The sequence below is a fragment of the Rhyacophila brunnea genome, unplaced genomic scaffold, assembly GCF_057557595.1.
Source record: "Rhyacophila brunnea isolate RB1 unplaced genomic scaffold, BYU_Rbru_1.0 scaffold_4, whole genome shotgun sequence".
NCBI lineage: Eukaryota > Metazoa > Arthropoda > Insecta > Trichoptera > Rhyacophilidae > Rhyacophila > Rhyacophila brunnea.
Window position 1 is genome coordinate 27006184 of NW_028233068.1, and position 142094 is coordinate 27148277.

The 142094-nt window shown below is 33.5% G+C and overlaps 5 protein-coding genes across 7 annotated transcripts; 2 read left to right on the forward strand and 3 right to left on the reverse strand.

Annotated features, from left to right (window-relative positions):
• Positions 1-1089: 1089 nt before the first annotated feature.
• Positions 1090-6795, reverse strand: LOC147067175 (cysteine-rich PDZ-binding protein). Its single transcript, XM_085954916.1, has 2 exons — positions 6469-6795; positions 1090-2304 (listed from the first exon to the last, which is right to left on the reverse strand). The coding sequence occupies exons 1-2, from the start codon at positions 6639-6641 to the stop codon at positions 2175-2177; spliced, it is 303 nt and encodes a 100-aa protein (XP_085811042.1). The 5' UTR covers positions 6642-6795; the 3' UTR covers positions 1090-2174.
• Positions 6796-9110: 2315 nt separating this feature from the next.
• On the forward strand, positions 9111-73045 carry Dhc64C (dynein heavy chain, cytoplasmic). 3 transcript variants are annotated; one of them, XM_085954873.1, is made up of 99 exons: positions 9111-9465; positions 12802-13075; positions 13170-13307; positions 13757-13874; positions 14016-14129; positions 14410-14582; positions 14721-14841; positions 15109-15230; positions 15336-15477; positions 15612-15722; positions 16068-16173; positions 16272-16471; positions 16815-16950; positions 17037-17143; positions 17620-17783; positions 17948-18053; positions 19054-19077; positions 22299-22454; positions 22864-23043; positions 23393-23536; positions 24145-24290; positions 24610-24759; positions 24852-24944; positions 25808-26022; positions 27421-27547; positions 28183-28285; positions 28406-28628; positions 28866-29013; positions 29094-29199; positions 30620-30829; positions 31005-31151; positions 31616-31788; positions 32304-32471; positions 32636-32801; positions 33185-33370; positions 33661-33861; positions 34361-34483; positions 34579-34738; positions 34845-34978; positions 35060-35189; positions 35315-35552; positions 35645-35759; positions 39999-40194; positions 40920-41008; positions 42100-42132; positions 43032-43141; positions 43268-43393; positions 44154-44331; positions 44552-44661; positions 44775-44904; positions 45389-45546; positions 45643-45769; positions 45878-45967; positions 46080-46239; positions 46916-47103; positions 50266-50392; positions 50669-50817; positions 51173-51366; positions 51453-51598; positions 51689-51804; positions 52219-52315; positions 52418-52512; positions 53042-53203; positions 53327-53436; positions 53560-53713; positions 55012-55220; positions 55576-55735; positions 55899-56000; positions 56212-56311; positions 59291-59489; positions 60543-60660; positions 61391-61606; positions 61740-61895; positions 62403-62576; positions 62746-62910; positions 63075-63211; positions 63318-63478; positions 63570-63712; positions 63824-63892; positions 64049-64225; positions 64332-64445; positions 64687-64793; positions 64944-65100; positions 65192-65366; positions 65455-65572; positions 66241-66384; positions 66509-66578; positions 66721-66793; positions 66908-67029; positions 67121-67306; positions 67419-67547; positions 67667-67772; positions 68528-68634; positions 68749-68877; positions 70777-70890; positions 71021-71104; positions 71190-71300; positions 71865-72043; positions 72577-73045. In XM_085954873.1, exons 1-99 carry the CDS (start codon positions 9225-9227, stop codon positions 72743-72745), a joined length of 14064 nt encoding a protein of 4687 aa, XP_085810999.1. In that variant the 5' UTR covers positions 9111-9224; the 3' UTR covers positions 72746-73045. The 3 variants fall into 3 exon arrangements, with proteins under 3 accessions (XP_085810999.1, XP_085811000.1, XP_085811001.1); XM_085954874.1 differs by lacking the exon at positions 19054-19077; XM_085954875.1 differs by lacking the exons at positions 19054-19077; positions 42100-42132.
• Positions 73046-84277: 11232 nt separating this feature from the next.
• Positions 84278-86487, forward strand: LOC147067177 (odorant receptor 94a-like). Its single transcript, XM_085954851.1, has 3 exons — positions 84278-84352; positions 85257-85412; positions 86410-86487. The coding sequence occupies exons 1-3, from the start codon at positions 84278-84280 to the stop codon at positions 86485-86487; spliced, it is 309 nt and encodes a 102-aa protein (XP_085810977.1).
• Positions 86488-88872: 2385 nt separating this feature from the next.
• LOC147067178 (uncharacterized) lies at positions 88873-94232 on the reverse strand. Its single transcript, XM_085954008.1, has 4 exons — positions 93383-94232; positions 92395-92569; positions 91058-91312; positions 88873-89938 (listed from the first exon to the last, which is right to left on the reverse strand). The coding sequence occupies exons 1-4, from the start codon at positions 94114-94116 to the stop codon at positions 89780-89782; spliced, it is 1323 nt and encodes a 440-aa protein (XP_085810134.1). The 5' UTR covers positions 94117-94232; the 3' UTR covers positions 88873-89779.
• Positions 94233-98339: 4107 nt separating this feature from the next.
• On the reverse strand, positions 98340-112850 carry LOC147067179 (uncharacterized). Its single transcript, XM_085954435.1, has 8 exons — positions 112504-112850; positions 111348-111569; positions 109296-110180; positions 104418-104617; positions 104153-104266; positions 100388-100591; positions 99612-99828; positions 98340-98828 (listed from the first exon to the last, which is right to left on the reverse strand). The coding sequence occupies exons 1-8, from the start codon at positions 112618-112620 to the stop codon at positions 98517-98519; spliced, it is 2271 nt and encodes a 756-aa protein (XP_085810561.1). The 5' UTR covers positions 112621-112850; the 3' UTR covers positions 98340-98516.
• Between the last annotated feature and the right edge of the window lie 29244 nt (positions 112851-142094).

Below are 142094 nucleotides of genomic sequence, written 5' to 3' on the forward strand. Positions count from 1 at the left end.
ATGTGTTTATCAAAAACGATAATTAAACTCCAGTAATAGCACAAGGGAGACTTAATAAAGCTGTACTTAAAATAGTGTTATAACATTTTTATGAAATGCAATATTTTTTAATACGAACAGAGTAAGTAATATTGATTTAGGGAATTGGTTTAAAAGCATCAATACTATGGGGTATTATAAATAGTGATTTTAAGACAATAACATTAGTATTATGTATTTATGTTTTTTTGCTCAAACAATTGTTTTTTTTTAATCTTGTTTGCGAGAAGAGAAGTCATTCCATTTATTATTAATTGAATAGATACAGTATTTATTATTACTAAATAAGCATATTTTTAATAATACCTACAGGCTTATGTCTGATATTATTGACAATTTAAAAAAAATAGTACTAAGAAAAACTTAAGATCTGACAGATATTAAATTTCATTTAAAACTAATTCTAATCCCATTTTACTAGCTAGATTGTTGTATTACATTTGTCAATATTAAAGTTTATGTTAAGGTTGGTTATTCATAAAAAATACTTTTGAAGTTTGAAGTCAAGTAAGAGCATTAACAATATGCAGTAATTATCAGACATAAAGACCCATTGATTAGCCTAGTGAAAGTAATATAATTAATTAAATATTATGTACTGTTTACTGTGCAGCTTGTTTTGAAATCATTCCGACTACACGAAGGACAAAGTTGTCAAATATGTTTTTATCCAATGACACCATTCGAGTATGTCTGTCTGCGTATGTATGGCGTGAAGAAACCTGTGCCCGTTTCGTACCTCAAGAGTGTGGAAAGCAAAATTAATGTTTACTGAGTATTAATTAATAACTTACCATGTATATTCTTAACCTTGTTTATGAGTTTGTGTATATAGTGACCGCTAACAGTAATATTCAGTCTGCAGCATTTGTTTTGCAAAAGTTATCAATACACCTGTTAAAATATAAGTGTTAGTCATGTATTTCCCCTATGAATTATATTAATAATGATATTTTTATTATGTATCTATTTTTTCTAAAGAAAATTAAATTTGGATTAAAAAACTGTTTCATGTTTTATTTAGTTTATTTGTAGGTTTTTTTTGTCAGTCCACAATTTCACACATGTTTGGGTGGAATTTTAAGAATAAATTTAATCACAATATCATTTTTAGCCTATCAGTTAACTAGTGATAATCTTTCATTATTTCATTTACATAGAAAGACTAATGTAATGTTATGGAGTGTAATGAAGAACCATATTATTTAACACTGTGAGTAGAAAAGATAACCATTTTGTAACAAGGTGTTCTAATAAGAATATTTTCTGTTTTTCTCACTCCCGTCGACAATTTCGACCTCATAAGTTAAACGTTTGTTTGGTTCCGCATTACGCTCGAAGATATATTTATAAATCTAGACTTTTGTATTCTTGAATTCACAAAAAAAAAAACAATTTAAGTATACACAGTATGCGTTTACTTCGTAATAACTTCATAACATTATATTATAGAAAAGAAAAAAATAACTTCATAAAACCACTGAATAACATATTCTATTTACAATGATTAACTAGAAATACTTAATTTATTATTTTCTCTGATTACATTGTTCGAACAAATAAGTTAAAAGAAGTATTATTATATATTAGATTAATACAATCAAATGGCAGTATTGATAAAATTGTTATACAAATCAGTCAACCTGATATACACATGAAATTTAAAGAGATTATCTATTGGTAGGTAGAAATACACATAATTACCATTATCGCTCCAAAGCGGATCATATTATTATGAGCCTTTGTAGAGAGGAAGTAACAAGTTTTTTTAAGAACAATGATAATAATTAACAATCTGCTCAACCTACTTCATAAAAAAAAGAACATGTCAATGTGACCAACCTGCGGATTTGAACACGTGACCTATAGCTGTGATGATGGGCCCAAGTATGAAATGATGCCTTGCCCCTTAAAACTAGTGATATCTGTACAAATTTAAAACAAAAATATTGATAGTTTTATGGGGAAGGTGTATTGACATAACAATATGGATGAAAATGACAATTTAATCAAATGGCACCAATATTCGCCTGACTGAACAATTGTGAAGGCCAGCATAATAAATAAGAGTGGTAACAATATTTAAATTATTTCAAGCAAAAATATCTTGCATGATCGTTATTGCCTGTTGAATCTCAAGTGGAACTTTGTCTATAGTTTTTAGTGTCTATGAGTTTCTTCCCACACATTGCACATATTCCTTTCTTGTAGGCACAAGCTTGGCAGTAATGGGATCCTACTTGGTGTACCTTTGTTCTGCATATTCTGGAAATATCAAATATAACATGGGTCTATCAGCAATTATGTAACCAACACACGTCCATAAAAAGTAAACATCAGTGACGAACGTATTGGTAGATGCTATCATCCATGTCAGGCGCCGACATGTTTACGACAATGTTTTAAGCTGTCAAACGAACATCGAAGAAATAGGTTCCAAACTGAATGACAACACTGTTTTACTTGTAATTACTATAACTTAACTAGACAGCACAAATAAATATTATACAAACAGCAGCTTCTCTCAAGAGCTGCACTTCGTGGGCATACAGGCAGAAGTCACTAACTCCAAATACACAGTTCTGAGATAATCAATGTTAAGTGTTTTTGGTGTTCTCAAAATAGTTGTAAAATGTTTATTTTTTGAGTTATTCATTACTTTTATTATTTTATATGTTCATTAATCTTAAATCTTGATACTTATAAAGTTTGTTTTGAAAAACGATTTTATGTATAAGTTAAAAAAATAAAATAAAAATTGAGTTGGTGATTTTTGGCAGTCAAGAAATAAATATTTTTTGGTTAGTTAATTAAATGTGTATTTTCAATATGGATATGAAATAAAACGAATTATTTTATTAAAATAGATTATTTGAATGAAAACAAGCAATGCAAGTAGGAAACAATAAATCAATCTTCATGCTCGCCATCTCACTAAGTACACTTGGTTCTGGATTTCTGTGATGCATTATTGCACTAGTGTTCGGTAAGGACCCGTACCACTCATGGAATTCTGGTATAGCATAACTCTTACATAATTTCATGAGATCGTCATATTTGCTTTTTGATATTTTTAATGATTCTTTATACACTTTACACAAAGTAGGCAATGACTGAGGTCTTGCCCTCCCACAAATATTAATAATATAATAGGTTTCAGCCCCATCATTGTACTATGTTAGGATTTTCTTTTTCGAATTTAAAAACTTTTACTTTCATCCAGTTCACCTTACCACCTTCTTCATTGATTTGCTTATTTCTGATTAGTTTTTGAGCCAACTTTTGAAGATCCAAGAAATCTGCAAACTTCAATTCCTGAACTACAAACGGTTCAATCTCCCCCCCCCCCGTTTGGAACGAGTCAACTGGAAAATGTTAATCCAGTCATGCATAGTGAAAACAGACATGATTTTTTTTTGTGTTTCGATACCACTGCATGCTATCACATTCCATCATAGTGTGCCCGGATTCCAGAAATTTTTGCTAGATGGAATGGATATTAGTTTTTTGCGTGGAATGAACAAAATAGTATAATAGAGCTGCGATATTCTGATTGCGATTTTGTCCACCGCAGCAATCAGAGAATAATGATACCTCCTTTACAGTGTGTGGCAAATTTGGAAGGTATTTATAAAGTCAAGTGCCAATTTCGTTACTACCTCCCTTGCCATTTACCTCAGTCCATGTGTAACAGAAGGCATTATTAAATTTGGAGGCGCATCTTCATAAACCGTCAAGTTATAGCAGCACAATATTCTGCTATAATACAATAGGGAAATGTCTTTACAAGGTATTCGTAACACACTTTGTAAATCAAAGGTAGCTGCTATAAATGACGGATCTGTAAATGCCCTTTGTTTATCATTGGCTTTGGCATTATTTGCCTCCATTTCATGGTGCTTGTGCTCTTGAAGAAGTATTTCCAAATTACTTTTATCATTAGCCATGATGTATCTGGCACAAGTTGCACATCGATCTTTTTTAGGCTGGAAAAATGAATAGTTGAATTCTTTTGAAAATATCCTCTTGTATGTGATTATGCTAGGACATCTTTTATTTGTTTTTTGACAGATCTGTTGAAATAGTAACGAAAACATTTTTGCAATGAAAAGTTTAGAATCCAAGTACAGCCTGTTCAATGACTTTCTTGTGTAATGTGACTCAGTCACTGGAAACGAAATGCCTTATTTAGTGGTCCATTACATATATTTAGAGTCTTCATGAAAAAACTCATACAAACACGGACGGGCAATTCATTTTTGATGAACAAAAATACCTTGCTATTACTTCGCATTTTGCCGTGGTCACTTTGGGCTCTTCTACGTTCAGGTTTGTCACATAGAACAATAGAGATTTCCATGTGATTTTCTTCAGAGAAATGTTCACTACATTTAAATTTGCAGCGACTGCAATCAATGTTTTTAAGTTTATGATATTCCTAGATTTATCTTCTTCTTAATGGTATTTTTAGCCCAAGACTCAGGATTGGCAATACTCCATCTAGTACTTCGTTTCTTTGGTGGAGCAGCTTCAGCATTTTCTTGTCATTGCTGCACATCATGTAAATGAACATCTTGCTCATTGCTCATTATAATTAGTAATTATTCATTTGATGTGATGTTTAATTTAATAATAATACCATCCTATACATACCTGGCCAACAGAATTTACATCCGAGTCATTGGCGGCATTTCAGCTGATGGCTAACTCAACCAGTTTTCTGGCTCTGGCAGACATTTTGCACTCACAAATATGATAATAAGTTCCAAATAATATTATAAACTTCCACTCAAATTACTACTGTTCAAATCTAAAGGTTGTAAGTATTCGAAAAATGTTTTCAAACACAGAACGCGACTAATGTTTGTAATTGTGAGATTTCAAACATAGGTAAAAACATACTCAAACTAACCTGAACATAGCTATGATTGCCAGATTTTAAACAAGCAAAAATCATTTACTCCTTAAGTGACTTTTGCTTGTTTATAATATGACCGTATGCGAGTTAATGATAATATTTGAATACGAATATTTAAATAACGGTAAGTAGTTGGAATAAGTGACTCCTGCAGGTCAAGCAGCATTACTTTTTCTATATAATGACATTAAAATCTCAATTTCGTCAAAACTGGAGTTAGTGACTTCTGCCTGTACGCCCACGATTTAATATGCATAAAAATCATGGATACTTATACTTCACAAGCTTGAAAGTTTTTAATAAAAACTATATATTACGCATATAGGTACATTCTTTTCAACATTACAACATGCCAATAGGCGCAATGGGAGTAGTGTAGTAGTAGAAGTGAAACAATCGTGTAACCACTTAATGAAAAATGTTAAAATAGGTACACTATAAAATTTATGAATACTTAACCCCTATTTTTACAAAGCGAGCGCTAGAGGTTTTCATACAAATTTTCATTAGGCTTAAGATATTAATTATTATAGATGTCGCTAGTTTCTCACACTGTAATTTCAATACCCAGGGATAAAGGAATACATCAAACTAAAGATATATTACTCCATATTGTCAGAAAAAACCAAGAAAATCAACCCGTAATTGACATTTTTAAATGTAGAAATCATAATGAACATATACCACATGAGTTTATGCAATATATAATAATAAAAAAACATTATTTCCAATAATAAACACGATTCAATTCGATCTATCGATGACAGAACCAAATGAGACAATGGCGGTCGCAAGAATTTATCGATTGCCATCTTCTAATTGAGATCTAAAACATGCAATTGACTCTAACCCAGAAACAAACGAAAACCTGTGGACACAAAGCCCACTGCTAGTAGCGGGCGATAAGTGCATGCGCAGGTTTTCAATCGTTTTTGAGTTTCTCCAGTAGGTTGAGTTAAGACACTAGAGCATGATTGATTACCTATGAAAAAGCCCACCTACTGACACCAGCCATTGTTATGATTGTTTCTGGCATTGTGTTTAGTTTTCATGAAAAACCAATTGTATAATATTATTTTGTTTGTCTTACACAGTATAAATCAGTGTAGCATTAATGTTTATTTTGATTTTAAATTGAATAATATGAATCACACTGTTTTTCAAGTATTTTTGGCGATATGGAGTGATTTATTTTTACCTAAATCAATTGGAACTATTTGTCGTAATAGAATTGTAATTATGTTCAACAAAATCTAGTAGGTAGGTAATAAATTATTGCTTGAGTAAAAGTTAAATTAATTAAGTAGTAATTAATTAATTGAGTCTTCGCCACTACTAAGTAGGAGTTTAGTATGAATGACAGTGGTGCAGGAGTAGATTGGAATAGGAGAGTTTTGAATGTATGATCAAAGACATTTATTTAGTAAGAAAATAGGAAAAAGATAAGTAAAGATAACACAGACTTGACTTTTTGAGATGTGAAATTGTATTTTGGGGCATACTAAACTGACCTGCATCCTTCAAATTTAGCAGTATAAGGGTTAAATCTGGCCTTTGTATTTGTAATGGCTTTATTTTCACCCACTTTCCTGCCACCCGATTCAACAGTGTTCCTAGCTCCCGTCTTCCAAGGGTCAGGAGTGATTACACGGCCTAGTTTCTTTTCACATTTTTCGCAAACCATATTTGTGTGGAGTCTGGTTTTTAATAAAAGAAAGTATTTTTATATTATCGTGTGATAATTCCAAGAAATAGCTGTCTTTGTTTATAACAGTTTTAAAAATATTATCCTAAAACCGGGCTAACGTCAATGTCATTTTAGTATTTATCCATAGACTAATAGATTTATCTATGGTTATAAAAATGAATATAATTTAAAAATTTATAAAAAAAATCCGATAAAACATGAATGTATGCCGTATATTAATTATTATTTTGTTAACCATATAGTTATTTTTAATTAAAGTACGAAAATGCTATATGGCCTATGTGCTGAGGTTGGCAATATTTCAGTGTTCAGATGGCAAAACCTGATATGTGCACTTTTAATTGTGCTAATAAAAGAGCTGTTTTAAATTTAGAGATTGTTTGAATCTTTCTGGTGAATATGTCTTTTGAAAATCATATAATTTAACGATGTATTCGAAATGAGTTTTAGATATAGAATAAATATTTCAAAGATTTGATTCTCCATGTTTGGTAGAAAAAAAGATTTTCCAGATTATCATGTTTTGCCATCTTATGTTCCAATATGTTGTAATTATATGGTAAGATAAACTAACATAATATTATGTGAGGTAATTGGATAATAAAACTTCAAAAAATAGCTTAAAAATATATATGTTTAATGCTTGACACTAATTAAAAATATTACATAGGTACATATTGATACAGACATTGGCATCAAATATTTTCATAGGGTTGCAAAAATAATTCCTAATGAGAATTTTCCGTTCCATGAAATAATATAAATTCAATATTATGTATGTTCTAACAGGTAGATATACTAATATAAAGAAACGATTAAATCATTATATATACTTTTTAAATTTTAATCCTTAACAACATCTTCTGTCTACATTGCTCTCAAGTTCATTGCCATCAAAGCCATCTAATTTTTAACAACTTCAACTACAGTCAAATCCTCCAACATTGCCAATGGGCGATAACTTTGCCCAAAGAACAAAATTATCTGTAATCGCTTATTAACAAAAAATGGCACAAGTATGAAAAATATAAAAAATTTGGGAAAAAGATTATGATTTTTCTGTCAATACTTAGAGTTTGGCCTGTATAGTTGCAAGTTGTATCCCATCGGAGTTGGCGGGTATTTGAGTGGTGCCAAAAATAATAAAGTATTACATATAATAACTGAGTTACTTCTTATAAGTATAACAAATAAATACCTTTCGTATTCAAGTTCAAGTGGTGATGCTCTGGCTCAGTGTGGTAACAGATTATTTGACTCACTTATTTACATGTATTACTCAAGTAAAATATAAAATAAATGAATAAAACATGTTTGCAGTCAAATTATGAGAATACCGCGGCACTCATATTTTTTAAAACCAATGTACCTATATATTTTATTTTATATTATTTTTGTGAGAACGATAAAATATGCTATACATACAGTGTTTTTATGTAAATTGCATTGTATTTTTAATGGAATTATTTTTACTGAAAAATGAAAAATTATAACATTTTTAATAATTTTTAATGATTCCTAATTTATAATTACCTATGTCTTTATATTAAAGTTTTCCTTAAATTTGTGTTTATGTAATATAGGAACAAAATGACAATGTTTTTTTTCATTTTAAACTGCTATTTTAGAATATGTACCTACTTATAATACTAATTTTAAATGAATAAAACGTTTATGAAATAAAAATATATAACTCTTTTTCATTCTACCACGCGCCACCAATGGAAGATTCCGACTTTAAGTTGTCAAAAGTTTCCTTAACAAAATACGCTTAACCTTCAATGGGTATTTCAAAAACCGCTATAACACTATGTTACTTACAAAATCCGCTATAACCAAAAATTTAAGTCTTTTATTTAATCAGTGGACTAGAATACAATATAAATAGATATGCAAAATATTTTCAAAAATGATCTATCATTGGGCAAAAAAAGAAAAACATCGATAATCCCTTTATCCATAAACTGAGAAGTTTTTATTGATTTTCTCAACAAAATGAAAAGGTGTAATAGGGGGTTTTGAAACTCAGCGACACATATTGAGTTTTGCCATCTTATAGATCTCAACGAGAAGTCTGAATATAGTGATAACTCAATTTCGTCAAAAAGTCGAGTTATCAGGTTTTGTCATCTGATCACTGATTTAGGGTATGTATTCGTAAATAAAACACTCTTTAGTTACTTCACATCTGTATGATCCATCTGAAAGTATTGACACCTTATCGTATCGGGAGAAAAGAATTGATATTGAAATATTGGTCAAAAATTATAAAATATAATACCTTTTTTGACGTCCTAGGCCCTAGGGCCACATTGCGTCAAATCTAACCGGTACCGACTGAACCGACCCGACTGGACCCAACCAAATCGAGCCGTCTGAAACCATTTAAAATGATTATTATGACTCATTTTCATTTTTTGGCAAAATGGCAATACTAGTTCCATCATTCATCGAAAAATTGAGTGTTCGTCGACACTTGTCAGATTTCGTTTGTGCAATTTGCAACACAATAACGTTTTGTAACGAAGTCCAAATACTTCGTTTGTCTCCCTGGCCACCATGGGAGACTCCCTAGATGGAACTGAGAATGCTCCAGAAGTCCAAACAGTGGCAATTGTCGATTATCATGACTTTGCCAACTATCTTCGTCGGGCTGCAACGGTGCTTTTACCTGAAGATGACATCGTCCCGCCGGCTTTAAATGCAGCTCTCGAGGATAAGAACAACCAAGAATGCATCAAAAAATTTCTTTCCGATCCGCAAGTGCCGTCTCTATACATTCAGAGATGTTCTTCGAAGGGTAGGTTGCAAATGTCAGATTACTTATGCGATTTCAATAAATCGATGTCACGTCAAAAATTATTACACGTCAATATATAGGCGTGTTTTTCCATTCAAATACTTTTCTCGATGCGACATGTCGATTTTTGTGAATATTTATTTACTTTATATGTGTTGGAATTAAATTTTACCATTTTAGGCAATGAGTCACCATAATATGCAAATTTTTCTAGACATGACAGTATGACTACCTACCACTTTTTATATTGCTATGATTCTAAATGAAAGTGTATCTATAACTGAAAGATGTTAATTTTACTTTTAAATTAGCAGATTCTCAACAGATAACTCAACAGATTTATAATATTTACACTCACGACCCACTTTTAGTACTTAATACAGATTTCTTATCTTGATATGATTATTTATCATTGGAAATCTTTATTTTTTCACTTAAAAATTGTTTATGACAAGAAAGTTTTATATTATTGAATATAGATAAACATTTAAGTACGTACCTATTTCGATTGAAACTTCTGTACTTACACATCTCTCAGTATGACAGGAATATAACTAAAAACTTGGGTAATTGCTTTAATCTCCACCTTATGCAATTTAATGAAATGACAAACTAGAATTACGTTAATATAGTATAACATAGTTTAGTATATTATGTATAATATCTAGGTATGATTTTGTCAAACAAATCAATAAATGATTTACTTCCATGCCATGCTAATTTTAAAGACATCAATGATTTTCGACAGCCTTTTTTTAGCCAAAGATTAATAATATACCTACCTATCCATGAATGATGCGAATATATAACCGGTGCCGCAGATGACCGCATGACCATTATTTTTTTGCGGTAAAAGTAAAGTTTATCCCTTTTAGACAATTATATTAAATACCCTTTTCTGTTGACGGAGATGGTTTTCGATCTTTTTAGACAAACCCAACCTAACCTAACCTAACCTAATATACCCCAACCTTAGTGTATGATAATGATGCATCGAAATGTATGAAAATATCAAACTTTAAATTAACAATTATTTGATCGAAAAGCATCTCCGTCAACAGAAAAAGGTATTTAATATAATTGTCTAAAAGGGATAAACTTTACTGTTACGGCAAAAAAATAATAGTCGTGCGGTCATCTGCGGCACCGGTTATATATTCGAATCATTCATGGATAGGTAGGTATATTATTAATCTTTAATTAAAGCACCTATGTAGTTCATCGTCAAATTTAGGCTGCTGTACTAGGTCACTATTCATTTTTTAAATTCTTATTTTTAACACATAAGTTAGCTTCTAAAAGATTATTCATGATAGGATTTTAATTCAGACAGATAGATTTTTTACTCATTGATTATATTTTTTATATTGAAGTATTCATATAAATATGTTATTTGCTTCATGTTAAATAATATTTAAATTCTAATAGATTTAAGTTTTGTACTATTCCATTCCAATGGTACAAAACCAGTACTCAAATGGAATAGTAGAAAACTTTAATCCATTAGAATTTAAATTCAAATTCAATCAAGTATCTTCGGTCGATAGTATTAATATAATAAAATAATTTTTCGTCAAGTTAATTAACCCATTGAAATGATCGCCATCAATTTGGCGCCTTTTGTAATAAATAATTATTTTTTAATATTATGTTTCCTAAAACTGTACAAATTTACCTACATTATAAATCGAAATGATTCAAAAACTACTAAATTTAATTACATAAAAGATGTAGCAATTTTAGAGTCAAGTCCTAACTCTTGTAAAATTTACAACAAAATCATTGCTCGGGTGATTGGTCTTTTAACCTTTTAGAAGCCCAGCTGAAAGCACTATCCGAATCATCACTTCCATCGTCTTCAGATTCGACTGTTTCGATAAGGTTATCGATTTCACCAAAATCGTCAATTTCATCCATTTTGAATCATAAAATTTGTAAAACTAAACTCGTAAATAAAACGCTCCGTATATGTAAATTGAATCCGAAATACAAATAAAAAATAGTTACAACACTTGGTCTTTCATCAATTTCTATCTAAAAACATCGAAAATCTTTCTTTTCATTCAACTTCAGTTGGTACAATTTAAAACAAAACTCTTAAATATAACACTTTTTTATACGCAAATTGTATGTGAAATATAAATAAAAACACTCGGTCACTCAACAGAAATAAAATTTCAATATAAAAACATTGAAAACAGTTAAATTATAACGCAAATCTGAATAAGAAAATTAGCATTCCGACTTTACTAATTGATAACTCTGCGCCAACTACACGCCAATCGCGTCAGTATTGAATCATACCTAGTAGTAGAAATCCCAGTGTACAGGGGAACTTTGAGCTAACCCTGATGTGGCCTCTCGGGAAATTCCCTTATTCTCGCGATGTATGCGCCATACAAATGTTTTTTGCTTGCAAGCTGATCAAAAATGTAGTTACACGTTTTAAAATTGAATAAATAAATATTTGACTCATACAAGCGCGCAGAACGGCACGACGTATATCGTACGTTACGGGCGCCTGAATCGCGGCCGGGCATGACGTATTTGTTACGTTACGGGCAGCTATCAGGTTAAGACATTTCTTTTTATTTCTTCGTGGGTTCATTTACAATCCGTCTATACTGGCAAGTATTAATTTTCATGTTCCCGCCAATATCACTCGTAACTCTGCAGTCTTCATGATACCACATTGCAGGACGGATGTGATGTTTCATGATGCTGTGTATTGTGCGATTAATCTATTTAATATACCACCATAAATGTTTTGTTGGTGGACGTGTTGAATTTATTAAAATTATTAAAGTACTTTAATATTTACATAATAAGTTATTTTCCTTTTTCTTGTTTTATATTTTATTTCATTATGTATTATAGCGCATTGGCCAATAGCTGCAATGCCTTAATACTTTTTTCTAAATAAATAAATATCTGTCTTTATTCATACTTACTAATATATTATCGTCAGTGTAACTGTGATACAGAAAAACAGTTGAATTTTTAAAAACATTGTGCTTTGCTGCTTTCTATTAAACATGAGAAGATGCGGCGGCGATTGAAATATAGGAAATATATTTTGGAATTATTTAAAAAAAATCTTATGTTTGAGAATGCAGTCATTTAAATTCACGATATTTTGTGCCTCTCCTGTATAAGTTTTGTACACAGTCGGTTTTGAAGGCACAATGGCAATATGAAATAACTACAACCCAAGGTTTTGACCTTATCCACCTACAAGAACTATTCCTCTATTTGTGCTGTAATCTCCATTCTTTTAGGAACGAGGAACTATTATGACCACTGAATAATATATTTATCTGATTATTTTTCGAATAGAAGACGAAAGCGACCAACCAGCGGAAGGAGAGGAAGAAAAAGATGCCGTGTCGTACTACATCTCCAACGAGGTTCATTTTGGCAATGCCCGCATGGCGGCGCTGGCTTGCGTGAAGCGCGGAGCTGTGGTGGAGGCTGACAAGTCAGTTCATTCTCAGCTGCGCTTGCTGAATTTCTCTGAAGGAAGTCCTTATGAGACCCTCCATGCTTACATTAGCAAGGCTATGGCACCCTTTTTCAAGAGTTATGTGAAGGAGAGCGGAAGGGCGGATAGGTATAAACCATAATTCTAGTATAATCACAAAGAATTTTATATTGACAACCTTTCCGCAATTTGTAATGCTGTTCCTTTTTTGTATGATCTTCAGAGACGGCGATAAAATGGCTCCTTCAGTTGAAAAGAAGATGGCTGAATTGGAAATGGGTTTACTACATCTGCAGCAAAACATCGACATCCCTGAAATAACCCTTCCGGTACATCAGACTGTAGCTAGTATCATCAAGAGGTTGGTTTTGTTTTTTGTAGTTGTCATTACGTGCAATCAACATCTTCAATCACTATTCTAAAACCAACATGTCATGATTGTAATTTCATAGTGTTGTATGTGGTGTAAGAGATAGGAAGCGGTAAGGATGGATATATATATATACATGAAAGAACTGGGGTATTTGTAGTCCTGCAGATTACCGCTAAGATGTCCGCGCACCTATAATGAAAAACTATACCTTTGAATTACCATTAAATTTGCTTATTTGATATGCTATTTGAATGATCTATAATTTTTTTTTGATGCAATGATCCATGAAAAAGAATAGCTTTACACTTAATTGAACATATATTTTAGGCAGTTGAGAAGTTAGAATATTATTTAAGACACCTTTATTTGGTTAGAATTAAATTATTAATCTTTATATGTATATTTTGTAAATGAGTATTGAACCACTTATTTTTAAGGTGCGCCGATGAGAACCGCAAACCAAGAGTAGCTGATTTTGGTGACAAAGCTGAGGACTCGAGTTTTCTAAATCAGTTGCAGAACGGCGTCAACCGTTGGATTAAGGAGATACAGAAGGTATAGTTACTAAACCGTACACAAAATACGGAATGAGTTGGAGGAAAATAATAGTCATGTGTAATAATTTATGTAGTACTCGATTTATTTGCAAATTTTAATGTTAAATATTGCTAGAACATTGTATGATTTTTTGTACAGGTGACCAAATTGGATCGAGACCCCTCAAATGGAACCGCACTTCAAGAAATTTCATTCTGGTTGAATTTGGAAAGAGCCCTTCATCGCATACAGGAAAAAAGAGAAAGTGTTGAAGTAAGTTGTTTCTTAAGTGCTGTATTGGGAATTTCCTTTTATATTCAAAAATAATTCTGCATATTTTAAATGTCATCTTCCATGTAGTTAGTTCTATTATTGTGTGTAATATTTAAATATTATGTAGTACAATAATTAATTGTATACATTTATAGCCTTCCTATTGAATGCTGTCCATAGTGATTTATAGAAATCTGTGGAGTAAAAAACATCGAAATCATTCAAATGTATTTATGTATGTCAGTAAATGACAGCTTAATATGATGAATTTTTTTTCTAGGTGGCTCTAACATTGGAGATCCTGAAGTACGGCAAGCGGTTCCACGCCACGGTGTCTTTTGACACAGACACAGGGCTTAAGCAAGCGCTAGCTCTCGTTTCCGATTACAACCCACTCATGAAGGACTTCCCCATCAACGATTTGCTCAGCGCCACTGAATTAGACCGTATAAGGTAAGATCAATCAATGCCTATATTGATTGCACATTATATTTGTGTGGTCTTTGGAGAGAAATATTTAATCAAAATAAGTTGTTTTATTGGTAGGTATTTCTAATACTTATAATAAACTGTAAAACTCGATTGTTACAGGGCTGCGGTTCAACAGATATTTTCTCATCTGCGGAAGATAAGGTCAACTAAATATCCAATTCAGAGAGGGCTGAGGCTTGTCGAAGCCATTTCTAGAGATCTAGGACAACAGCTGTTGAAGGTAGGCTGCAATATTAGTGTTTCATCATTTTATAAAGACGTGTGTGTGGTTTGATGGATGATTTCTTTAAATAAAGTCTTGCCCGAAGGAGTTTCGGGAACCACACAATACCTCCAAGAATCATGGTCGCCCACTGACCTTTTCTGTTCATCCAAGATTATATCAGTAACCTGTAGTTCTGTGGAACAGACATTTGGAAGTCTATAAAGATAGTTGGGATTATATGGTGTGAAATACCTTCCAAGACGATTTTCATTTGTATTTCAGGTGCTTGGTACTCGCCGATTGATGCATATTCCTTTTGAGGACTTCGAGCGAGTGATGGGACAATGCTTTGAAGTTTTCTCTTGCTGGGATGATGAATTTGAGAAGCTGCAAGGTCTTTTGAGGTAAGGATATGTCTTTAGATTTTGAAAAATGGTATAGGTATTTTTCAAGATGAATTGTTGACACTTCTCTTATTTATAACTAAAATATTAATTGTAATATTTCAGGGACATAGTGAAAAAGAAACGCGATGAGCATTTGAAAATGGTGTGGCGTGTTTCTCCTTCCCACAAAAAACTTCAAGGCCGCATGGAACATATGCGAAGATTCAGACGGCAGCATGAACAACTCAGAACTGTCATGTTGAGGGTATGCTGTAGTTTAAACTTTGTTTAGACAAGGTTCATTTGCACACATAATTTCAAGAATCGTAAACTTTTTATAATGCTCGAAAATATAAATGTGAAATGACTAATACAGAATATGATTTTCGATATACGCAGGTGTTGCGTCCTCGCGTGTCTGCCCCACCAGCTGTCGCCGGTCAAAGCGTGGAAACCGTGGTCGCAGGAGCTCTGCCGATGGATGCAGCCGATGCCAATGCTATCTCCGAGGTATCCTCATGTTTTCACATTATTCCATTCAAGCTGTGTACCAACCCTGCAATATTATTTATTTCATGCATAAAAGTGGTTTAAAATAACAAATAATTTATAATATTAACTCATTACGTGTGTCCAACGCAACACTATTGCGTTGGCCATTAGATATAATTAGCATGTTATGTTAAATGTGGTAATTAATTAGTAATTAGCAGGTCTGCAGTGAATGCGTTAATACTATCGACCGAAGGTACTTAATGGAATTTGAATTAAATCCATTAGAAACAAATAATTTAGTTTTACAAATTAGTTAGATTTACATTGTTATATTGTTCCCTTTGTATTATTTTCTTACAGGTGAACTTGGCCTACGAGAATGTGAAAGAAGTGGAATGCTTAGACATATCTCGTGAAGGATGTGACGCTTGGGAGGCAGCCGTTCGCCGATATGAAGACAGAATTGGTGAGCGATTTTTCTCAATAGTGTCCTGTTGTAATGCACTAAATATGTTTTTTCAAATGAATTTGATGTTGTGACTCTGATATGTATCCATTTTCAAGATCGCGTCGAGACACGCATCACAGCCCATCTCCGCGACCAGTTGGGAACTGCAAAGAACGCCAACGAAATGTTCAGAATCTTCTCGCGCTTTAATGCTCTTTTCGTTCGGCCGCACATCCGAGGCGCCATCAGAGAGTATCAGACACAGCTCATACAGAGAGTCAAGGATGATATCGAGGCTTTGCATGAGAAATTCAAGGTAATTAATTTACCCATTGCATTATGTGAATCAAAATGTTTGAATAACTTATGGTTTCTTGAGAGCAAACCTCTTTTTTCTGGTCAGCTGTTTCAAAAGCTTGAGATCGCTTTAATTATTGCTAACCTTCATAGCGGAAAGGGCACTTGAAGTGGAAAAATTAAAATACAATAAATTAGAACAAATATCTTGAGATGAAGCCAGCATAAAAACTCAATCTATTTAATCATCTATTTCTGTTTATCAGCGCATATCTAATCATTGAATAATTATTTGCCTTTATTCATGTTTGAAAAGATACACACCAAACTGTTACGTGATACTTGTTCTTTTTTTATAACAGGTACAATACCCTCAAAGTAAATGCTGCCGGTTGTCTCTGGTGCGCGACTTGCCGCCAGTTTCTGGCTCCATCATCTGGGCCAAGCAGATCGATCATCAGCTCACCACTTACTTGAAGCGGGTTGAAGATGTCCTGGGTAAGACCGTCCATTTTTTCATTATACTAAATCTTATGAAATAGCCAGGTGTTGAATTTGTTTAACTTGGTTATTTATTTGTGCAGGTAAAGGTTGGGAGAATCATATCGAAGGGCAGAAGTTGAAAGCAGATGGAGACAGTTTCCGTTTGAAGCTGAATACTCAGGAAGTGTTTGATGATTGGGCCAGGAAGGTAATTTATATCATGATTTTTTTTATTATGGATTACTAAGGCTAATGATTAAATTAGATTTTGGATTGCAGTTTCGTTTGTAGCAAGTTCAAAGTTGTTGGGATTTTTCTATAAATTTACCAATTCAACCATTGTAAAATATTCTAGAATTGCCACCAACTGTCATAATACAAAAAATACATATGAATAACTCCAGCTCCAGCTATAGTCCAAACTTGCTAATTTTATCATCATCAAATTCACTATGAAGGTTCTAAACTCTTGTCACTCTATGTAATACCGTCCTTTCACAAAATGAATGATTTTTAAGTGAATTATAGATTATATAATGCATTCATTATGACAATACACAGAAAATATTCGTCATAATGTATTCATCCACCCCCCACCCCTTAGATATGTCATCAGTAGCAAGTATAAAATAAGTTTTCAAATCTCACCAATTTAAAATTCAAATGTTGACTCTATTTTCTCAGGTGCAGCAAAGGAATTTAGGAGTGTCTGGCCGTATATTTGCGATTGAATCGGTCCGGGCCCGTTCTGGCCGCGGTGGCAATGTTCTCAAACTGAAAGTCAACTTTCTACCTGAAATAATTACTCTCTACAAGGAGGTTCGCAACCTCAAGAATCTGGGATTTAGGTAAAAACTATGTTTTCAGTCAGAAATTACATAAAACACATACATCCCATTTGAATAAAAGCTTTTATAATGAAGTCTTTGTGCAGAGGTGTTGTAATTTTTGTTTTCGATGAATAGCATTGAAATTATGTATGTTATAAATGAAATGATATGAAATGTTGTAGGGTTCCATTGGCGATCGTCAATAAGGCTCATCAAGCCAATCAACTTTATCCGTTTGCTATTTCCCTGATTGAGAGCGTTCGCACGTACGAGAGGACTCTGGAAAAGGTAATTACGCATGTCACATGTTTTATTAGTTTTTATTTTACACAACAGCACCGAGGAATACTTCTTTTTGTATTCTTTATCACACTGACATAATGTTATTAATATATCGAACAAGTTTAACAGATGATTACTGATTTAATGAATAAACATATACATAATATTTTTATGCTTTACAGCAAACTAAAGTGGTACTGTGTGCTATTGAGATATCTGGTGACGGAATTAAAAAATATCTAATTTAATATCTTTTAATAAGAATTCGAAAAAATTTTCATAAAATGAGTGTTTCTGTATTATATAATATTCCCTTTTTATATTTTCATCATTGAAATGTAGTTTGATGAGTTCTCTCGAAGGTGTATGAGGATTTTTAAAATATTTCATCGTTATGTGAAATCCTTTTTATTTATATTGAATCGAGCTTCTGTATGGTCACAATACTTTCTTTATAAATAATGTTTTGGATACAAAATGTTGATTAATTTTTCAATAAATTGTATTAAATCGCAATTGTCATGATTCCGTCACTAGATGTCACTAGTAGCACTGCACTCCTCCTTAATTCAGACAATTTAAAAATAACACTGATGTTTTTTTCATTTACTGTATTTTTAGTAAACATATTTAATGTACTGTAAGCTCTTAATTTAAAAAAATTTGTAGAGTACAAGCTCAACTATAAATCGATTTGGTGGTTTATTTTTATAATATATCAGTACTATAGGTATATCAATTAAAAACATTGAATTAATATCAACAACACAAACCGCACTGTTTATTTATACAATCAAACTTTTTCAGCACCTAGTTTCAAAATTCCTTTTTATATTATTACACATGTGTTACCTTACTGATTTATTTATTTATTTATTTGATTCTTATCCTTTTACTAACAATTTATTTATTATTACTGTAGTAGTGTGTTATATTTTAATTATTGTGAGAATTAGTGTGAAATAATATTCTTTTGATGCAAAAACAAATCATTTCTTTTTGCCAGCTCACGAATAGGAACGTTAATAAGGTAGACTTACATGAAACAATTTGACTGGTGACACGACACTCGTTAGCTTTGCATGACAGCTGTCGCTTCACTTCAATGTGCATGCTTTGCTTATTAGGATAGAGAATTGTTCAGTTTGTACCGCCAACATTAACTGACACTACCACCGCTTATTTCATACGAATAGTGTTGCCATTCTTCTGCTAGATTTCTTTGACTTTAAATCCACATTATTTATTTGCATTACGGTTTTGTCATTGGTAATTCTATAAATCATTTTTTTTAAACATTTAAAAATATATTATATGTACATATATTCTTTTTAACACTACAACAGGCCATGGGGCTTCAATGACAGTAGTGTATTTAGTAATAGAAGAAAAACAATCACAAACACCCAGGTTTTGAGAAAATCACATAAATATATTGTGACCTCACTGAGAATCAAACTCACGGCCTCCAGATGAAAGGTCAATGCCTTATGCACTGGATTACGAGGGCATTACACTAAGTGTCTTGTACGTCACTATATAGCTATTTATAATTATGGCACAATTTCGATTTATGGCCAATTTTCACAGGCATAAAAATACTTTTCGATATATTTATGTATGTTCAAAATTTGGAAAATTTTACAAATGATGAACTATTTAGCCACTACAAAGGATATTTCAAAAGTATTTTCTCATTTCGAACAAGGAATGCACTTAAATTTATCCTGATGAAGAATGCGTTTATTGCTGTAATGGAAATGTGATTTTGAAATAAATAAAATGCAATTTTAACACTGGGATGATTTCTTTAAAAATTTGAACCGAAACTACGGAAATTGCATGGATTTGTATGTAAATGGATGATTCGTCATGAGGCATTTTGTATCTCGACCGCAAAGTGTACTATCATAGAAAATTCCAAGTACCTACTGAAATACCAAAGATTACATATGTAATGAAAATAAATGATGTTGAAATTATAGTGGTATCCGTTAATAAGTAAGGAAATAAGCAGGCCTAATGTATCTATTGTCTACTGTTACCATTGCCGACAGTGTTTAAATTGTGCCTATTATATCGGCTTGTCTTGCTTGGCACTCCTCCCACTCTTTCTTGTTTCTCGCCTAAACTGTCAAACCTTACTTTTAGTATGGTAGGTCTTTTAACTGCCAGAGAAGTGTATTGTCATTGTGCTTTAAAAGTCAGCAAAGTATGTGTGTTTTTTTACTTTGTATATTTTACCGAAAACGCAGGCGGCTTTAAAGGCAGAATGACAATATACAAGTTAGCAGAAGACTGACAACTTTCGATAATCATAATCTTATGGCCAAATACAGGATGTCTACGTTATGTTTGCCGTATCTAAAATGTTTCAGTAAAAATAATTATATATAATATCACTTGTTTTTCTCACTTCCACTATGTTACACCACTACTTTACGGTAATATAATATTGTGAATAGGTTAATTCAAGTCATAGCTTGCGATAAATCTTTCATACATATTACCTATTTTTAATTTGAACAGTTTATTTGTTCTTGTAAGTGATTCAAATCATCCTTATTTTCCATCAGACTTAAAAAGTTGTGATGATATTCGCCGAGAGTCGGTTTAAATGAATGTTCCGTCAACGCAATGGAATATTTTGAATAACTGGATATTTCTTTCAATAAATTTCATATTTATAATACTGTTGGCAAAGTCGATTTAATAATGTACATACATATTGCGTAAATGCTTCAGTATCCAATGGGAATGCATGTTGCATGAAATATTTTAGCAGGCAATCAATATGTTGCATCTAAACATTGCATAAATAATTTAATTTAATGGTTTATAAATGGTCAATAAATCATAGCAAGCATAGAACACAATATTATTTAAATGTTGAAAAATTATTAAAAATAAGTTAATTTATGTAAATGTAAACATTTAATTATTTATGACATTATAATTGTTAGGCTGAGCTTTTGTTACTAACATAACAATATGAAGAAGTTTCTTCGCAGTATTGCTTTTAAAATATTTTGTGCATACATACTTATTTTTTTGTACCTGTAATGTAATCTAAAATATATATTATGATATTGATAAAATAAAACTGATATGTAGTACTACTTAGCGAATAAAACACATTTTATTTATAACTCTTTTCAAGCTAAGAACCAAAATCTATATCACTTGCTTTTCTAATCATAAGATGGCTCTAGCAATTTCGTTTACTATCTTTTCTCTATTCTTAAATTAAGATCTTTTTTATTTAGAATTCTTGTTTACATCTCTCTTTCTTTATGCTTCTTTCTGAGGTAGCTAATAATTATTGACAGCTGTTGGCAACGTCACTCGGAAAAAATGTCAATAAAATAATAGCTATACGATATAATCTTTGAATACAGTTAATGAATAGGTTCACTTGCATTTTGTAAGTTTAATGCAGATGATGATCTGCAGTGGCAGCTCGTGATCATACAAGATAAAAAAATAAATATTCAATTATAATTATAAAATTTATTGTTTTATTATAAAAATATTCTCTTATAACTTTGTGTGTTACTATTGTCTGTAGTCGTAGTCGATAAGTAAAATTAAACAAAAACTAAATAAGTCATAACTGTAAATTTGAATAGAACACCATTATTTGTTAATTGGCCATTGTTAAAATGTTTTTCATCGCTCCAAGCCCAAAGTGACTGGCCCTAAGTGTATGTATGCTTTGAGAGGTTCAAAAAAAACAATTGTGCGTTGTGATGGATCGTATAGACAATTTGGGCCCGAGAGGGCTGGCTGCAAACAGTTTGTTAACATACTATTCGTAACATATTTTCAATGTTGCCATATGGTGGTGCTACATAAATGAATCCATTTAATAAATATTCTGAATTTTTTTTTCATATTTCCTGCAAGTGAAATTACACAATTGACTTAATTTCGGCTTGTAACGAATACTGGTGGGGCCCGCCCCCTGTAGACCCTAAAGAAGAGCTAACCCTGATAAATTATTCTATGAACCTTTCAATTTATGTATCACACAATGTATTGAATCGATACATTCAAAATCTGATGACAATCACGAGTATTATTTAATTTGCGATTAAATTTACCTCTATGAAAATATCTTCCGTCCTATAGCCTGCTTGTCTAATCGTAATCTGTAATTTTATTCACGTTTCTGTTGTGTCGCAAGGTGGATTCTGATCCATCTGAGTAGTTGATTTTTATTTTCCTCTGTCTTACATTGTGCATTTCCAGATCGATGACAAGGCGTCAATTGTGCCGCTGGTGGCAGGCCTGCGTCGGGACGTGTTGGCTTTGATCTCCGAAGGAATGGGTCTCGTGTGGGAATCTTACAAACTCGACCCGTACGTGCAGAAGCTCAGTGAAGTCGTTGTCTCATTCCAAGAAAAGGTATTTCATCAACATTTTCATGTTAACAAAGTAAGAATGAAACGTAACCCGTTCACTACCACTGCAAGGTACTGTCGTAAAATACCAACCTGTTTTATACAGTTTTTTTGGAATTTTGTTAAAAAAATAATATCTTTCTTAAAAATACAATAATGTTACAATTATTATTCTCGTATTTTATTCATAAAATGAATATTATGGAATATACTATGGAGAAAAAATATTTAAAAATCCTTAATAATTATGTACACATAATATAAATTAGTTTTCGCATTTCTTCCAACTTTGGAAGAATATTTTCAAATTATAGACAAAAATAAAGAACGCGTATTATACTAAATATGAGAAAATATACATTATATAAATCCTGATAATTGGTGTTAATCTGAAATTTTCCTGTTTCTGATAGGTGGAAGATTTAGTGGTGGTAGAGGAGCAGCTTGAAGTGGACGTCAGGTCGATTGAGACATGTCCGTACAGTGCAGCGACGTTGGCCGACATCCTCGGAAAAATCCAACATGCCGTGGATGATCTCTCCCTGCGACAGTACTCCAACTTGCATCTCTGGGTGCAGCGATTGGATGAAGAGGTATGAGCCATCAGCCCATCACATTTAGCCAATGAACACTGCTTTAATTCAACAAACATTATTCTGATTTTTGAATCCCATCTCAATAATTATTGACGGAACACATCTGGGGTTGTTAAATTGAGTTCACCAAATGGGTTGGATTAATATTACATTATAATATTTGATTTTTGAAAAGATATACACTTCAACAGCCAGTGTAAATTGTAGTTTTAATGGTAAATGTGTTTTGTTAAAATTATTCAGTTTTCTTGGGCAACTGCTCTGAGCAAACAAATCTATATTTAGAAAATTAAATATGTACCACAGTTATTTTTGTGATGAAAATAATGTGTTTTTTTGTTTAAAGGTTGAAAAAAGCTTGGGTGTCCGACTTCAGGCAGGTGTCAAAGCATGGACGGAAGCTCTTCGTGGAGAAGCAAAAGAAATCGATTTGTCTATGGATACTGATGCTCCTGCGCAACCGACTCATAAACTCGGAGGAGATCCAGCTGTTAGTCTTCCAATAATATCTAATAACAATTGGTGTCTATGGGACAATCAAAATTCTCTTTATCTTTTCAATACATGTCCGCTCACAAATTATTATAACTCTTCATGATTTGTCTTAAATTCAATTCAGACATGAGGTAAACTTGAAGATGATAAAGAAATCCCCTTTTCTATGTAGATGGGGTTTTCATATGTCATGATAGTGAAGCTGAAAAAAGATTACTAAAGTAAAGGTTAGATTAGCTGCAAGTGTTGCAAAATTCATACTTGTGTTTTAATATTTTCTTTAAATAACTGTGCTATAATGAAAACGCCTTGAATTATTGTTATAAGCTTAAAAGGAGTTTTTTTTACATTGAACTATCACTTAAAGTCACAAATAGCAGTATTTGTGTAAGTAACTAAAAGCAAGATGTCAACATGTTGCCATTTTCAAACAATCAATAATTCAATGCTGCCACTGCAGAAAATATAAATTTCACTATACTAAAAATGATCCAAAATCACTATCAAGTGCTGTAATACGGAAAAGTTCTATTACTCACTATCATACTGGTTGAATTTATATGGGTAAACTTTAATTGATGACATAACTATTTTATATTATAGATCGCTCGTGTTGTGCATGAAGTGCGCATCACAAATCAGCAGATGTACCTTTTCCCTTCGCTGGAGGAGGCTCGTTTCCAGATCATGCAGCAACTCTTTGCCTGGCAGGCCGTCGTCACATCCCAGCATAGGCTGCAGAGCTCCAGGTAATTTGCAATGCCTACTGTAACTCCATTATTATTGTACTGTTAATTAAATATATATGGACTGAAGTGACGTCTTCAATAGTGACCTTCCATTGTGCCTAAAATGAAAATATTATTTACTCAAAAGGTAGACCTCGTAGAAGCCCTTGGATGATATAGATAGGTTCTGTGGAAATACTTAACAAAATAAAGCACAGAACCGCGAGTAATGGAATTATGGAGAGGCGTAATCTCGTAGTGAACTGATCCAGGCTGGTGATGAAATTATTATCAAATTGTTTTTATATCGGCAATATTGATTTTTGTTGTCCTGTTGCAGGTATCAAGTGGGGCTTGCTCGGCCGACGGCGCAGACGTACAGGAATCTCCTGACCAAGTTGCCGGGTGGAACTGCTCCTCTCGAAGAAGCTTATGACGCCATCGACAATAAAGTTTCCGAAGTGAGGGCTTATGTTGACGAATGGCTCAGGTAAATTATATTATTTCAATATGTACTAATAGTTCTAGACAATGATACAATATTTTTTTATGATATTAATACAGTTGATTTTTTTGATTTAGGTACCAAGCATTGTGGGATTTGCAAGCTGACAATTTGTATGGAAAACTCGGTGAAGATGTGTCATTGTGGATCAAGTGTTTGAACGATATCAAGTATGTTTTATTATGTATTGATTATTTGACCGATCTCTATATAATTAAGGCTTATGATAAGGCTCTGGCCGAACACAGTGAAATTGTGGAAAATTATGAATATTTGTTTTTCCGCCGCATCCCGCAATGCTCAATAGTCAATGTCACATTACTATGCAACTGAGCCAATAAAACGCAAAGCGGTGACGTATCCGTTTATCTCTGGTGTATGCTGCAGGATGGCAGCAACTCTTGTCTAGCGCCAAATCGCTCCTCGAGTTACTGATTGGTTTTCTCCACTTCTGTCATTTTTGACGTCTGCTATCTACCTAGTTATATTCGATACTGAAAACTATATAATGAAAGTTTATAAATGTAGAGAATTTCTATTGGATCCATATTCAACACGCATATACACTTTGAAATTGTAAATAGCATTAAATGTCCGGTCGATGGTAATTCCATAAATCCGCTGTTAGTGCAGTCAATAATGTGCTGTGGCTAAATTTTGTTTCACTCTGCTCAGTCTAGCCAGACCCTTATATTAAAAATGAACCAAAACTAATAGAATTAACTGAACACTGAATATTTATTTGCACAGTGAAATGTATATTTCGTGTGTGCACTATATTAAACTGTATTCTGTATTTTGTCATCTACTGAATGTGTCATTGAAACCAAGTCAATAAATCTAATCAGTGTTTGCAGAATGGTTTCTTACAGCACCCGCTTGTATTTTTTAATAATTACCTGTTGGATTTTTATTCTGAATGAACATTGTTCATCCTTTGCTGAAATATCATGAATTGGTTATTCTGTAACTCAGTGCCTTGTAAATGAGGACTTTGTTCTTTCATGTTTTAAATAATTAATTGATTTTTCAGAAAATCTCGCACCACATTCGATACATCTGACACTCGCAGAGAATATGGTCCGATCGTGATTGACTTTGCCAAGGTGCAATCGAAGGTGACCCTCAAATATGACGCTTGGCACAAGGAGGCTCTTGGCAAGTTTGGTTCTCTCCTGGGAGCTGAAATGACAGGTTTCCACTCTCAACTGGCCAAGTCCAGGGCACAATTGGAGAACCAATCATTAGGTAAGACATCCCAGGAAATCTTGTAATAAAGGGTGTTTTTTTTAGAGGTATAGAACTTTGAAATGGAATAAAACAAAGATGACTTTTTATATTGACATGAAATTTACTTTATTCGAAAGATGGCACTGGCATTATAATTTAAATATGACTTCTGGCATATGACCGCCACGGCTGGCTCGGACGTAGTCTAATCTGGAGGTCCAATTTTCGATGACTTTTTCCAACATTTGTGGCCGTATATCGGCAATAACGCGGCGAATGTTGTCCTCCAAGTGGTCAATCGTTTCGGGCTTATCGGCGTAGACTAGCGACTTCACATATCCCCACAGAAAATAGTTAAGCGGCGTTAAATCGCACGATCTTGGAGGCCAATTCACGGATCCGAAACGTGAAACTATGCGGTTACCAAACGTTTCCTTCAATAAATCAATTGTGGCACAAGCTGTGTGACATGTTGCGCCGTCTCGTTGAAACCACAGCTCCTGCACATCATGGTTGTTCAATTGATGAACGAAAAAGTCAGTAATCATGGCTCTATAGCGGTCACCATTGACTGTAACGTTCTGGCCAGCATCGTTTTTAAAGAAGTACGGACCAATTATTCCACCAGCCCATAAAGCACACCAAACAGTCGATTTTTCTGGATGTAACGGTGTCTCAACATACACTTGAGGATTATCATCACTCCAAATACGGCAGTTTTGTTTATTGATGTATCCATTCAACCAAAAGTGAGCTTCATCGCTAAACAAAATTCGCTTATGAAAATCGGGATCAACGGCAATCTTGTTTTGGGCCCATTCACCGAATGTACGCCTTGCTAGGTGATCGTGTGGCTTCAATTCTTGCACGAGTTGGATTTTGTAAGCACGCAAACCAAGATCTTTCCGTAAAATCTTCCATAAAGTGGATGGACACATATCCAATTCCTGTGCACGCTGGCGGATAGACTGATTCGGGTCTTCCTCTACGCTACGCTCTACATCAGCAATGACTTCTTCTGTACGCACTGTACGACGTCTCTGTGGATGCGTGTTATCATTTAGAGTAAACGTGGTGCGAAAACGTTCCATAGTTAATCGAATTAATTGCTCTGATGGACGATTATGTTGACCGTAAAATGGACGTAGTGCGCGATACGTATTTCGAACAGAACCATGATTTTCAAAATAAATTTTCACAATTTGGAAGCGTTGTTCAGGCGTCAGTCTATTCATGTTGAAATGCCAAACCAAACTAAACATAAATCACTTAACAGCTGACAAAATGGCCGCCAATTAAAAAAGTGCTGCCAGCTTAAAGTTCTATACCTCTAAAAAAAACACTCTTTAGAATCCAAATACATTGTTACGATGCGTATTCATTCATAATACATCTAATAATAAAATTTGTTCACAGAGGCAGCGTCTACCAGCGATGCTGTGGGTCTCATTACATATGTCCAGCAATTGAAGCGAGAAGTGATAGCTTGGGAAAGGCAGGTTGACACTTACAGGGAAGCTCAAAGGATTCTCGAAAGACAACGGTTAGTAAAGATGTCTGTTGGCAATGAAAAACTACACTTTTTATGGTGATGTTACATTATTTGAGGTGTCTAATTACAAAAAGTGACATGTCCACAATTCGGAAACAACGTTTTTATGTTTCAAGCTTCAATTATTTGTTTTAACGTGAGATTATTTTTTCCGTTGTATTCTATGTTGAAATTAGAACCAAATGGCAATTTGTTTCAGCTGATAAACTCTTCAATGTAATAAATATAGGCAAAATAAAATTGGACGTAGCGCTACTTGTACCTCACTTTTTAATTTTTTCCGCATAAGGCACTTATTTTCGTGGCATTGTCATGAATTTACCGGATGCTACAGCATGGGAGACTTCATTTTTAATGTTGAACGTTTCCTTATTGATTGACTTAAACACGCGCGAAATCAACCAAGCTTTAAATAATATGAAACACGGACGTGGCGCTTTGTAATAAATCGTGACTTAAAATATTTTTTTTCATAGGGTTTTGTCACGTTTTGGAGTTTTTCAATCAATACATATTGTGTATTACACAAAGTATACGTGCATATTTTTTTTGTCGGTTGTGACCAAATGTGGACTTATCGATTTTTGGAACTAGACGCCTCATTTGATGTATTTTATTGTTTTTAGATTCCAGTTCCCAACGACTTGGCTCCACGTGGATAACATTGAAGGTGAATGGAGTGCATTCAATGAAATCATGCGAAGGAAGGATTCTTCCATACAGACACAGGTAAGAAATGATAGGTGATTCATTTTAAATCATTACATAAGATGATATTTATCGGTTGTCTTGGAACATTTTTATTAATGTTGTTCTATTAGTAATTATCATTTTTTTTTTGTCTTTAAGGTGGCATCCCTGCAGCAGAAGATTGTGGCCGAAGACAAAGCAGTGGAAGTCCGCACTACGGAGTTTCTTGCCGAGTGGGAGAAAGGGAAACCGACAGGCGGATCAACAAGACCTGAAGACGCTTTGCAGCGTTTGCAGCTGGCTGAATCTCGTTACGCCCGACTCAAAGATGAGAGGGATAATGTAGCCAAGGCTAAAGAGGCTCTGGAACTTCACGATACTGGTAATAATATGAATTCCATATATGTATGACTTTAAGTTGGCACCGAAATTGGTTATTTATTATGATGGTGAAATAAAAGAGCGATAAAGCAAGTATGGAACCTGCCATGCTTTCGTATAAGTTCACTCAATAGACTACCATTGTCACTTAGTTAGGTTAGGTACCTTATAATCAATGAACTATAAATAGTTTGTTAAATTGATTATTAGACTGAATATATTTGTATTTTCAATACAGCAGGCAGTGCATCATCTGAACGTATGGCGGTAGCATTGGAAGAGCTCCAGGACTTGCGAGGAGTTTGGTCGTCTTTGAGCAAAGTTTGGGCACAAATAGATGATACCAGGGAGAAACCATGGCTTTCTGTGCAGCCGAGGAAGTTGAGGTAAAAAGAGAAATGAGTGTTTGATTGAATGAGATTAATGGTAATCGAATAAGTGTATAAATGTAATATTTTTTGTATAGACAACACCTTGAAGCAATGCTGACAGAATTGAAAGAGCTCCCTGCACGTCTGCGCATGTATGAAAGTTTCGAATACGTCAGGAAGTTACTTCATTCTTACACTAAGGTAAGGACAGGATTCTATCAATAACAACATAGTTCAATAATTGAGTACCTACTCGAGACTATATTATGATAACCTAGTACTATACGGAAATAACTCAAAATTTCAAAGTTTTGAGTTGATGTTATTAATTCAAAACCTCAAAGAAAGGTTAATTTTATATGTGGATATCTGGGCTAAGTCCTTAAGGGGGGACATGCTCAGCGTAGGTCAAAATGGAGCTTTTGTTCTATTTTCAAAGCATGATCCTGGACATACCTTAAAAGTTGTAGATAATCTATTTATATAATTTTGAAGCCTTATTATCCTTTACATTTATTTTAAACATTTGATGACTGCATAAAGTATTTTTATTACATAAAATAGTATTCTTTTAAACCTCTCGCTCTAATGTTTTAGAATAAAGTTATATTTCAGTACATAAATGTGCAGTGGTGTGAAGATTTTTTACATTTATTAATTTTTAAACGCATTTATAAAACCATCACTATAATTTATATCGACATTATTATAGTGAAATATTTACGATAAAAAATTATATTGATAATCTCTGTGATCCCAAATTTGACAAGAATTAGGCATTTTTTTATTCAAAAAATGGGCAAGATTAACACATTTGAAGATAATTCTAAAGATATTAATTATAAGCTATGTCTTTGACCATTCAAGTGTGATAAACATCCTACGAATAATGATTGCTTTATAATAATTATTTACCTAAGAATAAGGTAGTGTTTTTTTGAAATACGCCATTTCTTTGGCATTCCCCAGTGGTTAAGTTACAACATACGGCCGTAGCCATAAATTGACAAACTATAATTGAAGTAGGGAGTAAAATGATGTTAACGCGCGTGTTTGAACATGTACCGTTTAAAAAAAAAAAAAATTCGGTTAGGTACATGTTAATCTTGACCACTGCACATTTATATACTTACTGAAATATGACTATATTCTAAAACATTAGAGCGAGAGGTTTAAAAGAACACTATTTTATGTAATAAAAATACTTTATGCAGTCATCAAATGTTTAATATAAATATAAAGGATAATAAGGCTTCAAAATTATATAAATAGATTATCTACAACGTTTAAGGTATGTCCAGGATCATGCTTTGAAAATAGAAAAAAAGCTCAATTTTGACCCACGCTGAGCACGTCCGCCCTTAATAATGAACTGTAAAAATTCATTGAACATTGTTAAATTCTATTAAGACTGTATATCACTTTCCATTACAAATCTAGGTTTTAAAATTGAAATCAGAGTATGTGTGAAAATTTCAAATGCCATTATCTTGGAACAAGGTATTTTGAGTTGTTTCCGTAGTGATAGAATTTAATTTATCTGTTTTTGAGCTAAATATACCTAATTGAAGCAAAACTATTTATGGTTAGATGTTAAATAAGCACTTATTAATCTTATCAGGTGAACATGACGATCGTGGAACTTAAATCTGATGCACTGAAAGAGCGTCATTGGAAACAACTGTGCCGGCAATTGCGTGTTGAATGGGCTCTGGCTGATTTAACACTGGGTCAAGTTTGGGATGCTGATCTGTTGAAAAATGAACATGTTGTCAAAGATGTCATTTTGGTTGCTCAGGGAGAGATGGCATTGGAAGAGTTTCTTAAACAGGTATGGTTTTTTCTTTTAGTTTTGTTTTGTTCCGATGCAATGACCAAAAAATCTCATTGCGTTACGTAACAGTTATTTAGAGCTGAAAGTTATCTAAGATATCTAACTTACTTTTATGAGAGGAGTAATAGAAGGAGAACATTATTGTGATCTTGTGATCGTTATTGTTTTGCAGGTTCGTGAATCTTGGCAGAGCTATGAGCTGGACTTGATCAACTATCAGAACAAATGTAAGATCATTCGAGGATGGGACGACTTGTTCAACAAAGTCAAAGAGCACATAAATTCTGTTGCCGCCATGAAACTGTCACCCTACTATAAGGTAATTCTTCTAAGCATTTAGTTCAGTTCACTAGATTATGTAATACTTGTAGAGCGACAGTATGCAGTGCCTGTTTCAAAGGTCAAAGAAAGCTAATACACTACTATAAGTGAGCTGCATTGTAGATTGGCGACTGAAGGACCCATGACATTTATGTAGTTTATTTAGGCCATGTGCGACGTTATTTGCTGAACGAGAAAGTATTTGGATTCCTGCGTGTCGTACTCTATGTGTTGATTGTTCTCTTGTGTATGCATTTCGATGCAGGGCAGGATATTATAGTGCTTTTGCCCCATCTGGACACAGATAAAACTAAAGGTTAGCAGCCAACACAACTTATTCTACTTATATTCATCCCACATGTAATGAAGGAGGCTAGACTTAAATTGTATTGTTACATCAGTGCATAAAAGTGATTTGTAATTATTAATTTGATGATAATGTTCATTTATTTTCTTTGAAAGGTGTTCGAGGAGGAAGCTCTAACATGGGAAGAAAAGCTGAACAGAATCAACGGACTGTTTGACGTGTGGATTGATGTGCAGCGTCGCTGGGTCTACTTGGAAGGAATTTTCTCGGGCAGTGCTGATATCAAAGCTTTGCTACCTGTTGAAACTTCTCGATTCCAGAGCATTAGGTGAGACATATGTACTAAAAATACCGCAAGTTATTGCTTTTTGCTGACTTTTAGAAGAGGAGATAGAGCTGCCCAATCATATGAAAGGGAAGTTACTAAGGCTAATGATTAAATTAGCTGCAAATAATTTTGAATTGCGGATTTATTCGTAGGAAATATCACACAAACAAGTTTTTATACAATGACCTGTCATATTGCAATGAATAATCCCGACAAAAGCAAGCAACATGTTGTTTATAGCCACTATTTTCCAATGCGCTAATGTAGATGATATTGTTTTATGTGTTGTAGTTGTAATATAATCACACTATAGAATCACCATCAAATGTTTTGACAAACAAAAAGTTCATATGAATCCATCTCAAAACTGTTTTTTGCAAACATTGGTGAGATAATGTCTCATGCGCGTGTACACTGTACAGTTTGTAGATTTTCCAATATTTACTAAGTATAAAAAGTCTTTATGTAATAATTTAAATGGATATGATAATTAAATTGATGATTTTTTTTACCAGTTCCGAATTCCTCGGTCTAATGAAAAAAGTATCAAAGTCACCGATGGTGATGGATGTCTTGAACATCCCCGGCGTTCAGAGGTCTCTCGAGAGATTGGCCGACCTGCTAGGCAAAATTCAGAAAGCCCTCGGAGAATACTTGGAGCGCGAGAGGACAAGCTTCCCAAGGTTTGTACCATTGTTTTCTACTACGTCTATGTTATGATTTCTTTTGGTGATTTCTAATAATAAGATAATAATGAGTAAATAAAAGAATTTTAGTATTAATGTACCATTTGCTTATTATATTTTTGGACTGATATTCATTAACTTGGCTGTATATTTGGTTATAGATTTTACTTTGTGGGTGATGAAGATTTGCTTGAAATCATTGGTAACAGTAAAAATGTTGCCCGCCTTCAAAAGCACTTCAAGAAAATGTTTGCAGGAGTTGCTGCCATCTTGTTGAATGAAGACAACACAATAATAAACGGAATAGCTTCACGGGAAGGAGAAGAGGTGAGAATGAAAAAAATTACCATTTTTCTTACAATGGCCACCTATTTAATTAAATTTATTATTTTGTTTGTCTGTAGACAAAGTGCACGTCTCTGAACCAGTGGGATGTGGGTTCGAATCCCGCATCTGGCAAAATTTATATATATTTAAAGTGTGTATGATCCAGAGCAAGGACCCAAAGGAAGGGGCGAATCGCTAAAAGTTATTCCTCTTAACATAACAATATATTCTGTGGTGGCCCATATGCTCAGTTCAGAAGTTAAAATGGGAATTTACCTTGCATAATTTCCTTTTCAAGGATATTTTAGCCTACCCTAGTTTACATACTCCATTTTTTATCTTACTGTTTATGTATATTGTCATTTTTGTTTCTCTGTCTTCAGGTGGAATTCATAACTCCTGTGAATACAGTAGAGCATCCGAAGATCAATGAATGGCTGACGATGGTTGAGAGGGAGATGCGTGTGACATTAGCCTGTCGCTTGAAGGAAGCCGTCGCTGACGTGAAGCAGTTTAAAGATGGCGCCATCGATCCATCCGCATTCATGGCATGGTGCGACAAATACCAGGTACATATTATACAACAGTATATGGTGGATATAAATTTCTCAATTAGATCTATGCAATCATCAGAATTAAGAAATAGAGCTAAACCATTTTAACTAGGTATTTGGTTACTAAGGACACGTAAAATATTAAGTGACATCGTTTTCATTTGACAGATTACATATAATATAGGGAAAATCGATTCTTATAGTATTAATCTACTCCTAAGTTCTCCACAACTGTGAATTTGAATGGATATTTTTTTGATACCTGGACGAAATATTAATTATTGTTCTTTTTATCATTTTTTAAGGCGCAAATTGTGGTTCTGGCCGTTCAAATAATGTGGTCTGAAGAAGTGGAAGCCGCTCTCCAAGCCAGTGGCACGGCAGGTGTCCCGCAAAAGGGTGCCCTGGGCCCCGCCCTGAAACAAGTTGAAGCCACCTTGAATGTGTTGGCTGACAGCGTCTTACAGGAACAACCTCCGCTGAGGAGAAGGAAATTGGAACATTTGGTGAGAGAAATTTTATTTATTCATAATAAAATATTTTTAATCATGAGTTTTAGCAAATGGGCTAGAAAAATTTCACGTCTTCCATAAACAGTAGGTACTTTTATTGCATGACTTTTCTAAAATACCAATTGTTAATGATTTATTAATAATAAAGCTTGCCAAAAGATGTCATGCTCTGCAAAGCCAGTGCGCACGTCGGCTAGGTTGAGGAGGAGATAGGTGAATTTCTCCCTTGAAGTGATCGCGTGGAAACAGTGGCAAAATTCCTAATGGCCTACGTCATGCGTATGCTTGAAAGACACCTTTTCACATTGTCGTTCATCATTACATATTATTATGTTGACGACGTCTTTACTTCGCTGTTGTGCTAAGTGAGTGCACTCCGTGCTTATGAGTTATCCTAACAAGTGCTGCAAAATCTGTTGACATCTTCTGCATACACGCACATGTGATGTTTATACATAACTATGAGAGTACTAATTGATTTTTTTTCCCATAGATTAACGAGTTTGTCCACAAGAGAACTGTAACTCGCCGTTTAATTGCAGCTGAGGTTTCTTCTCCAAGAAGTTTTGAATGGCTCTGTGAGATGAGATGCTATTTTGACTCAAGGAACCCTGATGTAAGTACATAATGATATTTTTTGTATCAGAATAATCAAACAATGAAGTAATTAAACCATGTTATGAGATTTATCATGTACTATTATTTTCGCAGGTTCTACAACAACTGACAATCCACATGGCGAATGCTAAATTCTTGTACGGATTTGAATACCTCGGTGTCCAAGATCGTCTTGTACAGACACCGTTAACAGACAGATGCTACCTTACTATGACTCAAGCGTTGGAAGCCAGACTTGGTGGTTCTCCGTTTGGTATGCTATTAACCAAATCAAAACGATTTTAATCGAAAATCAATATTACTTATATGGTTTTTGTTTTTTGTTTGAATTAACTCGTGTAATGTTTCTGTATTTGTAGGTCCTGCCGGTACGGGAAAGACGGAGTCTGTAAAAGCATTAGGAAACCAGTTAGGTCGGTTCGTGTTGGTATTCAATTGTGATGAGACGTTTGACTTCCAGGCTATGGGACGTATTTTTATCGGATTGTGTCAGGTAAAATTGGACAGATTATAATACTTAATATATTTGTATGTCAAGAATGAAGGACATGATAGTAATGGGATATTTTTACAGGTCGGAGCTTGGGGTTGTTTCGACGAATTCAATCGTTTGGAAGAGAGAATGTTGTCTGCTGTATCACAGCAAGTCCAAACTATTCAAGAAGCTCTCAAGCTGCATCAGGATCAAGGAGACAACAGTGCAAGTAAGTTCATTAATGCCATCCACATTTAATCTTGGAATGAAGACCAGAAAATTTATAAGTACATATTAAATAAGAAATTTATTTCAATGAAATTTATATTAATATGATATTAATGATTTTTGCAGCATCAATCGCTGTTGAACTGGTCGGCAAGCAAGTTAGAGTGTCTCGAGACATGGCCATCTTTATTACTATGAATCCAGGATACGCTGGCCGTTCCAACTTGCCTGATAACCTCAAAAAATTATTCAGAAGTTTGGCTATGACATCGCCGGATCGTCAGTTGATTGCTGAAGTCATGTTGTTCAGTCAAGGATTTAGAACAGCGGAGAAATTGGCTTGCAAGATTGTACCGTTCTTCAAGTGAGTCTTATTTTTTTTCATTACAATATTCGTATCGTTCATCTTCTTTTAAATGACTACATACTCTTCTATTTGTATATTTTTATTTGTAGGTTATGTGACGAACAGCTTTCAAATCAGTCTCATTATGATTTTGGTCTAAGAGCTCTCAAATCTGTACTTGTCTCTGCTGGTAATGTCAAGCGAGACAGAATCATGAAGATTAAGGTTAGTCAATTATTATGATACTGTAATTTTATCTTAACCTGGCACTCGCGGGCTATTGTAGTATGACGAATTCACTCTCCGCGGTGACGGTTTTTGTTTAATTTAACTTCTGTGTTTCATAATAAAAATGGTAATAAAAAATGAGTTTTATGGCTCTTTAGGCGCCTAGACATGTTCAGATTATTTTACAACATTAAACAACCGTAATAAATCAGTCATAATGTCAAAAATATCCGAAGAAATTAATTCTATACAAAGACTCACCATTTAGAAGATTTCCGCCATTTTGTTTTATGTATATGGAGCACTGCAAGGCTTGTATTTTGTTATTCGTCACGCTCGTGCTTGACGCGAGTATAGAAACACTTCACAAATGGTAATAAAATCACACATAATGTTTTTTCCCTGAGTAGGGTCGTAAATATAGCACAATAATTTTAGACTAAACAAACTTTTAGGCAGACACTTAAACAGCTATTAAATATTATTACTGAGTTACATATTTATTTTTACTTTTCACATTTAAAATTGTTTTGAAGAGTGGTAGATTTTATAACACGGACTGAGACATAAAGCCACATTGCAAATACAACACATATATCTAGATAGAGATGTTTTTTTTTTATTAATTTTTGAATTTCCGCACACATGACAGCGTCTTCTGGGCTTTTTATTATTTGCCGTGGGCGGAATGTGTTCCGGCAAATGATCTGTTAAAGTTCTAGGTAACAACCTCAATGGATTTTCACTAGTCGATGGTCTGGGTTGTGGAGTTTTCGTGATTTTCACAGCGTACTTAGCAACTAATTGTTTTATCACGACTAACTGAAATTCTCCTAAAGTTTTTTTACTACCAGTAACAGATTTATACATATAGAATGAATTTAATAAATAGAGGTCAATCATGTGAAATGCTACTTTTTTGTACCATTTCACAGATTTCCTCATGCACGACAAGCTGCTGAGCATCATGTCGGCCTTGTCGACAGTCCCCATATTTTTATTATACTCTAAGATGCACTTTGGCTTCATAATGGGTTCTCCGGTTCTAAAATTAGTTTTACCGGTTGGACCGAAGGAGTCATCGTGCATGGTTGTAAGCATGTGGACATCTCTTCTGTCACACCATTTGAGAGCCAACAGTGGGCTTTTTGACTTTGCCTCTGTCTCCCCCTTTTTCAGCTTTTTGAAGCATGGCATTTCTTTGCGATTCTTACGTACAGTCCCACAAGCATTGGTTTTATTTTCATGGAGGTGTTTGAATAACTGTGGACCGGTGTACCAGTTATCGCACCACAACGAATGCCCTTTGCCCAGATACTCGGTCAGCAGCGTTGTCACAACAGCTCCGGAAATTCCAAAATTTTGGCTATCCACTATGTCTGTCCCGTCACCACAATAAATAATAAAATCTAAAATATAACCCGTCATAACGTCACACAGCACGAACATTTTGATACCGAAACGATGACGCTTCGATGGAATAAATTGTTTAAAAATAAGTCTCCCTTTAAAAACAATAATGCTCTCATCGATACAGAGATTTTGATGCGGAATCATCGTGTCTTTGAAAATTTTGCGTGTATGCTCTAAAAGTAACCTAATTTTATTTAGTCTATCTGAGGTAACACTTGTTGGATCGGAAAAATGGAGCATTTGGAGCAATAACTCATATCGGTCTCTAGGCATTGTCTGACCGAAAATGGGTGCACTTAAAAAACAATCCGTACTCCAGTGTTCTTCTAGTGACAAATGTTTGTTTCGTGTCATGAGCATTGACACCGCAAAAAATGCATATAATTCTGATACAGTTGTATCGATCCAATTATGAGAACGTGATTTTGGTCCAAGTTCTTGAGTATTATATTGATAGTGAAAAAAAATGTTTGTTTGTTGGACTACCTTCAACATTATATCACGGTTTAAAAAATGTTCAAAAAAAAGACACTCAGGCGAAGTCTCAGTCAAATCGCTGTTTGCTATGCCGGATTGAAAATCATCAAACTCATACACGATCGGGACATGGGGTCCGGATGTCCATGTTCTCAAGTGTTCAATTGGCTCTTCTGATATATCTACATCACTGAGGTCAGATGGTTCCAATTCTTCTTCAGATATTTCGTAATCGGAGTCCAATTCCTCACTTAAACCAGCCATATTGAAGTTTGAAAAAAGTTTTCAACCAAACACTCACACGATAACAAAGGTAAAATAGTCCAAAAAAATATAGTCAAAACACCTTATAACAGTTTAATACACATGAATGGAATAGTTAAAAACACATAAACAATAACACAGACAAAATATTTATAAATATTATAATAGTATTCACACAATACAATAGATCGCGTAAAATACGTAATATTTTGTACGGAAAAACGACAAGAGCAATTCCTTGCACAGTCCTCTCACAACAGTGATATTACGCATACTGCGCAAACGCAGTAAAGTGGCGCGATGTTTCAAGCCAAAATTAAATGAGCGTAGATTGACGGCCTGTCGAAGGCATGTCAAACATCGAAGTTTTAGTACTGTAACATAATTTATTTGACAATATTATATATATGTCACCGTTGGTAATGAAATAAGGCAAATTATGGTAGAGATTTCAAAATCATGCGTCATGTATATTCTACATAATCGACCGGCGCATTTTTGCGTACAACATTGGCGACAGAAGCGCTGTAGCCCCGTGGTTTTGCGCAATTTCGCGTACTACTTTCGTGACAGAAGCGGGCGCCGGGTTAAGGGGGGACATGCTCGTCGAAGGTCAAAATTGAGTTTTTATTGTATTTTCAAACCATGATCCTGGACACTCCTTAAACGTTGTAGATAATCTATTTATATAATTTTGAAGCCTTATTATCCTTTATAGTTATTTTAAACATTTGATGACTGCATGAAGTATTTTTGTTACATAAAATAGTATTCTTTTAAACCTCTCGCTCTAATGTTTTAGAATATAGTCATATTTCGGTACATAACTGTGCAGTGGTGTTAAGATTTTTTACATGTATTAATTTTTAAACGCATTTATAAAACCATTAGCATAATTTATTACGAGATAATTTTTGTAAAATATTCACGATAAAAAATTATTTTGATAATCTCTGTGATCCCAAATTTGACAAGAATTAGGCATTTTATTATTCAAAAAATCGGCAAGATTAACACATTTGAAGATAATTCTAAAGATACTTATTATAAGCTATGTCTTTGACCATTCAAGTGTGATAAAAATCTTATGAATAATGATTGCTTTATAATAATTATTGACCTAAGAATAAGGTAGTGTTTTTTTGAAATACGCCATTTCTTTTGTCATTCCCCAGTGGTTAAGCTACAACATACGGCCGTAGCCATAAATTGACAAACTATAATTGAAGTAGGGAGTAAAATGATATTGACGCGCGTGTTTGAACATGTACCGTTTAAAAAAAAAATAAAAAAAAAATCGGTTAGGTACATGTTCAAACACGCGCGTTAACATAATTTTACTCCCTACTTTAATTATAGTTTGTCATTTTATGGCTACGGCCGTATGTTGTAGCTTAACCACTAGGGAATGACAAAAGAAATGGCGTATTTCAAAAAAACACTACCTTATTCTTAGGTCAATAATTATTATAAAGCAATCATTATTCATAAGATTTTTATCACACTTGAATGGTCAAAGACATAGCTTATAATAAATATCTTTAGAATCATCTTGAAATGTGTTAATCTTGCCGATTTTTTGAATAATAAAATGCCTAATTCTTGTCAAATTTGGGATCACAGAGATTATCAATATAATTTTTTATCGTGAATATTTTACAAAAATTATCTCGTAATAAATTATGCTAATGGTTTTATAAATGCGTTTAAAAATTAATACATGTAAAAAATCTTAACACCACTGCACAGTTATGTACCGAAATATGACTATATTCTAAAACATTAGAGCGAGAGGTTTAAAAGAATACTATTTTATGTAACAAAAATACTTTATGCAGTCATCAAATGTTTAAAATAACTATAAAGGATAATAAGGCTTCAAAATTATATAAATAGATCATCTACAACGTTTAAGGAGTGTCCAGGATCATGGTTTGAATATACAATAAAAACTCAATTTTGACCTTCGACGAGCATGTCCCCCCTTAAAACAGTCTTATTATTGTATTATTGAAATACAGTTAGTTCTATGAAATATAATATGCCAAGTCTGATGTTTGTTTCTTCTAATTATAATTTCAGGAGACAATGATCAGTCGCGGCGATCAGTCAGTGGATGAAGCATCGATTGCAGAATCTCTACCTGAGCAAGACATCTTAATTCAGAGCGTGTGCGAGACCATGGTCCCGAAACTAGTTGCTGAAGATATTCCACTTTTGTTCTCGTTGCTCAGCGATGTATTCCCCAATGTTGGATACACTCGAGCGGAAATGACAGGTTATTGAATAGTTAATAAAAACGTCACAGTCAACAAGAGAAATTAAAAACGCCCTCAAGTGGGTTTGTACAACCAACCTTTCAATCAATGCAGTCAAATGCTTTACCACTGGGCTATATCTCCAGGGTTATTTTGATGAAAGTATCTCCTGCTATATTTTATTATGTATTATATTACATAAAAATGTGAACAAAACCATCAACCTTTTGGTTAACAACCTATTGCGCCGCCACAGAGGCTACTTGAGTGTTTATTTTTAAGGAAAAAATATATCACATGCATAACTATTTTACAAGTACTTAAATTTTTTACTGCCGGTAGGTGTATGTATGGCGGGCGGTACCTTGCACGCCCCGGATTTTATTGCAAAAATAAAAAATAAAAATCAATTTACGTTTCAGATGGTAAAAAAGAATTATGTTTCAATTCTGAGTATGTGACGATATTCCCAATGAATGTTGTTGTGTGTTCAACATATTTGTATGTTTAAAATAATTCATTTACGTTAGTAAAATTCCGTTTAAAGCGGGACGTCCAAAGACATCATTTTTGTATGAGCGGCGTTTCGTTCACGGAAAAGTTCGCGCCTTAAGACGTCATTGGCCACCTCTACACTGCACACCTACACACACACTATTTTTTTTTAAAGTTTTAAATGATTTGTTTTTAAACCTTTGGACGAGTATGGATTTTTTATTGAAATGCCTTTATTTTTGCTTTGAAGGACTGAAAAATGAAATTAGGAAAGTGTGCGCAGACGAATTCCTCGTTTGCGGCGAAGGCGATGAGCAGGGAGGAGCCTGGATGGAAAAGGTAACCTTACACTTCATCTTCATTCTTGTATTACGTACATAAATAGTTTTTTCTTTCATAAATATTGAAGTTAAAATCGCTACTGGCTATAATACAGCTAATTAATTTACAGTAGAACTTCGAATAAACTTATACGCTGATAATACAGTTACTGTAGAAACAGCGATATGTTTGCTGCTTACCATTATACAGCTAATATGTAATATAGCTATTCCACCTCATTTTTCAGTTAATAATTACGAGTATATTCTTGATGTGTGCTAGAAATAAATTATTCTGTAGTAAACATAAATGTCGTCCATATATGATAGTTACGCCCTAAAGGGGGGATGTCTGATATAGGTCTGGGGTAGAGTGAAGTTGTAGAAAATGTGACAAACTCACTAAATATAAAAAAATAATAATAATAAATATTCACTGCGAACATTACCTACATTGAAACAGTTTCAACCAATTTTTTTTTTTAATAAATGTGGGGGTGGGAGTTAAAAATGTAATATAATTTAGACACAAGGGGTGGGGTCAAAAATGACAAATATCATGTGGCATCATTTATGGACGACCCCATATTATGTATTTGTATTTAAAATGCTAAGCATTACCATTTCAATCAATCATCCTTCATTCCTATTGAATGGTATGTATTCTAAAAAAAATTTGCATACAAGCGAAGCACATAAAGTATGTTTACCTGTACAATAACCATACTGGTTGCTACTTTTTGTCAGAGTTACAATTTTATTGTGATAATAGTTCTTTATTCAATGCTTTGTGACCCTCGTTGTCTAATGTGTAAGGCACTAAATTCTCATACCTGGGGTTTCGGGTTCGATTCCCGGTGAGGTCACAATACATCTTTGTGATTTTCTCAAGTCTGAGTGTTTCTTAGATTGTTTTACGGCTATTGCATACTACACTATTACTACACTGAAAACTACATTGAAAATAATATTTTACACAACAGTACGTGAATTAAAGTTATAATCAACCAAATTTCTTTAATCTGTTTAAAGTGACCATTGTATTGAGCAATTTGTGTTTGTTCTTTTGTCTCTCTCTATTGCATTGTCATCTTGACGGACATTACTTAGGACTTCATTAGGGATAGCACATGGGTAGAAAAGGTCAGTCCGCCAACAATATCTACTGCACCGAAAAAGATTACTTCGAAGATTTTTTACATCGCTTTTTTTTGTTTTGTGTATTATTTTTGTTATGTTGTGAGAACACGTTACACATATCAATGGTCTATTTCAAAACATTTGATTCTAATGCTTCTTACATTACATACACATACTCAATATATGAAATACTTTTTATGCAAAATTTAATTACATTTTTGAAATGGACCGGTGACTTGTGCAAATAATGTTTATTTGTTTTCCCACATTGTCGTTAACTTATGTTGCAAGTTTTTGGTGCTTATATTTTGTCCCCTTCACCGAAACACTATTTTTTTTATTGTATTGTACTTTGAAATGTTATATCATATGACATTTGTTATTTTTTAGAATTGTCATACATATAGTTTTGTTTCAACAGGAATTAATGTAGTAGTTTTTATTGTCATTTCGTACCTATCATAATATTATCCAAGCATTATTTTTTTATACACCTAGTTGGTTTGTGATTCCGGTAAAATTTAATGTTGCCATTATTTAATCTTCATTTTGCATGATTAATATTGGTTTATTTATTAAAAATACAACTATACCTCCTGTGTTTCAAATATTAATAAACATAAATAAATTCTTGCTGGTGTTACTCATTAAATAATATTTTTCTATGGAATCAAGTATATTTGAATTTCCAATGGAACTCTAAAATTCTTCCTATGTGACGAATTAGTGTTTTTGGGCTTTTACACACTTTGTACATCTGATGACAGATGAATTAATAAAGTTATTTCTGTAACAATAAATAATAAGGTCCATATAATAATGAATCATTATAGCAAATAATAAAACAAAATCTTACCATTTTAAGACATTAATATAAAGAAAATGTAACCATGTTAATCCAGGTACTACAGTTGTACCAGATCTGCAAATTGAACCATGGCCTCATGATGGTCGGTTCATCAGGCAGCGGAAAGTCCACGGCTTGGAAGGTTCTACTCAAGGCATTGGAAAGGTCATTATTACATCATTTATGTTAAATATAACATGGAAATTAAAATTTTTAACTTTCGATATTAACGTATCTAATGAAGTACACAGTGGAATTATTGTTTCTTTAATACTGCTGGCCGATTTTCAGATTTGAGGGCGTGGAAGGCGTGGCCCACGTCATTGATCCCAAAGCGATGTCTAAAGAGACGCTCTACGGCGTGTTGGATCCCAATACCCGGGAATGGACCGATGGTCTTTTCACACACATTCTAAGGCAAGTATTATGTGTATAATTAACAGACACAATATTAAATGTGTAAAGTGCGTCCAAATTAATAGAGACCATTCGAACATTGGGTATTTTGAATTGAATATGAGATACTTCCTAGTAGATTGTGACAACTTTAACTAGGAGGCAGGTGGTTGGCAGTCAGTGATACTAGAGCCACGGTCTACCCTCTTATTAAAAGTTGTTCCGGTTTATATGTACCGTTACACAATCTGATGCTATGGAATGCTTAACTCATTTAGTGCTGGCATCGCGACTGGCAAGTTTGCATTAGTTTATAAGCATAGCAGAGGACGGCGCCGCATTTCGTGGCTTAAGAACCTCCATAATTGGTACGAGTGCAGCTCCACTGAACTGTTCCTGGTAGCAGACGACCAAGCTAAGATCGCCTTGATGGTGGCCGACTTCCGCTAAGGGATGGCATAATAAGAAGAAGATATAATTAACATGATATTTAAATTTAGTAATTAAATATTAATTAACAGGTCAGCAGTGATTGTGTTAATAGGTCGATATCTTCCATAAAATATCATTTTTATGGGAGATCACCTTATAAGTATTACACTCAATCAATAAAAATTTGAATTTTTTACATGAAGTTAGGTGTCCAACTTGTGATACCAATGCAGCCATCCTTGGAATGATATTTATAGCACACATACCAGATTTACATTGAGACAATGGATGACTATATTATTTTAAACATTGTTAATTTTTAACTGTTTCTTTTTTGATTATTTTTTAGGAAAATCATTGATAATGTACGCGGTGAGATTAACAAACGTCAGTGGATTATATTCGACGGTGACGTTGATCCAGAATGGGTAGAGAATCTCAATTCTGTCCTTGACGACAATAAATTATTGACACTGCCCAATGGAGAGAGGTTGAGTTTACCGCCCAACGTCCGAGTTATGTTTGAGGTGAGAACAATATAAAACAGAAAAACCATCTAGCTTATTTTGATATTTGGACCATATAGTAAAGTGCTGATTATGTAAATTGTTTCATATTTAATAAATCTAAAAGATATTAGTTATTATGCGTTAAACTACTGTGTTTATTAAAATATGTAGCAGGTTGTTTCAGATGTTTTGTGTTTGAAAATAAGACAATTAAAATAATGATTTTGTTTTTTTGTAGGTTCAAGATTTGAAGTATGCAACTTTGGCCACCGTCTCTCGATGCGGTATGGTTTGGTTCTCCCAAGACGTGCTGACCACAGAAATGATCTTCGAGAACTATCTTATGAGGTGATTATAAAAGTTACTACTTTAAATCCTTATTACAAAGAGAACACACTTGAAAAGTTGTATTTCTGTTTAAAAAATCTTGTGATATCAATGATATGACTGATGTTTTCTAGATTAAAGAATATTCCACTGGAAGACGGTGAAGAGGATTCTCTGAGTCTTCTGCTGATTCCTGGTAAGCAAGCCAATGCACAAAGCAACGAACAAGCCACTCCCGATGAAATATTGTCTCCAGCTCTTCAGGTAATTTCAATTCAAATTTATTATATAAATCTTACTATCTTAATATTTCTGTAAAAATTTAAACATTCATATAATTAAAATCATCTGAACTTGTTTGTTCCCATAATTATTATTCTTGATAACAATTTGGATTTGCTTTTAGTTTTAGTTTAATTAGCAAGAATAAGGAATACCTTTTGGCTAAGTTAGAGATATATGTAGATCATTCTGCAATGGCCCCATAGACGATTCATAAGTATATTAGAATGGTATGCTACCATGCCCATGTTGCCACTGTATACTGATTTACCTATATACTACAATGCTAGCCTTAAATAACTGACGAATTAAGGTATTTTGACGTTTTGATGAATTTGGATTTATATAGTTTTTCTTTACTGTTAGTAAAAATAAAGATGAATCTTTTATACCTTAATGAAATTCCAAATCTATATAAGTATACAATTTAAGTATGAAATTCAGCTGTATTAATTTATTCCCATAGACCCAGCGATCAGTAGCGGCTCTGTTAGGACCTCTGTTCTCAGCGGACGGCTTAGTAGTGCGGTGTGCGGAGCGTGCAGCCACTTTGGATCACGTCATGGACTTCACCAGGCACCGAGCTCTCGGATCTCTTTTTTCCATGCTCAATCAGGGAGTCAGGTTAGTGTATTAATTTTCTGACTCATTCATAATAAATCTGCAATTAATCAGCAATTATTTGACTTATTATAATATTATTTGTACTTTCTATTTCAGGAATGTGTTAGCTTATAATAGGCAACATCCAGATTTCCCGATAAGTCCTGAGCAAATGGATTCTTACATTCCGAAAGTGCTCGTTTATTCCTTGCTTTGGTCATTCGCTGGTGACTCAAAACTTAAAGTGAGTATTTGAGTACTTCTTCAATCTTTCTTTTGACAACACATCACATGCTTATTTTGTTTTTGTAACACAACTAACTTGAGTGTAATATTTGTGTTATAATTTTAGGGTCGCTGTGAACTCGGAGACTTCATTAGATCCATCAGCACCGTTCCATTGCCACCTGCCAATTCCAATCAACCGATTATTGATTTTGAGGTAAAATTAATTTGTAGCATATGCCTTATTACAAAAACTAAATATAAATAAAAACTTTAAATATAATGTTGTGAAGGTAATAAAATAATGTATGTGTTCTTTCCTATCTCAGGTATCTATAACAGGTGAGTGGTCGCCGTGGTCCGCCAAAGTGCCGCAAATCGAAGTTGAAACACACAAGGTGGCGGCGCCAGATGTTGTAGTGCCGACTTTGGACACTGTTCGTCATGAGGCGCTGCTCTATACATGGCTCGCAGAACACAAGCCTTTGGGTAAGGCAAAAAATATATATGTACAGTAGAACCTCATTAAAAAAACACGGATAATTCGAAATTCGCCGTAATTTGAAATTTTCGCAAAGAAAAAGTCCCTTGAACAATATTTTCATATAAAACCATACCTTTAATTCGAATTTCGTAATTCGTAATTATTTCAGAGTCCTGGCGTATAAAAATATTCAATAAATCGTAATAAAGTACACTATTTCATAAGCCAGTCATTGAAAATTGTGACAGACTTTTCGTAAAACATCATAAATTACTTATTTTAAGAAGGTAATAAAAATAATCCTGACATTTTATGACCCATTAACACACATGGAACCGGAAATTTGGTAGGCACATTTATGATCGTAAACGATATTGATGAAAATCGATTTTTTTTTTTAATTTTAATATTTTTCCCCATACATTTCATAATGCGTAATTGGATTTTTTTTTCGATTTTCAGTCCCGTGGAATTTGTATTAATGAGGTTTTACTGTAAATCTAAATTTAATGTAAATTGTTGTAATTTGTGACATTGTTGATTCAATGTGAACTGATTTTGAATTATGAAGGATTCATTGTCAAGGTAATTTGCTTTGTTTGTGTTGCATGTTGGGTATTGAATCGGTAATGTTGTTGTGATAGGTACATGTAATAACAAAACGTGTTTGTTTGGGGACAGTATTATGCGGTCCTCCTGGGTCCGGTAAGACGATGACTCTGTTCAGTGCGTTGCGAGCTCTGCCCGACATGGAGGTGGTAGGGTTGAACTTCTCGTCTGCCACCACTCCCGAGCTACTCCTCAAGACCTTCGACCACTACTGCGAGTACAGGAAGACACCCAACGGTGTGATCTTGGCACCAGTGCAGGTATACGCGATCTATATACCTAATCTATACAGCATTTTATAAATATATATTTGACCACATCCGTAATCCGTAAGATTTAAAAAAAATATTAACTTTCATATCAACAACGTTCACTGCTGGACAATGATTGTATTGATATTTTAATTTCTCGTGTATGTTGAGATTCATAACTAAAATCGCATTATTGATGTGAAAAAATCATTCAATAGAACGAGGGATTTCCAAAAATAGATCAAAGAGGCTAATAAAATTTACCATATTTCATTTGCCGAAATAGTATGTAATTGGTTGGGATTAGGGATTCCAATCCCGGGATCCCGAGCTATTTTCGATACCTATGAATCCCGGGATTGATAAACATAATCCCGGGATTTCGGGATTGATTTTTTTATCAATTTTTATGGAAAATAAAATAAAAGCGAAAATATAACATGCTTCGCACTTTTAACAAAGTAGTTCCACCATGATCTCATACGTTTTACGGCAGTTTCATATTTGGATGACTAATTAGATTTATGCCATAAGTACGCCATGATTATTTGCTTTACTATTTTAAATCTCGCTAATCCATTCATTAAGTTACTATCAGAAACAGCAATCTCATATTAAATTCACATTATTATTTATATTACAATATTATTTACTCCATTAAACTTATGTATTTCCAAGATTGAACGTCGATATACCTACAATATTAACAATAAATGACTTAAATAATATAAATTATACTAGATTTATTTTTGACCGATTTTATCAATGTTATTTGTAAATATAAAATTTTTAATTAACAATGGAAAAAATGCCAATCCCGGGACCAGTCCCGGGATCCCGGGATTGTCAAATTGTAATCCCGAAATCCCGGGATCAGAATTTTGGCTCGGGATTGGATTCCCTAGTTGGGATGCCTTAGGTTAGGTTTTGTTGATCACAATACTATTTATTCATTTAATCAATTTATACTGTAGAATAACTTAACACTTTACGGTCCGGTAACGCCACATTGGCGTCCTTTGCAAGCCGAACGTTACGATCCGGTGACGCCTACGTGGCGTCCTCACATAGGCATATCTTAACTGTGAAAAATAAATATGAAATTTAATATTTGGTTGCAAGATCTATCGACAGATGGTTGAATGACATGTGCAAGAAGTAAAAGCACGATGGAAAAAAAATATTGCGCGGTTTTTACTTTTACAGATATGGCGGACGTAATACCATTCAGTATTTTTTTGTACCTATACCATTTTTTTAATTAGTTACAAGCCCGTTTCTAGGCGGGTGAATCACGAGACATAAACAAAAAAGGTAATAAACACTCAATGTTATATTCCAGTGTCGTCACTTCAACTTCGAAATTTTATTGTCGACCCTTTTCAGTGGTAGTCAACCATTTATGAACCTGCATTCTTTTTTTTTTTTAAATGAACGCGATTTTTATCTATGAAATTGCGTGCTATTTGATATTTTGTCTTTAATGATTTACTACCCATGAAACGTCCACCATGCTTCATCATCCATGATAGAAATTTTATCTTGAAAATGAGAACAGTTATAAATGTGAACTTGTATCGCGTTGTCATTTTCGTTCGATTTTTTCGGGAGATTATTGCTTGTGTAACTGCATAAATAATAGCTATTATTATTTATATTGCACTAATTTCATTGAAAAAATAATTAATCTAAGTATATTTCAGCTAGGATATATATTTTTTATTAGTTTTATCTCCAAAAAAACTTTTTAAAATGGAGGACCATTCGTTTTTAAACAGAGGAAAACTATGCGGATTTTATGTCAGATATTCCCAGTGACTGAAGATATCGGAGATTTTAGTGTAATTTTCAATCACAATCAAATATTTCCGGGGATTTCCGCAACTAATAAACGTTTAAGAAGAAAGTGTAAAGTGTGTTCCTCACATAAACTTCGAAAAGAAACTATTTACATGTCCAAAGAGTGTAAAGTACCTCTACATCTACATATTGGTAATTGGTTTTCTTCGTATAATTTAAAAAAAAGTATATTAGTTGTTAGTTCATTTTACATTCATAGTTTTATAAACTATTTCAAATAATTTCAGCTTTAGTGTGATAATAATTATTTCGTGCCTAGCCAGTTATATAAAGGTATTATCCATAAAATTGAGTGTTGATTCAAATATTTTTGTGGAATGTAGATGTTTGTTTTACAATCCTATTGCTCATAGATTTTGTTATATGATTTTTTTACGCACGCCTCTGCACTGTTATTGGATTGTCTCGATTCCTACAATAATACCAAATTGTAATAAGCGGTGGGAATGTATATTATGCGTGCATTTTATTTAATTGAATTTACTCGAAAAGATGCACGCCACTGCACTGCCTTTATCGGCTAGGCCATAAAAGTCGTAAAACCAATAAATCACTAGTGAGTGTTCGGTCGGGAATGAATGTGCATTTATTTTTAAACACTTCACAGTTTGTGTGAAGTCTTTGTTATTTTATTATATTTGATATTCAGAGATATGAGTAGCTAGCGCTAAAAATGAATTGATACATATTCTATAGAGGTGTAAAACATTTTGTATTTGAATATTTTATTATATTTTTTAATTAAAAAATAATATATTGTGATGCTTTATATCAATAGGCTGTTTCCTTTACATTATATTTATCAAATTGAACTAATCTAATAACATATAATATACAATTTACGAAAATTTACGAATTATATACTTTATCTTTATGGAACGCGGGCCAGAGGTTGACAATTGTTGAATAAATGACACAATTTGATGCATTGATATATTTTAAGTATTTTCTGAAAATTTTATTGAAATATATCAATAGGTTCAAAAGTTATATCATTTTTAACTTCGCGATCGAAATTTGTTGATTTTCATTAAAAAGTACCGGATATTGGTGTAGGTACTTCGCGAAAATTCGCGGACCGTATAGTGTTAATATTGCATAATTACAGTATTACATAATACTGTTTTAATAATATTTCTTTGTTTCTAAATGTCATGTTGTGAACGTCTTAAACTTATAATTTGTAATGTCCACAATATGTAAAATAAATTGAAAATTGAATTGAAATTGAAATTGGTATCGGGCTGAATATGTTAAGAGAAAGATTACAATTTATTCTTACCCTTGAAAATTCTGCTTTCTTCTTTTTAGCTTGGGAAGTGGCTGGTTTTGTTCTGTGACGAAATCAATTTGCCTGACATGGATCAGTACGGCACCCAGAGAGTCATCTCCTTCCTGAGACAACTCTTGGAGCACAAAGGCTTCTACAGAGCTTCTGGTCAGTTTATTACCATAAAACCATATTAAGTCAAACTATTTTTTTATGTTTATTGTAATTATTGTTCTGTATGAATATTACTGTATGGAATAAATTTAACACAAATGTATTATTATTACTCTGGACTAATATATTCATTATCTAAAAAACCCAAGGATTTATACATCGTTATAGTTTTATTTGTATTTAAATTTTAAAAGTTAAATTTAGATAAACTAATATGAAATGTTTTGTCATTCAATTGTAACAATACATTGTGTATATGTAACGTTTTAGATCATTCCTGGGTATGCTTGGAGCGCATTCAATTTGTGGGAGCTTGTAACCCTCCCACGGATCCCGGCCGAAAGCCTCTCAGCCACCGGCTGCTACGTCATGTACCCGTCATCTACGTCGACTATCCCGGAGAGACATCACTCAAACAGGCAAATATTTCATTACCTTTGTAAGCATTTCCAGAGACGATGGTTATTTACCGACCATATCCGATCCTAATAGGATCATATGGATCTCCACAGAGTGGAGGTTTGTATTGACAGATTTTGTTTTTTCGAGAAATGGATGTCAGCCACTTGCTCAACCTACTAGGTCCATATTAAAAAACAATATGTGTACTTGCCCGACCCAGGATTTGAACCTGGGACCACGACGCAATAGGCCAACACTTAAGCCGAGCGACCATCATGGATTTACAACTCTACCAAACAATCTATAATCGAACTGAAAAAATAACATCTCATATATGGGATATAATTTAATTAATTGTAATTTTTAATACAGATCTACGGAACTTTCACTCGTGCCATGCTGCGAATGATGCCTTCCCTTCGTTCTCAATCCGAGGCGTTGACAAACGCTATGGTTCAATTGTATCTCGCGTCACAGGAAAGGTTCACGCAAGACATGCAGCCGCATTATGTTTACAGTCCTAGGGAAATGACACGATGGGTGCGAGGCATATGTGAAGCCATCAGGTAATATTCCTCTAATAAACATTTTTTTACATTGCACAAACAATTGTTATTTCCTTTGTGTAATATAATTGTTTGTTTGTTTTTAGACCTTTGGACAGTTTGTCAGTAGAAGGATTAGTGAGACTATGGGCTCATGAAGCGCTCAGATTGTTCCAAGACAGGCTGGTCGATGATACGGAGAGGAAATGGACCAATGACAATATAGACGCTGTAGCCATACAACATTTCCCAGGTGAAAATCTTGTTTATACAATATGTGAGTTTGTAATCAAATATTCATGGACTTGATCATATCTATTAATTGTTTTTGTCTATATTGAAGGTATCGATCAAGAGGCCGCACTTACTCGTCCAATACTTTACAGCAATTGGTTGAGTAAGGATTATAGTCCTGTGCTGAGAGACCAACTCAGGGATTACGTGAAAGCGCGTCTAAAGGTATTTCATGGTTTCAGAGATTTTTTACAAAACGATCAGTTGAATGTGATCTAACCAAAGTGCTTGGATCAAAGACAATAACCCATTGAACACAAATTTAAAATGAATAAGTATATTTGACAAGAGTTTGCTAAAACTGCTACATATGTAGAACTTTAACTTTTCATTTCAATATTTTTTTGTAAACACTCGATTATACATGATTGTTCATCTAAATAATGATGGTCCGTTATATCAAAACTTCTTTTGTTACTTCAATACACATGCAAGTTATTGTTGTTTCAGTGCAGACCTGGCAAGTAAATCTCACTTGGTTTCACTTTCATATACACCTATTGATGCATTTTAAAAATTATTGTCCGAGGGGTACCTCCCTATTGGTGACTTTAAATTTACCATGTTTTTTTTTATCAGGTGTTCTATGAAGAGGAACTGGATGTTCCATTGGTACTGTTTGATGAAGTACTCGACCATGTTCTGAGAATCGACAGGATCTTCAGACAGCCTCAAGGTATGAGACACATCATTTTGTACCGGAAAACTATAATATTCCTCTTCGATATTATACCCTTTTATTCAAATCAGTTTCTTGAAAATATGTCTTTAATTTCAGGTCATCTATTGCTTATCGGAGTGTCAGGTGCTGGTAAGACAACTCTCAGTCGATTCGTTGCATGGATGAACGGACTCAGCATCTTCCAGATCAAGGTTTGTCTCATACATATTAATTTCCTGTTCAATAACATAATTACAATACAAAGCGTATTGATTATACCCATTGAATTACATTCAAAGAGCTTAAAAATTCTGCCATATTTCTAGATGGTTTCTACATTTTATGGCAATTTCGAGAAAGTTTTATGCGTTGATAATTTTTGACATTTAAGAATGATTTTAATTTGAATGAAGTTAATTCGCCCACTGTTATGAAGCAGTGCGCAGTCAATGAGGTTTTCTTTTGCTATTGTTTAGTTAACTTCAAGTAAGCCAAAACTGACAGTAGGTAATATACAATTATTTTGGTGCATAAGGGTTTCTAGTAGTGGCAGTAAAATAAAATCTCATTGGCGTTTTTGACAATGTTTACTTTTAGTAGCGAGTATTATAATGAAATTCCATGACCGCACAGGCAAAGGTATAACAATTCAAAATTTATGTTAATACCTACTCGATAATGTGATAAATATGTAATTATTATTATTATTATTATAATAATAATGTTTTTTCTTTATTCTAGGTACACAATAAATATACAGGCTTAGATTTCGACGAAGATCTCCGATGCGTGCTTCGAAGAGCCGGTTGCAGAGATGAAAAGGTTGCCTTCATTTTGGACGAATCCAACGTTTTGGACAGCGGCTTCTTGGAGCGGATGAATACGCTCTTGGCCAACGGAGAGGTCTGTATAATTATTATTCATATTATAAATGACAAAAATATAATTTATTATTTATTTATTTGTCCAAGATTTGTGTTGGATCTCTTGAAAGCCCATCTAAGTCTTGTATCCTTTTGGTTGCAGGTGCCTGGTCTCTTTGAGGGTGATGATTTTGCAACACTGATGACTCAGTGCAAAGAAGGTGCCCAACGTGAAGGGTTAATGTTGGACAGTAATGATGAACTCTACAAGTGGTGCGTATTTTTTCATTTGCGCCTTAGCGGAATATATTATAATCAATTTCATTGAGACAATAACGTTGATTCAATATTGAGTTTGAAGTATTTTCATAATATATTTATTGTTTGTTTTATCAGGTTCACCGGTCAGGTAATGCGCAATTTGCATGTGGTGTTTACAATGAACCCGTCATCTCAAGGCCTTAAAGATAGGGCTGCCACATCGCCGGCGTTGTTCAACAGATGTGTTCTCAATTGGTTTGGAGATTGGAGCGATGGAGCTCTCTATCAGGTTAGTTTTATAGAGATATCGCGAATATATATAGAATCATGTCAACCAACAATACATCTAAGGCTGATATCAAATAAAGAACCTAAACATAATAGTTTTAGTGTTTTAATATAAAAATGATACTTACCCAACAATATAGTAAATGAATAGTTAGACATTAACAGGTTTGCTGCCACCGGCGCTGATCGGAGCCACGTGGCCACTTATATTCGGTGCCGCCGTATCCGATCGGAGCCGCCTGTATAGTAATCACGAAAATGTCATTCTTTCACTGGCACTATCATTGCGTGGTTTATTTCTTAGCTGGCATCGTAGTTGAATACGTTACCGATATTTTTCAATAGTTGGTTTTTATTTTGCATCATAATTAGATTTTTTATAGACATTTTTCGGCACTGTGTTTTATAAGGTCCTACTTACATACCACTTATCATTATCACTTATCACATGTTCAGCAGTGGCAGCATTAGGTTATTTAGAATATTTTTCAGTATGATTTTATAAAGTTAAAAAGTTTTTTAGTCTAGCACGCCACTGTTCAAAGGAAATATTAATTGGTCTTCATATTAGTGTTACTCAAGTGGATGGCTTTGAGATTTGACATTTTTCATGACATAATGAGTACCAAATCCTATAAAAGCAATTAGGGAATCAATAAATTTGTTTTATCTGTCAGGCTGTAAAAAACCATAAAACAAAATTGCGTGACTGACATAATATTTTGGAGCATTTTACAAGGGTGACATTCACAAAACTCACTTGAATGTTTTCAATGCGTAGGTACTGTGAAAATTTTTATGATTTACTACTTGTTATAATATAACTTATTTATAACAAATACAGTTCAAGTTGAAATTCAAGTGGCAGTGCTGCCTGGCTCAGTGACATTATATTTTACTGATGTATTTACATGTTATCGGCTAATAAAATATATTAGTCATCACTTGGTTTCGTCTACTTTGACCTAATTTTTACGTTTTTGTGGATTGGCACATGGGGTCAATTCTATATTATATAGGGCGGCAGCGAACCTGTGAACAGTTTACATCTCTCACTTCATTTACAGGACGGATTAGACACATAAATTTTTTAAACTATGTTTATTGATAGCAAGAAATGTTTGTATTTTTTCTCTGACACTAATAAATTTTTCTGATGAAATTTTTTGTCATAGGTTACATAATATGTATTAATCTCGTCAAGATAAACTTGGAATCATAAAAGAAGTCCTAGAAAGCTTAGCAATTTACTTTTCCTTCCTTGTCGATGTCTTCACGATTATTAATTTGTATCTATAGGTGGGCAAAGAGTTCACGTCTCGTGTAGACTTAGATGCATCGGATTACATGGCGCCCGAGAACTTCCCGGCCGCTTGCGGTAAAGTTCCGCCTCGTCCCCAACACCGCGATGCCGTCATCAACGCTTGTGTCTACGTCCACCAGACTCTGCGCACTGCCAATAGCCGCCTCACCAAGAGAGGAGGCAGGACCATGGCTATTACACCAAGGTAAGAGAACAAGCTCATACGTACTTAAATTTATTAAAAATCACTGATCACAGAATATCTTGAGTAAAATCAAGCAGTTGAAAAAGTCACATTTACCTTCAAACATGTTTGATAATTCGTTACTGATAATATTTTAGGTGCGCGAAATGTCAAATTGAAGTTGAATTCGATTATACAGTATCCAATCCAAAGTATTCAAAGCTTATTTTGGCAATATCTTTCACTTGTAGCTAACTTAATCGATACACAGGAGGTTTCTTTTTTTGTTTCAATTGCATGAAGGTTTTTTTTTCAATACATATATATATAACAGTTTCACAAGATAAAATAAATAAATTATTTGTTACTTTTCTAGACATTACTTGGACTTCATCCATCATCTGGTCCGGTTGTACCGAGAAAAGCGAACGGATCTGGAAGAGCAGCAATTGCATTTGAACGTCGGCTTGGGAAAAATCGCAGAGACCGTCGAACAGGTTGAGGACATGCAGAAAAGTTTGGCTGTCAAGTCTCAGGTTTGCCAATCTTCAATAATATTAAATTCACTTCTATCTTTCATATTGTATCGGGATGATTGTTGAATTTTTAATATATCAATAAACACACTGATTTAATTTATAAATAATTGATTTGATATCTTTCTAATTTTTAATGCATATTGAAATGTTTGTGACGTAGGAATTGCAAGCTAAAAATGAAGCGGCCAACGCAAAACTCCGACAGATGGTGAAAGATCAACAAGAAGCCGAAAAGAAAAAAGTGCAATCGCAAGAGATACAGGTGATGTTTTATTTCATTGCATTTTTTTATCACGTAAAAATTGCAGATCAACAATACAATGTCAAAAATGTAGTCGAATGATTTTGACAAGGTGTGGATTCAAAGGGTGTTCTCCTCTACTAATTGGTCTATAACTTATTTAAAACTACATGATGTTCATATGATATTAATTAGATTAAGTTCTAATGGATTCAATTATTGTATTATTCAGGTGGCATTAGCCCAGCAGACAGTGCAAATAGAAGCAAAGCGAAAGGACGTAATGGCTGACCTAGCGCTGGTCGAACCCGCCGTTATTGACGCTCAAACCGGTATGAAATTAATTCATCTATTTACACGTTTTTTTTGAAAATATCAGTTTCATTTAATGCCTATGTTTTGTATTGTATTGTTTTCAATGTGAATGATCACTAATAACATTGTTTTTGACAGAGAAAAAATATATTTAAAAAAAACACTACAAAAAAAGGTAGGTCCACTATTTTGCTTTAACTAAAATATTCATTTAGCAAAGAATTTATCTTCTACAATTCATCACAGTGAATTTTTAGTATTCTTTTTATATAAGTTTCTAAATCGAATGATCATTGAGAAGTTTTGTACATATTTAGAATACCATTCTAGTGAACTCCCGGATGTAACTTTGAAAATTCTATTAGACAAAAAAGTATGAGCTTTTTAAATAAGTCAATTACGTACTGCCTGAACTGTAGTTTCAAACCTTTTAAAATCCAATACAAACGCATGTTTTGTGTTTAATTATTTCATAAAGAATCTCTTGCAGTTTGTCTCATTGAAACACTACATTGTTTTGACACTTCTCCCGAATGATCATTTCTACACCGAAGCCTTTTTCATACTGAGTAGTGTGTGTAGATGAATTTGTTTATTTGTGGCTTAATTATGACATAGAATTAATGTGTAGCTATGTATGTGTGGCAATAGCGGTGCGTTCGATCAAGAAGCAGCAGCTGGTAGAGGTGCGGTCGATGGGCAACCCGCCGCCCGTGGTGAAGCTGGCGCTGGAATCCATCTGCCTCCTGCTGGGAGAGCGCTCCTCAGACTGGCGGGCCATCCGCTCCGCCCTCGTTCGGGACAACTTTATCGCCACCATCGTCAACTTTCACACTGACATGATCACGTACGGAACAATCCACGGGCACGACCCTTCCTCTAAAATTCTGAAAAACTGTCAATCGTTCTATGCCGAGTGTTGTCATATAATTTCTGCAAATATCTTTGCTTGAATTATTGTTTGATAAAAATTGGCACAGTGCGATTCGAGTTTTTCAGACATTTTACTGACTGATATGATTCCGCGAAATCTATTAATCCTTTATTGAATTTTATAACACCAATAATGGAAAAATAAATAGTAATAAATAAATAAAAAAGCATAAGTCATAAGGTGTGATATGACATTGAGAAATACGTCTCCCGCTCACATCTACCAAACCTGAGTATCTACACGTTTTTATTTATATTTTTTCTTCAGGGGTACGCACCCGAATGTTACATATTGTTATCGTTTTGGGGAACACGCACTCTTGTTTTGTGTATTTCTTTTCTTTTCAGCCATTTTGAATGCGCAGGCAGCCATTTTTTGTCCGTATTGATTTAATAATTTATTATTGTTTATTTTTTTAATGAATGCAGCCGTGGAATGCTTAGATAGTATTATTATTGTGCCTAACAAATAATATATCGTAAATATTATATTATCTAACATACCCAAATATATATGATTACCTAACAGTTATATAAAATATACTCGGGGGATAACTGCAAGCAATATTTGATTCACAGTGGATTCTCAATAAAAATAGTTTATCAAATATTGTTTGAATATTAACAGAAATGTACATATTGAAATATTGCACAGTTATCGAGATATAAATTATATAATTCCAACAAAACCTTTTCATTCTATTTCTTCTATACCCATAGTTTATTACGTATTATTTTAACCTGGACTCTTTGTATGTTAATTTCATGTAAATAATCGATTTATTAACTACAAAGAATATTTTTTCGTGTAAAATCCATAATAATAGGCATGTATCATACAAGTAAAGAAGTCATATCTCCATTTTAGTTTTAGTTGTTTTATCGAGTACTGGTTCATTCTGAATCGATTCCGAATCACTCCACTTTACACTTGAATCTATTAAATATAGGCATATCGCTAAAAGATTGCAATTTTGTAATACTGTTTTTAAAAAAAATCGTATATACCACACTGAAATTTGGAGAAATGACCTAACCATAGAATAATAATTTAATATAATGTCAGTATTAAAGCTTACCCTTTGTATGTATCCACTATAATTTATTCAATATAAAATGGATGGATCATTCTCAGATATTATGTATTTTTTAAAAATAATATAATATTATTTTTAAAATTGATTTCGATGATGGTAAATTTTCTATTTTTAAATTAAAATATATCTATATATTAATAAATAAGATAAATAATACGCCAAGCGAAGAGTTTGAGGAAACCTTTTTTCTTTAAATATAAATTTTATAATTTTTAATCGAAGGTACTGAAGACATTTCATTTCCATCCATTTTAAATATAAATGTCATTTCGCTACCGATCCTCCATCCGTTTTGTGTTTGTTTAAATTATTATTATTATTGTTCTATCTGTCTCACGGCATTTTGTTTTCTTTCTCTTTTCTTTTCCCGCCGCCTCTCGCTCGCTCACACTGCACAACTCTCCTCCTCGCATCCGATTGGCCGACGCGTTGGACACAACTGCTCTACATTGGTTGCTGGGAACCCAAACGGCGATCACTGATTGGCTGATAACATATTAACTACTAAATGAACTATCCATAAACAACCCTCACATATTGACAACAAAACAATAAAAAATCATTCCCATTATTTTTTAAACACATGATCGGTTTGATGTCGAAATGTGATGAACATTGAATATCTAACTGATAAAACATTGTATTCAATTGTACTGGATAATTCGATTGATACATTCTATGGAAACCAATAATTGGTGTCACTATTTTAACTGTATGAAAATATTTGTTGAAATTTTCAACATATTTTGCTACTTGGTAAATGTATCATTGATCAAATTTTGGATACTTTACCTGATGTAATAAAACATATTACACAAAATGACTTAAAATAAAAAATGATAATGAATCTATGAAACAAAACAAACAATGGGAAATATGATACAATAATTATGAAATTCGGCAAAATGTTCATATGGGGGAATGCTGAAAACGCAAATTTAATACGATTGTAAATGAACCGAACAGCTGTGAAATCGATCAAGAAACAGCACCTTGTGGAGGTGCGGTCGATGGCGAATCCGCCTGCCATCGTAAAAGTGGCACTCGAGTCGATATGTTTACTTCTCGGCGAAAACGCAACGGATTGGAAGGCCATCCGCGCCGTCATCATGCGGGAGAATTTCATCAATTCAATCGTTTCCAATTTCTCCACTGAGGATATTACGTGAGATGGATATTATATATATATATTTGACTCATCATCGTTGTGACTCATGATTTTTACCATTTTATGATTTTGGACTCATCATTGTTTTCATTTTTTTTTTTTTTGGACGTGCTTAATCTTTTTTTGGCTATTCCCTAAAAATCTATAAAAATGTTTTGATTATTTTGCAAGTAATTTTTTTTTTGTTTTGAATACTAATTATATTTTATTTGGCGTAGAGTTTGTTGTCATAAACTTTCTTCTTCATTTATTTCTCCCATTCGTGTATTTTGATTGTGTCATTTAGAAGCATATAGTTAGTGTGAAATAGAATGATAATTATTTTAATTTAAAAAATTTTTTTTTGTTAATCATCGGTTTTTTTATAACGTTATTATTTCCATTTGGGTGGGGTTTTATTTGATATTCATCAATCAACCTCTTTCACACACACTCTGAAAATAATTCAGCAGAATAGCCAAATAAGGATACACATAATATTCACATTCAGTCATGTATAAATGGTTTTTAGATTTGAAATTGAAGTCCAAAATAGCATGTGAAATCGCCGACATAACAACTCGTTTTGGCCCCAAAATGGTGTAAGTCCAGTATGAAAATATGTACTGGTAATGCACATTAGTGTAACAATTAAATGTCTACTTAATCACATCTAATATTGTCAGTTGGTGGTCAAAAATTAACTGCATATAAAATTTTAACAAGTGGATCTGTTTTTTTTGTATAGTAACATGAATTAATACTAATTATTCTCATTTGTGGACTTACACCGTTGTTCTGAAAACAAACACTTATGAAGCTATAAATACAAACAATAACAAATGGCTCTGCTTATATGGGTTGCGGTTTGATATGTGTATGTGTGTGTGTATGTATGGATGTATGTTTCATGTACAATTTTTACTAATGAATGAAATAATTTGTCAACAAAAAAAATTAAAACCATAACTATTTCAATTAAAAATCCATTTTGTCATTCAATTTTCATCGTTTTCATCGGTGTAAACCTTACGAGTTCGTGTATTGATAATTTTGTATTGGAATACGCAGGGACGACGTACGTGAAAAGATGAAAACGAGATATTTGAGCAATCCTGATTACAACTTTGAGAAAGTCAACAGAGCCAGTATGGCTTGCGGTCCTATGGTGAAATGGGCCATCGCTCAGGTCAGTTATAAATATAATATGTAGTAAACAATCTTGAAGTTGTTTGTGTAACAATATGCGAAACAAAACTATAGTAAAACCTCCATTATCTGGACTAATTTGTGGTGAAAATAATCCGAATAATTGAAAAAGAATAAAAATTCTATTTTATTCTGGAATACCATTTCACAGCAATTAATGAACATTTCAGTTTTTATTGTTAAAACAATATTTTTAAATCAGACATTTTCGTATGATCACACAAAATTATTAATCATGTAGAAATCCAGATAATCATGGTTCGGATAATGGGTGTCCAGTGTCCAGTAATCAGTGTTAATATTCTTTCCACGCACAGGAACGATGTTTTGTTTCTAAATGTATATTGTAAAATGTTTAAATAATTCAATATGAAATTATAGCGGCGCTTAACATAAATAAAACCCCTTGTGGCTCCTCATCCGCAGTGAGCTTGAACGCCCTTGACCAATCGATAGACGTATGGGACAAGGGTTCTCTATGAAAATATAGAAGCGATGTCAATTAGTTTATCTCTTCGATATGATTTTGAAATAAATCAGAAATGAAAATAAATATCCATAGACGAAACATTGGCAACTTACCAAAAACATATCTAACTATAGCAATATCAAATATAAATATTACATTAAATGAATTCATTTTTTATTTGACAAAATGTTGTACATATGCCTTTGATAGTGGGTAATTGTTATCATTTTGTTTTTTTTAGATTGAATATGCCGACATGTTGAAACGTGTTGAACCGCTGAGAGGTGAGTTGCGTGCCCTCGAAGACAGGGCAACTACAAATGTAGCTGCCGGAGAAGAGGTCACTCAACTCGTTCAGCAATTAGAAAAGAGTATTGCCGCTTATAAGGAGGAATATGCGCAGCTTATCGCTCAGGCACAGGCTATCAAGACGGATCTAGAGAATGTACAAGCAAAGGTAAGCCACAATATTATTACCGTATATATCTACAATAATTATTTTACTTTGTATGTATATTGCACGATGATTAATTTTATAGATGTCTGTTGACATCTTCGTTAGTTATTGTTATGTTTATTTGATTAAATAGGTGGACAGATCAATAGCCCTTCTGAAGTCACTGGTAATTGAACGAGAAAGATGGGAAGGCAGTTCTGAAGCATTCAGATCGCAGATGAGCACAATCGTCGGTGACGTCTTACTCTCGGCTGCATTCATTGCGTATGGAGGATACTTCGATCAGCATGTAAGTACAATAATTATTTCATTTATTTAACACAGTCATGTCCAACTGGTAGCTTGAGGTCGCTCGGTAGCGTCGAGAAGATATTTAGAAGCTTGAACAAAAATGATTAAATTAGAATGGTTCCAAAGGGTCATACTTTCATTAAATGTTCTCATAATCTTAATTCTTTGCAACAAAAATGTAATGCAAGAACACATGTACATACTCACAATGATGCATATTTTTGACTTTTATTATATTCACAGTGTAAGGGCCAAAGGTTTTGAAAAAAGCTATGGTAGCTCTCTGCTCCAAAAAGATTAAACATCACTGATGAATTTTATGCCATCTCAATTCTATGTTTGTAATTGTACATCCAGATTTATTTATTTTTTACACACTTAAAACGTAAAGTTACAGGGAATATTATTCATCACCCTATTTTCCTTAATAAAATTGTGAATTATGAGATTTTGTCAGGGGTTGACTGGTGTAAGTTATTAAGCTGTGCTGTTTTCTGTTTTATAGTATAGGCAGAGTCTGTTCTCAACATGGGTGTCCCATCTTCAAAGAGCTGGTCTGCGATACCGTCAAGATATTGCAAGAACAGAATATCTTTCAAATCCCGATGAGAGATTGCGCTGGCAGGCGAATGCTTTACCGGCCGATGATTTGTGCGTAGAGAATGCTATCATGCTCAAGGTAACTAAGGAAGATGATTAACAATTCGATTACCTTACAAGGGTTATCTTTTTGTTCGTTTTATAACTTGAATTATAGGAAACAACCGAATACGGCAAATGATAATATCAAGGTTTTAAACCATATCTAATTAAAGCAAACTTAAAAATCATTTTGGTTATCTTTTCAGCGTTTCAACAGATACCCGCTTATAATTGATCCATCAGGACAAGCGACAGAATTCATCATGAATGAATTCAAGGACAGGAAGATTACGAAAACGTCTTTCTTGGACGACTCGTTCAGAAAGAATTTGGAATCCGCGCTTCGGTTCGGTAACCCTCTATTAGTACAGGTACGCAACACTGGAGTAAATTATTCTTATTTTGTTTATCAGGTTATATGATTGAATTGTAATCTTACGTTAATGGTGACAATAAAATAAATTCGTTGAGGATTGTTTTCTTTATTGGACGCTTTGTTGTTTTTTGTTGATTTTATTGTTCTTAATTTTTGTAGGATGTTGAGAATTACGATCCAATCTTGAATCCCGTTCTGAATCGTGAGTTAAGAAGAACTGGAGGTCGTGTTCTGATCACGCTCGGGGACCAAGACATTGATTTGAGTCCGTCATTCGTCATATTCTTGAGTACCAGGTGTGTTTTATTTTTGTGTTTGTGAGAATGCTTAGTTACCAGACTCATATTTAAGCGTTTTGACAATGGTTATTTTTTGTGATATTATAATGTCTAATGTTTTCAGGGATCCAACCGTGGAATTCCCTCCGGATATCTGCTCTCGTGTTACCTTTGTGAACTTCACCGTGACACGGTCGTCTCTTCAAAGTCAGTGCCTCAATCAAGTGCTGAAGGCGGAAAGGCCAGATATTGACGAGAAGCGATCAGATCTCCTAAAACTGCAAGGTTTGTGAAATATTTGCATTGGTACATTTTTTTTTGTAATTACTTATATAATATACAATAATTGGTGTTGAGTACTTTCTTTTATTTCTAGGTGAATTCCACCTGCGTTTACGCCAATTGGAGAAATCTCTCCTGCAAGCGTTGAATGACGCTAAAGGAAAGATTCTGGATGATGATTCTGTCATTGCAACGTTGGAAACACTCAAACGTGAAGCTGCAGATATTGGACAGAAGGTTAGATATATTTTATTGCCTCAAATTAATCTTCCTGTAATAATTACTTCCTGTAATAAAATATTTTCTTTATCTTCGATTACACAATAAATTAATTTTTGTTTTATATAGGTTGAAGAAACGGATAAGGTGATAGCTGAGATAGAGACTGTCAGTCAACAATACTTACCCTTATCTCAGGTAAATAGCTATTCCATGTACCTACCACAATTATTGAAAAGAGCATCTTTCGTATTTTAGATTTTCATTAAAAGTTTGAAAATGTGATATGACAATAGATGAAAATGCATAGGTTTAAAATACTTTTTTCTTACTACTTTATTATTTTTTTAATAGGCTTGCAGCAGCATGTATTTCACAATGGAGTCCCTGAATCTGGTGCACTTCCTCTACCAATATTCTTTGAAGATGTTCTTGGAAGTGTTTGGCTCCGTCTTGTATTCCAACCCGGGACTTCAGCAGCTCACCGACCATTCCAAGAGGCTCGCTGTCATCACCAGTGACCTCTTTTCGGTAAGAAATATTTACAATATTTCCTTACCGATGTTGATTCTATTAATGGAAGAATAAAAAGACAGGCCAATTGCGGCAGATTATTAATTCTACAATTTTTTAACAGGTTTGCTACGAGCGTGTTGCTAGGGGAATGCTTCACACAGATAGGCTCACATTCGCTCTACTTTTGTGTAGAATTCATCTGAAGGGCAGGCCGCAAGAAGAGCATTTGGAACAAGTGAGAATCTTATATTTTTATTTGAATCAGTGATTAATAATTATTTTGAATAATGCCCAGTTAAACCAATGAAGTTAGTTTATAAGCCTTTCACCACAGATAATAAATGACTTGTTCTCTGAATTAGTCAAAACTCTGTGACTGATATTTCAAAATCATTTAAATTAATGGGGTCTTTCCTGTTCCTCGTATTTGTGCAATAGTATTGGTGCATTGTTTTCATTTAATTGTATTTAAACAGGAATTCCAAGTATTCCTGCGTGGAAAGGAAGGTGTCGTATCCGTTTCATCGGCCATGGATGGTTTATCCATCGAACAACAGGAAGCCATGGTCCGACTTAGCACAAGGTTAGTACACCATCAATAAATGAAAGATAATTTCTGCCTATATGTTAAGGTATATAGTTTGTTTATAGAATAAATTTGCAACAAGTTTATTTTCATTGTACCATTTTTTATGCACATATTATGATAGTATTTTATTTCATGTTTAAATAGGTTACCAGCTCTTCGTAAACTCCCTGAAAAGGTGGCAACGGCCAGTCAAGACTTTTTGACATGGTTAGGCCAAGCTTCACCAGAGCAGTGTGTTCCTGTACTCTGGGACAATCCTTCGCCGATCGCTGCTCACATGTACCAGTTGCTAATCATTCAGGTATGTCTTCACTGCTCATTTTTCTTCTAAATATAATAATTTTCATATGTTTCACTTTCTGGTTAAACTGATTATTTTTTTTCTTCGATAGGCATTTAGACCGGATCGTGTGATCGCGGCAGCCCAGCAACTTGTCGCTGAAGTGCTAGGAGCCAGCTTCATGCCCCGAGCAGAACGGGAACCTGATCTGGCTGGAATTGTCGAGAAAGATTTATCTGCTGCTACACCAGCCCTGTTGTGCTCCGTCACCGGATTTGATGCCAGCGGTCAGTACTATGTTGTGATAAATTCTTATGTTTGACATAGACACTCTTGTTTTGATTATGAATTTATTTATGATTATTTTTTGAACAGGTCGTGTGGATGATCTAGCAACCGAATTGAATAAGCAAATATCGAGTATTGCGATTGGTTCGGCTGAAGGATTCAATCAAGCCGATAGAGCGATCAACATGGCCTGCAAAACTGGAAGGTGACTCTAATTTTTTTAATACACAAGTTTACAACATATGAGGCATCTAATTACAAAAAGCGACAAGTCCGCAATTCGATATTTGCGGGAAACAACGTTTTTAGTTTCAAAGCTTCATTTATTTGTTTTAACGTAAGATTATTTTTTTCCGTTGTATTCTATGTCAAAATTTGAACCAAATGGCAATTTGTTTCAGCCGATAAACTACCTCACTTTTTAATTTATTCCGCATAAGGCACATATTTCCGTGGCACTGTCATGAGTTTACCAGATGCTACAGCATGGGAGACGCCATTTGCAATATTGAACGTTCCCTCATTGGTTGACTTAAATACGTGCGAAATCAACCAAGCATTAAATAATATGAAACACGGACTTGGCGCTTTTTGTAATAAATCGAGACTTAAAATATTTTTTTCGTAGGGTTTTGTCGTGTTTTGGAATTAATAGATGAATACGTATTGTGTAAAATTATACAAAGAATACGTGCGTATTTTTTTCTCGATTTTGACCATATGTGGACTTACCGCTTTTTGGAATTAGACGCCTCATATTATAATTATTTATATTATATTATGTTTCTCTTGCGGCTTCATTCATAATAATTATAAAAAAAATACCACAAATGATTGTTTTCAGTATATAAATGTTTCATATTTGTTTTAAAGATGGGTAATGTTGAAGAACGTCCACCTGGCTCCGTCATGGCTTGTCCAGTTGGAGAAGAAACTTCATTCATTGCAGCCGCACCCCGCCTTCAGGCTGTTCCTTACTGCAGAAGTCAGTCCCAAACTACCTGTCAATTTGCTCAGGTAAGACATTAATACGCTGTAATATAGCGGTTTATATAATATATTGTGTTATTATTGAGAAACTATTTATATATATACTTATATGTTTTCCAGTTAATGCAAATATTTAATTTGTCTTTTATAGGGCCGGCCGTATATTTGTGTTTGAACCGCCACCAGGTATTCGTGCGAATCTGCTCCGTACATTCAGCACAGTAAGTTGGAAAGAACATACATTACATAAACCATACCATATTGGGATTCACATTAAATTTTATAAAAGATCAACGTAGTTAAGAATGCATTATTTTACTTATTCTATGGGCTTCAAATTTAATTATCTATTTAATATTTTAGGTTCCAGCTGCCAGAATGATGAAACCGCCATCAGAAAGGGCTAGACTCTATTTCCTTCTCGCTTGGTTCCACGGTGAATATATTTTGTGTATTGTTCAAATATGATTCAGTTTAAAATTATTAAAAATGAAAACATGTTGTCTATTAAGTTTTTTTTAAATTTTGTAATTTCTAATTTTGATTACAGGAATTGTGCAAGAAAGACTTCGCTATGTACCGCTGGGCTGGGCTAAACATTATGAGTTCAATGAAAGTGATTTGAGAGTGGCGTGCGATACCTTGGATACTTGGATCGAGGCTACTGCTATGGTAACCATCTAAAACTGTATATGGCATTTATGTTTTTTTACAACCATAATAATATAAAGAAATGTTTAATCACTTGATTTGTTTGATTTAGGGTCGCACCAATCTGCCTCCAGACAAGGTGCCATGGGATGCTCTCGTTACATTGCTGTCCCAGTGCATCTACGGAGGAAAGATCGACAACTCTTTCGATCAACGGCTGTTACATTCCTTCTTATGCAAGCTGTTTACACCAAAGAGTTTCGAGCCAGACTTTGCTCTGGTCGCTAATGTTGACGGGGTGAGTTTAACTTGAAGTTATTTGTTTGATTTGAGATTACTTTCACGATATAAATACATGGAAACATCGAATCGTGTAATTTTATATTGAATTTTGTTATGGTTTTCCACAGGGCGCCGCGGGTCAGCGTCACATCACCATGCCTGACGGAACTCGGCGAGATCACTTCTTGAAGTGGATTGAAAACCTTTCCGATAGGCAGACCCCTGCATGGTTGGGATTGCCTAATAATGCTGAAAAGGTTTGTCTTTATTACAAACATGACTTTGAATTACACGCAATATTGTTATTAAAACGGAAAAAATATTTGGCTCATAATTGAATTTATTTATTTATTATTATATTTATTTTGCGAATCAGGTGCTTTTGACAACTCAAGGAACCGATCTGGTTTCCAAACTCCTCAACATGCAGCAATTGGAAGATGAAGAGGAACTCGCTTACAGTGCTTCACAACAAGATCAAGGTCATTTTTAAATTTTGTTAATGAGTATCTCCATGTCATCAAACATATTGGTCTGTCCAAACTGTTATATTATCATGTAGCCTTTGGCTGTTTTCTGTTCAGAAGTACAAACTACAAATAGGCAAGTACTAAGATGAATCCAATAAAATATCTTAAAGCAGGAATATAGACTTCAATGCAATGAGATTTTTTATGTCTTCTGCTACTGATGATGCCATTAATGAGAGTAGTGCATGGCAAGTTGTAATTTCGCAAAGGGTTTATAAGGCAATTGCTACACAAAGGGCAATCGCTTCCGCGCTGTCCATGTTTGCCCTTATATATCGGAAAGTATATAAGTGGCTTATATTTCGCAAAAAAAATTCAGATAGATGGGACCAATAACAAAAAAAGATAGGAGAGTGGTTTGGGCGGTGCTATGCTTTAACCATGCCTCTAGCAGAGTAAACTGAATGACTCGCGAGTTCCGTTGTCACTTGTGGGCTCTGCAGTATTTTCTTATGTAGTATTTTGGTTCAGTAGGTGCGCCTTTTCGAAAAATTAACATGCGCGCTTGTTACCCCGCGGTTTCCTGTGGGATTTACGCCTTATCCACTAAAGTTGTCCATTGACCACTGTCAATTTGGATATTTGCTGTACACCACTTTATACCAATGGATTTTCCCAATTGCCTTATGAGTAATGTCAAAAACTGGGAATATGTCAAACAAATGTGAAATACTCATGGATATTGATTGATTCATAATTTATTTTAGGTGCCGTTGTAGAACTGAATGTTCTGGGCGATGGGCGACCAGCGTGGATGAAGACCCTTCACCAGTCTGCTACTTTGTGGCTTGACTTACTGCCCAAGTCTCTACAGGTAACATATTATTTTTGTAACCAATTTGTGCAGTAATTACAATGCATAATTAGATAGTAGAGCTGTAATAATTACTATGTATTAAGTGAATATATTTTTTGTTTTCACTTTCAGACCCTGAAGAGAACAGTTGAGAATATCAAGGACCCGTTGTACCGTTTCTTCGAACGTGAAGTGGCAAGCGGATCCTCTTTGCTGGCCGATGTTGTACGAGATTTGCAGCATGTCAATTTGATCTGTCAGGTAATTCTATATACACATGTGATTGTCCCTCTATTATCAATTTAAAATACAATATCTATCTGTTATGTGCACAAACCCATATTACTCAAGGGAGAAATAAAACTGTTTGGTAAACAATATGTAAATATTATGATTAGGTTGACTATATTAATTGAATTGGTAAATATTCAATTGTAAGAATGAAACTCTGCAATTAATCATGTTTTATCTTTCTATAATAAGCACATAAAATTCATTCATCATTACGGACATACAGCAGATTTTGTTACTAGTTTTATTAGAATATTTTGATGATTCCAAACACAACACATGGTAAATACAAACAGCTGAAAAGATGAATAATTAACTCTTTTACTCCCAGCTGATTTAGCCTAGCATATGCGAAAACTCCCAAGCATTTTTTGACAACAAATCGTCGATTTAGTTTTTTTTAAATAACTAATTCTACACATGTTTTAAAAATTTGAAACTTTTTTTGTGTGTTCTCAATGGTGTATAAAGCAATAATAAGTAATAATATTGATAGTTTACATCAATAAAACAAAAGAAAAAAATAATGTATCAATATTTATTTAGAAATGAACGGATAAAACTATGTTTGAACAACAAAACAAGTGTGACAACATTTTTTTATTTATAATTGATATATCAAATTTTATAATATAATCTATCCTTATGTAGTAACAGAAAAAAAAATAAACATATTATTATTTCTCTATGAAATAGAATTTTTATAAAGTAATCAAAAAAAATCGTATAGTGTCAAGGTATTCAAGAATATTATTCAATTCACGAAATCGCAAGAGAATTCGATACAGTATCGACGACTAACTGATATGGAATGAAGTAATTTCAAAAAATAAGTCTCAAAGCACTAAATCATTTATAATATTATTTATATTCATGTATTTTTTCACCGTCTTACCAAAAATACAGTGGCATCCATTGTTAGTTCAAAAATTACAAATTTCATTTTGTAATGTGATATATGAATCATAAAACAACTAAAAGAAATATCAGAATTTAAAATGTGTCATAAAAATAATGTTTTATTATTTTTATGACCCTCTTTGGTCTCAAGTTCGACAGCAGAGAAATTATGACTTGTGAGTTATTAGGGTATGGCATAATTATAAACAATGCCGACACTAAAATAAATGTTAGTCACCACCCAACACACAGTGAATATAATGCTTCGTCTACATGAACGAAATATGACGGGAAAAAATTTGGAATAAATCGTAAATTTGGTTCCAAACTTTCGGCCGATGGATCGGCCCAGATGGAGTTTTCACATAGGTATGGTGGGCCGAAATATCGGCCCCGTGGGAGTAAAAGGGTTAAATGAAAACAAGTTTTCAAATAAATACCTTAGTAAACTAATGAAGAAGTCGGAAAGTCAAATGTTTCTATGCTGAAATGTCACAATCATGATTAAGATACAATTGAAATATAAAACAATGATAAATTTAATATAATCACATCATAAATAATTCAATAGATGAGGATTTTTCTTTGCTCATAGTATTGTCAACTAACTAGGATATAAAGCAGTGGCGAGGGCGGAGGTAGACTGTGGAGATCCAACGTAAATAGTGCACATTAAACTTTTGTCAGTCAAACCCTCCCTAAAGCAAACTATAATAGATAAAAATATTATTCTATAATATTATGGTTTGGTAAGGTAGAGTTTAATCGAATTTTAAAAACTAACCAATATCAAACTGAAAGTTTAGTGTGCACTATTTTTCCCGCACCCTTCGCCAATGATATAAAGTTGAGAATTCTAAATTGCCAAAACATGGACATTGCACGTTGAGAATCAACGGTGGTTTGTTTTTGTAGTGTTTCTTTGTACATTAAATTATTTTAAACCATTTTATTTGTTTTATGTTGCAGGGTGAAATGAAACAGACAAATGCAAGTCGTGCAATGGTCGGTGCTTTGGTTCGCGGTCTTCTACCTTCTGGCTGGAGACGTTATACTGTGGCACCAGCCTGCACCGTTATACAGGTGTGCTACATCGCCATTTTGAACTATTATCGGGATTTATATTATTTTTTCGTTGTCTACAATCCGAATTGGGAACATTTATTTAATTGAATTTCCATTTATTGAAAGAATTATTATTTGTATTTTTCAGTGGGTGACTGATTTCGCCCAGCGAGTCAAGCAATTGCAACAGGTTTCAGAACTCGTCGCTGCAAATGGAGCCAAAGAGCTACAGGTAAGCTAATTAAAAATAGTGCAGTTTCTACCGCAAGTAATAGAAACCAAATTCATAATGCTAATACCGTTTTGTTGCTTTGCAGTCTCTGCCGGTATGGTTGGGAGGCCTTTTGAATCCTGAGGCATACATAACTGCCACTCGGCAATGTGTTGCTCAAGCCAACAGCTGGTCTCTCGAGGAGCTACATCTTCAGGTTAATATATTATAATACATACTATACTATATTTTGTTTATTATCTTAACACTTACAATCTTACAAGTATCTATAAATTTATTAGAAAATTATATAAATTGGCCTGTGATTGTGTTATCAGATGATTGAACTAACACCAGGCTATTTTAAAGATACATAACATAACTATTAGAAAAATCTTTGAAAAAATCTTGGACTGAGCGGAATTTAAACTCACATCTATCACATGCCGGGCAATTTGCTTTATCAATTAAATAAAATGAGGCTGTTCCAAGTTTTGGGATATTAAATTAATTATACCACTAAAATAAAGATTTATCTTGATGGATGGTGTGTCAACTGTTCAACTTACATAAAATCATTAGTGGAATTAAATATCCAGTGAATGAATTTCTATAAAGTAATCCTCTATTAAATGAGTTCACACAGTGTACCTATCCATTAAGGGAGATTGACATCCCACAGGATTAAGGAGACATTTTATAAGAAAAATTAACAGATCTGATGTTCTTTGTTCAACGATTTTTTTACATGGTCACAATTTGTACGATTTCATTATACTAGGTGACAATTCCTGACTCTGGGCAATCAACGGATGCCAATAAGGCAGCTATTGAAGCGAGCGGCTCGTCCTTCTGCGTGGTCGGGCTGAAGTTGCAAGGCGCCCAAGTGAGGAACAACCAACTCCTGCTGGCATCCACTATCATGGTGGACTTACCTGTCACGCTTATTCGATGGGTTAGGTAAGTCGGAAAATTGTTTGTCTTTGTTCAGTAATGATCACAACTCTTTATTGGCTTTACAATTTGATTTCGATCTTGGCTGCCACTCGAAAGAGGTTTCTTAACAGTTTTTTGTTTTACAAAAAATTTATGTTAATCGTTTGCTTAACCTACTAGATGTATGCTCTGGATCCAACCACACCATCAGATGCCAATCATTCTAGTATTTGAAATCTTCTCATCATTCTGTTGACTTCTGTTGACTCAAAATTTAAATAAACCCGCACATACGTCTTCACAGACAAACACTCTATGAACTACTCCACCATAGGGTTATTTGTAATAGTGAAAAATAATTTGCTTTTGTTTTGTTATTTTTTTTTCTGTGCTTTTACTGTTTTTAATTATAATATATACCTATTGTAGTTCATTGACCAATAGCTGTTATTTATTTATAAAATAAATAAAATTTCATTCATAATAAACAGTATTGTATTTTCTATGATTTTGTTTTGATCAAAATCAGTAATATCACCCTTCATTCGCAATTCCAGAGGGAAGGAAGACTCCAGTGACCCTAGTGGGTTAGTTCTTCCGGTGTATCTGAACTCGCACCGCACGGAACTCCTCTTCACGATTCGTCTGGGAGTAGCTCCCGGCCAGGAACCTCATTGCTTCTTGGAAAGAGGAGTCGCCTTACTGACCAGCACTGCCCTTAATTGAAACATCACCTCGTTTACTACAACTGGATGTTGCTTGCTATCGCTAATTAAATAAAAAAATATACTGATTTAAAAACATACAAAAGAATAATGATAATCTTTTAGTATCACAAAAACTATTTAAATATACAATTAATTAACTCGGCAATTTTTAATTGTAAGAAATTATTTATGCCCACTATTATAAGAATATTTATACTTTATTTTTGCTTGTTGCTATATTTAGAGAGACTATTTTTGCTTAGCTTTAATCATGTCTATTAAAAGAATACTTATTATGTATCACCACTAAAATGTACTAAAAAAAATATAATTATATATTTAATTTGTATTTTATTATACCTACCTTAAATTTTACACGATTCCTCCCTCCTACATATCTTCAAAAACAAAATATGTATTTATAATTAGGTTTACCATAATTTATGAAACTCTAAACTGGGATATGAACGGGAGATAGGTCAAAGAAACAAATTTAACTACTAAAATTTTTTTATTATTAAAAGTATGTACAAAAAGAAAAATTCTGCTGCAGCAGAAATTTAAATTTGTTTATTGTACCAGTCATACTTCTCGCTGGAAAGAACTTTTTTCAGCACTTTCTAATTAAAAAAAATATGTAATGCCGAAGTGGCCAATTGAGTTATTGGCAGACCATCCACAACAGATTGAAGTATATTGTGCACAATATATGCTCCACTCCAATGCCGACTATATTAACACCAAGTTCTTGTTTGAGTCTGCTGTAAACGTTATTTTGCCTTCTTCTATGTATGCCTCCAAAATTCGTGTTACAATTGTCACCACAAAATGTAACTATCTTTTTATCAATTTCATGACGACAAAATGTTGAAATTATGTTTTCAGTCAATAGTTCGATGTCTCGCCGTGAACAGACTCAAAATCCAGCAGTTTTATGTGCACACCTTCCAATGGTAAAAAATATCTAACAACAACAGGCATTAGTTTTACTTCTTTTCTAATTGGAAGTGTCGTTTGTAACACTTACAAAATGCGTCTTCGGTCTACGGCCAATCATAAAAATTTATTATTTTTAATCATTCATACGGATAAAAATTCCAAACTGTCCCGGGACGCCGGGACCAATGTGTAAAACCGGGACGTATGGTGAGCCTAATTTATAATCATTTTTTTTTTAAACCATGTCCGATTCTAATAGGATCGTATGACCTTCACAGAGTGAAGGTTTGTATTAACAGATTTTTGTTTTTACGAGAAATAGATGTCAGCCACTTGCTTAACCTGTTAGGTTAGGTTACTATTATAATACTATTACATACTGCATCCTAATCTAATCTAATAAATCTAAATTCAATTCAATTAATGTTTTCGTATAATAATTTCGAGCTGGCAGTTTAACCTTAAATTACTTTAAACTTACAGAGAAATTTGTTTTCATGTCACGATCGGTTTTCACGATTTTCACGTCACATCGGCCTACGATGGCCGCGTGGCTTAAGCGTCGGCCTATAGCGTCCTGGGTCTGGCAAGTACACATTTGATTTTCAATTTGTGTATGAGTCGAGAGTAACAAACCTGCACTCTGTGTAGGCCCATATGATCCTATTAGGATCAGACTTGGTCGAAAGTGTCAACTGTCACCTCTTTATATATAATATAGTACTCAATAGTAGGTATTTATTAATTCCACATACAGGTTTTAAATTATCGGGAAAGTATTCATCCACATAGAGTTATATAATCAACAGTGAAGGGCATCGGAAGGAATGTTTATGAAGATAAAAAGAATGATAAATATTAGTGGAAATATCAAGACAATGCGCGAGCCTAATACTACAAGGTTCTAAGTGTTCATCCTTGAGAAAACAAACTCAACAATGCAGTAGTATTCTAAGCTGCCTCATTGTTACCTTTGTTTCGTCAAGGACAAACACTTAGAACCTTGTAGTCCTCCACTCGCGAATGGTTGAAAAACAAAATTATGCAATCATTCGAAAAGTTTGTTTATTTTGTTACAGTTTTTGAAATCGATACCTAACTACAGTATATGAGTGTTTAACTATTTATATAATAACTTTTTCCGCGTAATAGTTTTCTTGACAATATGGTTTGACATTATTGACAAGTTAATTACTTATCAAACTTATGGAAAATAACATCTTGCAAAAGTTTTTAAAAATTGTTCTAGTTAAGTTGAGACGTAATGACAATAAAATTATGGATTACATTATTAACAATAGACGCTTTGTGCACTTTTGCATTTGAAAGGTACATAATAGCCCGTTTACACGTGCATGGATTTATTGCTGACAGTATGTATTATGACGGCCATAACAAGAAAATGCACATATAAACGTGGATTATCATGCAAGTTACAAGATTGCACACATAAATCAAAAAAGTTCGGAAGTTTCTGAATTTTCACGCGGCAGTTAGAATTTGTTCGATATCTGCGCAGTAGAACAATAGTAGCGAACCTGCTGGTAAAGAAACTAACTACACCGCGCAGACTCATTTTGAGGTTAACCGATTTTCACGACCTGTCGAATATAAAATGACAACATCGCATCTTGCTTTCTCTTGAAGAATGAGATTGGCGAGACAGTCAGCACTTTTACGTGTAAACAGTTGTTATCACGGTAGTTTAAAATACTATTGCTGCATGTAAATCCATGCACTTGTACGGGCGCTATAATATTACGCATCTGGAACAGTATATAACATTAAATTTCAGTTTGAATCTATTCACTGCTGGATGAAGACATCCCTAATCCTCTCGGTCTTGTGGGCTGTGTTTAGAGTTGTTATATCAAAAGAAAAAGTATCGATACTTTTTGAATATTACAAAAGATGCAGTATTTTTTTTGAAAAACGATTATCATTATATAGTATATAATCCTAAATTAGTCATACGAGATGGCTGTTTAACAAAATTTGAGGCTGAAATCATTAATTAGGTAGGTACAAAATATTTTGAAGATACCATTGGTCTAATTTCACCACATTATTAATTATCGATATTTTTTTGACAGCTCTAGTAACATAGCCACCCCAACTACGTTATCTATTTCATCAATCCAACGGCTTCTACAATATATTGATTGATCTAAAACCGGATGCCTCGATTCAGAAGAAGAAACTGACCATTTCTGCATGCTTCTACACAGTCTGCCTGTCTTTTCCATGGGCAACCTTGAGCTCAAGTGCTTAGTGGATCTCCATCACGATGGTCATCTAACATAATTAAAATCATTGTAAAGAAGCCTAAACATTTGATTGTTACATAAATCTAAAAATGACATCAATATTGAATTAGGAAATAAATATATAAATAATTACAAGATAAAAAGAACTTTTTATATACCACGTTTTTAAATTTTCTGTTGAATCATATACTTAAACTTGACAATTCTTTTTTGTACTTGATAGAAATACTGAATAAATATAGAATGCTGAAATGTCATTTTGACATTTCATATTGATTTCCATAGTACCGTCAAACCCCCTAACTTCGCCCGGTTTTTTAACAGAAAGTCGTTTTGCCACCAAAATATCCACCAATATGAAGTCTTATAGATCTTATGTGCACAATGATAGTGTTTATTTTTATTTATATTGAAGTAATACCCTTTTCATACTAAATAATACAATAAATCACTATTTTTTATATAGACGAAGTTACGGCACGATTCCCTAACTTCGCCTAATGTGTTTTAGTAGGTCCACTAAAAAAATATTGTCTATGGATACTCACGAAATCTATTAAAAAATGACCTTAAGCAAATTCAGGTCTTATGCTAGAGACAATTTGAAGAAATATCTACGTTGTGCGAAGATAGGAATCACTTCAATGACTGTTTCATACAACCTACCAATTTACGCTAGGGCTGCCAAAACCCAAAGCATTACAGTATCATTTTGATGTATTGATTTACATAGTAAATTTTTAATAAAGGAAATATGAGAAAAATTGTTAACTGGTGATTCAAAGTGATGAATAGTTTTTAGTTTAAAAACCATAAAAATAAAAAAAAAACACATTTATTTCAAGAAAATCGTTTTTTTGTGACAACCCTAAAGCCAGGGGAAGTGTAGGAACAAGTAGTTCACATAACATAGCCTGACATTGCATACTCAAATAATAAAATTGATGTTTTATTATAAATATCGGAAATCGCACGTTACATTTGGCAAGCAGACTATATCACTATATTATATTAAAAATATGAAGAACCTACCTCTACAAGATTCGTAGAAATCAGCAAAAGTTCAGAGGTATTCCGAAAAAATCTCTTCAAACTGGACTCGAAAAAACCGTACTAACACAAACACGGCGAAAATAATGGCGGTTTGAAAATTGTGTGGTGACAGGACGAATATTATCTTTAAAATCGCCTTAGTGGCTTAAAGTGGTGCGATAGTAAAAACATGAGTTTTTAGTGTTTAATTGATTTAGGTGAAGTTAGGGACACTTGGCGAAGTTAGGGAGTTTTATGGTAATGCACGTATATAATATTAATAATTTAGTTGCTAGGACCCCTTAGCAACCAATAATAGTGTTTTACTTTTTACGAATTTTTTCTGAAAAATATTCTGATATTTGTGTTCTGATATATTCTAAAAGTTTCAAATGTCTAGCTAGTCGGGAAGTTAGTTAAAAATTTTCAATCGTCCAATACAAATCTTGGACAAACAAGAAAAAAATTGTACTGAAAAACAAGAATACGAGCTAATAAAAACGTGGTAAAATACCACAGTTTGTACCATGAAGTTCGATAGTTTTGGTACGTAATAAGGTATGTTCAGAGTGACAATAATCACATATTGCTATAATCCTGCGTATGAGATAAAATCGCATCCACATTCATTGTAGAGTAAACTGTTAATTAAATTCTACAAAAACTTAATTTGATTACTGGCGTATGTACATACTACAAATTTATTAGCGCAGTAGACATTTTAAATTCTTTTTGAAAACTTTTGCAATGGAAGTTTTGTATTCGTATTAAATATGCATAATGTAGGTTTTCTATAAATGTGACGTTTATTTTCTCTTATTCACAATTTATCTCCTATTGCTATCGCTTATTGGAATCATATACGCCATCCTTTAATAAAAATTGAATGGTATAATTAATTTGATAACGGTACATAACGATTTAGGTGTTTTATTATTTCATATGATAGGTACTCGTAGTTACACGTTATTTCTCACTTCAATTAACTGGCGATACTAACGAAAATATTACACTATAGGTAGACTACAATTTATTAATGATCAGAACTGTCTTCAGTCTCTTTTCATTCTCTCAATCTCTCCAGACATTTTCAACAGACCAATCTATGGCGAATATTCTTTATTTATGTAGATTAATTACAGTAATATTATTATATTGTTTGTCATTTTAATTAAAATATTGATTTGTTACTATATATAATTCGGTCTAACTTCTTGTAAAATCGTGTCAATATCACTGCCGGTTGACCATTCAACCATATCATATTTTGGGGTCTGAATGATATTTAATATCAATAAATCACCAATGTCTTCTTATATTCATTACATTCAGTTGGTCTATTATTTCTCGATGTTTTATCACGTATACCTATACCTATTAAAGAGGATTCACAGAGGTTAGGACAGTGAATTAAATGTTTCATCATCTATCTGATTTCTTATATACAAAAGAGGTTGATAGAATAAAATATAATTCGTAATAATTTCAGCAGAATCAGAGTCACACAAAATGTCTGGAGAAACATCAACTACCGATCAAAGTGATTGTCAAGAAGTGGATCTCTTTGAAGTGAACAAGAAACTTCTTCGAATCATTGGATTTTGGCCTCTGGATTTAAAAACTGAGAATCTTTTCAACACTGTCATGAAGTATTTGCACACAACTTACGCTCTTACAGTTTTTGTGACTGTCTACATTTGTTATCCAATCTTTGAGATTGCGGATTGGTTTCCAAATTGGGGAAATCTGCAAAACATCACAGAAAATATATGTGTTACAGGAATACACATTGGCGGTGTGTTTAAGGTTATATTTTATACATAATTGACTATTGGTCTTCGTCAACATTGGATTTACTCAATAGTATTGAAGGTGTAGCTTTTTCTATTGAGACTGGGCCTAAAACTAATATTCATGTAGTAGGCGCTCGGTAATCCGGCGTTCACCAATCCGGCACGTCCAATATTCCGGCATTTTGCAACGCAACCCTCCTGCTCTATAATCCGGCAGGTTTCATATTATACTGATTACAGAGCGGAGAGCCATTTGGTGCCCGACCTTGAATTATTGCCTATAGAAATCCAATAATCCGGCATAGGTGAAAAAATATGGGCGCCGGATTACCGAGCGCCTACTGTATATTGTAAAGAACATAAAAAAAGCCTACTGATTAAAATAACTGCAAGTCATACAAATTCATTTATAGACAAACAACACACGTTTGTGCAATGAAAGTTATTTGTCAAAAGTTCAATGATATACAAATATCATGCATTAGTGTTACAAGCATAAAGTTATTTATACAATGAACTATTATAATATTGAGAATATCTATATGAACAATCACAGAAAATCACAAATAAGATATTTTTAACAGCTGAATGACGACATCATAAAGACATGGCATAGTTGGGTAAGTTTTGTGATTCATAAGAGAAATAATTCCCAGAACATTGCTATCTGTATAATTTACCTACTAACTATTTTTCAAACAATTTTAGTGTATCAACTTAATAATGAATAAGAGTGATGTTGATAATTGCATGTACAATTTCCAATACACGATGAAAAGAATAAGCTCTGCTAACAACAGGAAAGACCATAAGGTAAATCAAAATGTAATACCTAAAAGTTTATAGTAGGTAACCTAATAGTTTTTGTTTTAATATCTTCTTATAACGATTTGGATTGGTTTCGTCTGCTTAGAAGTATATAGTATCTGACAACAATGTTCTTCTAAGTCAGTAATTCTAGCACCTATTTCGGTTGGAGGAACCCTTAAAATAAATTGTAAAATCTCGCATTACCCTTCTGACTGATACACGTTGGGGTCAGTGGCGGCCGGTGGTCTTCAAAATAGCATTTTCTGGTAGTGCGCAATGGTTTACCTTCTATAAAGAGAAGATCTTCTTCTTTCACCCTGTCACGACCCAGAATTGGAGCATAGGGCAAGCACAAGTTCGTGCCACTTCCCTCGGTCCATCGCCAACTCTTGCGCCTCCCGCCATGTCAGACCTGCAGCACGTAGGTCGCTTTTGTGGCACCGCTGCAGGGTGAGGGAGGGCCGGCCATGGCAACGGAACCCTTGAGGCTGTGCCATAACACTCTTTGGTGGCATCAGGAGCACGTGCCTAGCCACGTAGAGGTCGTAAAGCGTATCTTCATGATTACCTTAATCATCGAAGGTCATTAGCTAAGATAATATCTTAGTGTTAAAAGACTGAAACGTCGAACTTCTCAGAAGGTAAATTAAATATGTCTTTGTTTATTTATTCTATTTCTTAAAAAAGTTTTTGAACAATTAATGATTTAATATCAATAAAGAAATATAAATGTCACCGTTTATGGCTTTACGCTCCGCACAATGCGTCAGCCAAACGACTGGGTAATTCACTTTGTTAAAAGTGGATAGCAGTATGTTTATTTTTTAAATCTCACATTATTATTAATTTATGTGAAATTATAAAATGAACTAACATTACGTGGGTAATATTTATATTCGAGGGCTTAGTGTCAAACAACACTATCTACAAAAGTGCAACTTTACAGGAGAGCCAAAAATCGTTATTTTAGATTCTTGTAACTCAAGAAGGGAAATGTTTATTTAGTTTTAAAAAAATATGAAAACAAGGGTAACTTATGTAGTTAGTGTTAAACTTTACTGACAATTTAATAAGAAATTAGAAAAGATTGACATGACGTTGTTTGACTATCATGTAGCCGTAAATCTAAAATAACGTTATCTCAAATAAAAAAAAAACACTTTTTTGTAGATAACGTTGTCTGACTTTAAGCACTCGTATTGTAAATCAACATTCGTTCGAACTCAGTTTTATTTCTGATGTATTTATATGGCATTAAAAGTATGTTTCTCTTATATTATCGTTCTTATTTATTATTCAGCTACGACCTACTACTCATGTAGTGCTGGTGTGTTTTTTTTTTATTTTATTGAATGTATTTGAGTGGTTTAGAAATAAATGCGGCGGTTCGTATTTTAGTAAAATGTTGGCGATTCATGAAATCTTAAATGTAAAAATGTTAAAAATTAACTCGTCAACATTGTTATAAAACAGAAACTGGCGTTTTTGTTTCTAGAGGCCTAATTTCGTACGCCGATCATAAAGTGTGTAAAAAATGCTACACAAAACGCAACTCAGGAACATTGGACCACGGTTTAAGAAGTATACAATGACCTCATTGTAATCCTGTGCAAAACTGTGCACTTGCATGGTATTAGAGGAGCCGCCGCTGGTTAGGGTTAAAACAATAAGACAACGTTTTCATTCTATGCCTGGCTACATAATATTATTATAAACATTGTGGATATAAAAATATTATTTTGTAGTTCTTTTGACCATGTCCGATCCTGATAGGATCATTTATGGGCCTCCACAGAATGGAGGTTTTTGTATTAACAGATTTTTGTTTTTACGAGAAATGGATGTTAGCCTTTTGCTCATTTGGATACAAAGTTAATGTAAATCTTTTTTTGTATAAAATTGATCAAGAATAATATTATCACGCGTAATAAGCTGAACTTTCAAAATGCTTAGGTCATGTTTGAATATTGAAATGTTTTTATTCAATTATACAAAGGTGGCGAGTTGTACTGATTTTGTAAATTTTCACAAAACACTGATACAAGTTTTACAGCACTTTGGTTTGGAAATCACTGTTCTAAGTGGATACAAACGATTCTAACGTTGCACAAACCTATTCTAAAACTATAAATATGGAAGCTCTTTCGCACACATGTCTATGCACGACCCCTGCTTTCGCCCTTTACACTACATACAGCGGCATGAAATTGCAGCCATAACATGTTGGTTGTAGAATATGTGCAGACATCATAAAATATTAATAATACCTATACCATTTTAGATTTCAGACTATTATTGAAATGTTATAATTTTATGAACTTTAGATTGCAGCCGAAAAAATGATGATTGCCACCAAGAAAAAATGTGACTCCTTGACCAGGTGGTTTCTTTATTTAGTAGTGTCAACTGGTATAACTTGCGTTGCATATCCTTTGACAGGTATGATATGAAAGATTGTTTTAGCGCATGCCGTAGAAATGCCTTTATTAATTTTCCAAAAAGAATAAAAATATTGTGATTAAAATCACTTCTCTATTTCAGACATGAGCAAATTTGGAACACGTTTCCCATTTAGATCATGGACACCATTTGATGCAACCGAATTCCCAATCAGTGCGTACATTTACAAGTCATCCGCCATTTTTCTTTATGCTGCCTTAATTTTGGAATATGACATTCTATGCGTGACCTTTTTGATTCATTTAGCTGCGCAGACAAAGATTTTGCAATCTTCTTTAAGGTTCGATATTTTTTTCCCTTTTAATTAGTTATGTTTTGATCAGTTCTGCAGTATCTACAGTTCCTACACCACAGCCAGGAGGTATAATATTTATTTGATAAGACTCATCATCAACGGAAGAAGGATATCGTCTACGTGAAGAATACTATGGGTATCTTAATATCTGTAGCTATGCGAATGGCGGGATGCAGGGATCGCTGTAGACATAAATAGGACATTTAAAGAGTCATTATTTTCAACTTGAGGGTCACGAAAATGAAGATTATTATTAGTTGTGAAACTTTAAATTCTGGGCCGATTAAAATTTTTGTAAAAAGTAAATTACTTTAGATGCATACAATTTATTCGAAATCTATTTACATGTTAAAAATTATTCTATATTTAGGGTAGGTAAAAAAGTACATACTTCATTGATCATTTAATGAGATTGAAGGTTGCGCTTACATTAATTTATTGGGGAGTAAGCGATTCTAACATACATCAATTAAAATAATCATTACTGTCTGATTAGAATGATACATCCTGTAAAAATTGTTCAATACGCATGGCTCATTATTTTCTGAAAGACTAGGTAAGGTATACAACTTATATACTATGTAAATACATATTATAATTATCTAAAATACTATATTATAGTATATTTTAAAATTTATTATTTATTACGATCTTTCAGTGTGATAGGATGCTTGGAAAGCGATAATATTCACCAGAACTCTGGAAACCAGCCCAATAAGTTGATGATAAACTCTGCAGTAAATATTAGAAGGAAAGTGTTTACACCACAAAATAAATTAAACATTCCATCTAGGATTTCAAATACTTTTGATAATATGATGTTGTCCAAAAAAAGCACTTATTTAAATAGAAGTGATGAAATCTATTCAAATTTTAAAGCGTGCGTGATTCATCACCAATATATTCTGAGGTCAGTTTTACAAGCATGCCTTTCATAGCTGTAAATTTTCTGTGAAAAATGGCTGCACTAGTTGTTAATATTAAGAATTATTGATGTTACAGATTGGCTGATGATATCGAGAATCTGTTTTCGAACACCATTTTGATTCAGTTTTTTGTTAGTATCGTCGGCTTATGCTTATCGGGACTTCAAATAACAGTGGTAAATTTAAACTTTTTATTTAAAATCTTTAACAACATACATTATGCAATGCATGTGCCAATATCTAAGCAGACACGTTATAGAATAGGACAACATTACTCGAAAGATATTAAGACGATACATCAATGAAACGGAAAATAATTTTCAACTATAGGCGCGACGAAATTTTGTACTCGCTGTCATTCGGAGAGAGAACGTCGAGCTGTGAACACGTTAATTTGTTTCGTGATGGCGACGGGGGTATTAATTCTTAAATCGTGTAAAGATGACTAAAAACGTTAATAATATGTCAATGAATATATTATTATTGTTACTAATAGAACATTAAATGGACGCATGTTGGATTTATATGACAAATTATAATTCGTTCGGCATGCGTCATTTGCACCCGCGACCCGCGATCCGCGCATCGCCTAGCCATAATCTTTTTAGACCATGCCTCAACTGAGGTATAGCCTATGCCTCTTTACTGTATTGTAAGTAGAGATAATTTTTCAATCACATTCTTCTGTTTATGAAAGAATGAAATTTGTATGAGCAGTGTCATTTGCTAGGGCCCCTTTTTTTCATATACTGTGTCCACTTGTAAGTCAGTGAAATAAGAATGTAACATTTTTTCTACAATCCATTGTGATTTTTTTATAGTCATTCGCTAAATCTATCTGGTCCATGAATTGAATCACATTCATTGAAAAAAAAATCAAAATGTGAATTTGTCAGGCGCGGAATTCAAATCCCGCGCCTTCATAAGTGGACATTCTATCATCAGTCCGCAGCAGTGGAAGACTGAATCGAAAATTAAAATGGAATGTTTCATCTGTTTCAGCGTACATTTGATGGAGTCTACATTGCGATGCTTTCATATTTTTTGTGCACTTTGACAGAAATATTATTATTCTGTTGGTTCACTAATGAAACAATTCTAGAGGTGAGAGTTGTTTCAGGAAAATATTTACAAGCGCAGGTATTTTAATTAGTACGAAGGTTGGTCATTACAAGTTCCAATGTGAATTTTATGAAGTCAACGCGATTTGAACGAGCAAACAGACAGTGAATCTGAAGTGCAAACCTAACCTCTGCTCTACATAGGCAGCAAGAGCTTCAGAAGTATCCCATAGAATAGCTATCTCCTTACAAAACTAAGTTTTGTGACAGGAAATAATTTTTCAAGTCCTCACCCAAAGAGGACTTTATCATTATATATTATGTTCTCATTTGGGGAAAAAGTGAGATGCAAAAATTCTCTTTATTATAATGCATTCGTATTTCGTTAGTAGATTAATGGTAAATTCCATTTTATTTTTTAAAACTGACTGGCCAGTAATCTCCCTATCGCTCTCCCTGCCATATCTTTTGACTTACTGAACTGAGGTGATGTTAATATAAACATTATTTTTTCATACAGTTTTCTTATATTTTCAATTAAGGTGAAGCCTTTACTGAGCCTTTTTTAAAGAGGCACCTAGCGGAAAAATACGAAGCTTGCAATATGATAACTTTTTTGATAATTTACAATTTCAACTGTATTAATTAATAAATATGTATCTGAAAACATTAAAAAGAAAAATATTTTTTATTTTCAGATAAACTTACAATTATAAAAAAATGTAATAAAATGTGAATTTGTTGAATCGGACCGCATCTTATTATTACATATATTTTATGGTCATATTTATTATTAAAGTTTAGTTTATTAAGTTTTCTAAGCATCGCCTAAGAGATTTTTGACTAATTCATAGTTTTAATATTTATTTTAAAAAACATCGATTTTTATAAAAAATATAAATGTGTATAACTTGAAATCCTTTTTATTTATATCAAACTTATTCCAGAGTCAAAAACTAGTAGATGCAGCATACAATTCACAATGGAGAAATTGTGACCGAAAACTTCAAAAATCTTTACTGATTTTTATGGAGAGAGCAAAGAAACCAATTACTCTAACAGTTGGAAGATTTTTTTTACTCTCTTTGGGGACATTCACTCATGTATGTATGCTTTTATGATATTATTACTCCATTAACAATGAGTTCAGGCTATATGTAATGGGAATCATATAATTATTTTGCATTGCAATTTTTGATAAAGATTCTATGATTTTATTATGGTTGATATGGTTATTGTAGAAAAATTAAAATTCCTTACATTGGCAGTATTGTTTGTAAATTATAAAGACAATGTCAGCCAGTTTTCATGTTTTGCTTTGGTTACTGACATGTGTATAATACCCCGTTTCTATGTGCATGGATATGCTGCTAACAGTACATAAATTATCGCAGCCATAACAAGAAAATGCACGTGTTAAACACATATTATTATGCAAGGATCAAAAAAGTTCAGAAGCTTCTGAATTTTCACGCAATATTCTGTATTTGCATGACGGATGCGCATGCGCAGTTGAACGATAGTGGCGAACCTGCCGGAAATAATACGAATTACACCGCGCAGAACATTTCTGACGTTTACCAATTTTTACAACCTGTCAAATAGCACCATACAATGACAACATTGTGTCTCACTAAAATTGAAGAATGAGATTGGAGAGACAGTCGAAACTTTTACGTGTAAACAGTTATTATCGTGATAGTTTAAAATACACACTATTGGTGCCAGTAAATCCAAGTATGTGTACAAGCGCTATAATAACTGTACGTGATTGTTCACCTAAATAATTATGGTTCATTTCATGAACTACTTTTTTAGGCTTATAACACAAGATGATTTTCTCAAATTTTTTAAAAGATGATTTCAGTGTAACCTTATCAAATAAATCTCATAGAAAAGTGTGAATTTTGTTACAAATGAATCTGCTGCATACAGCTAATTTGATAATTTACTTTGGTAACTTTTATTCAGTTTCACTTCTATTATATTTAGGTTCCATCTTAATTCAACCATTCACTAAGATGATATCTTAATCTTAACAGAAGTAGTGTTTTCTCTCTACAACATAAGATTTATTGATATTTAATAAATTCCTTCCAGATCCTGAGCAGGTCTTACTCCATTCTGGCACTTCTCAGAAATATATTATGTGGACAAAATCTGGCATGTCATAATTGAAAATTTAGAAGAAACTCTCATTAAAAATTTGTCCCCAATAACATAAACACTTTCATCACTTACCTTAAGATTCTCTTTCACTTTCTCTTGCTTGGCGGTGCTCCATTGATATACTATTGGATGAATCATATGCTTCTTAAAATGACGCCCGATTTTCAGCGACTCGGCCAATGTTAAAACTTACTGAGTAAGCCCGATCTAGCTTGCATCTTACTCTAACTAATAGTCAGCGGATGACGACTTGCTCTGTCTGCTTTGGGTTGCAGCCACCCTTAAGTTCACTATTCCAAGAACGCAAATTTAGTTTTACAGCCAGGGCAATACGGGTGAAATTCGGGAATCCATGTTAACGGTCTAAACGCATTATACCTACAAGGAAATATTATAAGACGATATTCGTAATATCTTTTGTGGTACATTTTTAAAATGACACTTGTATGGGAATTCCTCATCTAGTAGTATATCAATGCGGTGCTCCAACTATGACTGACTAATTTTCTATTAAAATAGATCTTTTATTATTTTTTGGATTATCCGGACTATCTTCATCCTCAATTAGTCCGGATAATCGAGGTCCTACTGTATATTTCAGCGCTCGAAATGGAATATTTTACGAACCGTAATGTTCGATAATTTTCAAAAAAAATTTACATAATTAACTAATTTTATGTATAATATAATAAAAATAAGTGATAGATTTTTTGTTGTATCGCCTATCCATCTCAGATGGTCAAAATAGTTTTTCCACGAGACAGAGACATAAAATTATTGAATTTCACGAACCGGAATAGCGCTCCGGTCTATTTCGAGCCCTGTTATGTTTACCAGAGACGAAGGGTGGACGTAGCCTGTTAAGATTTGAAATAAATAGTGCACAATAAACTTTGTCAGTCATACTATTTGTTTTCATTGAACTAAGTAAGTTCATAAATATAATTATAATCTTATAAGCAGTATGTATAAAATAAAGAGACATGGTTTTTAACAATTTAGACTTTGTGACCCATGGTTCGCAGAAGCGATGAAACTATTCAAAACATGGAAAAGTTAAGAATGTACTTAGCTAGTAGGTGAATCTCTTCAATGCCCTTCAATTAATATTGACTCTAGTAAAGTTTTGCATGAGAAGTTTTTATGTTTCCATCCGATGGCACCCATTGAAAAAAAAAATGAAGATCCAGACAGATCCTAAGCCATGTCAGGTAGGAATGATCAGTCATCATGAACGAAAACATCCTTTCGTCAATAGTAAGCTTCTCACCAGATGGTATGAAAGAGATGACTAACAAACTTGTGTACTATCCTTATCTCTCAAACCATGTTTTTTTGTTGTTGTTTAGGGCTGGATTTTATATAGAGATTTCCTCAGGCCCATTCCTTTTGAGATTTGTATATGCAGTTTTTGTGTATGTAAATACGCGATGCGACATTATCTCATACAAGAGGAATATATTCAATGCCATTATTTTTTTGAACATAACTATGGCCCTCACAATAAATTGCCATCATCAAAAACCTGCAGCTTAGGAGAACAAAGGATTGACTGATTTCTTAGATAGTTATCAGGGTACACAAGATCAACACAAGCAACAATGCAGTTTTCATTTACGCCACATACATAATATATGAAAAAGTAGCCGAATAATGAACTCTCAAAAGCAGCTGTATCTAATATCGGGAAAAGTGAAAATATTTATTTTATTTATAATTGGCTCTACGATCCTATATGGATCTTGGTCGCCTCACAAAGAGGTTAAAATATACTAGCTTAAAATTCATAAAGACTAAGTCAAAAGTGGCTGGGCTAACTTTTACCCATGCTTATTGCCCTATGTAGTTAGTTATACATGCCTATAGTTGTTTGTTTGTTACTGGCATTATTTAAATAATAGAACTGGGTCATCCACTAAAGCAGGGGTTCTCAACCTTTTTGCAGTAGTAGGCGCATTTGAGATAATAGTGGCGGGCGCACATCTGATTTCTAAAAAAACAAGATTTAAGCATTATGTGTTACATTTATTATATCGGTAGATTATACATTTATTTACATTTAAACGCCTGTGAGTTCTGAATGGTTCTTCTTTTACACTAAAATCACTACTGAATACTATCATTATGCATATTGCCAACCGCGGCCAAAAATCAACCGCAGTGATAACACGTTATGTGGTGTAACACCAAAATTTAGAGAGAATGGGGTTGCCAGCAAGATAAATATGTACCTAAAGAACTGCATATTAGCATATTATGTAACCTTTAACACATTGATCGCCAAATAGTTTTACATAAAATAGTTAAAAAATGATTATTTGTTTCTAAGATAATATTTGATAGGTTATGAAAGAATATAATGTTTTTTTTTCATTTTGATGATTTTTTTACGAGAATATTGGTTTTTATGATGTGCCGGCCACATGTGTCCGTCGCGGCGCCAACAAGTTAATTTATTATATCACGCCGGGCCGGCCATTTCGCCGGTCACCTGTCCATATGTATTGACGAGAGCATGGTGCCATTTCGAGGTTGAATTATATTTAGATTTAGATAGTATAATAAACAGAAAAAGCACAAATACGGAATAAAAGTTTTCAAATTGGGTAGTATAATACCTGGATACACATAAACTGGAAATATACGTATACATACATAATAATCATTTTTGTAATTCTATTTTTTTATTATTTACATAATTTGTATAACTTACATATTTATATCAATAAAAACACATTTACAATTTAAAAGGAAAACTTTTTTTTTCATTATGTACATTCTTTACATTAGTGAGTCTATATTTTGTGACTGGGAAGACATTTTCAGGCCAAGTGGCAGTAATATACAGAAGGGCCATGCCGGTCACCGCGTATCGAAAAATTCACTGCGCGCATGCCCGCCGGCGCTGTAGAACAACTCTACGGTAGGTCTTCTTTGCCGGTCACCGGTGACCCCCATGGCGATCAACGTGTTAACTCACTAACGGTGGAATTAAAACTTATTCGTAAAATAACAAAAATATGGTTTTTTTTGTTACGATTTCAATAAATAGTTTTATTAAAAAGTAATTTTTTTTTCCGTTATTTAATACTTTGCTGGGGGCGCACGAAAATGGCTCCGTGGGCACGCGGTTAAGAACCTCTGCACTAAAGGTTATCTACTGATCGATAATGGCGTATGATACAATATGCTTCAGGTATGCAAGTTTACATGCAAGCCACAGCAACATCTATTTAGTATATCTATGTTTATCCACCACTGCTCTACTTTTTAAATGAAGAAAAATTCCTCAACAAGGGTTTTAGATTTCATGTTTACATCTGAGATGTTTGTGGAGACTCGATCTGGTATTAAATGCTACATCACAGTGTTCACAGATTGGTTTTATTCCGCAATGCATTACTGTGACGTGTTCTTTAAGTGTATCTTTTCTTTTGAATTTCAGACAGCAAACTTCACACTGCAACAAAAACAAAATATATTTTGGGTAAAAAATAAATCATATCATTGAGACAGTATGTTCACTATTTAAAATCAATTGTTTAATGTCAGGCACATACATCAGCATTGCTAACATATTATAACCAATGGGAAATATACGACAGATTAACATTAATATTATTTTAATAGTCTAGATCAGTGGTTTTCACGTGAAATTTAACTGTGGCCGCACAATTTACATTGACAGTTCTATGGAAACGTCTGGTGGCCGGACCAAATTTCACGTTTGTTGTGATTGAAAAAATTAAAGCTAAATTTTATTTAACTTAAAAGATGGATCAACTTAGACAAGTCCATTTTTAATAAAAGACATTTGAACATTTTAGTAGATACATATCTATTTATTTAAAAATAATGCAAATGGAAATTCCTCAATACCCCTTTCTCCTCCAATACATCTGTAAACTGGTTTCGATATTTGTTTTTTATGAAGTGCATTACAATGAATGATCTTTCACAGTATACAGTAGTAGAAAAAATCGACAATATTAATAAAGCAATTATTGCCAATTCTTTGAATTGACTTTATTCTCAGTAACGGACTATTTCGCACATGATCTCATCACAAAAACACATTATAGATCATTTGAGCGTGGAAAGAAATTTAAGACAAGTCATGTGTATTCAACCAATTTCATAATTGTATTAATAAATTTTTGAAATATTATTCTGTAAAGTGCTGGTGGCCTCAGCAAAATCCTCTGGTGGCCGCACATGAGAACCACTGGTCTAGGTATAGGTGATCTAAAGAGATACGTGGCATTGAGCGGCATTATCAAGAAAACAACTGAACTAACAATGACTGAATGAACCAGATTAGAAGCATAGGATTGTTAAAGATAGAAGGAGATTGTTGGCAAAGTGTGTAATTACAGTGATTTGGATCGTCAGTAGTAAGGTAAAGGGAATGAAGAGATTTTAAAATGGAATTCTACCTCTGCTATCGAAATCAATTATATAATAGTAATTTATTGCAAGGCGAAAAAATAATGTTTGAAATTCTTGCAGTGTGGCAAATATTAGGTCAATGTCGAAGGATTGGGGTACATTTTTTTGCCTAATTTGTTTAAATACACACCTTAAACAGTTCTCTTTCCCTGTGCCTCGCTCGAACATGTTGGAATAGATTACCACTAGTGGCACTGCTATAACTGCATTCCTTACAACGGAAAGGTTTTTCTTTAGTGTGTGTCCTCATGTGCTGCACCAAAGAAGTGCGCTGTGAGGACGCATACTTGCACTCTAGGAATGAACAAGCATACGGTCGGTCGAGGAGGTGCGCTCGGAGATGCTTCGCCAGATAATCCTGTCGGGCAAAAGAATAACCGCACACCTGGAAGTGACATGGAGGAAATAGATTAACATAATTCAAGGGTGATATTCTTTTCAAAATTTAATAAAATAATGAAACAATCATATTGATACATTCAAAATTAATATAACATACTTTTGAAGATATATTTTTAAATGGAGCAGAACCTTGGTTATCCAGATATCTTTTGGATCATCAATGTCGCATGATTATAAGAAAAATGTGAAATTTAAAACATGTAATTGGTAAAAAAGACGAATTTTTAACAAAATTATAATAGAAAGGTTTATTCTGAAAGTAAAATATGTCTTACAATAATTCGTCTCTGTTCTGGCAGAACACACTAACTGGAGAATACTAGTTTTGAGTAATTTGACTTTGAAGTTGTTAAAATGTTTGAAATAATGGTCTATCATGTGAGATTATTAAGTAATCGTGAAAAGGATGACTTTAAAATAAAGACTGTTTATTTATTAAGAAGGTTTCCAGACGGTAAAGTTTGAAATAAGGAACATTTTGGTACTAACTCAATATGTCATTTTTTCGAATTAGTGTTTTCTGCCAGAACAGTGACGAATTATTGTTCTTTGTTTATCCGGATGAATCCATTATACATAGTATCGCTATCCTGAATTAGTGTAGATAATCTAGTTTCTATCGTATAATAAATAGTCCAGAAAAGTTGTGCCAGTAGTTTACAGGGACGCTATGGAATATTCATAATATACTTTCACTGAAAAAAATGTGATCTCTTTGGTTCTGCATCTTTAAAATCTAGGTGTTATTTTGGTGCCTGGATTGATAGCATGGAATTAACAAGTTGATTTGATGTCCAGCTATTTCTCTTTTAAAAAATCTGTAAGGAAACCTCTATGGAAGACAGGCAATATAGATACAGAGTTTTCGAGCTAATGAAAAAAAATGTGGTTGATTATGGAATGGATTGAGAAAGCACCGTGAAACCGATACGCACATGATGCTTGCATTGTATTTCCGTCTCTTATATTTGTAAGTAGCAACACATCATCTGGATTTGATTACAGAATGGTTGCAGTGTGCTTATGTAAGAATTTCTTTTGGTATTATTGTCGGATCATACCAACCTCACAGACAAACTTTTTGATTCCGGAATGAAGAAATTGATGCACCTTCAAAGATTGTCTTTTGGTGAAGCTTTTTTGACATTTGTCACAGTGATATGACTCTTTATCAACATCTCTAGCATCGCATTGTTCCTTCACATGTGGTTCAGTATCATTAGAAGTCTTCAAACATTTTCTGAAATATTGGTGATTTTTTAAAATACATACAGCAAATGAAGAGGCCTCTTATACCTATTATGCAGTTATTAGCAACTTATGCAGTTGCGATATACTTCATAGACAGGGCATAGTGAAATGATGTATCAAAATACGCAACAGATGACGGTTATCGTGTAACAGTTGAACTGTAATGCCAGGGCCTTTTTCAAAAAAATGTAAGAACCGGGGCAACCAGTATTTTTGAAATTTACGTTTTTAGCACCGCTTTTGAATCATTGTTAATTGTAAAAAGTTTGCAATAATTATCAGTAGGTAGGTAGGTACACTAAATAATTATTTTCCTTTTGCTACATTCATCGGCATGGTTAACATATTAAAGCACCACAATAAATAAATTATGCGTTAATTAATATTTATAAAAAAAAATTATATTAAGTATACACTTCGAACAAATTATGTATTTTTTTGTAACAGAGTTGAAATTTGAGAGCGCTAAAATTATGGGGCACATGGCAGTTGCCCTTTCCTATTCCTACATTTATAAATATTATTTTTGCATGAAACTGAATCTTTCTTGTTCTCCAACATGTGGTGCTAATTTGCTATGTTCACACCGCTCATACAAATATTAGTCATTCCACACACAATTTGTGCTATTTATGAGAACTGCCGGTAGTTCAAAAAATCCCATATTTAAATTATTTTTATGAGACGAGGTACAAGTTAAATAATTGAACCGAGGCATATATATACTCCCCACTCAGGAGCGAAAATGGTGATTTACCTTTTAAAAACCTTAGCTTACAAATAAATTGCTAATTCTAAGCACCTGAATTTAAAAGAAACTTCTTTGGTCATCTCACAACTCTTCTCATGTGCAGCTCTGTCCAAATCTGATTTGAACAGTGTTTCACAACCATGGCAATGATATAAAATCTTTTTTTCATGTATCTCCAAAGCATGCTGTTCAACATCAGATTTTTTTTGGAAATCGTTTTTACGCATCTGATGAGAATTTACATTTGCTACATTTAAACCATCTTTCATAGCCAACTCGTCGGTATTAAATTTTTTATTTTCATTTTGCTGACTCAAAATATTTTTTAAATTGTCATATTTTTGCGACAGAACTGAATAATTGTCATTATAATAAGATATTTCAAAAATTTCCACATCTTCCTTTACATCAACAGCTTCTTTCTTCATTTGGATAATATGATCTAATGATTCGTATTCCACTGTTTTCTTGGGTACCTTCTCAACAGTGGCATCTTGAAAGCTATATTCAATTATTACTTGAGTGTGCAAACTATTTCTTATTTTTTGATCACTTTCTAAGCTTAATGTTTTGAATCTGTGGGCTGACATCAAGAGACTTTCGCAATCTTTGCATATTTTGTCTGGAAGTCCATCATTTTCAAATATTTCTATATTAGAACAGTCACGGATTTTTAAAGATAAGTCTTCAAACCGAGTTATGTTTTCTGTGTGTCGTTTGAAGTTGAATATTGGAAACAAATTGACACTGCCTAAGCAAATTCTACACATGTGATCAACGTTCATTTCCGTTTGTTTTAAATACTAACTATTTCCTGTCTTGTTTGTAGTGTAGTACATACATTGATTTTAGGTTATGTTTATGTTATGATAATAATTTGATTTGACGTTTAGACATGTGTGACCAGCTAAATAATATATTAAATAAATATGAATAACTTCAATGATACTTTGTCATTAAAAATAAAATTATTAATCTACATAAAGCAAAGAGATTAGACTCCTCCCATCTCTTTGACTTATAGCATATTTTTAATAAGTACCTCTTAATTTTTTTTAAATATCTAAGATAAATATAACCACGAAGCGACCCTGTGCGAAGCCGGGTACTTCAGCTAGTAGTTTATAAAATCAACTGTTTGTTTTTTTGTCTTTCATTTATTTACGTATCTAAATCGGTCTGGACTATGCATTGGAAGTGCAACTTCACAGTATTCTCTTACTATTATCTAAAGGTCGCACAAATTATTGATACAAAAACATTAAGTAGGTACCTACCTAAGATTAGGTATTATTATTATTCCTGGTACTATAACTCTTATGTGGGTCTGAAGATATCCTGCAGCATGTTCTGCTCAATGAGCCAAACATTCTTTATGTTTTTGGTTATCACCAAGTTTTCGAGCCGCGATGACAACTAGTAGGTACATACTAGTGTTTAGTACAGGATGCATTTTAAGTGCAATAGAATCGTTAGACTGAAATCACACTTCTTACCTAGGACGTTTTCTTCTCTTCAGGGTGAGAGTTATGTTTTTAGCCAAAATTGAAGTTTATTACATTTTACTGATAATAAATTACCTAATCAATACATACACAATATTTAATATAATAAAATCGATTTTTTTAAATGCAAAAATGATGTCTGATGTGGTACAATACGAAAGTTCAAATTGTTCACCAGTTAGTGTTAGAGCCAAGGCACACATGCGGCAAACCCGAGAGACTGTTCACTGCTGAACACAATTACAGCGGATCGACGTACAAGCAGGCTAGAACAATTTTTGCATCGGCAATGCATTTGACAGTGAGTGATGCACAACCTAATTGACTGAAGGGTTAATTTATCCAGTTCAAGAGTCGCAGTAGATAAAAGCAGAGTTTCGAACTGCAATTTTTTTTCATTTCGGTTTTCGTACCAGTTCAAATAAAAAAATATAGATCGGTTCGGTTTTCGTTCTGAAAAAAAAAACGGTTTTTCCGGTTTAGCTCCGAGTGATTAATTTTTAAATGTTTTTATTTGTTTATAGTCTAAGAGTCCAAGGGCCAAGACGTAAGATGTGTTGCGCCTACGACAACCGAGTGACAACTAAAGTGGGGAGTAATATCCCGTTTACACGTGCATGGATTTACTGCTGACAGTACGTATTATCGCGGCCGTAACAAGAAAATGTACGTGTAAACATGCAGTAACGTCCCTAGATAAAATGCCGCCCCTAGCCAGCGCCAAAATGCCGCCTCATTTTTTATACAGTATTTTTATCATCCTTTCATGAGTCCAATATCTGATAAATGTGTTGTATGGATACATTACTAATAAAATGTCAGACTAATTATTCGCAAATCTGCACGTGTCGTTTCTGGTCACCAAGGACATCGAAGGGCAATAGAAGTAAACTAGATATCGCAAACCCAATAAAACCAGTGAGCTGATTTTTTTAATGGAAAGATATTTTCGTTATTACTAAGTTTATGTAGCTATTTCTATATATTCCAAACGATTCTCTTCAATTTGCCGCCCCCAAATGACGCTCAATCTGCCTACCCTCACGGGACGTCACTGTAAACATGTATTGCAAGATTGGATGCATGAATCAAAAAAGTTCAGAAGCTTCTGAATTTTCATGCGACAGCTGGGATTTTTTCTATCTGCGCCTGCTCAGTAGAACGATAGTGGCGAACCTGCCGGCAAAAATAAACTACACCACGGCCGATTTTTACGACCTGTCAAATACTACCATAAAATGACAACATCACGTCTCGCTTACTCTTGAAGAATGAGATTGGAGAGAGTCAGCACTTTTACATGTAAACAGTTATTGTCAGGATAGTTTAAAATACACACTATTGCCGTCAGTAAATCCATGTACGTGTACAGGCGCTATAAGATTATTTTGAGGCGCATGTTTGAACATGAACCAAAACGAAAAAACCGATTTTTTTTTGCGGTTCGGTTTCGGTTTTTGTTTCGACAAAAATAACAGTATTTCTGGTTTTCGGTTCAGTTCCGGTTCAAAGCCCTGGATATAAGCGTTTAAAAATAATGATATTGGAATACATAAATAATGGTTTTCAATGAATAAAACAAACAACTGTTTTTGAAAAACATTGCTTATATAATAAACATCTTATTCATTGAAGGTTATTTACAGCGTACCATAATTTATATACATATTATGTATCATATTCTACGAAATCAATTAAATAACATATGATTAAACCGGTACATTGCATAGTAACGAAATGACAGATGCCGTTTATTTATAATTCATGAGTATTAAAATTCATATATTATCATACCACAAACGTTGAATTTGCTGGATTCACGTTTTGGAGAAAGAAAGGTTATGGATAACTGAGAACGTCAATTTGTCTCTCGGAAGTTCAGTTAGTCTTGTTAGTCATATCCAAATGTCAGCTGACTCACAGATGACAATCAATTTCATATTTGGTTATGTGATCGGCTCCTAGGCTTGAGAAAATCACATTCATATATTATGTCTTTACCGGGATTTGAACCAGGAATTTTCAGTATGAGAAGCCAGTAGGGGTTCAAAAAATGAAAAAGTTCAATATCTGAAATCTGTTTATTTTATCATATTAAAAAAATATTACTAATTCTACATAATATATTTAGCTATTATAATACTGTTTATTTGCATCCATATAATATACCTTCAAAAATAACAATAGCATTAAAAACAAAAAATGAAAATTGTATCAATATGACCCAGCCGGGGGCAAATTGTTACAGGGCAGGGGCACATTGTTACCAACTAAAACAATAACTGAAAATGTATGTAAAAGTACGTTTTTTGCTTGTGATTTTCTTCGCATTTATATTTAGTCACAAAAATCACAATTCTGGGTATCTATTCTATACACAAGGCTGCTATCGAGGGTAGTTTATCATATTTATGTATTGAGGGTATTTAATTGTTACAATAAGTTAATCGTCTGAGCTGTCAAAAAGTGCTATGTTGTAACGGCACCTCTCTTGGCTGTGTTAACTTTTAGAGCGAGATAGACAGTTTTGACGGCTAACTTATTGTAATAATTATAATACCTCAATATATAAATATGATAAACTACCCTCGATAGTAGCCTTGAGTATAGAATATATGTGCTGACAGATTAAACTAACTTTATCCCCACGAATACAGTAAATGTGAGCTCAATTTTTGCATGTTATGCATTGGATCCATTCTTGCCCGGGTTTAGAGCAAGTGTAATTCTCCAAACACACCAAACAGAAACATTCTTCATTTTCCGAATCTAAAGAAGATAACACCACTTTCTTTTTCTCTTTCAATTACTTAGTTCCTTTCAAACTTTGTACACCACCGATCGAAATAGATTTCTTAACCATTTTTACATTTGCGGCCTTTTTTTCGTTTTGTTAATTCTCTTTCTGTTCAATTTGATTTTTAATCGGAGTATCTGTTCACCCACGGTGGCCGCGCGGCCTAAGCGTTGGACTATCACGCCGTGGGTCTCAGGTTCGAATCGAATTCGAATTCGAAAGTACACATATTGTTTTCAATTTGTGTGTGAGTCAGGGTATGGACCTAATAGGTTGAGCATGTGGCTGACATCCATTTTTCGTAAAAAACAAAATCTGTTAATACAAACCTCTACTCTGTGGAGGCCCATATGATCCTATTAGGATTGGACATGGTCGAAAAAAAAAAATCTGTTAATATTGCTGATTTAATTTTTCTCCTGTAATTGGGAACTCCCTTCCTTGGATTTTAATAAGGAGTAGGTATAAAATTTTTGCCCAATTCTAATTTGTTAAATGATCAATTATGTTTCGTGTCTTCTCCGTTATTATACCCTATTTAATATTTGGGATTGTTATATTGTTGCAACATAACTTTATATATGGTGCATTATTTATTATTTTAATTGTTATTTAATTTCGACTCATATTTCGGTTGTATTTGTATTTGTATTCGATCTTACTTCAAGTGATAATATTGTTTATTTTATTTTATATATTTTTTATTGTAAATTTTGACTAATCATAAATATTTGTTGATATTAATGTTATTGTAAGTGTTGATTGTTTCATATTTTGTGTTTTGTTAATATTTTAGTATAATTATTTAGTGCCCCTGATGTGTAGTATGAAATATTAGAAATAGATGCCTCAAACGATCATTCATAATTTTTTGATACTAAAGTTATCGACCTTCATTAGCCAAACTAGTTTGAATCGTTTGATTCCTTGTGATGCTTTCAACAGACGATACAACAGGTGCATCAATTTTTGCTGGAATAAACAGAGAATTCTCCACGGGCACTCGGAGTTCAGATTCCATTGGCTTTTGTGGTTTATCTTTCGGGATAGACATATTTCTTTTGATTTTTAAATGGACGAGTTTGATATGGGTTTGCATTGCAGATCGTTGGCTGAAGCGTCTCTGGCATGTTGGACATTCGAACGGTTGTTCTCCAGTGTGGGTTCGAAGGTGATTCGTCACCAGGGCTTTAGTCTGGAAGTATTAAAATAAAAGGAATAAAGAATTTCTAAATATAGCAGAGCCCATAAGGGTTTATAGCCCAGAGCCCATAATCCTAAAAATTAAACACACAGTGACATCTGTTTGAATAATTATAAAATTAAGAGACAAATTATCGGTATTACAGCGATTGTAGTAAGAGCTTAGCTATACATTTCGTGTCGTTAAAAATCTGCGGCCTATCAGATACTGCCATGGTAATATCGTGAGGCATAGAAAAGATGATTTTTTATTGATTATAATGACATTAGGAACATTTTATTTTGCTATGTATTTGCTTTTTTAAATTGTTGACTAATATGTTTATAAACAGAAAATATTCTATTTGCGATCATAAAATTTATTAAGCACATTTCTTAATGTGCTTGACAGGTTTGTGGGATAATTTCAAAATGGTGGAATATGGAGGCAAGAGACTTTGAAATTAATAGCCATATCACTAGGTTGCTTTTACAAACTGAGCGGAAAATGTGGAAACTGAAAAATGGTTACATTTCCGCCGCATCCTGCAGTGTATGTATTGATATGAAGAATGCCACACTAATAAGTGGCTAAGTCGTAACGGCGCTGTCTCTCCATTGATTTATATTATTTCCAATCAAAAAATCTAAGACTAATAAGTAGGTACACTAACGTTACATGAGAGAGACTGTGGAACTCTCAAATCAAGAATTACAAGAAATACAGTACTAGGTACTTCTACAGTTATAAATTTACAAGGGAAAAAAATAAATGGAATGTTGACTGAATACTCACACTAAAGGCCCGTCCGCAAGCTTCACAAACATGAGTCAAGCGTGGTCTGTAGCCTTCGTGGACAGTTCTTCTATGATTTCTCAATCCGTTAGTAGTTACAAATTGTGCTGGACAGACATCGCAAGCCAGCTTGACACAGCGTGTATGATACGAGTCACTGTGCGACACTAGCGCCTCTTTTGTAGGGAAGCGCTTCGGACACAAATCGCATTCAAACCTTAGAAATTTAATAAAGAAAGGTTATTGAAAAAGCTGAGCATAGTGTGGGTCTTCACGGAGTGAAGATTTTTATAAAATCTATCTATCACTTGGTATTCACCACAAAAATAAAAATTATTATATGACACATGTTTTATTCAAAAGGTGAACTTGATCAAGTAAGACAAAATATAAGTACCATACTCGATAAAGGTCACCATGTGAACAAAATATGTTTCACAATTTCAACAATTGATATTCGTGGATAAATGACTTTATACACAAGGAATAGTTGTGAGTCATTTACCCAACCCAATGAGTCCTTGTTTTGAATCGAATATATTGAAAAAACATGTAATTTTTGCAAGATGCAGAATTCGAACCTGCATTCACAGCTTCAAAGACGGGTGCTCTGTCACTCCTCTACTGTGGGGTGAATGGATAGATCAAGTTGTAAATTTAAACTATACAAAGTTATAATGCGACGAATAATAGTGTTAACTGAAATTCGTTATGATATTCCGATTGAAATGTTCTAAGACAGTATCTACTAATTGATGAACAATAATTGTATCTACCTTAGCAAAGCCGGGTCGACGTGTCTTAAAGATTTCTTAAAGTGCGTCAACATGATATCCTTAGTTTTAAAACTGACATCACAATCCGCACAGTAATAATGACGAGCGGATGAATGGACTGCGCGATGAGATTGCAACGCTGCATTTGTCAAGAATGTTTTTGCACATTCTGCACATTCAAATGGCATGTCTCCACTGTGACGCCTGAGGAAAATGATGTAGTTTATATCAATGATTGTCTACCATTCTAAGCTAAGGCTAGCGAAGGTACGTACATAATATGGTGTGCAACATATTTATTTTGTATTGTGTATCAATCGCTAATAAGATATTTAATTAATTTGTGAATTTTATTTTTTATTTATACAATCCTTTGTGAATGATATATTATTATGGAGTAAGAATTTCATTTAAAAATAACAAACATTGGACAGATATCAGTGACTAAGCATGGAGGTCGGCTGTGGGGATCCGACATAAATAGTGCACACTCAAATTCAGTCAAACCTTTTTGTTTTCATTGAACTAAGAAGCCATATTGCAGATGGCGTTGGTTAGTTTTCAAAATCCAATTAATCCTGCCTAAGTCAAACTATCATAGTGGAGGTGGGCTGTAGAAATCCGATAAAAATGGCGTACACTTTGTCAGTCATACTTATTCGTTTTAAGGCGTATGGGTTTATTCGCAAGAATCAATTTTGACGTAGTAGATACGAAATCAGAGGTTTTAAAAGTGTTGAATTAATTATTTTTTTTTCCTAACAAATTTTATAAACATTTTTGTAGTCGGTAGAATAAATTATAAGAATAAAAATAGTAGACCTCTAAATAAGAACCTCATATTATTGATATGCTGAATTTGTGAAGTGACACCTTTTCTTGAACCTATCATATTTAGGTTCAAATTCAGTGCAAATATTTTTCAAAAAAAAATCTAATACTAAAAAACACGAAAGTGTAAACAAATATAATTTTATTCATTTTCATAAGCTAACATTACAAATTATAAGCTTAAAACATTCACAAGATGGCATGAAAGATTTCTGTTATTATTGCGTTTTTATTAAATTATAAAAAAATGACTCATAAAAGAAAGCAATTCAATGAATATTTGTCGAGGAACGTTTTTTTTTTTAAATTTAGTACACAACAATTATGATTTAAGAAACAATTATTATAATAGCATGTATTTGACGGCAGTACGTTTTGGTCGCCGCGGAGGATTTCGGAACATTAGTGTATAGAAAATTAATAATTGGTTCCTTAATTAGTGTATTGGTTTAACGGTATGCAATGTATTAGAATAACTATTATAAATTGTTTTTTTTTTATAATTTTATTTTCTTTTCTATTGATAGCTATTAATTGATAATTGATATTATTATATTGATAGATATTAATTGTTAACTTGATAATTATTATATTGAGGGTTTCTTATATCCATCGACCGTGTTAGTCTAGGATCAACGAGTTCAGGCAATACACAATTCATATAAATCTTGTCACTTGTGATGTGAAGAGTAATATTGTTTTTATTATTCAATGAAATAGGTTCTTACCTCAATATATGTTTTACTTGAGTTAAATAATTACTAATAAATGCCTAAGGTGATTCCATTCAATTCAACTCGGCATTAAATATATTAAATTCTAAAAGTTTTGTACTATTTCATTTGAGTCGTTTTATGCGATCCTGGTTTCGCCTTTCGACATCGTCAGGATGCGCACTCCTCAAATATACACTGACAACGAAAGCAGCTAATTCTCACTTAACAATAAATTAATACAATAAAGTAAGGTAAAAACTTTATCACCTACCTATTAAGTCAAAGTGCACAATGAAAAATTTAACAAACAATTAATTATGAATAGTTGAATTGTGGCAGTATGAAAAAAAAAGATTTTACCACAAACCATCTGAAAAATACATACATCATAAAACATATACGTGATTTTGTGCCCCAAAACACTTATTTTATTATTATTTTGACGATTAGGAAAATTATGACACATGTTTCAGTGGCCATTACTATGACAGCATTCGAAAACGTATTTTACTTTAAATTTTCTACAAATTTACTATTTGTGACATAAACCACTTAAGATCGATAATAAATAGACCTTGAAAAATAATATTATTTTGTTTCTATTGATAATGCCAATAAACATACTCCTGGATACGTCCCTTTGAAAATAACAAAACATGGCGACCCAGATACATAAAAACTGTATTAAGTACATGCAAAGTTTTTCAAATCGTTTAAAGCCCAACCAAGTAGGTATTTATCAAAATAATTAAAGTCCACCTATATTTTATCTAAACTGCTCAAGTCCAAAATATTTTTTTTTATAAATGTTGCACCGAACGAATACCTTTAGGACTTCTTTGTAGCCATCGTGGTTATAAGATTCAATTATCTTACAATATCTCACATGCTGCAACCATTTGTATTACAAGATAATAAATAATATAATATAACTACATTTTGACATTCATTGGTATTTTATGATGTTTGATTTGTCAACACAAATTATAACACCTGGTCTACATCATGTGGTCTTGCCAATTTGATTGTTACTGCAATGCGAGTAAAGGTCATTTTTCTATGAGTTAAAATACTGTTCGCGACGGATAAAATTTTGGAAAAAAAAGACGTCCTCACCCGTTGAAATTCAGAAGCCTACTAAGGTTAGAAATGAGAAATTAGAAAAACTATATGGATTAATCGATTAAATGGTCTCTTTTTGTTAATTTTGCAAAATAATTATATATCTAAATTGTCTGAAAATAGGATAAATACATGAAAACGTACGACGTGTTTTGGTAATATAGCGTCACTAATTGTACCGAATTTATAGGGTTTTATTTATTTTTTCATTGTTAATTATTATTTATAGTATTACGGAAATAAATAATAAAAAAATATTTTTATTGTGCAGTATATATTATTTTGTGAGAAAAAATCATTCAAAATTGGCTGATGTATACTCAAACTAAAATGGCTTTAAAATCTTTATTTTTCTGAAATTAAAAAAAGTACGTGAGTTAATCAATGAAATGTATTGTTTTACCCATTTCTTTCATACAATATATACCTGCAAAACTATTATTAAGTTCAAAAATTCACTGTGGCGTGACAGTCGTTTTGGCCAATTTCGAAAACAGGACCGACTATTTGTCATTTATTTTAAAAAGTAAAGCGAATCAGAAAATTTTAATGACACAAAAAGTGTTATTTGAATATTATTTATTAGATTTTAAATAAATACAGTGTTTATTATGTGTCAATTCGTGTTAAACGTCCTTGCCATTTCCACGATTCTGAGAAGACAGGAAAAAACGGGTCCAATGGCCTTAATTGAATGAAGAGTACATACAAATTGCAGATTATGTTGGTTAGTTTTAAATTCAAGTAACCCATGCCTAAGCCGAACTATAATAGATAAAAAATAACCATTATAAAAAATATTTCATTTTAGATATTTTATAGATAGATGAATATTTTTTATCCATTATTTTAAAAACTAACCAACACCATCTGTAATATGTATTCTTAGTTCTATGGAAAAAAATGTATGACTGACAATGTTTAGTATGGGACTATTTATGTTGGATCTCCACAGCCTACCTTCACCCTTCGCCACCGTACAGATACTTAGGGTCTTAGGTATCTGGCCCTCAATGCTTTGCACACTCTTGCGATGGGGTTGCTACAGACTCACCCAAAAAAAACTACTTTAGAATGACTTTAAAAAAGTTCAAACCTCATATGAATTCGGTAATCCTGTTTTGTACCAAGTACTCTGGGACATATCGGACAATTGTAGGTGACTTGATGAGTATGGGTACGTTGGTGCACTTTATTTGCTTCTTTATTGCTGAAAAAATAAACATTTTGAATGTGTACAATATGAATATCACATAGAAGATGTTTTTAATATATGTAGTAATTAAAATAAATATCATTGTTAAATCAACAAGCAAATGTAAAACAAAGATGTCGATGAATATTGAAATAGCTTTACGTACATTGAAAGATGCCCACATACTCTGCAGCTATATGTGCCATCGTGCCTCATCATATGATGTGTGACTGTGGCTTTGAATTTGAGTATTCGATTGCACTCAAGACATCTGTAGCGTTTTGCATGTGCCATTTGGTGGCTTTTCAAAACTCGAGATGTCAAAAACCGCTGCCCACATACAGAACATTCACAGCAGCCATATGACTGTAAAATTCAAAGATTGGAGTACATTTGAAACATAAATACTAAGACAAAACCTCAATTCTCAATCTTTTACCCATCTCGAAACGTCAAGTCATTTCGTTATAGAGCAGGGGTGGCCACACTTTTTTTTTCTAGTATCGACTAGTTGAAAAAATTATTTATGGCGATCGACTGACATCACTTGTAATTATATCATGCGAGAACAATAAAAACCCATTTTTTTATAATTCAAATATGTATTTTGAAAACAGATATTTTATACATATAAAAAATAACGATACAGAAACATCGAATTAACGACAATATTTTTTTTTCCGACCATCTCCGTTCCTAATAGGATCATATGGGCCTCCACAGAGTAGAGGTTTGTATTAACAGATTTTGTTTTTTTACGAGAAATGGATGTCAGCCACTCAACCTATTAGGCCCATACCCTGACTCACACACAAATTGAAAAACATTACGTGTACTAGCCAGACCCAGGATTCGAACCTGGGACTCACGGCGTTATAGTCCAACGCTTAAGCCGCGCGGCCACCGTGGGTGTTAAGTAATATTATTATGTCTTTCACTTTCAAAAAAATTAAGTAGATACACGTTAACTGTAATTTCGACATAGTTACACAATTTACCTGTATATCGAATATTAGAAATTTTGTAATAGCCAAGTAACATGCAACCCTTCGCCAGGAAACATACTTAAAATAAATTCTATACAATATGAATTATCATTTAATTACAGCAATGATTATATCACATCAAATTGCATCGCACAGCCATGTATTTTAAAATTTAAATATCCCTCGAGGAAAATAGCGCGCAGGCAACTTTTATACTATTCGAGCAAATTTGTGGTTTGTGTTTTTCTTACTTAACTGGTCGACCCGCTACGCCAGGCTCCCCTCAGGCTAGAGCCCTATCAGACCCTCCCTTGTGGGAGCCATGCCTGCTGGTGTATAATGCAATGATAACTGATAAAAGTGGGTACTGTTTCCACATTTTTACATAAAGTAATAAACCCAACATGATTCCCAATCATAGCAGGAGCTCCATCAGTCGATACTGATACTAGTTTATTGAGTAGGCAATCGAGTACGATTAATATACGACTTAAATGCATTAATTAATATATCTTCTCTTTTGGATCGTTCCTCCATTGGTAAAACTGTTAATAATTCTTCTGAAGCAAACACGTCTTTAAAAACCAAACGAATAAAAACGCATAGTTGTGCAATATCCGTGTAATCTACCGACTCGTCAAATTGCAAGGATAGGAATTTACATTATTTATTTTATTTATTTTTTCCTGTAGAATTTTTTCTAAGTTTTCATCACTTGTGTTCTTCGCATGAGTTTATTTCTTGATACTGATAATATGTAAGAGAAGAGATAAGAACTAGCGGATTTTAAAAGTTGAATAGTTTTGACTCGTTTCAACAAGAAATAGTACAATATTATTATTATGTCCGCCAGTGGCGCACCCAGGATTTAATATTGGGGGGGGCCCAAGGAGGAGAAAGTAAATTAGTCCCATAGGCTCTTTTTCTTCTTCACAGCCTAATTTCTCGTTGTCTATTGCACTCGGTGTACCTACACCATGGTCCCCACATCCTGAAACGGGCCCTCAGGCTAGGATATTTGGCGGGCCCCCTACCTACCGCTAAGATTAAAGGCAGTGTGAAACACTACATTAACGTTTTTCAAATTGTGTTTTAGTTGAAATTAAGGGTAGTTACACAGTGAATTATTGGCGATTTTAAATACATCCACATTAATAATGAAGCTGTCAAGTATCGACACATAATAATCAAAAAATATATTGCACAATTATATAAGTAATTGAAAATTTTCATGGTTATGAAATATAATAGCGGCGCCGCAGGCGACTTTTTTTTACTATTAAAGCTAATTATTTGTGATGTGTGTTTATCTCACTTATCTGGTCAACCCGACCCGCCGGGCCCTCCACAGCCCGGGCCCCCAGGCTAGAGCCCTGTCAGCCCTCCCTATCCATGACCTACACCACTCCGGAATTCGAGTGGACACCGAGAATTTTTTTGACAGTTCCATTAGGGATTGGGTTTCTAAAAAAACTTGACATTAGTGTTTCGAAATTTTTGTGTTAGAAATTAAAATCTAAGAAATTGTTCTAAAAAGGGTGCTGGAGAATGACAAATCATTTTTTTGCCAGTGTTTTTATTTGTTTAAGCCCAAAGGTTTATTGGTTTTCAATTTCAATGGTTAAAATCATTCTGATAATTTTCATGTTTGGGTGGTGTCAGGGCCCCTTGCCCCCCCCCCCCCTGGGTGCGCCACGTTAACCACCTCACTTCAGTGTGAAAAATCAAACATTCGTACTTAGCTTCCATAGAAAATAAATGCAAAGTTTTTTTTAAAAAATGCCTGTTTTTAAAGGTCTGGATTTGATATATTGGTCTATTACAGGTTTTAGCACTGCGGTAATAAAACTATAGATTCCCTGTGTAAATAAAACAGTGCGTAGATATTATAATGTTAGGGTTTCTTGTCTTTGCTAGGGTAACAAATCCTTTTAATGAGCCTAACATTGACGGAGCACCATCCATACAAATTCCTCCATGATATTTTAGATTTTTCTAAATATGAAGAAATAGAATCAAAAACATCTTGTCATGTCGTACGCTCGGTGAGTTCTTTGCAGCATAGATATTGATCCACTATTTTGTTTTCATTTATGAAACGAAAACCTGTGAGGCCAACGGTAGACGCGTGCGATCGATTCGGCAACATCGAAATCACATTAGATCTTTCATCGGCTTTCATAACTTCATGAAGGACTTTTTCGGTTTTCGCTATTTCGCGGATTTTTCTGTTTTTATCACTATTTTCGCGATGCACTTGCAACAAGCCAGCGGTGCACCGGTTAAGAACCACTGGTCTAGAGCCACAATATTTATGCTGAATTCCACCGAAAAAAATGTTTTTTTTTAATTTACACCACCACCGACTGTGGTGGGCATGGCCCCCACATCATGAATGTTTGGCGGGCCCCCTTACCCATCACCAGGGTTAAGGGGAATGTGATGTTCTACAGTAGTGTTCCCAAATGGTATTCCGTGGATTTAACTATATTGTTAAATAATTCCCTTGAATTCTTGATTTGTCGGACCTCATATCATATTATCGATCGTTATCATACTATGAACCACTGGTCGCGACCCTCTCTTGTGGTAGCCAAGTAGCATTCGACCCTTCGATATTGGATAAATAACCATTTTTATTTTTATAGAAACACTAAAAATAATTGTAATATAAAAAGATACACGTGAATTATTATCATGTAGTTACGTATATCATATTTTCATCATACTTCATATTTTTTATGTTAATTTTGATGAAGTACTGAAGTAGTATAGCGCCACATGCGATTTTTTTTATAATATAACAAATTTCTGGTGTGTGTTTATCTCACAATTAGACGAGCCGCCACGCCGGGCCCTCTTAAGCCCGGGCCCCCAGGCTGTAGCCCTGTCAGCCCATGGTGGTGGGTGTAGTCGTACTTTTCGCCGAATTTGTATCGTCGATTTTGGGTTTTTTAATAGTGAAGTTCCAAAATATTAATTGAAAATGGAAAAAAAAGTATTATTGCATTTAACTTATAGGTACACAAACCTACCCAACAGAACACAGCCTAATTTCTCGTTTATCGCACTTTTGTCTATTGCACTCGGTGTACACCACTCCGGAATTCGGATGGACACCGATAATTTTTTGACATTTCCATTAGAGATTGAGTTTCTAAAAAAACCCGACATTAGTGTTTCGAAATTTTTGTGTTAGAAATTAAAATCTAAGAAATTTTTCTAGAGGGTGCTGGAGAATTTAAAATCATTTTTTGCCGTGTTTTTATTTGTCTAATCTATTGGCTTTCAATTTCAATGTTTTTGGGGGGGCCAAGGCCCCTTGGCCCCCCCCCTGGGTGCGCTACTGATGTCCGCGATCGACTAAAAATACCTTCGCGATCGACGCACTGGCCATCCCTGTTATAGAGCAATCTTTAACTCTCAAACCAGTTCTGAAATCCAACCACAAAAATTAGAAAAAAACTATTTTGACTGTTTTCCCACGAAAGTATTATTTAAAGACTTCAAATAAAACATATAAAATAAAAAAACCATCAAGTACCTAAAATACTTGGAATTACTATAAAATAGGTTGAATTAAAAAAAATATATATAACAGGCTTTGGAAATTATAACAGTTTTCTGAAGCATTCACCGCATACTGGGATACCGGTTTCAGGAATGAGATAAATTTATGGATTGTATCTATCGACCTTAAATATTAGATCTGGTGCATAATGTAATAAATGAGGGGTGTATTTTCAAAGTGAACTTATTCCACTACTTGACAAAAATGAGTTATGAATGCCAGAATTTAAAGGATAAAATTTAAAAAAGGATAAGTATTTTTTGTATAGAAGAACCTAATAGCATTTAATCCAGTAAAAAAATTAACTTCAAAATCGGTGTTAATTACAAAAGTAACTTATTCCAATACAAAAAGCATAAAAAATGTAACATTCAACACTGTAAATAGTTTTTTGGCTTTTGCGAAAAATTTGTTGAAGTGGAATAAGTTCTAGGAATAACACACAGAACAAGACATCTTAAGTGATTTGATGATTAAGCTTTTTTACCTTTTCATGTCTCATTAAATGATTCTTGAAGCTATCTTCATAAGGGAAAACTTTAATACATCTATCACATTTATATCTAGCACTTTTAAACTGTTCAGAGTCCTGTTTAGACTTTAACTCTTTCATTTGTTCGTCCAAAGTCATTTCAATAACGGCCACTCTGGACATGTCACAGTTCAGTAAAACCATTGAATCATTCTCAATTTTGCCAGAGAGCTCTTTCGTATTAGGTTGATTCATTGAGCTTTTGATTCTATCGATTTTTGATCGCTTCTTGTAAGATTTTTTAGTGCTCTTGGTATCATCAAACATTTTATCAGTCTTAATTTTGTTGCGTAATTTAGGCAGCCTCTTGAAGTCCTGTAATATTATGTTATCTCCTAAAAGTGTCCTATTTTCTCTTTCAGTTTTTATGTTCAGAGTGTTTGAAGATTCTACAGATAAACTTTTATCTTCTATTTGAATCTCAGCATTTTTCAAATTCTCAGATACCTTTACTCGAGACTTCTTCATTTTTATATTTCTTTTAATCTTCTTTTTTACTTTCCTGGTAATTCTAAATGCGTTTGCTTTAAGATCTAATGGTGAGTGTTCTGACTGTAAATGTTTTTTTCTTTTTCGTTCAGGATTGGAAGACGTGTCTTCATCCATACAGCTGTCATCATTTTCAGTTGAATAATTTGATTTAAAATTGCACAATGCATTGTCTTCAAACCTTTCCGTTTTTATATACTTTTCTTCAATTGGTTCATATGAATTATATTTACTTTTAAAATTATCCACTTCTACATCTATAATTTCGATTTCAGTGGTGATATCACGATCATAAAAATAAAATATATTCATATTCTGATTTTTGTCATTTATATGATTATCATTTGGGATCTAAAAAAAAGAAATTAGCTTACATTAAAAGATATATTAAAAGATTTACAGTCGACTTACCTGGATCAAGTTAACCTCGATTAAAAAAACAGGAAGAAAATGTTTTATACAATGAATTAAATTTTGTGTTTGTGGTAGTCTTACTAAGAAGAAAAAAATCAGTGACACGCATAATTTTATAAAATTCATGAAAATATTTAAGTGCCACTCATGGATGTTATATTTTTAATTGTTTTGTAGCAGCCATTGGATTAAAAATTGGGAAATCAATCCAGGAATTTCTTATCTACCTAGGTAAATCTAGAGTTAACCATAGTAAAGTGAGCAGTAATTAAAATATAATGCAGTGGAACCTCGATTTTACGTGCCCGGAATTCATACCTACTGTGTCTAAGGTGAAAATTATAATGCAGTTGATTAGGGTGCTGACGCATTATGCACATTCTGTTTATAGAAATGGCTGCAGTGTACTACACGGCCAGGTTGGTGGGTGTCTCTGACTTTTTTTTACTTTAGCCAGGGAGGGCAAACAGTATTCTTGGCATGAAAGGTGATGCAAGAAGATGCTATGAGGTACATTGGGGGCATAGGTACAAAACAAAACAAATCAATTTATAATATTGGAAAAGTTTTATATAAACAATTCAAAAATAATCAATAAACCATTTTGAATGATTTTTAATAAAAAAAAATAATAAATTTTTTCAATGCCTCTCATTTATACTTTCCCGCTGTTTACGTTTTTTTGTCAGGCCCTTCAAAAACGTAAAATCAAGGCTACACCGTAATTTTACTTATTCACAGATACCGACAACAATAACTAAAGCTTTACCAATATTGTGATGTGAATATTGCTGGTGTATTATAAGTTCACCATCACCATAATATTATAATCCTAAGAATATCACATTATGCGACTCCACATTTTATGAGAAATAGGTGTTGGCCATTTGCTCAATTTATTAGGTCCATACTCTGCATCTAAACAACATGCGAATTTGCCAGACCAGGAATTCAAACTCAGGACCTAAGACATTATAACCCAACACCTTGCTGTTCGGTCATCACGGGTGGATATTAGTACTACAAATACCACACTTCAAGTTATAGTTGTCAGCATCTGGTTAAACAAGTACGTATCAAATATAATAAAACATCTCAACATACATTACTACAGTTTTTGCAAGCTTTACTTTGTGATATAGTCGTACAGCTGAGCATACCAAATGGAAAATTGGTATTTGTATTAAAATTAATATTGTCTGTATTCTTTGTGCGCTTAAGAATTTTGTCAGTCTTAGAGGCAAGTAGTTTGAATCTAATAATTTTTAATACCAGACTATAGCAGTAGTTGCACAGCCAAGATGGTAGACCATCATTTTCCGATACCTACGAACAATGAAAAAAATATTATTTATATAAGAAATAAAACCATATCCAATAAAAGTACAATGTTTACTTACGATAAAGTTTATAATTACTAGTAATAATTAAAAATTTACAGTGTAATGGAGTGTAGGTATCAAAGATCTTTGACAAGTATTTTATAAATTCATATTATTATCAGTGGATCCACTGAGATTTCAGCAAACTTGGCAACTCTGGGTCCACAGTTGTTTTGACAGCTCATTACAAAATGGAAGACAGAAAGAAACTAACTAATAAAATTATTGATTGTAGAACACAAAAAATATGAAATACTATATTGTGATAATCGCCACCCTGATTACAAAAATAGAAATAGAAGACTGAAAACATAAAAGTACAAGCCAACATACTACTACTACTTATTATTACTTCACCATGTTTGATCCTTAGAGGATCATATGGGCCTCAACAGAGTGGAGGTTATTTAACAGATTTTCTTTATGATAAATGGGTGTCAGCCACTTGCTCAACTTATTAGGTCCATACTCTGACTCCAAGCACAAATTGAAAAACAATATGTGTATTTGCCAGACCCAGGATTCGAACCTGAGACCCACGATATTATAAGCCGGACGCTTAAGTCGCCCAGCCAATATACAATAAAATACGGTACAATAAAAGAATTCTATAAAACAATAAATTCTATAAAACAAAACAATCTTTGATAGTCTAATACCAGCCTAAGTAAAAAATTGTAACGACAGGTTGCATGTTTTTTCTCACTTTCACGAAGGCCTAATAAGAATAATTATGTTTTTCTCACTCAAATTGTGTCGACGATTTTGATATAGTAAGTTAAAAGTCTATCTTTTGGTTCTTCGTTTTGTTTTTACATAAGTATGTCATGGAGATTGGAGATGTCGAATACATAATAATGTAAACAATAAAAGCTAACCTCAATCTTTGTGGCGTCAATAAATACATCTCTAAGTGTCCCTTGGAACAGATTTTTCATACTTTTTCCAGTAAATAGACAACTCCTGCAAACAGGTTTCTCCTCTGACAAGTCCATCGTAAGATGCTTCGTTTAATATAGATTTCGCGTTGATGAAAATGTTGTTTTGTGGCACTGATGTCTTCATTCTTTCATATTGGTGATGTAATTTCAATTCTAAGAGAAAACTAGTGCCATAATGTATTTAATTTCTTAAAACACGGCAACGAAGAGTATAAAATATTCAAATAATGCGACAGAGAAATCAATGTTTACACTTTTTATCTTAATTTGACGTTCATTTCAATAAAAAGAGTGTTATTTATTGTCTATGGCGTTATTTGACAAGCGGTGTTACCAACATTAAACTGGAAAATTAATCTATCGGGCCAGTGCTGCCAACTACCATTGACAAAAATATGCCAGATCTGGTAAGAAAATAAGCTAGTTGACGGAAAAAATCTAGATTTTATTGTAGGTAAGTAATTAAAAAGTTGACTAAAATCTAGCACTTAAAAAAGTCATAATTTTGAACATTGAACAAGTAGTAACAATAGCACAGTAAGTAGCAACATGGGTAACAAAAAATAATCAGTTATGATAATTGGTCATTACTTAAATAATATTATCCGACCCATTAATTAATTTATTGCTGAGATATTGTAAAGTACAAGAGAGACCAGCGTGTTTTAAGCAAATTGTTGTAACATTCTAACTTTTTGTAAGCTAGATGTTTATTCAAAAATGCTAGATATGGCAAGAAAAACGTTAAGTTAGCGACGCTGCATCTGGCCAAAAAATATACGTTGACACCAAAGTTGGCACCATGGTTGGTACCAGTCAGCGCCATCTTTGTCGGCAATGCACTAGCCACTTCTATGTTAGCACAATATGATTGGTCAGCGCCATCTGAGATGATCCGAGTATCCAAGATGCTGCAATGCTACGTTGGAGCAATAATATTATTTCTTCACAAGTTTAATATCATAAATATAAATTTTTGTACATTATTACACCTACCTATCTATTATTTGATTGGTATGATGAAGAAAACCTACAAAAAAGTTTGAGATATTGTTGTGAATCTCCGCAAAATTGATTTTTAAAAATGAGAACCAAAACTCAAAACCTTTTCACACAGGCGATTTCCATCGAGGAACTTGCCGCGATCGATTAAACTTGCTAGTTACTATTTTACAAAGCCACCATGGGAGCGTTCATACGGACAACCTTGCCAGCGAATACCAAACAACCAATGACATTAATATGGACGAAGCATCTGGAAAAAAACACTCACTTTTTTGTCGGGTCTGCCGAATGGCATAATCTATTCTAACGCCATTACAATAAAGGTGATATTGCTATAAATTCCCGATGCGTGATAACGCATAATGGAAATTGCGTGACGTCTACCCAGGGAACTCAGAAATAATGGGAACTGAAATACCCAACGGGTAAGGCGATAGCAGGTAACCGTCTCGGGTAAGGAAGAATCCGGGTTAAACTTACACACGTCGTGTCAAGAATACGTTGTACGTCTAATACTGAAAACTGCTCTCGGTTTATGCATTTACGCTCATTTAATGTTGGTGTATTACACATACTATTGCACGTGCATAATGCGTGCTTCAGTTTCGTAGGACACTCACACATTCAAATACCCTGCTTCAACGTGCGGCGTATTGAATATAGCCAATCGGTATTCTATTTATTATCTGTTATACATGTGCAAATGTCGTTATGCGCGAATTTACTTGCTAGCTACTGTATTGAGTGTCCATTAATAATGTCATTGCAAACAACCAAGCCAATAGATAGGTATTGGCGATAGTCGCTGACGAATTATTATTAGTTATTACTATCCGTCCTGTCCAGTCGCCGAAATTGACCGGCAATTGTTTTTTCATTTAGAGTTACCTAGCTACGATCCATTCGAATTAAAAGATTACTTCGGACCGCTTCACGCTAAATCCGTATGACCACCTAGGTATGTGTACATCTCAGACAGTCAATAAAATATTATTTTACTGTATGAAATATTGAAAGACGATCGTTAAGCCTTCGAAAGCAGTAGATCGTAAAATTTCTTTCGAGTTTGCACTATTCTTAAAAGTTGACTGCACTCCTGACTCTTTCTACGCTGGGCAATTCTTCTTATAATTATTATTATTGATAACATTGTATAGTATTCTGTTTTGTTTGTATTTTACTTGATTAGTACGGATTTTTTTAAAACTTAAATATAAATAGGTATATCTGTTGAATATTGGCAGGTACCTATTTTAAATTTGAAACAGGCACCTTTGAAGTTTTCCAAACATTTCAAACTTCACATCTATATTTATTAACATTATTTCAACAAATAATAATATGTCAGTAGGTATGTATTTACTCATATTGGTAATATTATCCCTCCCTCAATAAAATCTATTTATTACCAATATTGGTGAAGCTGAAAGCATATTCGGTTCATTTCTGTTTAGTGGAAGTCAGCGGCAAACAAATTTTGAAAATAACCGATACTATACTGGATTATTTGATGGGTTAGGTTAGGATATCATTCTTGAATTCATGAATCTTGCCGAAATCGGCCATGAAAATTGCCGCTGTTCCCGCCTGGCTTCCAGTAAACAGATTTCTAGGTATCGCATATTCTTATATAACTATTTCGGTTATTATTATTACATAGATTAAGTAAATATAAGGCACAAATAATTAAAATAGTTTCTGACGTAAAAAGTACTCTGGGTATAATTTATAATCTTCCCCCATGAAGTGGGAACTGGCTTCGGGGCGTGGTAGCAGTTTTGAAGCAGGGTCCACTTTATTACTTGAGGTCTTTAGTCCATAAAATCAGGACACACAAAGCGAATCGACTGTCCGCAAATATTGAATGGGCGTTATGTTTACGTGACAGGCTTTAACGCATATTATGAGGAAACAACTTCTTTAATACGTGTAAGTTTATCCCATATTTTTCCACACCTGAGATATGTAGGTACTATGTCAGTGGCGCACCCAGGATTTAATATTGGGGGGGCCCAAGGAGGAGAATGTAAATTAGTCCCATAGGCTCTTTTTCTTCTTCACAGCTAATTTCTCGTTTATCGGTCTTTTGTCTATTGCACTCGGTGTACCTATACCATGGTCCCCACATCCTGAAACGGGCCCTCAGGCTAGGATATTTGGCGGGCCCCCTACCTACCGCTAAGATTAAAGTCAGTGTGAAACACTACATAAACGTTTTTCAAATTGTGTTTTAGTTCAAATTAAGGGTACTTATACAGTGAATTATTGGCGATTTTTAATACATCTACTTTAATAATGGAGCTGTCGAGTACCGACACATAAAAATCAAAATATATAATGCACAATTATATAAGTAATTGAAAATATTCATGGCCATGAAGTGTAATAGCGCCGCAGGCGACTTTTTTACTATTAAAGCTAATTTATGCTGTGTGTTTATCTCACTTATCTGGTCAACCCGACATGCCGGGCCCCCCACAGCCAGGGCCCCCTGGCTAGAGCCCTGTCAGCCCTCCCCAGCCATGACCTACACCACTCCGGAATTCGGGTGGACACCGCGAATTTTTTGACAGTTCCCTTAGGTATTGGGTTTCTAAAAAGACCTGACATTAGTGTTTCGAAAGTTTTGTGTTAGAAATTACAATCTAAGAAATTTTTCTAATGAGGGTGCTGGAGAATTTCAAATCATTTTTTGCCGTGTTTTTATTGTCTAATCTATTGGCTTTCAATTTCTATGTTTTGGGGGGGGGGGCAAGGCTACTTGCCCCCCCCGGGTGCGCCACTGTTCTATATTATACCACACCCGATAAGGGTAAGCCAGTTCCTATTAATTTTGTGTTCCCCGGTGACAACCGAAACGTTTGCCGGCTTGTCCATCCACGAGACGGTTTAACAGTCGTATTAATTTCGTATATTTTCTTTTATATTGTCTTCATGCTGCAAGACTCCGGGGCGTAGTACAAATAATAGGAAAATGGTAAGTGGAAGGAGATTTATTGGTAGGGGCCTCGGAGCCCGAAATACGAAGCGCAATTTCAAAAATAATTTTGTTTTAAATTAAGATTGATAACTTTTTTGGGACTCCTTCAAGTGTCAATCTGACCCTGCTTATCTAGGATCATCCTTATTCGATTTCATCGATTACTCCTCAAAGTGAAATACCTAAGTTAAGAAGTTAGAATTATTCTAAGTGACACGTTTGGCATGCATATACTAGATTCTAGACTGAGGTGATTAGACGATATAGAAAGTAACTTAGCATCTTCGCGAGAAAGGAAGTTGAGTTATGTTGGGCAGACGTAGTGGACCGGATATATTTCCTGGAGGTAGTTAGGACTAGGGAATCCAATCCCGAGCCAAAATTCTGATCCCGGGATTTCAGGATTACAATTTGACAATCCCGGGATCCCGGGACTGGTCCCGAGATTGGCATTTTTTTCCATTGTTAATATAAACTTTTTATATTTACACATAACATTGATAAAATCGGTCAAAAATAAATCTAGTATAATTTATAATATTTAAGACATTTATTGTTAATATTGTATAATTATCTACGTTCAATCTTGGAAATACATAAGTTTAATGGAGTAAATAATATTAAATATATCTATATATATATAAATAATAATGTGAATTAATACGAGATTGCTGTTTCTGATAGTAAAGACTTAATGAATGGATTAGCGAAATAGTAAAGCAAATAATCATGGCGTATTTATGGCCTTTCCACTTCATAAATTTAATTAGTCAGCCACATATGAAACTGCCGTAAAATGTATGAGATCATGGTGGAATTATTTTGTTAAAAGTGCGAAGCATTGTTTTTTACCAATCTTACTCATTTTTAATAATTTATGTGAAAAATTAAAATGAATTGGCAACTTACACATGGGTATAAATATAAATGAAACTTCATTCAAACTCAATTTATTTCTAATGTAGTTATTTTTTAATAAAAGTATTTTTTCTGTTATATTTTCGCTTTTATTTTATGTTCCATAAAAATTGATAAAAAAAATCAATCCCGAAATCCCGGGATTATATTTATCAATCCCGGGATTCATAGGTATCGAAAATAGCTCGGGAATCCCTAGTTAGGACACAGGTTTGGTTGTGCCTATGATGAAGAATGATATATCAATAGACTATTATTTAGTACATGCCTATTTAATAAATAATTATTAATGTTTTATAAAGAAATATGGGTGACTCAAAGTGTTAAATCGGATGCATTCTCAGCGTTTCACAAAAATAAAAGATCACCATGTTCTCAAGTTGTATATGTTTTATAAATATTTAAAATTATATTTACCTAATACTTTTCAATTGAAATCACAAGTAAGTACTTAAATTTTGAATTTTCAATTCCCAGAAATAATAATGAAGCCTACATTGCCAACTTATACATAAACATACCTACTTAGTATAAAAGAAAAACTTAGTTCATCATCATCTCAGCCACTCTCGGTCCACTGGCGGATGAAGGCTTCCCTTTGTTACATCCACTCTTTACGATTTTCAGTCTTGCATTGCCACTAGAGCTTGTGATTTCTCGACTGTTTACATTCTTCGAAATTCGATAATTCTCGATTTCAAGAATAATTTGTTTTCTCGAAAAATTAAGATTGATTTTTTGACTTCTCGAGAAATCGACATTATTATGAAATTATCACTACATGTTGATTTTTTTTGATCATTAGGTAGTTTTTATTTTTTAACTCTTCCAGTAAAAAAAAAGCTTTTCACACATAAATTTGAGAAAATCCGTAGAACATTTTTTTCACAGGGGGACCTCCAAACTTATCAGCGTCTCAGACCTCTACGTACTTAAAACCACCACTGTTTGAGAGTATGTTTCAAGGAAATGTTATAATCGCCAGTAGATGTGTATGTATTTTTATCAAAAAATTTGCATTCGATTTGAAATTAAAAATGAATGCGGCACTTTGCTTAGGGACGTTAATTGATAATAACAACGGTATTAATTAATATGAAACCAAAATGTCAAAGTAAGTATTATTTCCGGTTGTTTGTTGTATTAATCGTATTATGATTACGTCTATGATAAGTTATATTTTCTTGGCTGAAAACGGAAAACCATTTTATAGAATAGCCTCTCTCGGATAGTAATAATTTATAGCCCGTGTCTGTTATTGATACGACCACAGAGCATGAGTACCAAAGAGGTGCTAGAGAAAGCGTTTAAATTTATTACGCCCTACTTGTATTCAAAAGGTTTTAAAAGCAACGTCGGATTTTGGACAGTTCTTATGACAAATAGATGACGATAAAATAATGCACATACACATACACAATAAAATTAATCTTACCTTTCAAATCATATACTAGCTCTAATTAATTACGTTTAATTAATTGCGAATCTCATTTTAAAATAAATATTCCTAACAAAATATTGTTGTACGTTGTGATGATGAAGGTAAGTATTATTAGCATGCCAGGATGATCGGATAGCGGCCAGTGATAATGGAGCGGATCGGTGACAGAGCTCTATCCTGGGGGGAGGGGGAGGGGGGCATAGGGAGGGTCCATCGTGGCGGGTTGACCAGCTAAGTGAGATATACACAGATCACAAATTTGCCATAATATTTTTAAAAAAGTGGCGCTATTTCAATTTAGGTACCTATATCAACATTTTAAAATATGTGATTGTGTAATGCAATTTGATGAGATATGATGATTGATTTAATTGAACCATAATTTATGTGTAGAATTTTGAAAATGCTACTGTACAGCGATATGTAGGGGGCACCCTTCAGGATGTGGGGGCCATTATTATTATTATTATACGTGTCAATCGACTATTTTTATTACTTATCGCCTGATCATCATCAGCATCGGCTGTCCAATCCTGTGTAGAACTTGGCCACCTGCAGAGTATCTCTCTATGCCTGCTGTGGCACCCCCGTATGGACCCCATTTGGGGATGTCTCTGTGTATCTGGAGAGGCCCGAATCGGTATCAAACCCAACAAATAGTAAAGCGCTGATTACGAAAATAAATAATAATAACAGAGCCGAGCCGGCAATGCCGTACATTATGACGTTGAAGATTTGCAACGTCGCCGTCTTTCGACAACGGCTCTCGTTGAAATGCGAAAACACAAGATGGCGCGCAGAACGCTACAAACAGCTAAATCGCGAACACGCCAATTTCGTCCTCCGTAAAATTAAATTATAAAAAAATGTAACTATTATATAATATTAACTTAAATATACCTTGCCGTTTCCAAAACAATTCCGGTGTGTTATTTGTTCATCTCCAAATCCTAAAATCCAGACGAAAAACCGGATACTAAAGATAAAAGTGACAGTTTGCTATTCACATTCAAAATGGAGGGAAATGACACTGCCTATCAAATGCTGTAGGTCTCCAGTTTTGAATACCGATTATTGGTGGTTGTCAAAGCATTTCAGCTTGGGACTTTCAATTATTATTCTTACCTCCAGGTTTGTAGTCATTAGAATTTTTGTCCATTCTTGAGACACGATCAGGCCATCGAAAACGTTCCACCATAACAGATTCCGTCATTCGTGGCTCCGCAAAAAGGCGACGTAGGTACCTCGTTTGCCAGGAGCCATTTAAGTTTATGGCTCCGAAAATCCTTTAGGACTCCAGTGGTGCGATTAGTGACGTATTTTTTTAAAATTAGGTAGGTATCCAAATAGATCCATTCATTTTAATGATTTTTTATTTATATTTTATACAAATTATAAACAGACTCATTTTTTACAAATCATAATGCATAAAAACACTAATACGTAAGTAGGTATATGAATTACAATAATAATAGCACCTTTAAACCAAATGTTTATTATAAGGATAATACTATTTTCACGTACACGGAATCCACTATCAAAGATTTACTTAAGTAGGTACCTATAATAATTATAGGTAGAGTATAATATGCTACATAACGTTGCACTCCGGCCCTAGGATGAAAATGATGTAATATATTCTAAAAATATTTTTTTACATAAGTAATTATTATATTATCTGTCTATTTATTATATCATTTGATCTAGTTTTATACGAGGTAATCAGGCAAAGAGGCGTATCAGTATAGTAAAGAGTGCAAAGTTATAAAACGTATACCTACTCTAATATTCGCGATTTCTGTCTCAATTTGCTGTCTCCTAGCACCACATGATCTATCTAATCTCGTAGAATCTCACTGGCTTTAACATAATGATAGTTGAGCGTTTGTTCTGTTAAATCTACACCGTTACCTATTATTAATGAAAACATCAATTTGTGTGAAATACGCATATGTTTAGATTGTAGTACAATAATTTTATCAATGATTTCAAGTAGGTATTTGGAAGTTTTCTGATGAATCGATTGCGTTAAAGAAAATCGCCGTTGTCTTACTCTCAAATATAATATCATGGGTATTCTCAGCATTTTTGGTGAGTGTCCAACTGGCCAACATTCTGAGGCCAGATTGGGCCTGATCATCATACTGATGAATGTCTTGTATACATTAAACATTAAATTTTCCCTTTCTAAGTACAGGTAGGTAGCTATAAGTTTTAGATCACTAATAATAGATTTTTTTACTGAAGAATTTTTACCATTCTTGTATATTTAATTTGAAAATACTTGTTGCCTTATAATATTATTACAGTTTAACTGCGTACATATTTAGGAAATCAAACATTCCAGGCGGTAGACTCAGTGGGTTACAAGAGTTAACTCGAGAAAGAAGTTGGTAGATAATTGATTCTGAACATAACATAGAATTACACCAAATCGTTGTTAACAAGTAACTGTCGATAATTATTAGATAGCTGAGAAAATAATTGTTTATTATTTTTAAATGCGTTGCATTCTTTTTTTATGTAGCAACGTTATAAAATAATAATATGTTACTCTGTTAGAATTAGGGCGTGTCATGCTAAACTTGTTTGCATCATATGTATGGACCAAAGAGGTAAATTGAGTTAACACAAAAACGCAGCATTTTCAGCCGAAAATGAAACAACAGTATGGTATGGTACTCTTTTTGTCCGCCTTTTATTCATTAAGAGATATAATGGGTTTTTCGTTTTCGCGTCAAATGAAATTCGGCGTTAAATGAAAATTTAACATTGTTTGATTGATTTTTTTTGGTCTTGACTTTGGTAACTGTAACGGTATCTATAACATATATTAGAGTATACGTTTTATAACTTTGAACATTTTTTTGTACTTTTTACTACACTGATACGCCTCTGTGTCTGATTACCTCGCATGAAATAAGATTAAATGATATTCACTTGTATTAATATATAATATATAGCAATAAATAAATAAATAGATAATATAATATGTAAAAGAAATAAATTAGAATACATTACATCATTTTCATCTTAGAGTCGGAGTGCAAAGTTATGAAGCATATACTCTACCCATATTTAAAAAAAATACTGTGTATTGAAATAAGTATCTAGAATTAAATACTTACGGAAAAAATATAAAAAAACATTTAGATCAAATCGGTATCAAATATACTTATAATAATTATGTTCACACAATATAGGTAATATTGACAATTAAATATTTTAATATAAACATGGGATGTGGGGATTCACTAAATTTTGTAATTGTTGTTAATATTATCAATGTTAATGAATAACTTGTAATAAAAAAATATTGATTGAGCCTTGAAGGGTTGAAGGTATGCGCGAAAGATCTTTTTTGTTTCACTGTGAGCGGTAGCAGTAGTGAGTAGATTAACCTTTTATTGTTGGTGAAATGAAGCATAGCGTAAACTTGAGACGGTTGCGTTCAAGGGATGCGCTTAAGGAGGAACACAAGAATGATGGGAAGTGCGTTGCCCTCTGGGTGTGGTTGTTAGTAGGTACGATTATCGAGTGTGGAAAAAAATGGGATAAACTTAAACACGTGTTAAGGAATGTGTTATTTTCAATATTCACGTCTCTATAACAATAATTACTATTATGCAATAAAGTTTGTTTGTTGAGAACATTCGCATTTCTATATTATTAATCTGTACTGCAGATGCGCTCTACGCACGGGTGGATTTCATTCAGCGACGTCTCATAGGTATAGGCAAGTCAGGCGATGTTAATGCGCGGCAAATTAAGGAACGAATACGATCAGTGATGCCAACCGTACTATAATTATAGTACAATACTATAATTTTGATTTCGCGAAAAGTGTAAAATACTATAATTTTAAAGGATTCAAGACGAAAAATGTTCCTGTTCTATATATTTTTCAGAAATACTATAATTTTTACGCCTTTGTACTATATTCAGCATAGAAAAATATGGCAACACCGAATACGATACAATCATTACAACATTACAACAGTGGCGGTTTTACATGGAGAGGGCAATGCGGTTAGAAATTACCGACATCTTAATTTAACTAAATCACAGGGGGGGGCTCCAAACTTGCCAGTGCCTCACGTGCCCAAAACCTAAGACCTCCACGCACCTAAAACCACCGCTGTTTGAGAGGAGGTTTTGTAGAAATGCTCTAATCATTAGTAGATGATTTATTATGTACGTACTTTTTTTCAAGATCTTTGTTGCATTTGTCACTTTAAGATAATAAACTAAGTAGGTATGCAAATAACATTTTTTCATATAATTTGAGGCTAAAAATGAAATGGGGTGGCACTTTGTCTAGGCACGTTACTGGTTTCGCTTATACGGACTGCGCAAACGCAATATTCCAAACAATGTATGATATGAATAATTATGTAGGTTCTTACTTATTTAAAAAATATATATATCGTAATTCACACACCCCAGGTCTTCCCAGGTATTGTAAAGAATCTTTCAGAATTACTACATGACAATAACCACGAAAATTTGAATACTAATTAATACACATTATTATTCAACAATCTTCGGTTTTTGCCAATTATTCACGAATCACGATAGGTACATAGTTTCTTTACTATTCTTCCAATTGCCAATCTCGATTATAAATAAATTACATATTGAATGAGTGCAATATGTCAAAAAAATATATTATTAATAATCAAATCAATGAATAAGCATCAATCATTTTATGAAAGAAAATTTGTGAATAGAATAGCATCGTGCAGTTCCTCGACGATAAACCATTGAAATATAGTATAAAAAAAATGTGGACCCCACGCAGCCGTATGTGGGTTAATTTATTCAAGCAGTTCCTCAAAGAGGCTGTTAAATGCATGCCAATTTGTTACCTACTCGATGAGAAAATTATTTTTTTGATCGTTCTGGCAATACTGAGAAATGAAAGATGGATGGATTAAGAATTAAATAGTCGACAGTATTAAATTTATTAATATCTATTATTGTTTTATCCATCTATTTCTTCAAGTCAACCGGATTTCGGCGTTCCGGAAGGCCGCTCAATATTATTTATAGAGACGTCAGTCTATACGGCGGGGCTACGGGATGCTGGACTGGTATGACCTGAAACGATGCAAGAAGACTGGTTAGTGAGAGGAATTCTTGGAGGCGCCGCGTGGTGTCTATATACTTCAACGAAGGGGAAGATATGGCCGAAGATACCCACCATTTATAATATGCATATTATAGCATAAGCGAGAAGTGGCCTTTGGATGAAGCTAAACAATGGATAAACGAAAAGAAGTGCACACTTAGATGCTTCATCATCATCATTAGTGAGTCTCTCAGGGTGGGTCATAATCTCCTCCAAATACTTTCTCAATCTCTATCTATCCTGGATTAGTATTCTCTAAGTATCTGCATCGGGTGGTTTGTACACCGTCCAACCAAGAGGCCTACTAATCGATCTGAATGCCTATCAGTGGTAGACCACTGCTCATTCTTGTTACATGATTCTCTCATCAGAGTTTTTCATGTTTATCTAGTATGGAGATACATTCTTCTTAGACAAGGTTGCAGATATCCAGGTGATAATATCGTTTACGCAATTCACCCCCATCTAGTAAAGTGCCATAATATGACCTATGCATCGAGTCCTCGTCCATCGGTCTTGGCGAGAGTCCAACACCATGTCAATATCGGTCGGATTAACTCATTGAAATGGATTAACGTCATCAGGATTTTTGTACAACGGGAGAGGATACTATATTTAAGTTGAGTGTGAAGAGGTAGACCAATTTAGCACCTGTTTGCTACTTCAATTCCCTGTTTTATGTCTTCACTGATGACATTCTTGTTGGTACCGAGATACGCACAGCTATTGACACACTCGGACACCCATTGATCTGGAGATCTGGGTAATCCCGTGCTAGGTTGATCAAAACGGGCATATATTATTTACTTCGTCACAATCATGCTTAAGGGATTTAAATTAGTGACGTCCTGTGGGGGTAGGCATGCCATATGTTGCTATGGGGCGGCACATTCTAACGGACGGAAATCAACAAGAAAGAAAACAAATATTTTAGCTTTTCAGATTTTTTTTTCAACTGCGGCGCTGATTGCGTATGAAAAGGTCTCATTACAATATGTATACTACCTGTTACCTCTGTATACCAAATCGGGGCTTCCAGATAATTGTGTTCAACATTTAAACTTAATTAAGAGGAATTTAATATTCATTGGACAATTTCCGTTCCGACTCTGTCGCCTCGCACCGCCAAGGTGGCCTCGTTCTGCTTTAAAACATCACCCCATGGATAAATAATTACCAATGGACAAGTATATATAATTAACTTTCTCGTTCTTTCAAATTATGGCGCCATTTTGATCACGTCATCATAATATAATATGTCACAATCTGTAAAGAATTCTCAAAACAATTAAATAAGAAGCAATACTGTAATGTGTTTTCTGTATTTTTACAAGAATACTTACAAAACATAACAAAATCATTGATATTAGATACGTTTTCACGATTAAAAAAAATGTACTTGTATAAATAATATCTCCTCTCAACGCCCTTCTAAGCGAACGTAACTGGTCCTGCGCATCTATTCTATACACAAGACTGCTATCGGCAGCTATCGAGGGTAGTTTTTTATATGTTTTAATCTAAGTATTATAGTTGTTACAATAAGTTAGCCATCTAAACAGTCAAAACTGTCTATATCGCTTTAAAATTTAGCATACCCAAGAGAGGTGCTGTTAAAACATAGCACTTATTGTAACAATTACAACTAATTTATTTTAATTGTTATTCTTCTTCTTCTTTCGACCATGTCCGATCCTAATAGGATCATATGGGGATATGGGCATCCACAGAGTAGAGGTTTGTATTGACAGATTTTGTTTTTTACGAGAAATGGATGTCAGCCACTTGCTCAACCTATTAGGTCCATACTCTGATTCATATATAAATTGAAAAACAATATGCGTACTTTCCAGATCCAGGATTCGAACCTGGGAACCTGAGAATAAATGCTAATACTTCGATATAAAACTACCATCGATAGCTGCCGATAGCAGTCTTGTGTATAGAATAGATGTACTGATTCATTAAATTATGTGAATTAAGTCCACTATATACTGCGTTTTATTTTAATTAAGTAACAGGTTCCTAATTCCTAATTCAAAAATCCTTAGGCCTTTTTTTCTAGGAACATGAAACCAAAACAATGATTTAACAATAGTACCTAATAACCCTAATAATCGTATATGAAAAAGGTTGAGAAACCCAGCCTTATATGAATATTTTAAAAATACGAGAAAAGTAGAAAATGACACAAAACTACAAAATAATAATATGTGGGCCTTATTTTAACGTAAATATAACCATGCATATATAATATATTTCCTAACGTACGTATGACAGCACGAAACTTATACTCGACTACAATAAATAGATACTAAATAAACAAAATCCGTCTCATAAGTATCAATTACATATTATAACTAAATTTTGAAATCATTGTCAATATTTGACTTTCTTGAACCGTTATATGCATTTGAAATATTAAAGAAAGTATATACCTAGTTAGCGATACTTACAAAAAAATGATTGAATAAATAATTTTGAGTCTCACCTATTCTGATTTTGTCAATTGATTCATTCAAATGTTTAATTTGAAAATGGTATGTACCTATATTTTTATTCGAATAGACAATCAAATACATAAAATGGTTTATTCGATTATCGGTAATATTATGTAGGTAGTATCCATGTTATTGGTTATGTTGATATTTATTTTATAATGTGATATCAATAACAGTTATAAATTCAGTGTTAGTGGTGCCACAAGAGAAAAAATAGTGATACATTATTCGCTAAACGATGAGACAGCTTGATGTCTTCGACGTTTTAGTCATTGTTGAATAATCGGTCCAATTTTATGTTACACATACCGCAATTTCAGCATTATAAATACCTAAATATTTTTGGAAATAATACGAAACTATGAAAACACCGATGTCAGTGATGTCTATAGGCAACTTGCCGCCTTTATGTAGACTTTAACGTTGTATCCTATCACTTTTCGTCTCAAACATGAAAAAATTAACAAATTCAATAATAATAATATGTAAATACAAATTATTACATTTTTTACATTCGCACACATTCTCAACGCCGCAAATATTATAATTAAATGCCATCTCCACGATATCTACTTCTTTTTTATTTGCCGCATTATGTGCCGCTCAAAGCAACGCATGACCTGTTTACCTCTACTAAACTTACTAAGCCAAGCGGTGTAGATATTCGTAGCCAACGTTTTTCTTGACAGATCTACAGGGCTCAAAATGGACCCGAGCGCACCGGAGCGTAGTTCCGGTTCGTTAAATCCCAGAGATTATCGCTCCGTCGCGTGGAAAATTATTTTGACCGTCTGAGCTTGTTTTGTCATATTCACAAAATCAAACACTTATTTTTTATAAAATATACATAAAATTAGATAAATATGTTAATTTTTTTCGGAAATCTATCTAGCGCTACGGTTCGTAAAATTTTCCATTTCGAGCGCTGCAGGTCTAGCATTTTTGTGTAGGTACATACATAATTGTTACCAATAAAATAAACTTTGCATACAATATTGAATGATATCCAAATTCGGTACTTGCATTATTTTTTAGTTGTGTCTTATTACATATGACTTAATATTTATTAACTATTTCTTCATTCAACGAAAAAATCACAAGATTTAAGAATATAACATTATTTTTATTGAACATACATATCTAATATTTAAAATACAAAAGCCGATTGCCAATAGTAACTCAATTTGGAAAGCGCTTCAGAGAGTACCTATTGTATGAGCCATTAGCTAAAATTTGTCGCAAATAGATAGGATACCTATAGCATTGTGGTCGATGTGTGTTGGCGCAGGTTCGATTCCTGCTGGGTGTCGTATTTTTTTCAAAAAGATTTTTTCTATTGGTTATATTTTTTCTATCGGTTTAAGTCTTTTCAAAATTACTTACTTATTAGTTGTCATTTGTGAAACAATAAATTATTCTTCAATATTTTCGTGAAAAGAATGTTGAAATCATAGTTTCTAAACATTTTTTTTTTAAATTTTGAGACAATTTAGCATAAGTATATATTTTTTAAATCAGCACAATGAAATAGTTTTGCATGTAGGTATTTGTCTTAAAATAAAAATGTGCGTTATAACATTGATATTTCAAGTCGTAATTCAGAAGAGTTCTCCCCAAAAGAAGTATGTTGACTAGCAGTGTTAGGTACTTATTCATCATATATCTTCATTCCTTCCAGGCCATTGCGTAAAAATGCATCCCCAACGACGATACCACAACTGTGCGACTTATTTTATTTATTAAACATATTAAAAATATGGAAACAGTTTTACTGTGTTATGCTGAAGTTAGTTTTAAATAAATTTAAAGCATTAGGTAAGTATCTTCCCTATCTTTATAGTCCCTACCGTCCATACATACCTCCTTAATAATATGTAGGTATCTACAAATTGTGTATTTATCGCCGGATGATTTAAAAATATCGAATGATAATATTGTATTTGTAGGTAGCAGTAACGGCAAGTAAAAGAACATTTATGTAAGTATAATAATTGTGTGACTTTGTTTAACTGGTTTGAGGCCCCTTTTAAGTCTTCTGACAAATTGATTGCAATCATATTATTATAATTTTAACATTAAATGAAAAGTTTCCGATAATATAGGCCCTGGCAGAAGAAGAAGATTCTGGCTCAGAAATAGTAGAGTCTGATTAGAGTTCAGAATTTCATCATCCATAGCAGCAGCAGACGGGAGAAAGATTGCCAAAGACATCGCCCACGCCCGGAAACGGATATGGTGTAAAAATAAGAAAATATTAAATTGGTTACAAAAATAGTTGTAGATAAGTTGAAATATATGTTTTGATTAAAATTTATTAATGGGTAGATATCAACAAGATATTGACGTATTATTATATGGACGAAGACGAAGGGTATGAAAATAAAATGCCTAAAAAAAATTACCCTATTTTGGTTTAGTCTGCCAGAATCATTCCATATTTTTTTATTCGGTACAATTCGTTCAAGTTTTCTTTCGAAATAAACGGTAGGTACGGTGACGGAAAAAAATATCTCTATAATGCACTGTAATATATGGTTAAATTGTATACTTCTTCTTCTTGGATGGCGCTACAGCTCAAGTCGAGCCCTGGCCTTCTCCACCGCCATCCTCCAGCCGGAACGGTCCTCCGTGCGTCTTTTCCAGTTTCTGATTTTTAGCAGCTGGTTGGCATCTTTTGTGATGTTATCACCCCATTGTGTGCGTGGTTTTCTTTTTAAAAAGAGAATTGTTATAAATAGGTACCTACATAATGGTATTTAATTAAAACTGAACACTATCTAGGTAAATTGCAATAATGGTGATTCTTACAGATGTTTGACGATGTAGTTATATAACCTTTTCAGAAAAAGTACGTCATTTTCTGTTGAAATTTGTATGGATGACATATTATGTAGGTATTATATTATCAATACAGCAAAACAAATTTTACAATTCAACTATGAAAAATACCTACCATATTAAAGAAGACATTTAAAAACATTAAAATAGTTGAAGGTATCGTGGAATATTAATTTTCAATATCATATTTCATTTTATAGTAATTGAAAAAACAATAAAATAAATTGCCCATGCATGTACAGATTTATTATTTACGTCCCTCAGTGTTGAGGATCGTGACTCATTTGAAATGTTCTAGTAATGTCTCACAGCGATACCAGCGTTCTGCCGTCCTGACAGCTGAAGGTATTGGGAGACCTGTAGCGTCCTTCACTCGGTCGGACTACCGTGTGGACGACCTCCTTCTCCCGTGTCGACTCCCAATATTGTCACTGACGACAAGAATTTCCACGTACAAAATATTATGTTTTATTATGTACGGCAATTTATTGTAATCAGTTTTCGTTATAACCATTAAAATAATTATAATTGCTTTATTTGTATTTTGAAATGTAAATTACTTTATATTTTATTTTTGAATATAGAAGGTAGGTTTCTATGTTAAGCAGTATAATATCAGAAAAGTTTATTGGGATATTGGGGGTCAATAACTATTTTCAAAATTATTCTTAAACTTTTATCACAGTTTTGAAAGGATATCCCTGACTAAAATTATTATTGAAGGGTGGGAAAAATATACATCTACCTGCGCGAAATCCTTGAATCGAAATGACAATGAATTCAAAGGTGGGCACTTGACAATGGAATTTGAAATTCCACACTAAATAAAAGGTTACCTTACTTACCTACTCAATAAAAAAACTGCTGTGGATATTTACTTGACTTCATTTCATTCAGATGTTTTTTTTTGTGATTTCTTGTTTGATCTTCTCTAGTACCGGGGTACTAGGAATAGGTTGGACGTGTCTAAATTGTTATAAAATACGCTATTGATTAATATAGGTGCATGCTTCATATTTGGTTCACACAATATCAATGACGTCTCTAGGGATTCTAGGCAAAATGCCGCATTTAAGCAGACTTAGAATGCCATCCTCTTTCAATTTTTCTTTCAATTGGTCTGAAAATTCGTTATGTATCTAGGTAATTACATATTATTGTATTGTCTATTTTCGTCTTACAAATTTCAAATGAGAGATTTCATAAATTTAGAGATCGCATATTATCTGAAAGAATACTTGTACATTAAGGTTTAATATACAACAATATAGTAGGTAATAAGTAATGAAAAATAACACTAAATTCATTTTCGAAGAACATAAACGTATACCTATGCTTTCTTAATACCGAAAATACCGGTATTTTGGATTATTGAAACCGGTATTTCGGTATCGATAAATAATTGAATTCCGGTTTTTAAATACCGGTATTGCAATCCCTAACACTGATAACATCGCTTACTCTATTTTTAAATGACATGTTTGTCATTTGTTTTATCTTCATAGATGCTTTTAAGTCATCAAAATAAGCATTAGACACCATATAGTTTTAAAACACATTCACCTTTGCCACGATGTGTTTATTTCACTTTAAATAAAGTCACTTCCTATTTACAAGCGCCATGAAATATTGTGTCAAAATTTGTTGGCAATTGCGCTTCATTTTGGAGCCAAAAAATATATCTAATTAACTCATTTTTTTGTGTACCTACTACAGTGCAAAGTCTTCGTATAAAAAAATCTGGGATCATTATTTTTGGCCCTGATTGCATATTCTTCATAGGACTATTGATAAGACTATTGATGACGCAATCGATTCGTCAGAAGATTTAAAAAAGGACATGGCCCCCACAAGGGGGGGCTGATAGAGCTTTAGCCTGGGGTCCGGGCTCAGGAGGGGCCCGGCGAGGCGAATCGACCAGATAAGTAAGATAACACACACCACAAATTTGCTTTAATAGTAAAAAAAGTCGCCTGCGTTGCTTTTCCTTCAATAATTTTTTATTCAAAATTATGTGGCTGTACGATATGTACAATTTTTAATTGTGTATCAATACTCGACAACTCCATAATTCAAATGGGTGTATTAAAATATATATTTAAAAAAAACACTAAATGTACATATTAATTTTACCGCTTATACCATTTGGAAACGCTAGGTACTATAGACTCAAACTGCAGGTACCTACTCTACTTTAACCTGAGATATGTGGTGCAAACAGTTTTTTGTGAGTTAATCTTTATTTTGCATACGTATTTTGTCATTGTATAAATAAGAAACTCTGTTGAAAACTGTAGTTAGTGTTGATCTCTGTCCACCTAACTAGGTAATTGCTCGTTCTCGTAAAGTGCAGAACTGACCTGCTATTGGTGATGGTTGTTGGAAGTGCAATGGCTGTGTTCAAACAAATTACTTTGCATATTGCTATATTCCATTTCGGATAGGGTAAATTTAGATGGAAGTTGATTTATAATTTATTACAATAGCGTATGTTTAGTTTAATCGATAGATCCTTCACGCCTTGTACATACAATGGGTATCACATATGTCGATACTTTCCAATAAAGCGACACCATCGTCTGCTTCATGGAAAACCGCCATTGCTCTGAAAAGTTGCGATATTTCTATTCGTTCCTCTATTCACCGCCCTTTGTAATATGCCGCCCATATGCAACGCATGACCTGCCTACCCCCACAGAATGTCACCAGTAAGTTGAAGCGATTGATATTGTTGAATGGCCATCAATCATATTAGTTTACGTTTATAAGTAGGTACCCGAAAAAATATCCTTTTTACCTGTTCAGATAGAAAGTGTGGATGCCTCTATTCCAAAAACTATCATTATTTACATAAAATAATGTGGGTACCTACATTATCGTCAGAAAAATCTTAATGGTTTGACTGTTAACAGGTGTTTTAAGTGCATGTTGTAAATCAAAGAAATATTAGGAAGCCATTACTGTTACAGTACATGGGAAGTAGGTAACCATATTTTTTTCTGCCATTAAATGTTGAATATTTCTCTTCGAGAAGGATTAAGAATCAATTAAGTACAAGCGGTAAATATAATAAAACCATGTGAATTTTCTTAATATAAAATGAGTGAGGTTCCATTAAGATTATTCTTACGATAATAATAATAATAATATTATAATAGTCGATATTAACTACTTTTGAAAATCAATGAATAATTCCAGAATTTAGCATATTTATTGAACATACATAATAATTCGGAAATATCTCAGAAACATACTAGGTACCTACCTACGAGTCTCGAGTTCCGCCTCGATTTTTTTCTAATATATATATTTCTGAGGCTTTTCTGAATTATGTGTGTTAAATATAATATTCAATTACGATAATCATTATCGTGTTGTAGGTACCTACCCGTAAAAATGTCAACTTTCTAGTCGATCCAGGAGAACTTTCAAGGTTACTCACCGTCTAACACATGCGTAGATTGTTCTTCTAGCAACGCTTCAGGTTGAATCAGGGTCGGTTATGGTGCTCCGTATGGTTGTACAGCAATAGAGCGGAATACATTTCCCATATACCCATGTGAAGGGCCTTTACATGACCATACCCGTCACTAACGACTGATACACATTTGTTCACGAGTGTTTACAACGCGGTCGTACTAGTGTACTCCAAAATTTCGGCGAAGGCATCGATTCTCAAATTTCAAAAGTTGAGATGAGTTGAGAAAGTTTAATTACCCAGTTGAAAATGTACTGTTCCTATATGTATTCTATTTGTGGATTGATATACCTAACTATTAGAAGAGACAATCATTGGACAAATTTAGTCATCCAGTGGTATCCTAGAGGTACAAAACGTCCGCAAGGTAGACCTAAAGGCCGCTGGATTAATGAAACGATAAAGTTCTGCGGAAGAACGTGACAGCGCAACGCACAGGACCGAGAGAAGTGGAAGCAGCTTGAAGAGGCCTTCATCCATCAGTGGATAGATTCAGGCTGATGATGATACCTAACTATTGAATTTGATTAAAATTAATATACTTAGTGTCTTTTCATTAAAAATTTGCTGTTAACATGAAGTGCTATTTTTATATGTTTTATATTTACCTATTTGATATTTACTACAGTCACAAATTGTGGATTAATAATAATATTGCGTACTATATGAATCATAATTGCGTATGAATTAGGTACCTAAATTATATCATTCACTATGTATTTTCTAAATTTTGTAAATTATAAGTTATAACATACTGTTCACGGTTATTGTTATATCAAAGTGCAATAATTAATACGTATGTCAGTATGTGTAAAGTACACGTGTATCCTTTTCCACGTTTAATAAACAAATAATTTATTGATAGACATATTAATTATTATGTACTTAGGTTTTATTTTAAAATGAATCACTGAATGCATTAGATAGTTTTTGCAATATTTACGACTTAAATTATTAATAATAATTCGATTCGAACTGGTTGTTGTGAAATAATTAATTAAATATTCAATTATTGATTTGTTTACATAATATTCAATATATTTTATTATCATTATGCGTCATATCAAAACTTATTTATTTTAACTTTAACAGGAAAAGATAATGGATTAAAGACATACTCAATAATAAATTATTTGTACTTACATTTATATTCGCTTATCAGTTTTATTGTTATGTAAGACTACGCAGTGGTCGGCAAACTACGGCCCGCGGAGCAAATTCGGCCTCATTTTCTTTTTGAAAATTGGAAACACTAAAATGTAATATTTCATCACAAGTAAATTTATTCAGGCGCAAACAATAATTAATAATATCTCGGTTGTCTGGTCATATACCTACTTAAAGTGAGTTAATTAAATTATGTTTGTCTTATGTTTGTCTTTGTGTTATGTCTAAATAAAATAGATCATTAGCCTTTCAGCAATAACTGTTGCACATTGCACAAGAGAGTTGAGGACATTTGGAGTAGGGAATCCAATCCCGAGCCAAAATTTGGATCCCGGGATCCCGGGACTGGTCCCGGGATTGGCATTTTTTCCATAGTTGATATATTTTTTTTATATAATAAATACAAATAACATTGATAAAATCGGTTAAAAATAAATCTAGTAATATTAAATTTATACTATGTAAGACATTTATTATTAATATTGTGGAGATACGTTCGATCTTGGAAATATATAGGTTTAATGGAGGAAATAATATTGTAATATTAATAATGATGTGAAAGTAAAACAGTTTTATTTATTTATGAAAAGATAACAAATAAAATACAATTTAAAATAAAAAGAAGATAGCTTAGGTGTAAATGGCTGAAACGTCTAACTAAATGTTTCTTGATTTATTTATTCTATTTCCCAAATTCACTTTACGGATGTTACCTGCATCATACATTATTATGTGGAATGTTTAATTTATGTTAAACTATTTTCATTTATAAAATTTCGTAAAATCAATATTGTGTTTACATTTATATGAGATTGCTGTTTCTGATAGTAAAGATTAATGAATGGGTTAGCGAGATTTAAAATAGTAAAGTAAATAATGGTGTATGGCCTTTCCGCTTCATAAATCTAATTAGTCAGCCAAATACGAAATTGCCATAAAACGTATGAGATCATGGTGGAAGTACTTTGTTAAAAGTGCGAAGCATTGTTTTTTTTCCAATCTTTCTGATTTTTATTAATTTTTGTGAAAAAATAAAATGAATTGGCAACTTGCACATGGGTCAAAAAACTCACTTTATTTCTAATGTAGTTATTTGTTATTAAAAGTATTTTTTTCTGTTATATTTTCGTTTTTATTTTATTTTCCATAAAAAATTGATAAAAAAATCAATCCCGAAAGTTTCGGGATTATGTTTACCAATCCCGGGATTCATAGGTATCGAAAATAGTTTGGGATCCCGGGATTGGAATCCCTAATTAGGAGCAATCAAAGGCCAACAAATGAAGTGAATAACTACAACAGTTATAGCAGTTTTTCAGATCTTGATGGAAGTGCAAAAGACATTCCATATTTAAAAATACCTTAAATAATCTAGGTATATAAAAGCAATTCATATTTTCTTCTCATTATTCAAGATATATGTCTAAAATTGCGGTTTAGCTATTTGTATTAAGTTGTATTTTTTTCAATAAATTGGTGTTTTATTTTGTTTTTGTTATTATAGCCAAAAAATTTGCCGACTCATGTGTTAAAGTCAGTCAATGCTCACTTAAATTGTCACTAAAACGCGGTACCTATCTTGCGGTACCATACGGTATAATCTGCGGTAACTTTCTTTATGCTGCTGTGAAATATGGTTGGGCCTCCAGAGCTATGGTTTTTGTCAGTGACCATGTAGTTTTTGTATAAATGTTCAGTGAAGACTGATTCTTTTAAAAAGTTTAAATACGGGGCTCGAAATGGACCGGAGCGCCTTTCCGGGTCGTAAAATAGGCAACATCATCGTTCCGTCTCGTGGAAAAAATAATTTTACCGTTTAAGTTAGAGTGGCCATATCACAAAAAATATAACGCACTTATGTTTATAAAACATACATAAAATTAGATAACTAGGTAAGTATATTAATGTTTTCAAAAAATTAACGAGCGCTCCGGTTCGTAAAATTTTCCATTTCGAGTGCTGTTTAAATATAATATGTTGCTACCGGTAACACGATTGGCAAATGATGACATTGATTGATTATACAAAGGTACAACGACTTATCATGTAAAAAATATATGTATTCTTATTATAGGAACTACGTAGGTAGCAGATTTGCCGGATAACTAGATGTATGTACAAAAGTAAATACCTATTTTATATCAGGTTAAGTGTCAGAAAAATGTTATTGACAATTTAAATAATATTAATAATTCTTATCTCAGCGTCAGTTGACGTACAAAATGCAAAGAATATTTTTCTCACAAATTGTTTAGCAATGATAAAAATGCGAAAGCAATACTTATTATTTGTGAATAACGTTTTAGAATTTTCTCAGAATATTCAGGAAATTATTGCTGATGAAATTTTAAATATAAAACTAAATACACAGTGTATCATCATGGGCACCTATTACACTAGATTCTAGAAAGTGATATTATTATAATTTATAATATTCCGGGTTATCGCCAGTGACGTCCCTAGGCCAAATATCGCCATTTATTTCTGGTTTAAAATTTTTGAAAATTTGTTAGGTACCTACCTATTTACTTATTTTTTTTACTTTAATTAAACAGACAAATAATACACTATTTATTGTACATATACACACCATCCACTAATAATTAGAGCATATCCACAAAATCTATTCTCAGACAGTGGTGATTTTAGATAAATATAGGTCTGTGCTATGGCACCGACATGGTTGGAAACACCTCTGTGAAAAATTTTCCTGTACAATAAACTGCCATTACAGTATGTATGTATTACAATACAACCATAGTTATGTTGTCAGGATTTTTTTTAAACTATGATTACGATTTTTCCAATGAAGCGACCACATCATCTGCTTCATAGCCACTATTCACACCGTTGTATTTATTGTATTTATGTACATTATTATTGTACACCGCCACTACTCTCAAAAGATGTAGTATTCATTTGTATTCATTCCTTCATGCGCCGCTCTTTATAATATACCGCTCCGATGTAATGCATGATCTGCCAAACCCACAGGACGTCACTGGTCATCACCAATATAAATTAAAAACAAGGTAGAGATTTACTTATTTACCTTAAACAATTTCGATGTTCAAAAAGCTTTAAATACATAATATGTCATATAATTAATAATTATTAATGATGATAGGTAGGTATTGATATTTTACGTTGTCCCTATGGTTGATTGCTGAATACAATCTAGCCTGACGTGGGACTATTCTATACTTATCGACCGCTAAAGTGATAAAGTGATAAATATTATCAAACTTAGGGTAGGTTTGTATCAAAATATTAGCACTTATCGTAACAATTACAATAAGTAGTTTGTAATTGTTGCAACAAATGCTATATTTTAACAGCACCTCTTATGCTGCTGTTAAAATATAGCATTTATTGCTACAATTACAAACATCTTATTTTAACTGTTACAATAAGTGCTAATACTTTGATACAAACCTACGCTAAGTTTGATAATATTTATATCTTTATCACTTTAGCGGTCGATAATTAGTATAGAATAAAATAGACCCACTGAACTGCAGTGACGTCCCGTGGGGGTAGGCAGATTGACCTTCGCTTGGGGTGGCAGTTACTCAAAGGGCGGAAAATCGAAGATAAATCATTTACAATATACTCGTATAGATATAGCTTCCTAAACTAAGTACCTAATTACGAAAATATATTTCCATTAAAAAATTCAGCTCACAGGTTTTGTCGGGTTCGCGATATCTAGTTTACTTCCGTTGCCCTTAGACGTCCTTGGTGACCAGAAACGACACGTGCAGATTTGCGAATAATTACAGTCTGATATTTTAATACCTATAACACATATCTTAGATATTTGACTCATAAAAGGTTGATATAAAATACTAATAAAAAAATGGGGCGGCGTTTTGGCGCTGCCTAGGGGCGGCATTTTATCTAGGGACGTCACTGCTGAATTGTAATAAGCGCGCTTACTGAATTTGATCTCCAGTGATCTTTGATTGAAATTTAGTCGTTTTCCTCAAGTAATTTCTAAACTTTATGTTTATATATTATGGTATTAATTAATTGTAACCTATTCTCCTTGTTAGTTCGTGTTCACTTCTTCGGTGAAGCATATAGACACCACGAGGTTCCTTCAATAATAATTACTGTCGCTTGCCAGTGTTCTTTTGTCTTTCGATAGTTAAATCTTATAGTAGCGCTGCATACACCTGTGGATGCCATCAATACGCCAGAAATCCGGTTGGATTGAGGAAAAAGTAGGTCAGGTTGATACTCTCCTGAGGTATCCGTACCACGTGGCCGAGCCAGGTTTAACGTCGCATTTGTAGAAAATGTAAAAATCTATTTTTTCGCGAATGTGTCACATAGTATGATTTACCTCGAATACGACGTTATAATGTGAACACATTGTATTACAGTCTAGTCTAGATTAGTGCGAAATATATAAAACCTTGACCAACAAGTATTGTTTACTTAGTTGCGATCACAGAACAGAGAATTGGTTATATATTGACGTTACCGACTCATTAGAACGCGATATTATGCCACAATAGTGAGAAAAAAAATATCCTTTTAATTATAACCGTTTAAAACTGAAACCTAATACCGTTACTGAGTAGGTAGTAACAAAATATATGGCAATTATTCTTTAATTCCTGCTAAATACTTCTAAGCAATAGTTGTCACCGCCACCGATACCATCATACTTATGGTTTCATCTTGATCATCTGCTGGATGAAGACCTCACCTTGCTGTCTCTACACTTTTGAGTTCTAACTCTGTTATAGTCACTTACCTACTTTCATTTAATTTGATTCTTTCATCGATCAAAGGGTCTTGCTCACACTTTAGGTCTACTATTAGGTATCTCTGATGCAATTATTTATCCAGCGATGATCTATTCTTTGAGTGGTGTAGCCTGTCCGTCTATATTTTAAGGTTTTGGTGTATTGCACAATGTTCACTAGTTTTGTTGACTCATTGGTTCAACACTTTGCGTTTAAAAGCGTTTTCTGAATAGTGGAATTCACTCTTGAATATTTATAAGTCGAATTGCAATAATTTATCCACTCATAGATAAATTTGAAGATGAAAAAAGGTAAAAACACGACGTTGATCTCTCGTTGAGTTCGTCCATATGATACGGATACCAGTTGTTCGTCATTCGCTCATCTACGATATGAAGAAATACTCATGCTCTAGAACCAAATAAGTATTTTGTTTTATTGAAAAATAAATATAATACATTAATATTCCTCATCGAGCAGGATTTGAATTACGATTTATATCGGTGGCAATAATGCAGAACCCATAGCATAAAAAAGATGTACGTACCATATATAATAATCTTAGGTTTGTTCCCGGTTGCAATTCTCAAACTGGTTTGAACCAGTTAAGCATTTTTCTGAACATGTCCGAAACCAAATAGTTTAAAAAATACTAAATGGAATGTGTAATTTATGGATGACTAGTCTTTTACCCTAAATAATATGTTAAAAGCATCGATTTGACATCGTAGAACTGACACTTCACATTAAGATTACTTTAGTTATATATTGTATCTGTCAGTTAAGTCGTTAGTAAAGTTGGCAACATTCCTGGTTTTTTGAGAACTAACAGTCTATGTCTCGGAGCCAATCTATGATCGTTTCACACCCCTTTAACGTGCTAAGTCAAGGTTTGCTTACCTTTGTGGAAAGAATCCAAACCGGAAATGCGCAATACGCATGCGCCTAGCGTGAGATTGTCAGAACAAACCTATTATAGGCAAAGCAGAAAGTTGAAATCCATCAATCTGTATTGGCGCCAAAATTGATATCGGATCATTTTATCATAAAACCCAAACCACAATTTGATAATAAAACCACTCGGACTTTGCGGTTTACAAGAGGAAAGTATGTAGCTGTAGGTAGGTAGTTGTCGGTTACCGACATTAATTCTCTGTATCAAAACGGAGGTTAACTTGCCATCAGCTAGATACGTACGTCTTGTTAATTTTATTTTGATATGTGAATAATTTGGAGTAGATGCCTGCCTAAGTTTACCAACCACAAACAATATTTAGATTTAAAACCTACAATATCCGCACTCAGAAAAGAAATTCTTCTTCGCCTTATTAACAACGTAACAGTGGCGAAGGGTGAGGTAGGCTGTTAAGATCCGCCCAGGGCTCGAAATGGACCGGAACGCACCGGAGCACTGTTCCGGTTCGTGAAATATGTAAAGTGGCTCCGTCTCACGGACAAGATAATTTGACCGTCTGAGCTAGATATTCCATAGATATAACAAAAAATCTAGCACACTTATGTTTATAATATACACATCAAATTTGATAACCTTGTTAATATCCTCAGAAAATTTTCGAGCGCCCCGGTTCGTAAACTTTTCCATTTCGAGCGCTGGATCCACCATAAATAGAGCACAATAAACTTTGTCAGATATGCGTATTTGTTTTCATTGTAACAAGACTACACTTTACAGATAGATGGTGATGGTTAGTTTTTAAAATCCAATTAAACCCTGCGAAAACCAAGCCATAACAGATAATAGCAAAATACTCGTCTATCTATAAAATATTCCTCAAATGGTTTCCGCGGAACCCCAGAGATTCCGTATATTTTTAGCGATTTTGAAATAAATCCAGTTGATTTATTGAGTTGTTGGGACTCCTTATCATATTATTATGAAGCACTGGTCGCGACCTCATTTTGTGGAAGCCAAATAACATACAGCCCCGCCATATTGGGTAAATGGCCATTTTGTAAATCAGGAAACACACTTAAAATAATTATAAACTAAATTCTACACGTGAATTATGAATTATCATCATATCTCATCAAATAACATCGCAGAGCTACATATTTTAAAATGTTAATATTGTTTAAGGCACCGCAAGCGACTTTTTTACTATTCGAGGAAATTTGTGGTGTGTGTTTTTTCCCACGTGACTGGTCGACTCGCCACGCCGGGCCCCCAGGCTAGAGCCCTATCAAGAGCCCCTGTGGGGGCCATGCAACAGTCTATTAAGCTATTTCCAGCTGATTATCCACACTAATAACCGCAAGTAAACCATACGACTGTCAACATTATTTGTATGTTTGGAGTTGCCAGTTGGAAGGAGACAATTTCTTTTAATTCTTTCAAAATTTCGCGGTTAATATTTATCTTCTCGAATAGGTTTGTTATCAAGTTATCATATTCATGATATAAGAAACAGTATTCTTAAAAATGTTCTGAGACGATTAAATAAGTGTTACTCGGGCCTAAGAGGCGCATATTTATATCGACTGTGTACTATTGTTAGACCACACCAGAGTTTCTGAAAATACTAGAACTTTAACCATATAGCACAACAGTAAATTAATTGCTAGAAATATTAACACAGTTGTTGGTGTTTGTTAAATCAAAGCGAAACATGTGTCACATAGTACCATATCTTATGATTATGAAGTCAAATGTGGCATAGACTATCAAGCGTGATCTGTAAGGATTACTTGGATTGGATGCCGATTTGCATCGATGGTTAAATCTTAGCTCACACTTGAGCCAATCTTCATAATGCCTATTGTTACCAGGGAAGTAAGTACATTTTAAGTCATCATCACACAACTCTGTCAGATACACCATACAGAATGCGAATTGGCAATTACGAAAATTTTATGTCGATGCGTGGCAGTTGGGAGAACTAATCGGTCCCAATATATCAGCAATAGTCATGCCGTCACACTAACGCCATTACTGTGCCTCAAGTTATAGCTGCCAGTCTCTATTTTCAGGACACCCGAATCCAGGTGGTCTGAAGTGTTTTAAGTTCCATTTTATCGGAGAATCGTTTTATGGTCCCTTTTTTCTATGATAAATTGCGTCTACCATAAATCGTATTTTATTTGGTATCCTATTCTCATATTTAAATTCTTAATATGGTGCTTCAGTCAAAAGAATGCTGAAGCTTACGCTTAGCTAAGCTATATTAGTTGAAACCTAGGTACTGCTAAATAATGAAGATGTGAAGATCAGACCAACACATTTGTCGTCTATAATCTATTACCAACATAAAGCTGTTTCAGGAGCAGTTTTTTTCCAATTTTTCCTATCCTCTG

Coding starts and splice junctions, on each gene's coding strand:
- LOC147067175 (XM_085954916.1), bottom strand. CDS start 6,641: ATGGTTTGCGAAAAATGTGAAAAGAAACTAGGCCGTGTAATCACTCCT. Junction 2,305..6,468: donor GCTAAATTTGAAGGATGCAG/GTCAGTTTAGTA, acceptor TGATATTTCCAG/AATATGCAGAACAAAGGTAC.
- Dhc64C (XM_085954873.1), top strand. CDS start 9,225: ATGGGAGACTCCCTAGATGGAACTGAGAATGCTCCAGAAGTCCAAACA. Junction 31,789..32,303: donor TCTCGATTCCAGAGCATTAG/GTGAGACATATG, acceptor TTTTTTTACCAG/TTCCGAATTCCTCGGTCTAA. Junction 45,968..46,079: donor AACCGATTATTGATTTTGAG/GTAAAATTAATT, acceptor TTCCTATCTCAG/GTATCTATAACAGGTGAGTG.
- LOC147067177 (XM_085954851.1), top strand. CDS start 84,278: ATGCTTTCATATTTTTTGTGCACTTTGACAGAAATATTATTATTCTGT. Junction 84,353..85,256: donor CTAATGAAACAATTCTAGAG/GTGAGAGTTGTT, acceptor AACTTATTCCAG/AGTCAAAAACTAGTAGATGC. Junction 85,413..86,409: donor CTTTGGGGACATTCACTCAT/GTATGTATGCTT, acceptor AATTCCTTCCAG/ATCCTGAGCAGGTCTTACTC.
- LOC147067178 (XM_085954008.1), bottom strand. CDS start 94,116: ATGAACGTTGATCACATGTGTAGAATTTGCTTAGGCAGTGTCAATTTG. Junction 92,570..93,382: donor GAAGTTTCTTTTAAATTCAG/GTGCTTAGAATT, acceptor CCAATATTTCAG/AAAATGTTTGAAGACTTCTA. Junction 91,313..92,394: donor TCAAAAAGTTTGTCTGTGAG/GTTGGTATGATC, acceptor TGTCACTTCCAG/GTGTGCGGTTATTCTTTTGC.
- LOC147067179 (XM_085954435.1), bottom strand. CDS start 112,620: ATGGACTTGTCAGAGGAGAAACCTGTTTGCAGGAGTTGTCTATTTACT. Junction 104,618..109,295: donor ATTTAATGAGACATGAAAAG/GTAAAAAAGCTT, acceptor TGAATTTTACAG/TCATATGGCTGCTGTGAATG. Junction 98,829..99,611: donor CTTGCGGACGGGCCTTTAGT/GTGAGTATTCAG, acceptor TAATACTTCCAG/ACTAAAGCCCTGGTGACGAA.